Source organism: Uloborus diversus, chromosome 1 (genome assembly GCF_026930045.1).
Source record: "Uloborus diversus isolate 005 chromosome 1, Udiv.v.3.1, whole genome shotgun sequence".
Lineage (NCBI taxonomy): Eukaryota > Metazoa > Arthropoda > Arachnida > Araneae > Uloboridae > Uloborus > Uloborus diversus.
This window is the reverse complement of record NC_072731.1, coordinates 178,788,562-178,932,740: the sequence shown is the minus strand read 5'-3', so window position 1 is coordinate 178,932,740 and position 144,179 is coordinate 178,788,562.

Sequence of the window (144,179 nt, the reverse complement as noted above, 5' to 3'; positions counted from 1 at the left end):
AAAAAGTGAAACCTGTTGCAAATTACTTCTTACCCTTCCAGCAAGAAGGGGTAAAAAGTCCCAGCACTTTGCGCGTCGGGTTTTGGGGGGAAGGGGGGGGGGACGAAATAATCCTCTATTTAAATAAAAATAATTTCCATTACTTAAAAATAATTCTCAAACCACGCAGAAACCACTTTATAATAGTAAAATAATAAACTCTTACAGAAAAAAAATTCCAATTAACAGGGGTGCACAGGCGGGGGGGGGGAATGGGGGGGAGGTTATGGAGCAGCTTTGCGTCATTGGAATTTTTAAGGCAGTTTTTTCAAGGTCTATTTCTTTCTTTTTTGAGGGTTTTTATTCTGGATGGATACTCCGTCACACTTAAGGGGTGCGCCATCGCTTGGGGGGGGGGGGTGACCCTGAATTTACAATCTAAAATCAACTATTGCATTGAAGTTCACGAAAAAATTTCCCTGATTTAAACTTTTCCGAAGTACAAAATGCCACACAATGATATGGTAATGTCAGAATGATAATTCTAAAAGATCTAAGCGAGCTCAGTAACCAAATTATTTGTCTTTAAAATTATTAAACTGTTTAGAGCGCTGGAAAACAAAATTCCTGTGCAGCATAAAAAAAGTCCAAACTGACCAAAGTTTCCCTACTTCTTCTTCATTAACTTACTTCAACTTTTCTAAAATCTTTTGCCATCACCGTAAGGGGGGACAAACCAAAATTGCCAACAGTGAGACGGGCAATGCTGCAATTCTGCATCCTCTAAGTCGATGGGGGTTCTCATTTGCAAACACCGAGCTACCTCTCTTTTACGCAGCTGGTTATGTGAATTATGCTAAATATGCAGACATATACTTGCAACACTATCTCAAACTTTGAGTATATTATGCAATAAAAAAAATTGATCATATCGAACATCAGCTAAAACATCAGCTATCCAACGATGCAACGCACTGACAAATTCAGGTGGTCTAGAACCTGTAGTGATTTAACGATAGAACAAGTCTTGATGAGAGCAATGAGCAATACAACAATAGAATGCTAAATATTTACAGCTTTTTGTCTCCCAGTTTGGAAATCACAATCCGTTTCTAAAGCCCCCAGAAGTTTCCTACCTCTCAAGTTGGTAGTGGTATTGGTCGCTGATTATAAGGTAAGTTGCGATGAGAACTTTAACGTTCGGGTAGTAACATCAAAGGATATTGAAGGCAAACAATTTTGTGGCATTTCTTTGTAAAGGAGGTAAGCAGTTATGTCTTTAGCTTCTGTTACGAGAGTAGTTACTATCTGTAAAGATGGAATAACAAATTGTTAAAAACTTCTGGTGCGAGTTAAGCGCTGCTTCTCCATCAGCATTCGATGAATCTGGTTTCAGAAGGGAAGAAATTTTGTATTGTTAAAGTGCTATTATCTGAAGCAAAAGGTTCATCCACCATCACAGAACGAACAGCTGGTGTCATATATGAGGCAGTGAGAAGCAAAGGGATGTAAGTGGACATTTTCAAGTTTTGAATAAAACGCGTTTAAAGATAAGATCCTAGGTAGGCTTTCATTGATTTTCTTTTCTAAATCAAGCTGTATAGAAGCAACTACCAGGTCTACTAGTACCATCTCTTGCCCCAAGATAGAGGAGGGGTTCACCAACCATTTGTACTGGTTATCTCCAAATTTTTAATTTGCCACTTACATCCCTTTGCTTCTCACTGCCTCATATGTAATAGATAGGAGATACCTGCTTGATCATTTTTTTTTGTAATGATCTGTAAGCTTCAAGGAAATATGCCAGCAATGCAGGGTTAGGTAACTTGTAAGTATGGGAAAGCTAGTGTCGTTTTTGATGGATGCAAAGAAAGCACCACAGAAATATAATGTGCGTCCTATTACAACAGCCAAGCCTTCTGCTCTAGAAGACTTTTTGCGTCTCAAATCTTGTGCTTGCTCTGATCTCATTGGATATAGTGAGTGTTTGAAAAGTCTGAAAGTGCACTGAAGTGCTCAATTATATGCACAAACTGTGTTAGACATATCTGCAACAATAACGATTTTGCTGAGGATCTAGATTCCAAAAAACATCTTGATAACGAAGACTTTTTGTTACAAGCTTAGAAGAAATCATTTGAAAGCAAAACACAGTTCAGCGTAATTTTTCTGGCCATTTAGTTAAATGTGCACCATCAGAGGGGGCGGGGGGGGGGGGATAGTATTTTAGTATATAATTTCGTTTTGGGAGGTGAGCTACTGTTCTTATGAGGTGGACAGTCCTGATTTAATGCATTTTAGATTTGATTGAAATAATACTTCTAATTGAAATAAAAGGGGGGGGGGGTGAGGATTTATTTTATTTTGCGGAGGGGGGATGCTGTAGCTTTGAGAGGAGGTGCACCATCGATCTTGGAGGATGGACACACTCGATTTCTAATTTTAACTTAGCCATAACATAATGTTTCCATATGAAATTTATGGAGGGGGTTTCGGGGGGTACTGCTTCGTTTTACCGGGATAGGGGGGCTCTGTAGCATTGGGCGAGTTATATCATCCCTCTTGGGGGTCAAACACTTTTAATTTCATGCTTTTAAATTTAGTATAACATATTATTCTCACTTTAAATTTACTCTAAAAATTCTGGAAAAATACCCAAAACGGCAATTTTTAGATGCCCCCCATTCCAAAACCCGACGCACAATGGGGTGGGACTTTTTACCTGTTCTTATTGGGAGGGTAATAAACAATTTGCACCAGGTTTAGCTTTTTTTTTTTTTTGGATGTTTGGGTCCGACCCCTATTTTTACTGTACTAATAGATCATCCTACCGAACTGCGACGGGGAAGATGATTGATTCCTTTTGAACTAGTCTCTGCCGCCATTTGGTGGGCAAAGAAATCGGTGTTAGAACTGCATTCGGTTCGTTTTTTTTTTTTTTTTTTTTTTTTTTTTTTTTTTTTTTTACGGCGGATGAAACTTAAACAAAACACACCTTTAGGCGTTGAAAAAATTAACTCTTGGAAAAAAAACTTATTATCTAATTATGTATAACACACAGACAGCCAGGCGCGTCACTCGTTCTATTTGATTTGCATTTTTGAGAACATAAGACTTATAGATCAATCAAAAATTAGCGTTTGGGCCCTGGCAATGTTTTGCGGGGGGGGGGGGCAGAGTTTGTAGATCCTAGCCTAGCTATACCTTTTCATGGCAGTAGAGGTGAGCACCATGACACCTTACTACCCTGTAAATTTATCCTCCTCGGCTTATTACGAAACAATGACCAAAAAAATGTAGTTCAGTCATGTTGATTTTGAACTTGATACATTTTATGTTTCGGACTTTGTACAGTTTGCTTTCATTATTTAGCATTTACTTATTTTGTATGTAAGATTTTTTTTATCTTTTTTTTTTTTTTGAGATTACCTAAAAATTACTTTTTATTTCACACATTGTATGTACATATCTTTGGTTAAAAAAATATCATATTTGGTATGTCAAAAATTAATGGTGCCCACGGTGCGACCGATATTCTAATACGTGCTCTTAGGTACAAAAATGTTTGGGAGCGCTGTAATAGGGAATTAATAGCAAATGTTTGTGTTCCACCAACAATTTCGTTGAAAGTTGTTCATATTTGAGATTTATGATAGCTTATTGTATAACATTTGTTATTGATTCTGATCAGAAAGTGACTGTGGGATTTACAATCCTAATGCACCTTAGGTCGTTTTTGTTCATTAAAAATATTTTGTAAATCTAACTGCTCTGATCAGGGGCGGATTTACAGTCTGTTCAAGGGGGGAACGGTTGAAAACCGTAAAAGCCATCCCTCTCCCCAAATCCGTCATGTAGGGGGCAGGGAGTCTATTGCGGCCCCCCTTATCCTGTCTTTTACATACTAATCGCCCCCTATCGCCCCTCACTAACTTATCGCTCCCTTGAAGTGTCAAATGTACCCTTAGGGGGCTATCTCCCCCCCAATGTTCTAAGTCATAGCAATGTATTATCATACCATTATAGTGTAGTCCATGGAAGAAAAAGCTTGGAAGACACTTAAAAAAACATAAAAAATGTTAAAGTTCAAAAAAAAAAAAAAGGTGAGGGGCAAGCTTAGGTTTAAATTAAAAAGTAGGTAACTCTATCCATTCTCGACTACACTAACTGTCCAAACTTAATTTAAAGCAAATTTGTGGAACGTACTTGATTGAAATTAGTAGCGATTGCTAGTAATTCCTTCAATTCTATACTATTGGTTTTAGAAAATGACGGTCACGGAGGGAGTGGTCGCCCCCTCCCCCCCACGCATTAAATCCACCACTGATTCTATTGATTGCTAGTAATAAATCATTGCTATCATGATTTCAAAACCCATGAAATATAAATTTTACATTTTATAATTTATTACCAACCAAGAGTATGAACTTGCCTACGAATTGAAAATTTCATACGGTAAATTTCACAAATATGTCCATGTTAATTAAAAGCCCTTCATTTAAAAAGATTCGAGAATTCATATAAGATGCGAGATGCAGCCTAAAAAATCCTCGTGGGGCCATTTATTAATTACGTAAGGGTCTCAAGTGGGAGGGGGTTGAAAAAACTCTACATACCCTTACTTGGGGGGGGGGGGGGGGGAGAGGTCAGACCGTTACGTAATATTTTTCTAGTCGATATTCTATATTAGAAATTGCGCGGTCAAGTGGTTTGGCAGGGATCATATTTTATTTGCTTCGGGAAGGTAAAAAGTATAAGGATGAGCTGTTTTTACTTGTTTTTCATAGAATGAATAGTGTAAAACGTAATAAAAGAATCGCACTGTGTATGACATGTCTTATTTTTAATTAGTATCGCATTATATACAAAAAATATTTGTCGAAAAAACATTCAGTCTAGAATCCTTTTAGTAAATATTTTTTTACACCAAAAGGTTTAAAAAAAATAATAATAACGATTCCAGCGATGGTAAGATTTGTTATTTTATTATTTTGAAAATTGAAATGGAATCTTACGTGAGATAACGGAAGGGGGTTGAAAAATCTTCTTTACCCTTACATGGGGGGAAGGGGGGGCAGAAGGTGCCAAAATCATCTTTATGTAATTAATGAATGGCCTCTAGCGATTCAAACTGACTTACCCGGAATCCATAAAACCATAAATTAGTTTTTCGTCGACGAGAAAGGTACATACTTTAATGTTTCACATAATGCCGAATTACAAATGAGTTACAAATTAGGAAGATGCTAAATCTATTTTCTGTTCTAGAATTACCTCCAATAGTGAATTTCCAGGAGAAAATTATTTTGAGACATTTTTTTTTTCAAAAGATAAGATGTTCCATTGAAAGTGGTACTGAAAAACACAAAAATCCCCGCAAAAATTGCAGAAAACGAACCGATAGCAAGCTTAGTGATGTGCAGTGGGAAATTCTTGCCCAGACAATGGCGGACGATCGTTGGTTGAAAAGGAATCACTTTTCTACCACAGGATGATCCATCTAGTTAAGTGAGCGGGAGCGAACCGGTTCCCATGTCTATGGCAGCAATAGATTAAAACCATAATTTCCTTATTTGGAAAATACATTTAATTTTTCCACATCAAAAGGGCCAACTTGCCGCCCCTAGAAAAGTGTCGCCCGGGGCGGACCGCCCCCTCCGCCCCCCTTAGATACGCCACTGGTATCACACCCCTCCCTCTACAAACGCAAAAGAAAAAACAATATGCGGACATGAAAACAAGAAATTCATGCAATTCAGAACCACTACATTTGTGTTGCAACGAAATTTTAAGTCGGCTAATGTACAAAAAAAAAAAAAAAAAAAAAAAAAAGATTTAAGTGGGGGGGGGGGGGGGTTCCAAGGGTTTACGCCCCAGAAAATTTTCAAATTTGTAGTCTTAAATATGCATTTTAGCTTCATATTTTTCAAAAACTTGCGATTCCACTTAGGGTGTCACCCTCCAGACGGGTAACACCCGGGGCGAACCGCCCCTGCTTCCCCCGTAGTGACGCCACTGGAAAAACTATTGTATTAGGATTGGAAATAATGTAAAAACCAAGACCTTTGAAGTTTTCTTTAACTCTTCCTTCTCGCTACGCCATTGTTAATCACTGAAATTAGTTTTTTTTGGTCTAGGTTTATTTTAATTAGTTTTAAAAAATATATTCCCATTTTCTTTAGGACATTGAATTATATATTTTGCTATTCAGAAAAACAAATTCTTTGATTTCCCTTTAAATACAGTTCTTACAGTACATAACCATTACATATTTTTTCCTAATATTAATGCCTAATATTTGGTTGTTTAAAGAAATACTTTACCATATCTTGAAGATAATTGCTTGCAATTCCAAAGAGATAGCCGACCGCTGGTGCAGTTGAGTAACTTGGGCAAATGTGCTCTATTAACTCTATTTACTTCTCTACTGCCTTTGGTTTCCAATGAAGACACATACACCTTTACTTCAATCTGATGGGTCTCTCCAACTTGCAAGAGAAGTTTCTGTTGTTAGTTTTACTTCTCCTCCTACTCCTTGATTAACATTCGGAAAGTTAATCTTTTTCAATGCTGACATTGGAAATTCGCCAGTCTTTATCAGTTGTTTTATGCTTTTGTTCGATAGGTGACTGGCAAGGAAAACAAAATCCGCTGTTTGGCAATGTTTAAAATTTGTAAGATTCAATTGAAAATAAATTCGGGAGTTTGGAGCATGCAAAAGCCTGTTTGTTTTTTCATTTTAAAAATTCTACGAAGGCCAAAGTCTAGCAAGTGTTGGTCTGGATTAATCAAGGACTGATGCAGAAATTGTTCAAAGAGGATGTGGTTGAACTTGTCTTTTACTACGTATCTGATTTACACATGTTTCGGGAGGGGGGGGGGATTCCACATAACTTTTCTCTAACACAAACTCTCTTGCGTTTTAAAACTTCAATTTCGTAGTAATTCCGGGGGGGGGGGGGAGGTTTTTCAGCCCTTCTTCCCCTAACATGATCGAAGGTCGTCTAAAATTGCGTTTTTGGATCTTCAGTTTTCGAAAAATTACCGGAGGAAAGTCACGGAACGCATTCTTTCTCCTAATAACAGTTCCTAAGATGTCAACAATCGAGTCTGTAATAAAACTTAAATATAAAAAATTTGGGGGGAACCTCCAAACTTCCACTCCTAACATCACCAAACATCGTCTGAAGCTGCCTTTTTGAAACTTCAATTCCGAAAAGTTCCCGGGGGGGGGGGATTTTCAAACCCCCCTCTTTTCCTTACCATGTTCAAAGATGGCCTACACTTGCGTTTTAGAACTTCAATTTTGAAAAATTGCCTGTGCAGGGTCCCTCAAGGGTGGGGTGATCGCCCCCCATTGTATTAATAATAAATATAATTGCTTGAGATATATATAACTAAAGAAGACATTTATAACGCGAAGAAACGTTCGATTGCTCAACCTCCCTCTGAGCTATTAGCACCAAAATTGAATCAGCACCTTTACCTTCTAGGGTCAAAATATGAACCAAATTTTGCTTGATTCCGCCCAATGCTTCCTGGGATATAGCCGGGATACAAGGCTATATCCCATCAGGTATAACGTAGACAATGTTTGACTGACTGCTCCACTCCCCGTGGAGGAATTATCCCAAAAAACAATGAGCACCAGTTCACATGAGGGCATATATGTACAGCAAATGACGTTCGATTTCCTGCCGTAGTTTTTGAGCTTAAAAAAAAAAATATCCGATTACACACATATAGACGCAGATACAGACAGACAGACATATTCCAAAAAAGGTCGAAATGGACTCGGCACGCCTTAAAATATGCAATTCCATCAAAATTCGAAATTAGAAAATTTTCACAAAACCACTATTTTCTTAGAGGAAAGTAAAAAAGTTGACTTGCGTCAAATGTCAGTTGAATCATTAATTCAAAGAATTTTTTTCTCTTTGGAAAAAAGTTCCGCGTAGCCTCGAAACGAGGTTTATTTTGCCAATTTTGTACTTTTTAAATGTTTTTGCTAATAATTTAGCACAAATAATAGGATTTTTTAAATGATAATGATTTATATGTTTTGGACTCGAATAAAATAAACCCGTAGGCATTTAATAAAAAATATTTTATAGTAGTCTGACACGCTGATTGCTCTTTTAGAGCAATCATACCAATATGAGTGAAACAAAGTTTATGAAAATAATTTCACTAGTACTTTGATATTCAAAATAAGCTGTTCCCCCTATACCTCTTCCAGCCACTTAATTTGACAAACATTCCGGAGATGATTCCTAACTCAATAGAAACTAAGAAAGATAGGTGATTAGAAAACTTTCGAGTTTGAAGGAGAGGAAAACGACGTAGAACCGATATTTCGTAACGTATAAACGAAGCATTTATGCATTAAAATACATAGGCATGAAATGAAACTTTATGAAAATTACGTATGGTACGAATGTAAAAGACGCATAGACATATGAACGATGTTTTCCTGTAGTTGAAATTGCCTTTTCAAAGATAACTATACTATAGGAGTTTTTTTTTCTGACGAATTCTAACAAGTACAATAAAATTAAGAAACTATGGGTGGGGTAGAGAAAAATAGAGAAATCACTACTCAAAGTTATCCTAATTTTCTCTTAGTTCTCGTTCTAGGAGTATAAATTGTGATGAAATAGTTTTTCAAGTGAAGCTTAAGAGAGGGGAAAAAAAAAAAAAGACTCATTCTGAATGGACAATCAGGATTATGATATCGCATTCTGGCGAGGACAGTGACACAACTCAAAATAACGTTTCGAGGTTCCTTGTAACCCCGAGTTAAGATATCGAAAGTTTGAAGCAAATTTGAAGCAAAAAGAGTCAGAAAAAAAATAACTTTTTATACGGGCCCCAGGTCTCTAACTCATATTTAGGGAAATATTCTGCATTAAAAAATAATTACAACGCAAAAAGTTTGAAATTAGTATGACCAATATTCACCAAGATATGAAACGCAGCGTTTTGTGACTTACACCACTTTTTACTCGCCGTCAATAACACCTTTTGGGAGGAAAATATAGTAGTTAGCAAGTGTTTAAAATTATATGTGTGCATAGAGAGTGGTTTTTCAAATTGTTCGAGGTTTTTCGGTGTGTTTTTGCGTATTACGTCATAACATTTGCGTGTTTTGTTGAATAGCAATGAAAAATATGAATACTTTGTGTTTTTTTACTTTCACAACCAGTCATTCTTCTGAAAGGGCGGTAAGTTCCAATCTCATCTTCTGTATGGTCCTTTAAAAATGGAATGTCTCCTTAAATTTTGGTCGCACAAAAGTCAAGTTTTTTGTGTCAGTAATAGTTTTTAATGGAGATAATTTCTCTAAATATAATTTAGGAGACCTGGGACCAGTATAAAAATTTAAATTTTTTATTTTTTGGCTCATTTTTATTTTTGCGTCAAACTTTCAATATCTTAACCCTGCATCTGATTTTGAACATTTTTGCAAGTGGAAGTATGCATCTAGGACTTACGGATGCGAAAATAGAGGCCTTGCAGGTTAAAACGGAACACCCTGTATAGTTTGGCACTCGACATGCATTTTAAGAAGGAATCAATTTTCATTAGTTTTTTTTCCTTTTTCCCGGTGCAGAGATTGAACTCTTTCTTAAACTTATGAATTGTTTCGACATTAGTAATTAGTTTTAATAATGGTTTTAAGTAACTTTTATTTCATTTGGAGCTGATCATTTTAAGTGTAAAGTTATGTGTTTACTAAAAGTATTCACCGCAAACAATTTGAAACAAGTTGCCGTCTATGTTATGCGGAAACACAATGCCTGTACTACATTTCTTTGAATAGTAAAAGAAATTAGGGATACTTATGTTTCTGATAAATGCCGAAGGAATTTAGAATTTCAAAAATTTGATGTCTACGGAAGTTGTCCGCCGTAAGCTGTACTATATAGTGGCCAATTTAGAAATCTGCCACTGTAGTAAACTAAACACTGAATTATTTTCCCACTTTACATTCTTCTTTACTAATAATAAAGCTGAAAGTCTCTCTGTCTGTCAGGATCTCTGTGATGCGCAGAGCGCCTAGACCGTTCGGCCGACTTTCATGAAATTTGGCACAAAGTTAGTTTGTAGCATGGGAGTGTGCACCTCGAAGCGATTTTTCGAAAATTCGATGTAATTCTTCTTCTATTCCAATTTTAAGAAAAAAATTATCATAAGATGGACGAGTAAATTACGAAATTATCATAACGTGGAACCGTAACATGGGCACAAGCCAATTGGCCAGAAAATTCACCATACATTGTTTGTAAATATATAGGCGAACCAAAAGACCTTTTAATTTTCTATTACGGGAAAAGCCGTGCGGGTACCACTAGTAAATAAATATGATAAAAATAAGTTGTCTTTTGTTTTTGTTTGTATTTCAAACTGAGTTTGATGTTTCAAACTGTCTAAATAATTTCAAAGCATTATTAAACAGATGTCACCACAAATTAATAGGAATCAAATTTGACAGTCCCGAAAATTTTAAAATTTCAAGATAGAAGTATGAATTCATTAAAGACAATATGTGTACATAAAAGAGCAAACTAAAAATCAAGACTGTTTTCAATTTAAAAAGGGGATCTTTCAAATTGGCGGGAAAACGTTGTCGCCAATATTAATACTAACTTGCCAACACTTAAAAACCTTTTCAAAATGCATTTCATTTCTCTGAGGATAAAATTAATTCCAGAAGCTAAGCAAAATAACGTATAAAATGTATTCCTATGTGTTTCACTGATACAACTTAATATTTAATAGAAATAGTTATATAAACTTCATAGCAAAACACGGGTCGTAAAAGAAAAATTGCAAGAAATGAAATGAAATGTAATATTAATAATACTGCATACTTGTGAAATATTACAGCCAATCCTTTTACATATTTTTCTTTGCAAGGAAATGCGCAGCAATAATGAACCATTTTTCTTGCACTTGGGTGTTATGAATAAGAAAATAAACACAGCGCTTGGAAAACATGGTTTCTTTAGGTATGGAAGATGTCGTCTGCTACGATAAACACCCGCCGTTGCTAGGATACACACCAGTCACATGGTTTAGTTTGTGAGCAGCACAAGGGTTGCCATAGGTCGGTCTACTCTTATTATTAGTCTATGGAATTTGAAAAATACGGACTAACAAAAACAAATATCAGTAAAAGAAACCATGAGCAATATTTATTTTCTTAAATAGTACACACAGCCGCAGACACAGACGCACACACACACACACACATACAAAAAAAAAAAAAAAATAAAAAAAAAATAATTTGAATTATGGCATTTTAAATTCAAATTATGTTTTTTGCAATCTTGAGGGTGTGTGTGTGTATGTAGGTGTGTGTGTTTGTGTCAAGGCATGAGTGTATGGGCATGTGTGTGTGTGTATAGGTATGTGTATGTATGCGTGTGTGCTTGTGTCTGTATGCAGGCATGAGTGTGTGTGTGGTGTGTATGTAAGTGTGTGTATGTATGCGTGTGTGTCTGTGTGCAGGCATGAGTGTGTGTGTGTGTGTGTGTGTATATATGCGTGTGTATGTTGGATATGGACGTAACCTGGAGACGGTTTTCACTAGAGAAGCAGCATCGTGAGGCCGGTCGACTGTGGTGCTGCAGAGGGAGGCGGTGGGAAAATAAAATCATAGGAACATCAAAACAGTCAAATGAGAATAATAAGCAATCGTGATTGCTCAAAAAAAAAGTTCTCTACCCTTCTCAATGTTCTCTACTATGATTTCCTAAGTGTGCAAAAAATAAAGTTTCCAAATATTTGAATGACTTCAAATTCATGATTCAAAATTTTCATTACGATTACTTTTAATATTGCTGTTGTAAGGCAACGATTTTTTGTAACAATGGGTTTTATATTTAATCATTTAATGGGGAAATTACATGACATTCACTGTTTTCCATCATCGGTAAAAGATAAATTTGATTACAGATGACTAAAAGAAGCTATAAATAATTAACTATGAAGTAGAGGTGCGACATCGATGGCAAAACATCGATGTTAGAAATTAAAACATCGATTGTTCGTATAAGTTCGGAAATCAGGCGACACATCTGCCAGTGTGTATCTTACACGAATCATTTCAAGCTACTTTTGACTCCTTCATTTCTCAAAAACTATTAAATCTACGTGTTTGAAATTTTGTATGTCTAATAGGGCTGCCTAGCAGATCTATAATCCTAAATTTCATGAATGTACATCATCTTATAGTTATGGAATTATTACTATCTGAAAAGTGTCATTTTTTACACTGACTCACTCACTCACTCATCAAAATGTTTACGAGCTTCCAAGTGTCTCACATACTTGAAATTTGGCATAAAGGTAGATTTTCAAGCATATGTAAAGGGAAAAATCTAAAATGTCAAAAAACTACATTAAAATAGCAAAAAACTACGCTATTTTTTATGAGCATTACGGCGTAATCACTTCACCGCGCGATTGCAAAATATTTCGCCAAATAAATCAAAACAAATGGGCTCGTCAAACGTTGCCAAAACAAGGTTGTTGAAGTTTTAAATTAACAATTCAACTTCTAACCAAAACGGGGCTTGAAACAATACTTTAAGTTCCGCTAAAATGAAAAATGATCCATCAAATAATTAAAGTTGGATTTTCCCATGTTCTCCAATTCATTTAGAAAACAATTTTTTACCTTCTTTGATATTGGATTTAAAACTTGGCAAGTTTGAAAAAAAAATTAAAAAAATAGTGATGACTAAAACTTGCCGCAAGTTTAAAATCCATTATCAAAGCAAGTAAAAAATTGTTTTCTAAATGAATTGAAGAACGTGAGAAAATCCAACTTCTATGAGGAACTGCTATGGAACTTGGTAACTGCTTAGATCTGAACTTTTTTTGTCGGTGACACCGTCTTTCCCGCACCTCATTTCAACCGAACTTGGCTTCTTTTTCACATTTATGTTTTGTTGGGTTTAATCATTTAATGGGGAAAATACATGACATTCACTGTTTTCCATCATAACGTTTTTAAACTAAGTTTTTTAGGAATAAATTATAGCCTAAGTTGCTCCCTGATAATGTAGCTATCTATGGTGAAAAAATGGTTAAAAATCCGTCCAGTAATTTAAAAGATTACCCTGGGCATACAGAAGTAGCCATTTATGTATATAGATTTAAGTCAAACTATTTTTTCCAGGAATTTATTAAATTTAATTTTTAAAACGACCTTTACTCAGCGAGGGATATTTGTTTTGCAATTTTTTCAAAAAGAATTTTAGAAGAACTACAGATGTAATTATAAACTACTTTTCAGCAATGCAAATGATTATGACATTAAATAAACGAGCATATTTGAAGTCACTATTACTGCATAATATCACTTTAAATTGCATTCCAGATGGCATACCAAGCTTAATGAAACTAAAAGTAAATTTACATTAAAAAAGAATCTAAGAAAAAATGTATCATAGCACTTACCGTCAGTTGAATGATAAGAAAAAGTTGTGCTAATTATTTAAAAAATAAAAAATTAGTTCTAGCAATTATTTTTAAGAGCAAGAAATATGTGTTGTACTGTTAGTTAATAATTAAACACAAATTGTAAGTAATAGATGGACGAATTGTTGGGGGAAGTCGATTAGTAACCCCGCTATTAGTGTTGACTGGTGAGTTTGGAGAAAAAGAAGTTTGTTTACTCTGTCCCCCAAGAAGCACATTTCTCTTTTCGGCAGACCAGTCAGAAAAACATCTCTTTCCGATGGAACAGAATTTTCAATCACTATCAAATACTTTAAAGCAACTTTTACCAGCTCTAAATTTTTAAAGTTATAATTTTCACTGTAGTAACGTATAGGATTTTCCTTTAGTTTAAGAGCTGGAGCCTTGAAATAGACTGCAAGTTTTGGAACCAGACTTCCAGTGTCAGGTTCTTCCAATAGCTTTGACCTCTTCCTCACTCTGTAGTTAATCTACTATCTTGTATTGACCTTCCCAAAAATCATCCTCTACACAGAAAAATTGATCTTATAAAATGGGTGCAAAAAAATGATTTTTTTTGGGGGGGGGGGGGCATTCTATAAGTAAACTTAATTACCTAGCGAGAAAATTGGAGCAAATTTTATGATAATTTTCAATTAAAATGCAAAAACATCAACATCGAAAAAACATCGAAACAAAACATCGATGGGCCAAAAACATCGAAAGTAAAACATCGATGTTAAAAACATCGATGTTTAAACAAAACATCGATGTTTCCAAAACATCGACATCGATGTCGCACCCCTACTATGAAGGGTTATTTAGGATACTTACTTTGTCATTTGAAACATTGACAAAAAACATTAACATCGGATTTGCTTGTAAGAATTTTTACGTCAAGATTAAAAGCAAAATATTGTTCAAATGTTTATCCCTCATTTAAATTTTTTTTTCTTACAAAAGTATTACTTGTAAATATTAGTATGTAAGAAATAAAATGTGCAAATTTATCTACTTGTGTTATATCACTACCTCTAGTTTAGACTTAAAATTAGTAACCATAGGGGTGCTAACTCTTTTGAATACTCGTGATGATGGGGGGGGGGGATTCCTATGTTACGGTTGAAAATTCCAGAAATCTGGCAAGCCTAGCTGACAGTGAAATACACAAGTTCATGTACACTGATGCACGTTTCAGATGGAAATGACCTTTCGATTCACAGGACCAAACATTAGTTTTTGTTGCTATAACTTCATGGTTAACACTATTGCATACTAACACATTTAATTTGGATACAACATTACTTAGTCTATTTCGTGTTTCGTAATGAATGAAATTAAAATGCAGAATTTGTTCCATTCCAACAAGAGACGCTAATAAGTTTAGTTCGTTTTGTTAAAAAACAAACTTTTGGAGCAAATTAAATGTGTTACCTCAGAATTGCTGGGAAAATCATAAAATATTTAATATAATTTAGAAAATTCTAAATGTTTAGACAACTTGATTACAAGGTGTTATATTTCAGGGCACCTGTTTAAAGAGGGGGCCCAGACACAGTCACTGGATTCTCTTCCCTTCATCAGTCCCTACAGAAAACCAGTTGGTAGGAAAATTTAAAAACCGACCAGAAACTTTATTTATTCCAATTTATTTATATATATAAAAAGAATGTTGTTCCTAAATGTACCTAACGAGCTCAGGTTATAAATAAATATTGTATTGGTTCTGCTGAAAATAAATTTAAAAAATGGTTATTATATTTAACCATTCCAAATATCATTGTGTTTGGAAAAAATAAGCTTGAGCTAAGAAATCTAGCTCAGTATAAATTTCGCTAGTCTAGTATAAATTTCGCAGAAGATGCGGTAGTAATATCAGTAAATTTTAATCGTTTCTTTTAAATTCTTACTGCTCAATGATACATTGATTGATGATTGATTCTGTTTTATTTTCAAAATAACTCAATCCGCGATTTTTTTTGACTCTTTTGTAAAACTTTAAATAAGTAGATGGAGCTGGTTTGATACTAAATGCCTCAATTTTCTCTGAACAAATGTAACATTTTTTTTCTTTTCCTTTTGGATTTTTTTTTTAAAATTTTTAAATTAGGATTTTTTTTCTTTATTGAAATCAAATGAAAACGGCTTATCCTCAGATTTGCCGATTGTTAAAATTTTCTCCCTCCTGTAATACATCAAAAGATGTGTTTAAAACTGAAAAACAGGGGGGGGGAAGGGCATGAAATGTTGGCGAAATTGGGGAGACACCATGAAAACTGTTATAAATGACTGTTTTCGCGCCATCAGCAAGTTGGTGAATTGACATAAATTTCCAATAACAGTTTTAGACACGCGCGTCTAGAAGTAAAGAATAGTTCTTTACTCCTAGTTTTGGTTCGAGAATGTGGACTTGTGGGGGGATACATAAGTGTTAAAACAGGGATGCCCATCCCCCCAAGGAGCAATGGCGCACTCCTCTAAATACCAAAACCCCCCAAGAGTGAAAGCCCGCCCCCCATAATAAAGAAAAAAATGCCACTGGATCCCCACCATAACGTTTAATGGCGCAGTTTGGTGGGCACCCCTGTTTAAAAATATATTTATGTTTTAACGCCCACTTTACAGCTTTTAAGTTCATCCGAGTAATTTTACGTCTCTCAAATTTGAACTTGAATGTTTTCTGTTTTCCAAATCATGCGAGTATTGTAGAAACATTTCTAAAACATTTTTCATACAAAGCAAATTTTGCCTATAGGAATCACCTTATATAACTAAAAACTGAGTGCATGTATCTATGCATGTACCTGTGTATGTATCTATGTATCTATGTCCAAGTTTCTTCTCCCGAACGACAGTGAACGGATCATCGAACCAGGTATCGATGGCTTCGTAATCTTCTCGTCTTTATGTTTGACTGTTTAACATAATCCTCCGATAATAATGAGCGGAGATATAAATTAAAAATATTAATTATGACAATTAGATTTCGACATAAAATCCCGATTTTTCGAACGCTTTCCTCCATTCAAATAATTATTCAGTGCTTCATCTCAACTTTCCGCAACAATGCTTTTATTAAAATTTGTAGCGGTGAAGAAATTCATTGAGACGAAAGATCTGTTGCCATTTTTTGTCTCGAATATGAGCAAATTAAATTCTGGGTTTTGTTTTAAAGGCTTTTCCTGTTATCAGGGGATTTAAAATGTTTACTTTTTAGTTATTTTTCCGCAATCTGCCACAAAATTTTACTGATTTTTTTTTGTTCAAGTTTGAGTGTTGAACACGCGTCAGTTGACATAACTTTTATTTTCAAGGTGGACCGTTCAAAGTCGGGCGATGCAGCTAGTTCTTTTTTATTCTCTGCTGTAAACTCGGAATTAAGTTCGTACTGGATGATACGCGGGCGAGACTTTTAGAACGCGTGATGTATTTAGACAATCGCGAGATTATTCTGTGCGGAAAAAAGGTCATATATCATACTCGCGTTGCAGAAGAATTACAAAATATGCCAAATATATTTTATCAAGAAGTCAGAAGAGAGCGATATGAATGGAAATATATTACGCTTTATCTCTTTGCACACGATACTTCTGTGATATAAAGTTCGTGTTTCAGGATAAATTCTAAAGATGAAATGCTTGTTTGACAGATTTTTTATATAATATATATCTAAATAAATAAATAAATAAATAAATAAATAAATAAATAAAATATATATATATATATATATATATATATATATATATATATATATATATATATATATATATATATATATATATATATATATATATAAACGCTACATTCTGAAAATATCTATAGAATCTACTGTAACTTAATGTTATCCATTCCATTACATATTTACTCAGAAGTTGAAAACGAACAAAAGACAAGTGAATCGAAAAGTCAAGTTGTGAAATGTTCTGTTAGAGGCTTTTGTTAAAGGTTGAATGATTATATATGGATGAGTTTTATTATAGTGTTCTAGGAGAAATAAAATTTTATCAGTTAACTTTTGCGTTTTATTGTTTGGAGATAGATGATAGTTTTAAAAATTGTTCATTGTTGCTCAAACCGCTCAGGTGTCCAAACCAGAGTAGTCAGTGCCAGCCGGTTTAAGGCTGATAGGTACGGCTTCCGCCTACAGAGTACGCACCACTGAGGTGGAAGACAAATTCAACTGAGACAACACACGACAGGTGGAAACACCATCTATCAACATTTTGATCAAAACCAGAAGACGAACAACTCCTGGTTCAGCAACCCCAGAGATATTGATTCACTTGAAGAACTTTATGGCCATGACATACTTGACGTGCTCACCATCAACGAGCACGGAGGATCTTCGACCGACTGGCATAGAACCTGGAACTATCTATCCAGTTTCAAACCCGACACTTTACTGATCAAGCCAACACGACCAAGCAACCACTTCACTTTGAAAAGCTTCCCGCCAAACAAGATAAACAATTTAAAAGATCTATCCATATTTCTGAGGAGTTGAAGGTGGGAGGAGGTTCTAATGGAAGTAGCTGTGAATGAAAAAGGAGAAGAGGGAGGATGATAGTTTGGCAGATACTTGGCGGGCAAACTAGATGTCATAACTTTTTATGGCTGAGGGGTTTTGGGTTTAGGATGCAGGTTTTCTTTTTTGAGCGGAAAAGTTAAAGGTTTTCTTGGCGGGGAAATTTTTACAACAGGGTTGTTTTTGATGAGATATCACATCTTTTTGCATTGATATTATTACTTTCTCTGTATTTTTAGAATTGAGAACATCAAGTCAAAAAATTTTCAATTGAAACAACGCTGTTTTGTGTTTTTAAGGAACAATAATGGCTAGCCTAATTTTACGCCTAATTTCTTGGATAATAAAATATTATATTTTAAATTATATTGCTTTCGGGTATTTTACAACTTCGCCATAAATTCTATTACAGTTTCTTTATTTGACAGATTATTCAACATTTTCATGAAGGTTTCTTTAAATGTTTTACAGCTTGAGGACTATTTTAATCTAGCTTTTCACTTTTTGTTTAATTACATTTTTTCTTAAATCGTGGATTATTTTACGTTTTATGGGATAATTTTAATTGTTTGGCGATTTATCTTTTTCTTGATAGAAGTCTTTGTCTTGTTTAATACCTAGTTTTGTTTAAAAGTTCATTTAAAAATCGAAATAACGCATGTTATCACCAAGCAAAAAAAAAAAAAAAAAAAAAAAAAAAAAAAAAAAAAAAAAAAAAAATTAAATATTTTAAATTTGAATGTGTCAGAAGATCTATACAACTTTACTCGATGTCAAATCGCGGATATCCCAAATTTGCCATAGCGAATGCGCATGTTGCGCGCGGACTAAGCACATTAAAAGTCTTGCTTAAATTAGTTGCAAAAAATTTTTCAGCTAACAAATTACTGCAAAGCACGGATATCCACACACGTATTTCATGTATTTTCAATTCATTATGTATTGTTTGTGAAAAATCCATTAATTTAGAAAATAAGCAAACCAATAAAAAAGTGTTATTTTTCGCTTTCAATTAAAAAGTTATATGTGCCGTATTCATATGCGTACAGTTTCATATTTTTTGTCACGTAAAATATTGTAATGGTTTAACTCCAGTTTCGTGCCGACATTTAAAATTTCTTCCCTCCATAAATATATCAAAACTGAAAAACAGGAAGAAAAGAAATTTTGTATCGGCGAAACTGGGGGGGGGGGGGGGGAGGACAGCATTCTAATCTCATTCATTAATTTGTTGCTCTGCTTAAATATAAACAAACAACATAGAATCTGAAAACAGAAAGCCCAATGAGCAAGTCTGCGCGCATGCGCAGTCGCTGTGGCAAATTTGTGATATCCGCGATTTAACGTCTAGTTGCAACTGTTGGATATGTTTTAGTCTTGATTGAATTTCATTTCCTAAGACAACTTTGGAATAACTGTTAGATCTGTTTTAACCTTGCAATTGCAGTCCGAGATAAACAAACCCTATGAGCTGAGAGTAAGTACATAAGAATTTGGAGAAAATTACTGATTTTCAAACTTTAATTACTCCGGCCCATGATGTCATTGGGGGTTGAATTTTTGTATATGTACTCAATGGCCCCCCAAAAATATGTATACAAAAAATCATTACCGTAGCCCCCCGGGGGGCTGTGATAGAACCCCGAGAAGGTACAATTTGGGGGGTAAAAACGAGAAGGGAAGGGGAGGGGCGTCAAATGGCACAAAAAGCACATCAGTAGGGCACAAGGAATGTGTGTGCGAAATTTCAGCTTGATTCCTTTTTTCGTCTGGGCTGTAGCCCTGTCTAAGAAAGCGAAAACTTTTTGGAACAGCGATTTTATAACTTTAATACCTCCCCCCTGATGGTCTAGGGGGTTGTATTTTGGTTTACGGCGTCAGGAGCCACTAGAAATTAAGTGTACCAAAAATCAACTCCGGGGGTCTTCATGGGGCTGAGATACAGAGGGGTGAAAAACCCAAGAAACCCCAATTCGTTCTGTCGCGTAATCTTGCTCTTGGTCGCTTTATTTTTTTTCGTCTTTGGCGGTGGATTTGCTTCCGTTGGCTGCTGACGTTTGGTTTCCTTGGCGGGGCGGGACGCTCCCGCGTCCCGTGATAACAACAATTCTCGGTTTGTAATTTTCCTTCCTTTTCCGCGTTTTCCCACGTCATTATTTTTTTAAAATTAGTATGTTTAAACTTTATATGTGTTCTGACCAGTAGCGTATCTACGGGGTCTGGCGCCACTGGCGAATTTAAGAAATTGCCCCCCCCCCAGGGTCGTGCCGATGGGAAGCCACCGGAATTCACTTTGGCCTCCCAAAAAATATTTTTTTTTTTGGGGGGGGGGGGAGGGGGCATTTGACTATTTGATTCGACAAATTAGGAGACAGTGTTGCAACTTTAATGTCCTTATTTTCTTTTTTTAATTGCTTTCAATGATGCCCAATGTCCCTTAGCAGAAGATGTTTTGAATATGTGTGTATGCTCGATTTTATCACTCGGTAAAACTGGGATTTCATTCGTCAAATTGAGAATTTACCCCCTTCATTTTAGTTCTCCCCCCCCCCCCACCATTTCACATGAATTCAATAAAACCAATAATATTTGCAATTAGTTAACAAATAAAAATGATGTACATTCTTGAACCAAATGAGGATAAACATTTTTCAGTTTCGTTTATTATAGCAATGTATTTATTTTTTTCTCTAAACAGCTTTAACTTTTAACAGAATGTTTCAAACCACTAGGAGAATGTATACACATTTACACATAATTTACACATTTACTAAAAGAAAGAAATAAGCCTTAAGTAATTTTTTTAATTAAAATCAAAGCATTTAAAAAAATCTATTATGATTACGAAAACAAAGCAAATTTAAAAAGCATTGCTAATTTGAAGATGAATAGTAACACGACCATTTATAGGCAAAATAAAAGTACGATATATCGCTAACTAAGTTCACCCAATATTTTGTTCAAGATTTTTTATTCATACATTAATTATTATAATGAGAATAAATACTTAGCCCAAGAAAAACTAAACACTTCAAACTATACACGACAAAATATCGCCCCCTCCCCGAAAACAAATGGAATCATCCGACATAAAATGCCCTCCACCACCGCTCCCTGGTATACAAATTGTGTTTAAAGTCTTCAGCTAACTCAATGAATCGGAATGGAATTTCCCGCCATGGGTAAAATTTCTTTTTTTCCCTCTTTCTCTCTTTCAGAATTAAGGATTGCTTCATTTTCCCCTCTAGCTTATTTTTTCAATTTAAAAAAAAAAAAATTATGAAAACATTTTTCTACTTAATGATCAATTTTTTTAAAAGAGAAAAATCTTTTTTTTTTTTTTTTTTTTTAAATCAGTCAAAATGTGCAGTCCCCCTGGTTGCTGCGCCCTTGGCGAGAGCCACTCCTGCCACCCCTAGTTACGCTACTGGTTCTGAATGAAGTGCGGCTCTCGAGTACAAAAAGGTTGAGCACCCCTGAGTCAAACCATTAAAGTATTATCAGATATAATACATCCAAACCTGTTTTTGTGCGATTTTGTTTTTGCGAACTTTTTTTGTGCGGTGTATGAAAATTTCAATCAGATTGGGACTCAATTTACAAAATTATTTACAAAAAGGACGAAGTTATTTATAAAACGGACAAAGTTATTTATAAAATGAGCGATTTTTTATGCGATTTTTTTAATGCGGTCCGTGTCCACCGCACAGAAACAGGTTTGAGTGTACAGTATTTTTCACCACAATGCTAAATTCATGCAACAAGTAGGAAACTTTCTTCAGAAAACAAAAATTGTGCAAGCGTAAACTTTAAAGGATAAAATACCATGACTTTTTTTTTTAGAAAAAATAACTTAAAATGTATAAGTACCATATCACATCAATATGCCTACCAGGACATCGTTTATAGTTTAGAATTTGTGAGTATTTCCGTTATGTCAAACACTTAACATTCTCTTCACAGGTACTTTTGTTTACATTCAGAGGAAATAATATAACTTTATCGAAAATTGAATAAACCGGAAAACTATTTCCGCATTACGAAAGAGGAATGTCTGAAGCTAAAAGTAAGATAAAAGAAAATTCTTATTTTTGATTCATTTCCGGAAAGACAAAAATCACCGAAAACATAAAATGAATTTCGAATACAACTAATGCTTTCCTCGCAAATCTTTTACTTCTGGCAAATATCAAGAAAATATTTATTTTAACTCAACGTTTCAATAGTTTAGAGTTCAGTCAATGCTATGATTTTAAGAGAGAAAATTTGTACACAAAACAACGCGCTTTCCCCAGGGTTACAATTTACTTGAAAAAAAAAAAAAAATTAAATCTAGTAAATATTTTTCACTTTAGAGAAGAGGGAAATAATACAATTTTTGAGCAATCCGAATTGCTTATTAACCTCACTTGACCGCTATTGACGTTCTGTTCCTTTTTCAATGTTGCCACGTAATGATTATCTCTAGTAATATGTAAGGCAACACCTCATCCATATTTGTAATGTATTTCAATTGCTAAATATATTTATTTATTTAATTTTACACAAACTGCTGAATTGCAACACCTCATTGTTGAAAAGTAAAAGACACACGAGATCGTGTTCGACAGATTTTTAATTTAATTGAGCGACGACTTCTTGAGGTGTAACAATGTTAATAAAGTTTGATTGATTTTTATAATATAATTTACCCAAATTAATATGCGAAATTAGGGAGTTGGTTTGTACCTTCCCGACTTCCTCCTTACCTTAGGTTGGTTTATACCTTATATTTTTGTCATGCCTCGATGAAAACTAATCGATGAAGAATGTGCAGAGTTATAAACTTTGAGGGGAAAAGACAGACTCCAACTCCAACTCAGACTCTTCAAATTTTAAACCTTCGACTCCCGACTCCGACTTCAAAACTCCGGTTTTATTCCATAATGCAACAAGATTTCAGATAGTATCAAGATAATTAATATCAATTTGATCCCATGTTTCGGTATTTTTTATTATATTAACCGCTGTGCGATTTTAAAAATCTAAATTAAAGAGATTTTTTTTTACTAATTATTCTATTACAACCTTTTACTATAATACTTTTTCCCCATAATAGAATCAGATAGAGAAGTTAGATTTTTCCGTAACAAAGATTGGAAGAAGAGTTTTTTTTTTTTAAATCACGTTGATTTAAAGCTGTTGTTGGGAGCACCATTTTTCAATGAAAACGAGCTGACGTGTGTGCATCACATGACTTCCTTTTACTCCAATTTAATGATAAATGTGCCTCGGAATAAGCAAAGAAACACTTTAAATATTTTCACCCGTAGTTTGTTGCGAACCGAAGCAAAAAAAGAAAAAAAAAAAAAAACTTTTATACAGATAAATTTTTCCAATATTGGCAATTTTAATATGATTCAATGATTAACTCTCTAAATATGGGCAAATAGAAACCAGATTAGAAAAAAATAGCTTTATAGAAAACGTAAAACATAGATCCGACAACCTGCTTTAGCTTCAATAAGATGACACCTGCCTTGCTCGGTTATTTTCTGTTCCAGACTAAGATATCGGTCCGCAAGGTACACTGCGAGGTGTCGGTATTTCGCCTAAAGCCTGAGTTGAAAGCGGTAACTTACTGCTAAAAAACAAGAATCTAAGATTCATGCCATCTCATATTTTCTTTCAAAAAAAAAAAAAAAAAAAAAAAAAAAAAAAAAATGAATTTTGACATCTGGAATTCAAATTATGTTTTTCGCAATCACGAGTGTATATATAGGCGAGTGTGTTTGTGTCTGTGTGCAGACATGAGTGTATGTATATGTGTGTAAGTGTGAGTGTGTGTGTGTATGTGTGTGTAAGTCTGAGTGTGCGTATGTAGGAGTGTGTGTAGTTGTGTGAGTTGTAAGTGTGTGTATGTAGGCGTGTGTGTTTGTGTGCAGACATGAGTGTGTGTATGTGTATTTGTGAGTGTGTGTTTGTGTAGGTGTGTGTATGTAGGAGTGTGTGTGTGTTTGTGTAGGTGTGTGTATGTAGGTGTGAGTGTGTATGTGTATATGTGTGTGAGTAGCTACGCGTGTATGTGTATGTGTGCGTGCGTGTGTGTATGTGTGCGTGTGTGTATGTATGGGTGTGTGTGTAGGATATGGACGAAACCTGGAGACGGTTTCGGCTAGAAGAGCAGCATTGGGAGGGGCCGGTCGACGGTGGTGATGCAGAGGTAAGCGAGGGGGAAATAAAATCATAGGACATCAAAACAGTCAAGTGAGAACAATAAGCAATGTGATTGCTCAAAAAAACCCCCCGCCAAATTTGTCGCCAAGCTGGCGACAAAACAAGGCGACCAAAAGCTTGGCAATATATCGTCAATTTTTTGCCAAATTATAACATCACTTGAGTTTGCACCCAAAAAGGTGTAAAAGACCCCCTTTAAGAACATCCGAATACAACCAAAAGGAGAGATAGGTGCACACTAGACCCCATTAGGAGTTTACGTTCCAAATTTCAACTTTCTATGACATACCGTTTTTGAGCTATGCGAGATACATACGTACATACATACGCACATACATACGTACATACATACGTACATAAAGACGTCACGAGAAAACTCGTTGTAATTAACTCCAGGATTGTCAAAATGGATATTTCGGGTATCTATAGGTTCTTAGACATATATCCACAAGTGGTCGGGTTGGAAAAAAAACTCAATATTCATTCGGGGGCGAGCAAAACGGAAATGAAGGCCGATTTTGGAGTGAAATTTTTTTTCGCGAATACTACAATACTTCCTTTTCTATGTAAAAAGAAGTAAAAAGATGATTTTGGATGAAAAGGCAGCTGACAAGGCATTTTCATCCATAAGCTCCTTTTTTCATTGCGCTGAAAAAAGGACTAATAGGAACCTCGAAACACACGACTAAATTTCCAAATGCTCTATCTACAATACTAACATGGTTTTATGACTTGCACACATCGCACAAGGGAAAACATTTTATTTGTAAAGTTAAAGTATGTAAAGAAAAAGTGATAGAAGATATAACAGTTGTCAAAAATCGTGTGAAAGCTGTAAATATGTTTCTTTCCCAATGAATAAAAATCTTATGGAGAAGCAATAATTAAGTCATGAATGTACGTCAAATTTTTTTCACATTTTTATATGAGTCGAAATTGTGAGCGACAAAAGTGATAAAAGATGCAACATTCTTTAGAAATCGTGTGAAAGCTCTAAAAAGAACTTTTCTTTTTCTCTGGTTTCAAATTTTTCAGAAATACAATAATTACATCGTGAATTTGCGTCAAAAAATTCTGCATTGGTATAAAAAGTTAAGGATCGTGCGGCAAAATGATTTGGCGACTGTTGGCGCAATTTCCCATTTCTTAAGAGTTGTGAATTGCGCGCTAGGTTTCATTCAGTTCGTTTTCGCAAGCCACCGCCGCCCGAGCACATTCATTGTCTCGCGCTCGCATGAAATGTATTGCCGCGTGGTTTTCGGATGACAGTTACAGTGACTTAGTGGCCGTGAAAAAGTTGCATATCCCAGAATTCGTGAACTCATGAACGGTTGCCAGCGTAATGTGTGATTTTTTTTTTCAGGAGTCGGCATTGAGGTGAGTTTTTAAATAGAATATCTTATGTTGACGGTTCGATCTTATTTTTTTTCTTTGTGGAGTACTTTTATAGCATCCAACACCGCTACTTTTTTCTGTTCTTGATTAAAGGTGTGACTAAAAAACGTTTTAGCCATCTTCTAGAACTTATTTGAAATTAAAATGTCTGGACTTGTAACTTTTCTACTTAAATGTTTAAAAAATTATTTTATTTCTGAACAAAAAAAAATGTTTTTCATATTTTAAAGTTATTCAATACGCATCAAACGATAGAGAAAAATTATGATACAGATGCACAAAGTTTTTAAAATTTTAAACATAATTTTTTTCGTAAATTTGTTCGAAATACTAGAAGCAGTTTTTAAATATTTACTTTTCTAAAATCTGATAGTTGGAATTAAAATATTTACTAACTAAATATTGAAAAAGCTGTTTTCTTAATATTGTATTACATTTTTATTACTTTGAAATCCACAACTTCGCGGCTGAAAATTACAGTACATAAAAAAATTGTTATTACCTAAGAGCCCGTATTTGTTTGGATTTAATATTAACTATACCCCATTTCATACTGACGTATATTTGTTTAGTAGGATCAGGTAAGGTTAAGTGAGCCCATGGGGTGAATTGGGGCTGTATTAAAAAACACCTTTTCTCGTTTTTAGTTAAGATACTTAGTTGATTTTTTTGGCAACATAAACTGAAATTATAGCAAGTATTTTTTTTTTTTTTTTTAGATTTAAAAACTAGCGACAAGCTAAATGGTAGGGAATATTTGTTTATGTTCGTTCCATATGGAACGTTATTTTAGGCTGTTGATAACTTTTTTTTCTAAAATCGTTATTAGCAGACGCAAGTTATAATTTTTAGAACAGACAGAAAGTCGATTATTTAAAGAATAGATTTCTAATAGAAAGGTAAGGGGGGGGGGGGATTTATAATGAGGCTATTTCTGAACTAGTCTATTTTGAGGCTACGATTCGGCTTAGCTAAGTATTACATTCACGCTGAATCTTTTTATCTCTGAGTTAATGCTTGTCAAAGATTAATGCTCTATATTGTGTTGAAAAATGACAAAGTTTTGTTTTCATTTTTTATAATATTAGAAATTTTTTTAACATTAAAAAGCCAATTTCTTTTGCAATTTCATTCCCTAAATGTACCTTAGAATGAGAAGAATGACAAAAAAAAAAAAGGTTGTCATAAAAAAATTATTTATTTAACTAAATAGTCGGCCAAAAAAAAAAAAAAGTATTTTTTTGTGCAGTTGTACCTTGAAATCTGTAGCTCAGAGCCAGACTAACGTAAGTCCACAAATTGCGGTTTTTCTTTTATTAGTGAATTGCATGTGTAGAAGCCTATTCGCAATTCCAATAAACTATATTGAGCGTTGCTGCCACTGTCTAATGGCGGATGAAAAAGGTTAAACAAACAAATGCCGTAACTTATAACTTGTTTTGATGCTTAGTGAATGACAGTAATTTTTCATCGTGTTTGTGGGAAGCTTTCTTTTCTATTCTTCTGCAATCACATTACACCATAAACTGTCTGAAGCCTGTAATTAACTCCAAAGAAAACACGTGGAATGGAATGTTTTACCTTTTTCTTTAGTATTGTTAATTAACCCAAGGGTAGCGTATTCGAGCTCTGGAGTTGCGAATTCCGCATCGGGCCATGTGAACGTGATTCTTAAAAAAGAATCTATTTCAATTTTATAAGAGAGCGCGTCCCATCCTTTGCATGTGCCAGAAAAAAGTTTTACCTCTCTCCTGTAAAGTTGCGAATATGTGACTTACTTACGTCTTGCTCTGAGGTACAGAAGTGTAACCAAGTTACAATTATTTTTCTATTATCTTCTTATTTCAAAAACAATGTTTGCAGTTTTGTTTAAATATAACCTAGTTTCTGAACTAGACTCACTTTTCCTCTCTGGAACGTGGAGGGTATCAAAAGATAATGTTTTAAATGTGTCACTGAGAGAAAATAATTAAACAAAATTGAATGGTCCTGCTTCATGCTTAATCATTACGAATCATATGTTTTTAAAATGCATTAAAAGTTTCATCAAAATAAGTTTTGGCAGACTGAATTTAGGACCTTAAAAAGAGGACAACTTTAGCCCCCCCCCCCCAACCCTATTCATGCTATAGATAATTTATCAATTAATCGCGAAAAGCAAAAAAAAAAAAAAAATTGCGATAAGTGTTTTACGAGAAGGAGAAATTTTGTGAGGTGATTTCTATACATTATTTCATTATTTAACACACCTATTTCAACAAACGGATGTTAAACCCTTTACAAATCTTGTTCTACTTTTTAAAATGTTTTTGCACGAGACTTATTTTAATGAAACGGTTTTTGAATTGATATTAATCTCAAGTTTATGGAATATCACGTAAGAAATCAAGCCAGGGTACTATTTGCAGTAACAGTTTAACTAAGCTTGTTACCATATTGGCAGAAAAAACAAACTGTGGGAAAATAAAAGTAGATTTACAAAATAGTACTTTTATACATTAAATATTTTTTAAAGCAAATTTTGCTAAAAGGTTCATATTTAAGAAACTGCAGTATTAGCCCTTTAAGGATCCGCTATGCAGAAGAATATTGAAGTTTGAGGTTTAAAAAACAGTATAATTTTTAATCAATAACCTTTTGTTCTGATATAGTGGATTCCGCTTAATTGGGCCACCGGTTAATCGGACCAGCCGCTTATTCGAACCAATTCTTAAAGAACCAAAACAAATCGCATTCCACAAGCCTAATATCATTCGCCTATTGGGACCAAAAATCCGATTAATACGCAATTCAATAATTAATTTCAATACACTACTGAGTTACTCGACGAAATAGTAATTACGTTTCATAGATTTATTTATAGGAATATTTTAGGTTCATGCTTTGTGCATTTTCTGTTCTTTTAAATGACTATAAAAAATTCTTTGTTTACACTTATGTTATTAATTCTTCTTTCATCAATTACATTGCAATCCAACTCTTAAGAAATTTATGCACGTATATTTTTACACATTTAAAGACTTCAAAGAAATATTATTTTTTAATCTTTAAAACAATTAATAAGTGTAAAACATAACTGTACTTTCCAAAAAGGAATTTTCTTTAATTTCCGTGCTGAGTATTGAATGCATCCTGTATAAAAGTTGCTTTCATGTTATCGTACGCCTGCACAGAAGTGACACAATTCAAACAGCGTTAAAGAATATCAAAGGATTAACGTAGTATTAATTTTAACTAATTTTCTACTGTGCGTGCAGGTTTATAATATGTTTACTGGTTGGTTTTTTGTAGTATAAATTATTAACAGTGTTTATTTAAAGCTCAAAAATGTTCCTTCCAAATTATGAAATTTTAATGACGTGTCACTAGTAATTATATCGTTCGTACGTCACCACGCCCCCAGCTATGGATACAAAGCGTTTACATAGCTGTGAGTCTTTTTGTCAGAAAAAGCATTGTATTTACGTCTTTAACTAGTACGTCCTTTCAAATTTTTGAGATGTGTCATTTCTGTTGGCGAGGTGCTTTAATACTTCATAAATCGTTTCGCTATCTTATTTAAAAAAATATTTCATTATATATTTTTTTACAGTATTTTTTTTTTTTTGAGGTGCAGTAAATTTACCTCTAGAAATTCTCACAGTAAAAGTTTTTTAGTGTACCTTTTCTATTATAAGCATTTTAAAAATATAGTTACACATAAATAAAGGAGCTTGTTTTTGTATGTATATGTTCATTGTATAAAGTAACACGACTAGAACCGTTCGAAAATTGCAACTAGTTTTTGTCTTCATTCCAACTTTAAGTTTGATAATGTCTCATCGACGGAATATTACACCTTTTTGATTTACCCTAAAAAGCTTAAAGCCATTTTATTAAAGCACTTAAAAAGCTTCACAAGATTATCTTTTCCGACGAATAATTAGAATGCGACTGATACTCGTTTTAAGTAGTTTTCGAACTTTAAAACGAGACTCACCTAGATATTTCACTGTATGAACAGCGTATTTGTACCAAAATATTTTGGCGAATATACGATGCTTAAATACGCTGTCAGTGTCATTTTCTGCTAAAATTTTAATTTCTGCTGAAAACAAGCGCGTGAACATCTATAGTAGAAACTGATTTGGATGTTTAGATGCTGAAAAGGGTAAACTTATTGTGCTAAGAACTACAGATGCAATATAATTCGGACTTGAATCACAATTACGCTGGTAGCTCTATAAATCGCTAGAGCACCTAAAATGACAGGCGCATTTTGTGCAGCTTATTTGTTACAGAAAAGAACTTTTGTAATAGATCAAATCAGGAATATCATTTCAACTTTTTCCAAAGGTAAGGGCAAAAGGTATGAACTCAATGTGTATTGCATAAAAAACCTTAACAAGACACATATTTCCACATAGATCCTACGTTACAATAGAGAAGGGGGGGATGCGCTTCTGCCTTCTCATAATGCTTAAGATGACGAGAGTGGATACTAATAATGAACTAGCGTATTTAGAGACGGTTGAAATTGCGAAAATACTTCCTCACTTAAAAACTTTCCACAATGACTTGAACAACTTATTCACTTTCAAGCAGGGCTGCGGAGTCGGAAGGAATATGACAGATTCCGACTCCTGGAGCTTAGCGCCTTCGACTCCGACTCCTTTACCCAGAAATCATTCCGACTCCGAAAGCACTAGCAGTGTTGCGGATTCTGCGGGAAAATGACCGACTCCAATCCTTGGAATTTTAAACCTTTGACTCCTGACTCCTTTATCCAAAATCAGTTCGGCTCTGAAATCGCCGAACTACTTTCAAGTCCGAAGAAATACCGCTAAAACCAAATATTTTGCGATAATGATCAGCGAAAGATCGGTGATTTTAAAAATCGCACGAAAAATAATGCATGATCTTTTTCCATATTGAGAATGGAAAAGTCGAATGCTTATTATTTCATGCAACATGTTTTGTACATTTGTTATTAGTATGGCACAGTAAAATTAATTTTGCATTTGATGTCCCCCTCCCCAAGAAAAGAAATACTAAGATAGATTTTATCATTTGTCCTTCTCGTAACTTTGTCCTTCCAGTGACGTTAAAATCTGAAATTTTAACTATAGGAAAGAAACAGTTAAACTTAACTTTGAAAATTGTACTCAAAACTTCTATAAAAAAAAACCCCACTGAGAAGTTTAAAAATATTTTTTTAAAAACTACTTGTATATCCCCTTTATTAACTTTTATTAGTGGCGTTTCCCTAGGGCTTATAAATACCACATATATCCCCCACTATGTGAATCCCACCGCAATAAATTTCCGTGGGGTTTTAGGGGTCAAATGGCCCAGATTCTTTTATTTTGTCACTTATTGACAATCCCAGTATGTTAGTTCTTAAACATGCTAGGAGCGTCATTACTATCCCCCTCCCCCTTAGAAGATAAATTCTAGCTGCACTATTGTGTATGATTATGGTCATTTCGCAATTTATTTGCCTTATTAGTATATTTACTCCGGTTCTTTGACAGTATGAAGCAACTTAAGCTGAACTTTTTTAAATCCTTCAATTAGAAGTAAATATTTCTAGTATTCTAATTATCCCAGTCTTTTAAGAAACTTCATCAGGCATTTTTTTTACGGGTTTTAACGAGGATTCCACCCGATAATAAAATTTGATCGTCTATAAAATCGTTCGAGTCCATGTAGAAAAGATAAATTTTACAAATTTATGACTGAATTGAAATTTAGAGCTCTTTGTATTTTTCTTTTTTTCTTTTTTCAAAAAACTACTGTGTGAATTTTTAAACATTGAAGTACATTCATACCAAATTAATTTAGAGAAGATACGATGCAAACTGTAGATTTGTATGAGAAACATACATGTGCATACATACACATGCATTTAGACATCATTTTCTGGATACAGATTAGATGTACAGCGGAATCTCCTGAGATCTGATAGTCTATTTCATAGCGTTCTTTGAATTTACAGCTCTCTTATCAAAACGTTCCAAGATTACCGCCGAGATACGCAAAATGCAACTTCAAAGCATAAACCTACGATTACTTTTAAATTATTTGATAATGGTTATAAGTAGTTAACATTTTTTTGATAGTTTGCAACTAAAATTGATGAAATAAAGATTATCGCTAGGCTTTTAAGACCCTTAATTTAACCGATGTTTTAGGTAAGCAATTTGAGCTAAAGGAAGGCATGCAAGTTAGGCCTTGAGTGACGTTAAAAAAACTCTGGGGCTTTGCAGAACGTGATTTAAGAAACACTAAACATTTCCTATAAAAACGACTGGGAAAATATTCCCAACTTGTCGCTGATAAGCACAAAAATCAATTGTTAATATTCTTTTCTGCCGATTGTGTTTAAACTTGTGGCGTACTCCAGAGAGCTCATAACCTAACTTGCCCCTGAACCTTGAGGTCCTTTTGGTTCAGTGGTTAAAGCACTGGGTTAGCATCACAAAGGTCCGTGGTTCAAATCCCGACACGAATCGCTCCTCCTCATCGTCCACGTAATGATGATCCGGACGCTACGTAATGGTAACTCGGAAGTGATATGAACACTCCAAAGGCATTTCATTCCTCGAGCATTGCTCACTCTCACGCGTCCAACTGTAGACACTCATATAGTTACACGCCTGTCGCTCTGCAGCAGCAACATTCTCGCAGCGACAGCGTAACGGTACGACTTCAGCCAGAACGCCTGACTTGTCTACACCTCATCTCTTAAAATAATTGAATCACTCCCTCTTTTCTCCGGTCCATCACTGGGGGAGGGAGATTGAGTAATGTGGAATATGTCAGAGAGCCCATAACTTAACTTTGCTCCTGAAACTTGAGGTTTTTTTGGTTCAGTGGTTTAAGCATTGGGTTAGCATCACAAAGGTCCGTGGTTCAAATCCCGACACGGATACGCATAGCTCCCCCACGTCGTCCACGTAATGATGATCCGTACGCCATTTCCTGATGGTTAAAGGTTAACCATTTTCGTTTGCTCGCAACAAACGTTTCTAAATCTAACTATTATGGTTAATTTTCGACGGAAATTTAGGGTCTTTTTTACAGGCTTTTAGTTCATACCCATTTTTAACTATGAGGAGATTCGTTTGTATTGAAAAGAACAATTTTATGACTAAAAATTTGAAATTAGACCTCTTTGGCCTTTTAAAAAATTTCTAAGTCCTTTAGTGAATTCCTGAGCATTGAAGTACCTCTGATATGCTTACTCTCAACATTTATAATTTTCAGCAATTTTCATTCTCAAATTTGTCTTTTCTTGTCTTGTGTCTTTAACTTGCTGCATATTGCATTCAAAAGTAGTTCAATAATTTCAGTACTTTAAAACTGATCCAAAACAAAATGTGTTATGAATGGTTTACAATGATTTCTTAACCTGAAATAGTTTATGCTACATATCATGTAAAATAAACGCAATTTAAATTTTTATCATTAATTTGTTAATTTGTACTTGTAACAAAATGATTTCCGCCTTCCTAATGATTAACTCAAAACGTAAATTAGTATCTAGCTTTTACAATTTAGATGGACTGGGCCTCTTTTTCTGTGTACCGTTATATTAAAAAAAAAGTCTGTTCTGAATAAAGGCTTATTAAATTTTCCTGAAGTGAAAGTTTAGTAATGCGTCCTTGTCTTTAGGGGAAAGAAGATAAAAAATATTTGATTACACAAGTTTTACTGCTAAAAAGAGTCGTAATTCTAGAAACTTTCTCAAAAACTCCAAGCAAAAGAAACGAAAAATTTGTCGATGAGAGTCTTTCTCTATCAATAAGAAAATTTCTGAGGCACTTTTAGATTAACGTGAACTTTTCAAGATGAGATGAAACCTAAGATTTACGAACAAAAATCAATAAACCATGAATAGAGAACTAAAGGGTGTATCATAGTATTCGTTAACTTGTCGGAAGCAAGTTCCAGGTAATTTACTAATCCAGAATTAGATGATTATTAACTATTCATAATTTCACAGCCATTTTTTATCCGTTCTTGTCAAATAATTTATTGTGGCCTCTTCTGTTCAATGACACTTCTCTTAGATGCATAGGTTTTACACGTTCCATGTATTGTTAAAACTTTTGCGAATTTATTTTTGAATGAAAGTGATTTGAATTTGTGAACAGTGTGGTTCTTTAATCAACATAAAATATTAAGACATACAGTAAAGCTTTATTAATTCAAATCAATCGTGATCGTTGTTTGTATGGATTAGCAAATATTTGAGCTATTTTAAATCCAGCAAATTTTAGACTTATTTTGAAAAGAAAAATGCTGTCATAGAGATACATCCCTTTTACTTTCAAAGTATATTAATGCGCATAAAACTTTTTATTAATATAAATGATGAAACTACATGGAACATTTATTTTTATAAGATACTGTTGGCCGCGTTTAAACGAATGCTGTCGGTTCTAAGAAATATTCGATTAAGCAAGATATTTTAGCAGGGAAATTTTCTTTACCTTTTCAACTTGACAACATTTGCCTTAAAACGTAAAAATAAATCATAAAAGAAGAAGTTAATGTTATTGGCAAAAAGTTTTTAAATTAGCTAAGTAAACAACAAAATGGTACAATAATTAAGCACATTATATAAATACGAATGAAATTTATAAAAAAGTAACTTATAACTTGAGTCGTAAAATCTTTGTTTTGGTACTTTTCTTCCCTATATTATTTTCTGAAAAAGTCCAATAAAAGTAGATTGTTTGCTCCAAAGTCTTTTGTGAATACTTTTCTAACTCGTTTTTTCTCCTCCTCGTCTGCCATGTTTTATATAAAAAATGTATCAATTTATTATCGACTGCAATGTTTCTATGTGTTATTTAGTCAAATTATCGACTGTGGTATCCATAGTTTTTTCGTGATGACAGAAGCAAAAGAAATTAGTAGATAGAATGGTTGAAATATTTTGATAAAATGTAAATGTCGTTTTTCTCGTCCGTTGTCGGAGAAAAATATTATTGAAACGAAAATGATTGTTCCTACATAATTTATATTTAACTAGCAGTACCCGCACAGCGATGCTCGTGCTAAAAACTTAATGGAAGTCCGTTGAATTAAAAAAATTGAAGCCCCCCGCTCTTATGTGAAATGATCAATTTTCTTTGCATAAAATGCGCACACACCTTAAAAAAAAAAAAAACTATTAAAGTTCTTTGGAATTTAAAACTTTTCGTCAAATCATTAAATTAGATTTACACTTGCTTAAAAACTCTATTTAGCAAGTGAAGCGGTTTTTACTGCAATTTAAAATATTTCGCCAAATAAACAAAAAAATACATCAAATAATATCTTTCAAATGTAAAAATAGTTCCGCAACTCTATTCGCCAAAACTCGCCCAGCAACCGCACTATCATAATCCATCCGTCTAACGAAAAAAAAAAAAAAAAACCCATTGGAACATTCAAAAATCATCATCAGAAAAAAAGAAGAAAATGTCGTACATTTCACTCGGATAAAAACAAATCAAAAGTAACTTTCTCTTCCTTCAAAACAGTGAATTAAATTTACGGTTGCTTTAAAACAATAATCTTAGACTGAACTGCTCAGTGCCTAACGCGCCAAGCGACCACGCTACCGGAACCCAACCCTTTAGCGAGTGAAGCGGATGTTTTTTCTTTGGCAGTAATAAATAGTTCGCCAAACAAACAAAAAAGTATAAAATCACATAAACAGTAGCTTTCAAATCTTTATATATTAAGAGCTGCGTTGCCCGGTTTTGCCCGGTCTACTTTGAGAATAAATTGTGTCAAGTGACATATATTCAACAATCAGGGTTAAACAAAAGAAAAAAAACACCATGAAAAATTACCCTTCCAAACAATGACGACAGATATTAAAATTCTTTTAAGAAATTAAAATGCGAAAAATGGATTTATAAAGCGTACCCATGGAAACACAAAATGGAATAAGTTAAAGGAATTAAAATGAAAAAAAAAATGGTTAAAAATTTGAATTGACATGAGATTTTTTGAAACCGATTAAAAAACGATTGTAACTTTTCTTCCTTTGAAGATAGAAGCTAAGCTTTTTCTACCAAAGGTCGAGAGAGATCTGGAGTAAAAAATGTCGCTTTTTCCAATGGTGTCAAAAATAAAACTGTGGGACAATTCCTTCACTTTTGTTGATAGATTTAATGAAGAAAGTAGGGCCTGAATTTCTACGTAACAAATTGCAACTTTCTAGGACATACCGTTCTTGAGTTATGCGACATACATACGTACATACGGACGTCACGAGAAAACTCGTTGTAATTAACGCGGGGGTCATCAAAATGGATATTTCGGGGGTCTAAACGTTCTTAAGCACTTATCCACGTGTGGTCGGGTTGAAAAAAAAAAAAAAAAGCAACATTCATTCAGGGGTGAGCAAAATGGAAATTAAAGCCGATGTTTGAGTGACATTTTTTTCGCGAATACAATACTTCCTTTTTTGTAAAAGGAAGTAAAAAGAACTATTTATCGGATTTTTTCAAATTATAGTCTATGTTACTCAGTAAGAAAGCTTCATATAGTGAAGTTCAGTTCATAGAGTGAAGGAATTTTTCCAAGTAGGTGCATTGGTTCCGAAGATTACCTCGAACATATAAGCACACAAAGATCCGCACTCTGTCTTTCTAATATTAGTATAGATTTATTCAAAAATTTTCACAGCAAAAATATTTGCGGAAGCTGACTAATATTATTCGATTATCCGGTGAAATTATTTGATTAAACGGGGATCTTTAGCATTGCTTCTATGAGAAAATATTCAAATCTGGAAGGTTTTATTCATATAAGCGGGATATTCGCTTATCCGTTACCGGACTAAGCGGGGATGACAGTATTGCATTGGCAACCTAATATTTGCCTGCTATGAGAATTGGTTTTAGATAAATTTTTATTAACGAAGACAAATTAATGGAGAATTACAATCTGATCACTGATTAGATGGAAAGGCAAACTTCCGTTTTACTGGCATCTTTTAGTTTTCAGGGTTGCCAGCTTTTGCAGATGCATGTTAGCCTCTAAAGTAAGCAGAGCCACATTCAAATGAACGGAACACGCGCATCCAATTTTTACTTTTCCCTCTCATTCAGATAGACTCGTCTTAACTGATCGCTTGCCAATTCCATATAATCCGTGGGCAAACTGTACATCAGATTTTAATTAATTTGGTACATGTGGGATGGCTTTAATTCAAAAACTATATTTTTGTCGATTACCTGAAGAAAAAAAACCCCTCCCTTTTCATTTGGTTTTGATAACTTCATTAGGTTTTGCGTTATTCAGGTTTTTCTGTACTGTGTCTTGCTGAGTTTTTTTTTTTTTACTTCCTTTTTCGAAGCAAAGGAAGTATTGTATTCATAAAAAAATTTTGACCCAAAAGTAATCCTTGATTTCCATTTTTCTCGCCCCCAAATAAATGTTGAGTTTTTTTTCGACCCGACCACACGTGGATCTATGTCTAAGAACGTATTGAGAAAGTTGAAATTTGGTACGTAGGCTCCTAGTGGGGTCTAGTTGTGTAATACCCCTCCCCTTTTGGTTGTATTCGGATATTTCTAAGGGGGTCTTTTACACCTTTTTAGGATGAAATCATTGTTAATATCAATGCAAACTCAAGTGCTGTTAGAATTTGGCAAACACTTGGCTACATATCGCCAAGCTTTCGGTCGCCAAGTTTTTTCGCCAACTTGGCGGCAAAAAAAAAAAAAAAAAAAAAAAAAATTGACGTTTTTTAAAAATTTTTTAATTTGGTTTCATTTTGGTCACTATTGGCGATATTTAGGGATTTAACCATTGAATCACATTAAACTGTTCAATACTGGAAAAATTAATCTGTATAAAACTTTTTTTTTTGCTTCAGTTCGCAACAAACTTGGAGCAAAAATACTTAAAGTATTTCTTTGCTTACTCCAAGGCACTACAATGTTCATTCAATTGGCGTAAAAGGAAGTCATGTGATGCAGGCATCAGCTCGTTTCTTTACGCGCCCACATGACCATGATTCCTTGATGCCTAATCAAGTCTAAACGTATAAAACATTTTTATCTCACTCGACTTTGTGTCAATACCATAAAAAAACTACCTAAATTCCTTATTTTTCCTTCCAATAATAAATGCATCGGATATCTAACTGTTTCATAAGACTAACCGCTATATATAAAACAATAAAACAAACAACCGTCATCAATAAAATGTTTTTATAAAAAAATTCCGCCTATTAGGAGTCTACAAATTCTTAAAATATGGAGACAAAAAATGACTTCCAAAATGTCCCATTACGGGAACGTTATTGAAAACATATATTTTGACGCAATTCGAGGAAGTCCTGTGTTGAAGGTTGAAGGTTTGAAAAAGAAAAATATCTGAACAACAACTTCGTTTAAATACGTTCCTCATATGCATGGCTTTAAAGATGTGTTATTTATCGTCACGCAAGGGCTCAACATTAAATGTGAAAGAAAAAAAAAACCTAATCTATTTCTGACGCATTACATGTTTTGTAACTGCAGAACGCTAGAAAAAAGAAATATTTTGATAGTTTTTAAAATTGGTTTTATTTGCTTTGTATTTCGTCTAAAGCAGGGATTCTCAAACGGTGGGTCGCGACCCGATGATCGATTGTGTTCTACACATCCCAACTCACCACTTGCGTCACAAAAAACAAACCTCATCAGTTATATTAAGGGTTAACTTCTTTATTTGATTCCGGCAGGTTCGTCATTTCAAATTGTTCCATGTGGGGGGGGGGGGGATGCATACTCAATGCAAATTTTATCGTAAAGCAATAAAAACCACACCCACTTATATATGAAAACATTACTTTTTCAAAGCCAAGGGGACGATTGATCTTTTTGAGGATGGGCCTGGATTCCGTCTATACTGTTTTTGAGAAAAGTGCATTGGGTTTTAAATGTTTTTTTTAGGCAATACTAGTGCAGAAAATGGATTAGAACCAAAAGCAAATGACATTAAGAGCAGGACAACGCTAATGAGAAGATATCACTCTCCTTTCTCTCTATTTTTTTATGTTTCAAATTGACAATCTATTATATGTTTCATGATATAACTTCCCGACAAAATCCACTTTGAACAAAACACTTCGCACTGTAACCAAAACCCGTTTGATTGTGTGACTGAAAAAGCTGGCCAAGGTTACGTATTAAAATATTCAAAGATATTCAGAATTGGAAAAACCGTGTTCTATCAGCGTTTCGTATTTCCCATCAATTTTAATCACGATCACGCAATTGTAAACAAAATTAAAGAATAATTTAATTTTTATAGTAAACAAATGTTGCTATGTTTATGCATTAGTATTCAACTGACCCATTTTAGAAAGAAACTTCACCGCTGTTGAATTTGAGATGCGTGACTGAATAAGGGACAAGGAAATAGAGTGGATGAGAAATGATACCTATTGTCGTAAGGGTCTATCCATTAATGATCTAACTTTTTTTTTCAACAAATTAGACCCCTCCCCTCTTTGCCACAAAGTGTCCCCCCTCCCATTTACATTATATTTTGAGTGGAAAAAGTTTTTTTTTCAACCAAAATGTGTGATGTCACACTTTTTGTTATCTCTACCTCCCCTTGAGCCAATTTGTCAGAATTCCCCCTCAAAGAGCCACATTATTCCTGGGTGACCTGAAGCTATTCCCTTTTTTTTCCCCTTTTTTAGAAATTAAGTTAAAAATTTAGAAATCAGTAAAATAGGAATAACTTAGATATTTTATTGTATTAAAATAATTTAAATAAATTGTAGAGAATTTGTGTGAATAATGAGCTTAAAACTGGAACAGAAAAAGAAAAGAAACGAATTTTCGAAAAAAATGCTTCAAGGTGCTCACCCCTATGCTGCAAACTAATTTTGTGCCAAATTTCATGAAAATCAACCGAACGGTCTTGGCCCTTAAATTCTTTATCTGTGATATTTTAAGTTTCCTGAATGCAAATTGTAATCTTGCCTCTATATGTTTAGCAAATTTTCTGTTGTTCAAGTAAATTATTAATTCTAAATGCTTGGAAAAGAAGCAAAATCCTTTCGCTTGCGTTGAAAATAATTTAGAAAATGTTCACTTTTTATCATGTAACTATTAAGCGATTAAACTTACACAGAGAATAGTACTTCAAATATAAGAAAACACTTAAATTATTGAGCATTTCGAAATGGGCATTCGGATATTGAGTAAAATTTGAAAGCTTTGAAAAACAGACAAGATTTTCCTTTGGGAAACAATTATCGTTATCTTCAATATTGTATGATCTTGCTTCCGGTTATTACAGGAAATAGTCGAAATCCCAACAAATGATTAATTTATAATTCACGTATGAATAGAAAACATTTTACTCATCTGACATTTTTAGGTGCATAATGGAGAAAGCTTTTACTTTCTCAAAGCAAAATGTAAAATGATATATTTTATGAGAATATTATCGATATTCAGAATACTATGTAGACCAATTTATGTATATTAATAGAACAAAGATAAAAAAGAAAATTTAAATATATCTGTTTTTATTAGAATTTTGTATGGTATTTTTTTAATACTTATACGAGTCAGAAATAAGCCGATACCGCAAACAATAGGCATCACAAGTAACTTACTTGTAAACAACTGTTTAAGTCATAAAAAATTGCAGGGCTGAAAATTACTTTGTACAATAGAAAATTTTAACTTTTTAAACGGAGCTATGTTATTCAGTTTTCAATGACTTTATTTGCGTTTACTTTTTTTCTGAATTCATTGTTTTTCTTGCTCAATCAATTTACTTTAACGCACATATGATTCAAGAATAACTCAAACCTATGAAATAATGGGTTGCATCTTGTGTTTTGACTCTTTTAAATATGGATTCCTATGCATTTTTCAGTGCTTAATCTAGAAACAAATATTATTTCCTCCCAATCACGTTTCGAAAATTAAAAATTTCAAAATCCCCCCCCTGACCCCCCCCCTGAAAGAAAAGAAAAATCTCAGGAACACTTTCCATGTTTTTTTTCTCAATATTTGTTCAATCTATGGTCTTAACATGCTTTCGTGGATTTTGTCAATTTTAATTTTTTTAAACAGGGCAAGTTTTCGAAAATTTCGAGATAAAGGAAGTCATCAGTTCAAAAGCGCAATCCACATTGCTTAAGTTCAGGCTTGAAATTAGTTTGTAACTTATCTTAACAAAACGAACTTTATAATTTCTATTATTTTTCATTGTTTTTGCCAACAATGCAAAATAATAGTAATTGCATTGTAGTAGCATTGTTTTTGTCAACAATGAAAAAGTGAATTTCGGGTATTGTTTGGTTTTCTCGTTGGGGCTCATAATCTATTTCCTTCATTTAAATAAACATTTTTTTTTGTGAATATGCCTAAGTGAGGTACAAAAAGAACAAGAGCTTGGCGTCTGAGAAAACGTGCGGGTGAAGTGACTGTTCATAAAAAAAAAGATGAAAGTGCACTTCTATCGTGTGTCTTTAAGAAACTCAATTTTTTTTTAAATATCTAACAGAAGGCGGAGATTAAGATTGCCGGAAATAGTGGAGAGAGGCATTCATCCGTTAATTTCGTGTGAAAATTACCACGAAACAAGCCTTAGCTTCTTATCTCGAAAAATCGTTTGATTTTTTCCCCCCGAATTTCGAAAATTGTGCTTTTTAAAAAAAATTCTAACTTGAGGTGGAGGGAGTATTTTTGGAATTATCGCTAAAATACCCCCATGGAACTAAAACCATCCAAATTTTAATACGACTCACATTTCTTATTTATACGGTACTAGCATTCTCGTACCCGGCATTGCTCGGTAATGGAATTAGCAGGGATTAACAGTGCTTGGTGCACCTAGTTTCGAAAATCCCCTATAATAATTACTTATTACCTATAACTTTTTCTAATTTGGGGAGGAACCCGGGGACCCTGTACTCCTTATATATATATATATATGCCCTTGTCCTTAACCGATCTTTAACTGTTATTAACGATCCTTTTAAAGTACTGATTATGTTTGCAAACACAGGTCATCCACATTTTATTGTTATACCTATGTTTAAGCTAGAACTTCTTTGTATACAACATTTTTAGTTTTTTTTCTGGTGCTAAAATTATTAAACTGCTTGTTGAACTGGCTTTGGAGCAAGCTACATAACATTGGTCGTGTGAAAAAAAGTTTTCTCTTAAATCGATCCCTGCTACTTTTAATATCTGTCCTTGTGACTTATTAATGGTTATTGCAAAGCAAACTTTTACAGGAAACTGCACTCTTCTAAATTCAAAAGGATAGTCCGCCTGTGATGATGTTCTTAAAAACTTCGTTTCTAGTTTTGAAAAAATAAAAGCAAAAGACAGAAACATTATGATTTGACTTGAGAAAAGCCTCGAAGAATCACGTGAGAAACAAAAACAATATCAAATTTATAGTTCGCAATCGACCAAAAGTTGAGATGAAGTACTGAATAATGATTTGAATTGAGGAAAGCCTTCGAAAATAAGGGATTTGAATTTCAATGACAGGTTTTTAATTTCGCAGAAATTAAAGGGTTTTAATTAATTTCTCCCGAACTAATTGAGATTTCGAAAAATCCTTTCTTAGTGGTTACTTTTGTAATCATGCGGACATGCCTGCCAAATTTCAAGTCTGAAGCTTCAGCGGTTTCGGCTGTGCGTTTATATATATATATATATATATATATATATATATATATATATATATATATATATATATATATATATATATATATATATATATTAGGGTGGTCCTTATTTATATGGGGGAAAAAAATTTCGGAATTCAACAAGTGACGCCCCCTAGTTTTGTGACACTATAATAAAAAGTAATCGGTGCAAAATTTGAACTCGATCGGTCAATAATAACACGTGCCCTTAGGCCGTTGAACTTTAACACTTTTGATAATTTTCTCACAAATCTTCGAGTTTTTACTTCAGACCCCGTACATCGTTTCTCCTATGTTTGCATAATATTTTTACAGCAAGGTAGCGCTAAAATTAATTTTTTTAATTACTTCATATCGTCTAAAGATTTTACATTGAATAAGAATGAATTAGTGGCATAGAAAATTTACCTTAATCGTACGCTTTTCTCAATGTATATCAAACGTGTGCATTTTTTCCCCCGATAGTCTTGGAGTGTCTGTAAAACACTAAATTGCTTTTGTGACTCATATTTGGTAAATTGATTATGAAATTCCTCGATTAATCGTGCTCCTCTTTCAGTTGTATCATTCACAACTTTCAGCATTTTAACGATATCTCTTCCCTTTAAATAGCTTCCTTCATTTTGCCATGAATCTGGATCAAATAGGAAAACATCTTTTGGTGTTTGTAACAGGGCTGCGGAGTCGGAAGGAAAATGGCCGACTCCGACCCCGACTCCGACTCCTGGATTTTGAAGCGCCCGACTCCGACTCCAACTCCGACTCCGACTCCGGATGTTTTTGATTTTTTTAATTGTATTTTTTCAACTCCCTCTCTCCCTTCAGGGGAAGGGGGAAAACCTCTAAACAGAGATTGAAATATTGATTCCTTTTCATGAAAATTTCGCATTTTGTTTATTGTAAACCCAAGACGCATACAACGTTAGAAATTCAATTTAAAAAATCAAATTTTCCAGCAGTTACGAGTTAAGAAGTGAGATGACTTAAAAATCCCTTTTAAAAAATTTGAAAAGGATTATCTGCAATTTGCCCCCCTTTAATGTTTAACAAATAGATATTGATCAAATCGTGTGCTTTCAATTTTTGAAAGCTGTAACTTGAGAGAAAAAAAGCTTTTTTTTTCTAAATCCAAGTTCTTGAGAGGGGGTGGTTTTCCCTGGGTGACACCCATCAGGTAGATGACACCCAAAGTTAATTTCAGAGTTTATAAATACTTTAATTATGAAAATTTTCGCGAATATATTTTAAATTATATTTCATCAATCAAATTTCAACGAAAATAGGGCACATATACATCAGGAGCTAATTTTACACAAAATGCGGCCGGTATACAAATTTATACGAATAGCTTTTACTATACCTATATTTCTTCTTCGCTAAATTTTTAATTTAAATTTTATTGTCTGCTTTAGAATTAACCTTAATATTAAGATTTTAAGATTAGCTGCAATCATTGAGTGTTGCAATCAAGAAATCATTTACACTTATTTTGCTCTATACTTTTTAGTGAGAACCAAGCTTATAGAAATAGTCTTAATAAAGAAAAAAACATTAGATTATTTTTCATCGGATCTTTTGGATTCGTGCTTTCGCGCCAGAACGTTTTTGAATTTGTCGATCACCCTTAAACGTTTCAACCTTAGCTACGGGCCTCGACTTATTAATTTGTTACGTTTCTTTCGCTATTTTACAACTGAGAACGAACAAAACACTATATTTCTATTTTTATTTGAAAGTGATTACTTGAAAATGTTAGGCAACAAAACCGTTTGCTGACAGTCGCTATTAGTTAAGTTAAAAAGCAAGCAAACTAGAGGACGGCTACAGTAAGTTCGGTAAGCATTCAGGCTAGCTGATTGCCATAATGGCAGTTATTTTCTCATTAGTATCTTTTTATACATGTAATCGAACCAATTGGTAGTCAGTTTTTAAAAAATGCAAGGAGAGTCAGTGAAAAGGAAAGAAAAAAAGAAACCCGGAGTCGGAGTCGGCAAGTTTTCTAACGACTCCGACTCCTTTACCCCAAAATCAGTCCGACTCCGACTCTTCGACTCCGACTCCACAGCCCTGGTTTGTAACTTATCAAACAGTTTTATTGACATGTAATTGATTCTATAAAGAAGAAGAGCTTTGCTAAGAAAGTATTCCAAATCATCTACTGTTATCTGAAATTTTTTATACAGTCATCAGACACGTCTTCCTATTCAGCAAGCATTTTTTTGAAGTAATCTTTTCCTATCTTCAAAGTTAATTCCTTCATCCAATACGGACAAATCTACTAGTTCATCCCCTAAAATACCATAAGTGATTTAGGAATTTTTCAATCACTGCTTCTGCTGCCTGTTTGTCATCATTTTGTATGCTGCAGGTTTTTTAGACACTAGACTTAATATTAATTTAAAAGGCCTAGAATGGGTTGCTGCGATAAACTATATCTTCATACAACATTTAACTGTAAAAAAGCATTTACAGGCATTCTCTTCATGTAAGGTCAATTTAAATTGCTTCCTAAATACATAAATCTTCAAACAATAAATTCTTTTTGCCACCCATCTTGCTCACAGATAAGCTCCAGGTTGCCGAAAACATATCGCTGTAGGAGGGAGGACTTCACCAAGAAATATTATTACACGTTATGAGAATTCTCTGTAATATTTCTTAATTCCGTCTTCTACGAACAATAATATGTCATCAAATTCTTCTTTTAGGAATTAAGTGGTATGTGTAGTTTTTGAATTTTGAAGCGCTTAAATAATGGAATATCGAGTCTAGAACTAAGAAAGGCAAGAACTTCTTTAAAGACACTCTGCAGTACGATTTAAAGTGCATGATGATAGCAATACATCACCGTTCAGCTTTTGCTCTAAAAAATTACATGCACAATTTATACGGCCGGTATTGTAAGCCGCTGTATAAAACACTACAGCTTGAACAGTTAGCAATAAAGAGCAATCATCTAAGATATCATATACAAGTGAAGAAATATCTCAGAAATAGAGTAGATCTGAGTAGCTGTTCAACTTTGGGACTGAAGCTATCATGGTAAGCCAATCGGCATTTTTTTCCAGTTACATCTGGATGTAGCTTTGTATCCCAGGGAATAACTAAAAAATCTAAATTTAAATTCATGAAATCTGATTTTACCTCTCGAAGATTTTCTCTTGCTCTCTTAAGGGATGTACGATTGATCATAAGGTTATTTGGATTTAAATTTACTGCATCTACATAGGTTGTTAATAAATGAGCAATATCTTTGTCCTTAATATGGCATTTGTCTAACATTGATGAAATGCGAGCAAATATCAATAGTTGTCAAGCTTTTTTGCGTTGTGGTAAACCAGATATAGAAAAAAAGGTTCAACAGGTTAGGATAGATACCCATTTCGGTTTCTAAATCTTGTGAATTGCAAGAGGAATTTGATGATAATAAAGGACTATGTACTGAAAAAGAAGACAGTTTAAAGTATAGATTTTTACATAATTCCGATCTGGAATTTTTTAAAATTTATATTTTAGATGTGGAAAATAGAGTTTATTTTTATTGTAGGGTAATCGAGGATTTTTCAAATTTAAATTATAAGAATGCATAAACATTTAAATATATAACTAAAGAACAGCGAATAAAATATAATTGTCATTACTTATATTTATAGCATGGAAACCTAGTGACCCTATATGCCACAGCTATTACATACACAGACAATTTTCCTAAATCAACACCCCTAAGCCTGGGGGAGGCAATTTGTTGTTGTCAAAAATCATTCATTAATGGCCTAGGCCATTCATTAATGGCCTTTAGAAACCCTTGTGTCCATCTTGGTGGAAAGAAATGTTCCCCTACCGCTTGGTTTGAAACCAGGGCGAATAGCGGTATGCTGGTCCCAGGGCCATTGGTGTACATGTACCCTATGTAATTTGTAAAGTTTTACAGAATGAAGAGAGAATGGTTGGTCTGGAAGTAGCAACATCTATTGAGGTTCAAAATTACTTTAAATATGAAACCTAGGAATATTTTTACATAAAAGTGAGAAAATCTGCAATTTTATCTTCGAAACTCAAAAAAGGGGTCCCTAGGGGCACGTGTTAATATTCATGGATTGACTTAAAATTTTGCATGGATGATTTATTTGTATAATGGAACAAATTGAGGGGGCGTCGTGTAAAATATCTACAACTTCAAAAATAAGGACCACCCTAATATATATACATATATATATATATATATATATATATATATATATATATATATATATATATATATATATATATATATATATATATATATATATATATATATATATATGTTATCTCAGGACATTGATTTTTATATATTAAGATATCTTCAGAAATCATTCCACTTCTTCACCGACTTTTGACAAGTGATGACGTAAAATATTTACAATTTTATTTTGTCGTCGAAGCTTCTTTGGATCTCTCGTGTTCTGCTTCGGGGTTTTTGTTGCATTTTCTTTCTATTAAGCTAGTTTCGGTGTGCCATCCAGTAATTGCGGGCCATCGTCGTAATAGTCCATTTTCTTTGTTACATCTTTCCCATTTCTTTGATGTCCCGATGCAGTACACGCTAATGGCACACAGATTTTCTGTAAAATTATACCTCTGAATTCAGAAAATCAAAGTTCCAGCTCACAGAACATCCTAAATTTTGAGTTTCTTCAGCATGTTCTCATCTATAAAGATGAGGAATGGGGTGAAAGCTGACCAGAGGGACTGGACTGACGTCCAGAAGCTCGGGAAGATATGCTTCTATTGCAGTTATTTTGAAAGCTAGGTGGCTCGGGAATTTTTGTTACTGCGTTTAAAACAGTAGTTTTTACCTCTCTCCTCCACTTCCGCTCTTACCCTTCACAATATATTATAAGCATTTACCGTATTATGACATATTATGCACAATGAACGAATTTATGCTGCATAGAGGGATAAGAATCGCTTACTTATTCGCATGTTTAGCCTCAACTTTGCTAATTTGTGCTTTATCTATGTCTGTGGAAAATGTTTACATTTGCATTGCTTTTCGCACCATGGAAAACTTAATTTGACACTAAAAAGCTACATTTGGATATAAAATGGAGTGGTTTCCTTCAGTCAAAAGTACTACTTTTAGTCATTGAAATGGATAGAATGAGGAAAAAAATTACATGGACCCAAAAATACTTTCATTTTCCCAACAGTTTTTTTTTCAAATTAAATTTTTAATATGTCCGATTTTTCAAACAAGGCGTGGTCTTTATGACGTCACAAATGATACAATTTGGCGCATCTTCCTACTAAGTTTCCACGTTATGATAATCAAGCAGCGAATTAAAATTGCGCTCCACGCTTGCTATCAACCATATCGTTGCCAATACACGTGAGTAAAGATGCGAATTAAATATTTTGTTCTGTGAATGGCAACATTGAATGGCATTTCATCATTTGTGATGTCACACGACAGAAGTGTAAACAATGAAAGCGCACCGATTTAAGTATTTTTTTAAAAATATTAAACTTAAATAAATTATTTAAAAAATGGTCAGATCCTATGTTTTTAAGCATGCTCTTTCAGAAAAAAAATACTTTTAAAATTTTGGAAACGACCCCATTGTTAGAAATTTATTAAAAGCATAAAGTGACGATATATCATAAGGAATGCAACAGGAAAAACGCGAATAGCATTAGTGTTCTAAAAAGACTGACACATGGAATAATGCTCGTTCTTTTCTTCAGACCTTTCAGTTGCTTAAATATATTAAAGCTCAGATACACTGTTGCTTAATTCATTGAAACATTTTCTATTGTAAAATTGCAAGTTATTAAATTTTGGCAAATTTTGTAGTAAACGATTTTTAAAAAATGGTGACGTGATGGAATGAAAAAAATGTTGGTCATTTTGGAGTTCAACTTTGAAAAACAAAATCTTATACACAAACATTTTTCACTTTTTTGCTGGAATGCGATCCTAATTTTTCATTGAGATTGACTGAGTTGAACTTCCACTTTAAAGCAGCTATTATTATAGCAGATATATTTTTCTGGCAATACGCGCTGATCTCAAACAGAGTAACATTTACTTTCCAACCTGTTTCATTTCAAACATAAATTCCAATTTCTGAAATATTTTTGGTACATAAGTTTCGTTTAGACCCACACATAACTCCGCTGTACTTCAACACACAGGGGAATATTTTTCTTCATATTGGTCATACAGTGGAAATAAAACTTTGTTTACACATGGTGACCGATGTAGGAAAAATGTTTCTTTAATATAGCAATATAGCAGTATATCTTCCTTTGAAATAGAAGTTTTATTTCTTTGAAGACTTTCTGAATAAAAAAATCATTACTGTTGCATTAAACGTAGCAAAATCTTTTACTTTTTTGCCAAAAGCTATTTGTACAACTTCTGGGTTTAAATTGTATTTACCCCACACCACTTTTCAAATTATATTTCTGGCTATGAGGATTTTACTGAATTATTTGTATTTGAGATAAGAGAGTTGATTTCGGAATGCCGAAACACTTCTGGATGGAATTAGAAAAGCGTTTTAATTTTTCTTATTATGAAATGGTATCAATGGCGGATACAGACTGCCATTTGTGGGGGGAAGGTCGTGCTGAAGACCTATGAATGAACCTTCGGTTTTGAGTATGAAAAATTTCGGAAACTGCATGGGTGTCAATAAAAAGCCCCAAATTGGTCAGAAAGAGGGCTCCTACATTAGAGCAAAGACGCTACTAATTAATTTCATAAGCGATGAAAAGAAGTGGTTTTTCAAATAATTATTTTTAAAAATTATTGAATTGAAAAGGTTTCTGAAATCGTTTGAGACAAGCATTTTGTTTTAGACTAATTCTTTCCTTCAAAATAAAAGATTCACTCTTTATGAAAAGTTTTGGGATTTGACCTGTATTTACATGCTGACATTTTACTTTACCAATATCCTGGATATAAGGTATCCAACTTATTGGCCAACCTCCAATAAAAATCAAACCAGTTTTGGTTCTGCGCTTATTTTTCTTTTCATTATTAAAGCATCATTTTTTGTTGAAGTCACTATGTACCTAAGGTACGAAATCCGCTCCTTTAGAAAGTCAATAGCTGTCTTTTGACAGATGTCTTTTCCTTTATAAGTTCACTTCTTTAGCATTGAAAAACCGTTCTTTGTAACCCCAAAACCCGTGTCTGTAGTTTCCTGCAGGTTTGTGCGTATTAATGTTGTACTATTTTTTCATTTAAATTTTCAAATTTTTTTTTTTAAATTCTTAACTACTGGACTCTTTTGAAGTTTTCAAACTCATAAGTCACCAAAAGTAAAGGCATCGCATGCAGTTTTTAGAATTTTATAAATTTATCTTAAATTTCAAAATGCATTAACATTAGATGAATTGATAAAAAAGAAACTAAATATTTCAAATACTTATTTTAAAAATGTTTTAAACAAGTCTTTTGAGGCAAAAATTTCGCTTTTGAAGGACTCTTCTAGTTAGATTTTACTTTGGAGGAACATGACTTCAACCATGGCCCCCACTCAAGTGGGGTCATGCTTCAACTTATCAGTGCCCTTAATTTCTATTGCGAAACATCGGAAGTTTTAAATGCACTTTTTGTTTACTTTAGGATCTCTATTTAAGCAACTCTACGGAAAGGAAGTGTACTGTACTAGTTACCTAAGATTTGATCCAGTTTACTGCTAGAACAAACTAACAGCATTTTTACTTTGAGCGTTGTTAACTGAGAAATTTATTTAAAATCAAAATAACCAACGTCTAATTTGTTAGTAGTACAAATTATAATGTTGCCAGTTATCGAAGATGAAAACGAAACCATCAACAAAATACTTATCCCCCCCCCCTTAACAAGTCCGTTGTCTAGTTGCCATTAGTGATGTGCCGGATCGTCAAAAAAGTAGATCCGCGGATACGGATCCGGATCCGGATCATTGGTGTCAAGATCCGCGGATACGGATACGGATCTCAAGTGTTTTTATCCAATTCAACTATCTAAGTGTTTAATTTGTTACGGGAGGTATTTTTTATCAGAATAATAACACTGCTTCTTCAAAAAATATCACGTGCGGCGAAAATATAATCAAGACTATGATTTACTCTTTAAAGAAATCTCCGTTAAAATTGAGGGAGAGTTGGAAGGAACAGGTCAACGCTGCATTAATGCTTAAATAGAATGTGATAAATTATTTCTAGCTTGCTCGGTAGATGTATGATACAGGAGCAAGAGTGCAAAGTTGCTACTGGACAGACTAGAAATATTTTTCGCATTTTATTTCAGCATAAATGCAGCGCTGACTCATTCCACCCAACTTACTCCGACCGACAGACTAACAGAGGCGGGAATACCTTTACAAACAGTAAATAGAGAATTTAGTCTCACTTTTTTTAAAGAATGCCGAGAAAAACCAAAATGAAGAATAACAGAAACCCCAAATCAATAACAAAAAAAAAAAAAAAAAAAAAAAAAAACATGCCGACCTGATATTGAGATGGATTTCGCGGGTCGGAACACACATTGTTAACAAATATGAACTGACAGCGGATAGAAATTTTAAATCATTGAGCTTTTCTCCTTATCCGACCATGAAATAGCTACCGATCACGAGTATAAAGGCTTTGAATTGCATTTAAAATTTCCTTAGTACGATATAGCTTTTACTGTATATAACTTGGAAGTTCCAAACAATTATCAAACGCAGAAAACTTAGTTCTTTGCATTTGGGGCCAATATTTTTAACGTACGGGTAAGTTTTTACTACCATAATTCTGAAATACGTTAAATCAGTTTTTATTAATATTTCCGGTAATTCAAGTTCTGAAAAAACGAGACCAAGCTAAGACTTTTTCGATCAAGTCACCTTTTTAACGAAAAAAGAACTATCAAAATCGGTTCATATGTTTAGGAGCTATGATGCCACAAAAAGACACACAGATACACTTTTAAAACTTATTAACCGTTTCTTTTTGGAACGGGGAGAACAAATTGGCTTCTGAAATGATACCTAATAATTTAAATATGAATAAAACCTAATTTAAACGGAATTTAAGAGTCTTTTATTCAAATATTTAAGAATTTTTAGAATAGAAAAGATCCGTTTAAGATCCGTCAAAAAAGTAGCGGATACGGATACAGACCTTTATTTTCCCTCGGATATCCGCGGATACGGATACAGATATTCGGAACATCACTAGTTGCCATGCACTGGACAAGGATGCCTCTTACAATGCCATCTGGGAGTCAACTTCGGAGTTAGCGTCATGGGTGTATCCAGAGAAGGCAAGAGAGGGCAACTGCCTCCCTTCAAAATGAAAAATATTTTAAATAAAACCGAAACAATAGAATTTTTTGAAAAATGATTAATAGACATTTGCTTCAATGTTTAAACTAATCGATGAGTTCGGCTCTGGTAACTAGGTGACTGCTTTGGAAAATGTATCTTTGAGATCTCATTGAAAAAAAAAAAATGTTATTGGTGCCGTTGGGTTACCGTCGCAATTCCGCTATAAAGATAACGTAAGTAATACAGCGCCCAAAACACTTCCCTTCTCCTCAAATTTCTCACATAAAAAAGTGTTATTTTGTAAAAGTGTTATCACACGTGATTCTCCCCCCCCCCCATCCCTCCATAGACCCTGATAAAGTTTTAATTAGAAAAGTGCCTCCCTCGAGCCTGTCATTTCTAAGTGTTCCAGGGCTCGTTCAATGCAGTTCAAGGTTAAGTTGAAATTGAAATGATGGAAAATAATTCTATTTTGCACCTGATATGTACAGCATGCAAACACATATATCGCATTAATTTGCACAAAATATACGAAAGTAATTTCCACAAAGCTTGACATGCATGTTATTTACGTCACCATTTAATAACTTTACTCATAAAAAAGTACTATACTCTAACACAACGCTTATAGCCCTTAACAGGTCATCATCAAAACTTTTGGTATATATATAACTTTCAGATGACTGACGATTTTAAAAGCAGTCTCAAAATGATTAGAAACATCATGAATTAACTTTGCATTTCTAAGCCGTAACCGAAAGTACCACTTTCTTTCGACCTTTGTTGAGTTCCATCATTTATTGTCCTGACTAATGATCAGAGCGCCGCCCTTTCGTTTTGCATTAATTAATTCAGTGTTTGCGTTAGTTATTTCGAACACCTTTAACAGCTCTTCGTTTGAACTTAACACTTCCGTTTATCATTTAATTACTTTATGTCCTTGGAAAGTTATTAAATATAAATAATCAACCATAATTCCAGATTTATCTTCTCAAATATAATTGCAAAAGTTTAAGGGTTATTATGTCAGGCGTAAATGTAGCATTTTAATGTATTTATGAAGGGAATTTAATCTATGAACGGAGCATTACTTTCTCTTTGAAGGTTCATTTTGTGACTTACGGACATGATTCCATTATGAGATTGTAGTATTTTGATTGTCGTAAGTAATTATTTACGCGGACCAGAGCATGACGATGAAAGTATTTTAATGTTACATACACATTTAATTGTCTGGAATAGAGACTCATACTTTCAGCTCTATTTGTATGAAATTGAAAAAGGAAAATTGCACTATAATTTAAATTTTTCTTTTCCTTAAGGTAAAAGGCAAAAACCCTCAAAAGGATTTTTTTATTCGTCTTCTTTTTACATAATTTTCTAATCAGTGTCCCACAATTTATTCTGAAGCCACAGAATTATTTTCATGGAGTAACATCCGACAAAATCGAGGTTTCTGTGTTTTAGGGATGTTTATTCGTTTATAAGCTTACGTCTTCTGCATTGAAAAGGAGCTCCTTGTAACCTAGAAACATATGTATGTAATAATTTGCAACTTTTTACTTCCTTTTACAAAAAAGGAAGTATTGTATTCGTGAAAAAATTTTCACTCAAAAATCGGCTTTAATTTCCATTTTGCTCACCCCTGAATGAATGTTGAGTTTATTTTTCAACCCGAGCACACGTGGATATACAACCGGATTATCATTTTTACCAAAGCTCTCAGTAAAAGACTTAATAACAAAAAAAGATGAAATCAATTGTGAATACACCTAATTTGTGCAAATTATTATAAATCTTATAACTTTAAATCTTTATAATTGTTCTAAAGATGTTCAAAGGCTGCTAAAATTAAAATATTCGATGTTATTCATTAATTAAAAAATACATTTAACAAAATTAGCGAGGAGATATTGTTCAAACAGCAAAAGAATAAGATAATAACCTAATAAGAAAAGTACGTGAGTCTGGGAAAGTGTTTCTGGCATTGGAAATGTTCCATTGGCTTCTTAGGATAAATCACTCGCTGCAACATTTGGCAGAAGCTTTTCTTGGAGCATTCCAGAGTGCAAATTGCTTGCCATTAGCATCGTATTATCTCAAGACCATCTGTCTTACCTTTCGTCCGTTCGGTACTAAGGAATATTTGTAGAAATGAAATCTGGTAATGTAAGAGATAAAAGATAACAGAGTGTATTTTAGTAGTTATGATGTTGATAACTTATTTCATGCAAATTTAATCTTATTATATGTAAAATGTTAAAATAGGGAAGCTCACGGAAATGTGTGAGTGAAAGAATTTATACTGTTTTATTACTGACGTAAAATAAAATGTAGATTCCACATTCTTTTTATCAAATCATGTGACAGTGTAAGTTTATTTATTTATTCTTTAAAACTCAGAGGTTAAAAAATAAATAATTAGCTTTGTGCTTAAAGTTAAAAATAATGTCAGCAATGACAAAAATGTTGTTGAATGTTTTACATTCTTTAGCTCACATATTTTTTTTTGCATCGAATTCTGCAAAGTTTTTAAAATTTTTGCTTTTTTAAATTTCACTTTTAATTTGAATTGTAGGAATAGTTTTACTTTAAATACATTGAAACCATTTGGTTTCATTGCAGTAACCAAAACTCTTACACATTTGGGAAATTTTTGATTTTGCTTATTTTGGTGCCCTGATCTGAAATAGTGATAGACAATTTCTACTAATCAGAATTGTGACAATACTTCCTATTTTTATCTTTATAAAGTCGTTCTTTTGCCTTATAGCGATTTTCATGACTGCCACTCTCCTATTCATTTATAATTTTTGAGCATTTGATTTTTGATAATATAAAGTTGTAGTAATTAGTATAAAGTGAATCTCCTTTTGATGCTAGTTTCTTCTTGTATAAGTGTTTGGATACTAATGATAATTTTTTTTATATATTAATATCCGAGCTACAAATTTTGGATATTAATAAAAATTGAATTTACTACTGCCGCTTCTCATAGTTCATCTTCATACTCTTCTCTGCTAATCAATGATTTTATACCAAAATTCTTTTTAGCCGAAAATTTTCTGCTTTTTTGTTTCAAAAAACATGGAAGTCAATCACTTGTAGAATCGACAGTATAAAAATATTTTTGCATCCGTCAAATTTAGCAAGTACAGTACACTGTATTTTTAAAATTCCCTCAAAAAACGGAAAATGTACTGGCAGCAGAGTTGCCGACAATTTTCCGTTTTTTTACAGAAGTGGTGTTTTCCGTTTTTATCACGGATGCTTTCCGTTTTTTCATACTGACACTTTCCGTTTTTATTACGAACATTTTCCGTTCTCAATCGGAATATTTTCCGTTTCATGAACTGATGTTTTCAGTTTATAATATAAATATTTGCCGTTTTATGCACGTATATTTTCAGTTTAAAAAACTATTACTTTGAAAATATAGCTGGGCAATTAAAGCATAATGAATTAACATTTGCAGATTTTAAATGCCCATAAATATTTTTTTCTTTTTTTGAAAAACAGCAAAAAAAAAAAAAAAAAGAAAAAAAAAAAAGAAAAGAAAAGCAGTTTTACTAGAGCATTTACACGAATTTCTTCATTAACTTCCAAAAATTTGTGAAACTTCCTAAAAGTGAGGAAACACATTTTTACTATGCAGAAACTATCTTTCTCTTTTGAAGGTATAGAGGGAAGATATAACAGCTATCTGGGAATGTATTTGTTTTGCATTTTATTATATTGAAATCTTTTATCAACAAACAATTTCAAAACATATGAAATAAACGCAAATCATACCAACTGTTTTTTTCTTTTTTAAATCAATCTTCATAAAAATGCCCCTCTCCCCCCCCCCGGCAAAAAAAGTTCCTGTAGTTAACTGTGCGATGTTTTATTTAACAATAACTGCCAATAAAATTATAAAATTTAACTTTATCAAAATTATTGAAACTTATCAATTGTGAATAGTTAACATTGTTTTCAACAAGACAAAACATTTATTATAAGTACAAAATCATTTATGGCAGATCTAGTGCTACACAATTTTTAACATTATTTGTTTGCACCAATGTCATATTAATAGTTTGCTTTGCTGTCATCATCAATACCATTGTTATTTCTGCACTCATATATAGAGATCAAATCATAGGTACAACTGGGCCATCTTTCGACGATTCCAATTTTTCACAATTAATGTCACAAACCTAAATTACAAGAATAAGATTATCAATGCATTATATCAAAAATATTTAACACATAGACTTTTTATTGAGTAAATTACCGAGTGTCATGTCATAAACATGCAGATGAAAACATCACAATTACCTACGGTAAGATATTTGACTACAATTTTTCTTGACAACGAGGTAAGACGCTGACGGTAAGCTAAAAAAGTAGTTAACAGCACTGTGTCGAAATTTGGAGAGAAATTAGGCATCTTACTTTAGAAATATTTAATTTGTAAAAACCCGTGCTTTTTTTTTGCAATAATTTTTTTAATTAATATTTTCAATTTTACAAGTGGCAGTGTGGAGTAGTAGATATGCTAGAATTGAACGTGCCAGCCAATAGCTCAAAAACGATTCTCGACTAGCTATAGTTTGGGGCGAACCTAACCTGGCAGCCAAGTAATACTGAGCTTTGGAAGTGCTTAGCTTTCACAGTGCTTCCACGTTAGGTTTGCCCCAACTATAGTAAGTGTAACATTTTATTTGCTAACTCAATTTTTGTACCGAACCTCATTACCTGACTCTCAAGAAACAAAACAAAACTTATGCATGAAAAAATAATATTTTAGCAGGTTATAAGAATTGTTTCGAGCATATTAATCATCAACTTCAAAAGAACTGTCACGAAAGGAATCATGAATTTGTGAATCACAATAAATATAATGGAGTTGTACCTGTATGTTTTTCTACTATATTCTCTCCCCCCCCCCAAAAAAAAATCATTTTTTTTTATGTTTATAATTTGTCCTTGTACTGTGCTTTCAATCTCCTTTTGCATTTATATGGAAGGATGCAATAATGCACAATTCCACAAAATCGTATAAAATTGCAGCTGGTGCGAAATGATTTTAACCACGAGAAGACAACTTTTTCAATGTATATGTTATAGTTGAACTCAGGTCAACGAGAGCCAAGGTTAGCCCTTCTTAATTTGGTCGCCTTAACCCCTCCCAAAATAAAATTGTAAAAATTATCTCATCAAATCATCAAAAACAACCCTGTCGTAAAAATTTCCCCGCCAAGAAAACCTTTTCTTTTTGTCTGGCGGATACTTGGCGGGCAAACTAGATATCATAACTTTTTATGGCTGAGGGTTTTTGGGTTTAGGATGCAGGTTTTCTTTTTTGTGCGGAAAAGTTAAAAGTTTTCTTGGCGGGGAAATTTTTACAACAGGGTTGTTTTTGATGAGATAATCACATCTTTTTGCTTTGATATTATTACTTTGTCTGTATTTTGAGAATTGAGAACATCAAGTCAAAAAATTTTCAATTGAAACAACGCTGTTTTGTGTTTTTAAGGAACAATAATAGCCTAATTTTACGTCAAGTTATTTTCGACTATTAAGATTCTATGTTCATTTTGCGAGAATTGGGCGGTTTAAATTTTATTGCAATCCTTGTATCCTCTCTGTTGCAAAGAAAACCTCTTGGATAATAAAATACTATATTTTAAATTATATTGTTTTCGAGTATTTTACAACTTCGCAATAAATTCTATTACAGTTTCTTTATTTGACAGATTATTCAACATTTTCATGAAGGTTTCTTTAAATGTTTTACAGCTTGAGGGCTATTTTAATCTAGCTTTTCACTTTTTTGTTTAATTACATTTTTTCTTAAATCGTGGATTATTTTACGTTTTATGGGATAATTTTAATTGTTTGGTGATTTATCTTTTCTTTGATAGAAGTCTTTGTCTTGTTTAATACCTAGTTTTGTTTAAAAGTTCATTTAAAAAACGAAATAACTCATGTTATCACCAAGAAAAAAAACCTAAGCCATTAAATATTTTAAATTTGAATGTGTCAGAAGATCTATACAACTTTACTCGATGTCAAATCGCGGATTTGCCAAAGCGAATGCGCATGTTGCGCGCGGACTAAGCTCATTAAAAGTCTTGCTTAAATTAATTGCAAAAATTTTTTCAGCTAATAAATTACTGCAAAGCACGGATATCCACACACGTATTTCATATATTTTCAATTCATTACGTGTTGTTTGTGAAAAATCCATTAATTTAGAAAGTAAGCAAACCAATAAAAAAGTGATATTTTTCGCTTTCAATTAAAAAGTTATATGTGCCGTATTCATATGCATAAAGTTTCATATAATTTGTCACGTAAAATATTGTAGTGGTTTAACCCCAGTTTCACGCCGACATTTAAAATTTCTTCCCGACATAAATATATCAAAACTGAAAAACAGGCGGAAGGAAATTTTGTATCGGCAAAACTTTGGGGGGGGGGGGCAGCATTCTAATCATTCATTAATTTGTTCCTCTGCTTAAGTATAAACAAATAACATAGAATCTGAAAACAGAAAGCCCAATGAGCTAAGTCTGCACGCATGCGCAGTCGCTGTGGCAAATTTGCGATATCCGCGATTTAACGTCTAGTTGCAACTGTTGGATATGTTTAAGTCTTGATTGAATTTCATTTCCTAAGACAACTTTGGAATAACTGTTAGATCTGTTCTAACCTTGCAACTGCAGTTTGAGATAAACAAACCCTATAAGCTAGGAGTAAGTACATAAGAATTTAGGAAAAATTAGTGATTTTCAAGCTTCAACTACTCCGGCCCATGATGTCCCTGGGGGTTGAATTTTTGCATATGTACTCAATGGCCCCCCAAGAATATGTATACAAAAAATCATTACCGTAACTCCCCGGGGGCTGCGATAGAACCCCGGGAAGGTACAATTTGGGGGGTAAAAACGAGGGGGAAGGGGAGGGGGGGTCAAATGGCACAAAAGGCACATCAGTAGGGCACAAGGAATGTGTGTGCGAAATTTTAGCTTGATTCCTTTTTTCGTCTTGGGTGTAGCCCTGTCAAAGAAAGCGAAAACTATTTTGAACAGCGATTTTATACTTTAATACCTCCTCCCCCTGATGGTCCAGGGGATTGTATTTTGGTTTACTGCGTCAGGGGCCACTAGAGATTGAGTGTAACAAAAATCAACTCGGGGGTCTTCATGAGGCTGAGATACAGAGGGGTGAGAAACCCAAAAAACCCTAACTTGTTCTGTCGTGTAATCTTGTTCTTGGTCACTTTTATTTTCTTTCGTCTTTGGCGGTGGATTTGCTTCTGTTGGCTGCTGACGTTTGGTTTCCTTCGCGGGGTGGGACACTCCCACGTCCCTTGATATTATTCCGATTCTGACTGATTAGGTTGACATGGCCTCTCATCGGTGCACTGGTAAATTGAGTCAAATTTCAACTCGCATATTATACAACTGAAAAACTTTTCATGGAACCTTTTTTTTTCATAAAAAAATTATTTTTAAAACAGTAAATATACACATACTAAATAAATATACGGAATAAAATAAATTAAATAATTTAAATTAAAATAATGTTTGGCTATCATTTTTTGAGATTTGGCTACCATTTTGTGAGGATCTGGTAGCCATTGGCTACCAATTAAAAATTTGAGTTTTGAGGTATACGAAAAGTTGTTTTAGAGCAAGACTCTTTCAGAAGCTAAGATTTTCCCCATTAACTCGGATATGTAATTTGTCGGTAGCTTACAATTTCTTTTTACCTCTCAAGAGTTCACAATTTTTGTTGAACTCTTGCATATGCATACTATATTCATTATACATGCATATTTATGTTTCCAAATAGGGCTGGGCATTGTAGGGATTTCTACATTGTGATGCATCGCCAACCTTATATCACGATGTTATGATGCATCAAAAATGTAAATTTTTTTTCTTTCTTCATTTCACTTATAATTGCTTGTTATAATTTTAAAAAATACATATATTCTAAATGAAAAAATATAAATGCTACAAACATGTTCTAGCACCAGCAAGAAATTGTCAACAATAAAAAAACTGTGTGCAAGGTAGCAATAAATATTAGTCTTCTGTTTTGAAATTACAATGAACCTATTTTTTCAATATAAACAGATGCGAGCTTGTGGAAGCAATATCATCTTGCATTTGGAAAGGGGTAACTCAAAGCAATAAAATTCGTGCATACAACCTTCGTTCTTATTTTGAGATTTCATTTTGCTTTGTTTTGTAGAGTGATTATCTGATCAACTTTGTTGATCAGTATATTTTTTGCAAAAAGGTATTTAAAAACAATTGCATTTACTACAAGTTTTGGGAAAAGTGAAAGTTGCTTGTTCGTTTATGATAGGTACTTCTTTACAGACAACCCCGCTTTTAAATGTTTGGGAAGGAATGATTTTTTAATTTGCCGAATGATACTCTGAATTTTACCGAATGATAAAATACGAACATGAACACAAACGTGCATCTAATGAGAAGAGACATTAAACATCACTATTCAAAATTTTCAAAGTTTTGCGGAGAAGTGTCCAAATTTACAGAATCATCAGAAAAAATTGTCGACTTAGAACATTTTTGGTAGGTCACAGTGACCTCCCATCAGGTACCGCTTCCAGTGGCGTTTTGAAACAATAAAGATGTTACAGCGGCAATGATCGTAGACCATTGGCGCTTCGATTTGTAGTTGGTGCGGAACCAATGCATTGGTTAAGAGAAAAATTTGAAACCGATAAACCAATGCAGGATTTACACTGGTTTTTGACGATGTATCGATCCAACGCCCAGCCCTAATGCATATGTAACACAACATGTTTTATACTTACAATTTGCAGCGAACTTCCCTTTTCTGTTCACTCAGTTGCACATTTGAATTCGCGTTCCATCAATAATTCTCCGGCTCACTTTGGAAGGTTCCAGCGCTGAGAGGGTGCAAAGTGGACAGCATCTGGAATGTTAAATAAAGTGCTTAGAATAATATGATTCAAAATTTTCAAAATAATGCTTTTTTTAATGATTGATACATTTTTTTATATTCATTTCCTTAAAAAATTATGTATTATCTTCATTAATATAGATAACAAGCATTTAAAAGTTTGAAAGAGAGGGGGAGGGGGGAGAGAATCAATATTTAAAATTGTTTTCTTGAAAACCCAAGTAGTTAACTAAAACTAGATGCTTCAACTTGTTAATTGAAATCTAATCAATTGCAAGAAGCAAGTTTATACAGACATAGTTGTTATTCATAGAAATTAAAATAAATTAATAATAATAATAAAAAAAAACAGTAGTATTTTAAGTATTAAGCAATATCTTTACATTAACCTTACATGTAGGCAGAAAATATTCTTCATTAACAATAAAACAATCAAGACTCAATGGTGTCCCATCTAACAATTACTTAGTTATTCGAAACAATTTTGTAAAATATCCTCTTAGCAAACAAAAGTTTTTAATATTATTAGAAGTTTTTTAATTTTAAAAACTTGTCACGATGTTTTAAAGTTTAAACAAAGGTCTGCGGGAAATTGAATGTTCAAACTAGATAAAAACTTAATTTTAAGCAGCAATCATCGTTACAGAATTCAAAAAGTATTTATTTATAGTAAAAATGTAAACACTCACCAGCAATCACTCGCGGATGAGAGGATACCAAAAAATTCCTCTTCGGCGAGAGCGATTTCTGACCGCTACGGCATCCGCCATTGCTGCAAGATAAACAAACCGTAGCCTACGAACAAACGCTCAAGGCGTTTCAGTTAATGCCGTATTTGATCGAAACAATTTGATGTTGATGGAGAAGAGGAAAACGTTCGAAAAATGTTCAGTATTTCAGTTATGGAGACTCCATGATTTCAGTATATATTTTCATGCACGAAATAAACAACGTGCTTCGTCGCCATCACTCATTTGTTCCCATTTCTCAGTACAGTACTAAAAAAAAAAATCTTCTACGCTGGAGATATTCCGTTTTTTCACGGATAAAGGCTCCCTCTAACGATCGCATACGGGCATGTTCTGTTAGTGCGCTAAAGTAAAAGAAAATTTCCAGTAATTCCATGAAAAGTTCCGTTTTCAATCCAGAACGGAACCTTTCTATTTATAAGGGGAAATTGTACAGTAAATTTACGGAAAAGCATTAGTAAATTAAATGAAGCAATTTTACAGTGTAGTACTCCAATTATCCTAATCGATAAGGACTTGACCAAATGCGGATAGTAAAAATTTCGGATGATTACATTTTTTTTCCAGAAAAAGTGTCTATTTTAATTAATCGCTGCACGTGTGTTGAAAATGGGAGAAAAAACTATCAAAAAAAAAAAAAAAAATCTTCCAGTTAATCGAATGAAAAGGCAACACTTACGAAACGTACTTGTACAGTACATTAGTATAGAATGAGCGTACCGTACTTTAAGAAAAGTTATTGCTTGCCAAATAGCACCGTCAGAGTAAATTGATGGACTAGCTTAGTAGCAAAGAAAATAGCGGGCAGACAAAATAATAGTTTTACGAATTCCTGTACGTTTCCTTCTTCTTTTTTTTCTAACAGCAATTCGGATAGCAGGAATTCTTCTATTGGAGTATAATTTTTTGAATGTTAACAGGGAAGTTAATACTGGCGTTCACTGAATTAGTTGGAAATGTGTATAATACATTTGAGAAGGAAAAATCAAGAAACGTAAGTGGTCATAATTTTGGACGATTACTTGTACTGTTAAGTAAAGGGTTTGTATATATTGTACTCAACTTAATACATATAATACATAATTGTTTACTGACTTTTGAATTTGCTTATGGCTTTTGTAAACTTCGGACAAACTTGGAGTTTTCTATTTACTGAAGAAAAGTATCTATAGTCTCCGCACTAATGTACGAAAATCTAGGTGTAAATTCATGTAAAATAAATGATTTTCAACGGCTTAAACTTTGTTCAGTTCAAGAAAGATATTTGTGATATCATTAGTCATGTTAAGACACATTTGTTGAATCTAAACATGAACGGAGAAACAGAATAATTTCCAAAAATAAAAATATTTTGGACGTGTTTTGTCAGTGAAAAAGACATTCCCGAGAGTGTTTGATCCTGAATAAGTGCTGTTAACATTCCTTGTCACTTTGGAAAGAATTAATGCAATTTAACGAGTTTGGCGATATTATGTTGCTATAAAATTACCAAAAGGCATTTTAAGTGTACTGTGTGAAGCTAAAATGGCATGTGATTTTTGAAGGGTATCTTGCGGTCCATTAAGTTGTGTAATTCATACGACACTTGAATTGAACTCTGAATCTCAGATATATTGTATACGATTCCGAAAGTTTTAAAACTGTTATACATGCAACAATAAAGAATTAGTATATCCCCTTTATACCGTCCTATACATGAAAGGAATTTATTAAGTCTTATTTTATGTATATGGTCTGCTTCGCTAAAAGAGTTCCTCAAAGACTTTAACTACCTTCCTCTCCTTTATGCTCGCATTGTATTTGATACTTTGTTCGCTAATCTTTGAAAGGACAAATTGATTGAGATCAGTGAAGCATGTTAAAGGGTTTTAGAAACATTATACAAATCAATAATGTTTCAATATATGAACCACCTTGTGAAGCAAAAGGGTTAAAGTAAAATAATTGGATAGAACTGGTACAAATGGTTAAAGAAAACCGCTTCTGTTTTGGGGCAAGAGAGGATACTAGCAGCACTAGTAGGTGTTGCTATACGACAATATTCAGTAAAACTTTTCTGTGAAAGGCTACGTATACTTTTCACGTGTATTTCTCAAAGGACGAAATTAAACGCAGAAGGGTTTACGGGCAGGAAGATGTGCAGAACTAAGCGGTGGATTATGGATAAAGTGAAAAACCCCAATGTAAATAACTCACAAATTCTCAAGAAAATACAGCATATAAAGGATGTTTTTTTAGAGGTATAGAACTTTAGGTTCAAATAAAACACCGTTAAATGATATAAATCGCTATGAATTTGGCTTTATTCGAAAGATGATTCTTTGCCATTTTTATTTAAACGGGATTTCTGGTATATGGCCACTTCGGCTGGCTTGGAGAACGTCTAATCGGGACGTCCAATTTTCTATCACTTTTTGCAGCAATGAGGGCCGTGTGTGAGTGATATGTGGCAAATGTTCCTGTCCAAGGCGTCAATCGTCTGTGGCTTATCGGTGTAGACTTGAGACTTCACACAACTCCACAAAAAATAGTCCAGCGTAGTTAAATCGCATGATCTCGCAGGCCAATTCACGGGTCCATTAAGCGTAATGATTCGTTCACCGAAAGTTTCATTCAATAAATCAATTGTGACACGCGCTGTGTGGCGTGTTGCGCCTTCCTGTTGTCTATTCATGATGAAATGGCAAACCAAACTAAACGCAAAACAAGTGACAACTATCAAAATGGCCCACAGATCAAACAGTGTTCCCGACTTAAAGTTCTTTACCTCTAAAAAAAAACACACCCCTCACGACGTCCGTTCTCTCTCGACGTTATGGTTGTATGGTGAGTTTTTGCACTGATGGAGAGGCTTCATTGTAGCCTTGAAATAGCTATATGCTGTATTTTCTTGAGAATTTCTGCTTTATTTAAGTTGGTTTTCTCTTTAATCATTTTGTAGCACAAAGCTTATTTGATCATTTTCCATTTAAGCAATATATTGATTCCGAAATTTTCCACTGCTTGTTCTTTTTATCCCTATTTTGCAAATTCGTTCAGTTAGTACATGCGTGTTCGCGTTCGTGATAAAATTGATTAAAAATTCACTAAAATTAGAAAATTGCGATTTTTCCCAGGTTATGCTTTGTAATGTGAAGTATATTGCATTGATGAAGATAGTATATTTATAAAATGTAATATTTGTGATTTGATGTAGAAGGTACACCCACAATTAAAGCATAATACATCAATTGGATTTTCAATTATGTCTCAGTAAACGAAGATAAATGTATATTAGTTGAAGTGTAAATTAATTTTACTTGCTCACTGCCCTTATCGTTTTTTTTCATACTTGGCTATCTTTATCCAAAGAGCCATTGTAGGAAAAATCGTTACATCGTGAAGAGGAAAAGTCTTGACTCACTCAAGCCTATTATTCGGAAGAAATTTTTGTTTCGGTGGTATTTTTTATTGTAACACAGCTATAAATGTATCTGCTTTTTTGTTTAGCGTTTCCACTAATATGTTGAAAGAATGTGTTTGAATGTTATAAATATTCTCAAAATATTAATATTAAAATACATCGATAACACACACGTCAATGATTAAAATATACAGCGGGTAGCCAAATTATTAGGCACACTTCTCAAATTCTCTTATTTCCAAGTTTACACTCAATTTTTGAAGAAATAAACCACGAACCACATTTTTTTTTAAATTTTGAATTATCATTATTATTGTTCTTTTAGAAGTGGCAACACTACCAGTCTGCGTCATTTTACGAATGTTTGAGGTTATTCCAGTTTTAGTCTCTGATGAGAAAAAACTACCGTGTTATCGTAAGGTTATATTAAGTACTCTAGAATTATTTCTTTGAAAGTTTTGTCGTCTGCTATAGTTAATACGTAATTAATACTTATTAATAAAGCAGTGTTGCTACAGTTTGCGATTAAGATTCAATATTTGATTTATATTGTCGCTTGATATTGTCAAACTGTTTTTCTAAAAATGGACAAGGCTTCAAACATTTCTCCTAGAAAGTTTAGGGAAATACAAGCATTGCTACTTCCACCCACACGTACCAAGAGAGTTATTGCAAGTATGACAGGTGTTTTTAGGTCAATAGTTAGATGTATCAAAATTAAAATTGCCCATAACATGTCTCTGGAAGTGGATTACTTAGGAAAATGTGACAGAAAACACATAATCAATGCTCGTACCGGCCACAGATAATTTTTCTCTCAAATCGCAAAAGTGCTGTATTCCATTTTACTTATGAATGAACAGGGCGTTGAAGTTTCCACCAGAAATATCTGGAGGCGATTGGTCGAAGAGGAAAAAAAAAAAAAAAAAAAGAAAAACCACTCAGCACCGAGGCTGAGAAAAAGCTTAAACAGTGGGCAAAGCAAAAAAAAAATAAAAAAAATTGAGGACTGGAATAATATGTAAGTACTACTGTAAGTCTTTGGCCGGTAAAGGAACAGTGATGCGGTTTCTGTTCATTTGTCTACGCGATCTGTTTTCAGTGACTTATTTTGGTCAATTTCAAGCTTTTGACACGTGCAACTATTGACTTAGAAACACCTGTTAAATTTTCAATAGCTTTCTAGAAATGTAAGGAGGGGAGTTGTAAAGCTTTTATTTCCCTACATTTTCTAGAGAACTTGTCTGAAGCCTTGCGCATTCTTAAAAAAGAGTTTTGACAACATCAGATAATACTATAAATCAAACATTGAAATTTTATCGCAAAATATAGCAACATTGCTTTATTAATAACTGTTACTTACTAACTATAGCAAACACCAAAACTTTCAAAGGAATATTTCTAGAATACTTTATATAACCCCACGACAACAGCAGTTTTTCTCACTAGAGACTAAAACTGGAATAACCTCAAATATTTGCAAATTGAAGCAGTCTGATATTGTTGCCACTTCTTAAAAACATTAATAATGATACCAGCTGGCTATGCAGAGTAAAAAGAAAATGTGGATCGGGGTTTATATTTCTTTAAAAAATGAGTGTAAACTTGAAAATTCGAGAATTTGTGTAGTGTCCCTAATAATTTGGCCACTCACTGTATCTATAACTATTTTACTGAAACAAAAAATTAAAAATATGAGAGAATTCATTTTACAGTAAAGTAAGAAATAACAACGTACAAGCACAATCAAAAAGCACAAATTGTAGATTTTTGACGTTGTTATTTCTTACTTTACTTTTCAGAACAACGGTATTTATTTATCTAATTTTACAGTGTTATTACAATTAAGTTTTTTTTTTAACGTAAACGAGCTATACGTAGCTGTGAGATAATTCTCATAACATTAATATGTTATGAGAAGAATATAATAGAAAATACAGAAGTATTCTCAGTAATTAATGGAGAAATAAAATCCAGTGGTAATCAGTACAAATCAGTGGTAAAGGCGGGAAGTGTGCTCCTTTTAAATCTGTGCGACCTTTTCGTTAGAATAAAAATTTTCTAAATCTCATTTGGAAGAAGGTACACCAGTTTGAATGCGGATCCATACATTTCAACTTGATAGAAAAATATAGAGACTTTGGCCTAAATCATTTATCATATTTTCATATGCTCGACCTATGCCGGTAATTTATTCTAACACTCCAAACTATGTTGTAACCGAAGTTACACCTGGGTATTATGTTTTCCATTTATTCCGTGGATTGAATCCAGTTTGCTTGTAGTTTTAATGTACTCTGATAACTTTACTACGGAATGCCCTTATAGGCTTAGTTTGCAGCGTGGAATAAAACATTTCCGTTGTTGGTTCTTTTATTCTACCCTACCAACCAAGTTTCAAACAATGTTACATCCAGGTACTGTTTTTTCTATTTGTTTAGTAGATTCAATTCACTTTTCCTGTAGTCTAAGTGAAAGTTGATAATTTCATTTCGATATGCCCTTTCATTCCCGTGATTTAGTTCGCAAAGGGAAGTAAAATATGTCCTTGGTCGAATCTTTTATTCTACAATTCAAACCGAGGTACAGTCAAAGTAACATGAAGGTATAATGTGTTCTATTCATTTAGTGAATCGGGTTGTTTCCAAAATTTTAAACGCATTATTTTTTTTTCCTGAATGAGCGTGCTTAAAAACATACGATTTAACAATGTTTTTAACAATTTGACAGCATTTTAGACACTGAAAAAAATATTTTTTTATCGATACGCAACTCATTTTTTTTTACACTTCTGCGCATGACATGACAGTTATAAAAAGCCATTCACTGATGCCATTGGCACAGAGCGCAATATTTTGGCATTAGATGAAGATAAAAATATTATAGCACAATAATAGTAATGAACTCCATGTTTGCTTCAGAAAAGCCATCATTCAAAATTCTTATTATGGTTGCTATTAATATTACTGTTTATTGGCTAGCTTTTTTTAAACAATGTGTAAATATTCAGTGCACCAAAGTACATTACTTGTGACGTCATAAAGACCACGTCTTCTTTCTAAAATCAGACATTAATAAAATAATAAATAAAAAATAACTTTTTTTTGGAAAATAAAGTTTTTTCTGTCTCCATGTTTTTTTGTTTGCTTATTTTATCAGTTTCAGTGACTAAAAGTAATACTTTTAACTGAAGGAAACAACTCCATTCAATCCATTTTGCCTGTAATTTTACTGTACTTAAAAAAAAAATACTTCGGAATGTCCTTTTATTTCCTTGGTTGAACTTCGGCTCTTGAACTTTCATAAACGTTTTTACCAGTTTTTTAAGCGAAGAAGGAAAGTTTAACTAAAATTAAAATAGTTGAATTTGATGCTCATTTTTGAGCTCAACCCTATTTAAAGCTTATTGCAATCAGTAACATTTCAAACTGTGTTCAGAATGCAACACACTTGATATTGACTAGACGGAGGCTCTGAACTGATAACTCAATCTTCACAAAATTAATTTATTTAACACCACGTTCAATATTGAGCGCGTTATTATCTAAATGTTACAATGTATTGCAGTATTTCATCGCATGCCTTCTTTTCTGAAAACGTTCATATTTTTTTACGTTTTCATTAATTACTTTTGTATGAGATGCATAGATGTTGAAGACAAGTACTCCATTTAAAATTAGTCAAACTATCTCGAAAACTAAAAGAAAAATACCGCTACAGTTTGTTACATTTTACCGTTGAGGAACAACTCCATCACATTACTTATTGATAAAGTGTGAATAATGGGGTCGTTTCCGAAATTTTAAAAGTATTTTTTTCTGAAAGAGCATGCTTAAAAACATAGGATCTGACCATTTTTTAAATAATTTATTTAAGTTTAATATTTTTAAAAAATTACTTAAATCGGTGCGCTTTCATTGTTTACACTTCTGTCGTGTGACATCAGAAATGATGAAATGCCATTCAATGTTACCATTCACAGAACAAAATATTTAATTCGCATCTTTACTCACGTGTATTGGCAACGATATGGTTGATAGCAAGCGTAGAGCGCAATTTTAATTCGCTGCTTGATTATCATAACGTGGAAACTTAGTAGGAAGATGCGCCAAATTGTATCATTTGTGACGTCATAAAGACCACGCCTTGTTTGAAAAATCGGACATTTTAAAAATTTAATTTGAAAAAAAAAAAAAAAAACTGTTGGGAAAATGAAAGTATTTTCTGGGTCCATGTAATTTTTTTGCTCATTCTATCCATTTCAATGACTAAAAGTAGTACTTTTGACTGAAGGAAACCACCCCATTGCAGCACTAAATCTGACAAAAGAGGTAATACGTTAAATACTTTTTTTTCCTTACAACTGAACATAAAGATCAAGGGAGAAAATAATTCCAATATCATTGTTTCTAGATGCGTTTAATAGTTTCTGGTTTCACAGAGTTCGGGGGATTTAACTCCATGAACGTATTTTTTACCCCTTTTTAAATATATGTAATGAATATGACTTTTCAAAAAGTAGGGGAGTGTGAGGCAAAGTTAAATAGCGGGGAAAAGTGAAACGGTTAAATATCTACTCTGCTTATAGCACCACCTATCTGGTTATATTTTAACTTTGTAGTAACACATTTAGTCTTTTCAGGTGAGGAAGAAATTACCTCCGACTTTTAAAGCCTCTGATAATACAAGCAGTTTTTAAAGACTGATACTGAAATTGGAATATTTTGATGTAAGTCAAAAATTATTTTTGTATTATCAAATGATAAAATTCTTGTTATTAACATTTCAAATATGAATTGAGACTAAGTAATATTCGGTGCAATACTTATTTAGTTAATATTAAAAGTATTTGCACTTTAAATATTTTGCACAATTAGTCAAGTGTATACCGGGCAAAGTGGATGGGGCAAAGTGAAATACGTCAACTCGTTTACTCATTCCATCATTTACTGAAACATTCACATATTCATTTATTAAATAATTTATTTGCATTCCTACGTTTAATATTTCATTTATTTATTCATTTATTCATTTTTTTTCTTATTCATTACTATTTTATTCACTCATTTATTTTTTCTCATATATTAAGAAAATAATTAATTTATTTATTAGTTTACTTTTTTTTATGTTTCATTTATTCATTCGCCTTTTTAATTACTTATTGATTTGATCAAAATTATTTTTTACTATCAAATTGAATATTTTATTAGAAAAATATTTCACTTCGCTCCATAAAATTAAAAGTAAAGTATCCACTGTTTTTTAAAGGCACAAATTTACTGCTACAAATAATAATGTTTCAATGCAAGTTTTATTATAAAATACATCGTTCTTTACGTACTGTAATTTTCAAAACAAATTTTCAGTTTGTTCATTTTTAAAAAGCTAAGTCATCTAAACCAGGGCTTCGCAACCGGTGTGCCGCGACAAGGAACCCAGTGTGCCGCGGCGTTTTCTTAGTTATATAAAAAGAAAGAGCCATGATGTTCTTTATTTTAAAGTTATGACCGAATAGCGTTTGTGTATCGTTCTGTATCTTCTCAATTCACCTGTCCATGATGTGCAATCAGATATGCCCAACAAGAGGAGAGGCGGAATTTGCTAAACTTCTTATGATCCTATTGCATTCAGTTTTTGAAAACGGATTCTAATTTCCACGAAATCAACTAATTTTTTTCTAAATCTTTCGCAAAAGGGAGTATCACTCCCTCCCGCAGGCAGGGATCGTGCCCTCCCACCCAGAATTTTAGCCCCAGTTTTAGTTTTTGTTTTCCTTTTTTTCCAGTTACGATACTAATTTAATTTTATGGTAGTTTCGCAAATCTTGGTTCGTCGATTCTGAGACTTAGCAAAATAGAAATTAAAAGAAAAAAAAATCTAAGACGAAGTGAATATTTTCGGTGATTGCGGTTTGAAAAATTCTGAGAGAGTAAAGGGAAGTGTGCAACTGCCTTTACTTTTACCTGTTGCATACGTTGGCACCAACGATCACACATGTATTGCTTTTGAAGATTTTTTTGTTGATCTATAAAAAACAAATAAGCAAAAAAGAATTTTTTTCCAAACTTATGTTCACTATTGGCTTTATTATTATTATTATTTATTCGGCTTCTTTCGGACACATATTATTCCCACTCAATTCACCAGCAATGACATTCTGACTTGTCTGCATACGTTCAGTGTGTTATTCGGATTGGCGCAAAACATCCTCTTTAATTACGAAGGTGATATGGAAAAATTCTTGGTTAGAGAAGGCTCATCAGCTGCTAATTCTGCGACTAAATGTTCTGATACAGATAGGCCTGGAACTAGAAAGACCAAGTCGCTGAGTAGGCAGTACAGGGGAGTATACCTGGCGTTCGGTTTTTCGTGGATCGGAGATGTAAAATCACCAAGACCTGAGTGTTTCATTTTTAGGTAGAAACTTTTAAATGAAGCGATGATCCCTAGCAAATTAAAACGTCACCTGTCTACTAAACATCCTTCTTACCTAGGCAAAGACATCGGTTACTTCAAGCGATTGCAGGAAAAGAACTCGAAGCAAAGTTTCTTCATGAAAGCCAGCAAAAAAGTTTCTGAGAGGGCTCAAGAGGTTAGGCATAATGTTGCACGGTTAATTCCCAAAACGAAAAATGCACACACTATCGGTGAAACGCTTATTTTACCAGCATGCAAACAAGTCGTACGGGGAATGCTAGGATCCGGAGCAGAGAAGGAGGTGGTTCGAGTGCCACTTTCTGACGACACTATCAGGAGACAAATTGATGACATGTCGGGTGGCATAGAAGCAACATTGGTTGATAAATTACGAGTAGCTGGAAAATTTACATTTCAAGTTCATGAATCAACAAACATTGGAAGCTGTGCACAATTCATAGCTATTGTGTGCTTTGTTGATAAGGGACGCATTAAAGACCGTTATCTTTTTTGCAAAGGACTTCGTCAACGTGCATTCAGTGATGAGATATTCAGCTTTACAGATGAATATCCTTTGGCAAAATTGCACAAGTGTTTGCACTGACGGAGCTGCTGCAATGACAGGACCAATCATAGGGTTCCTGTCGAATGTGAAAAGTCGGCTTTGGCTAAGGTCGTGAAAATCGTGAATTTCATAAAATCGAGGCCACTTAATTCTCGCCTTTTCCCCGTACTTTGTGGAGAAATAGGAGCAGATTACCACCCCCCCTAACTTCTTCATACAGATATTCGCTTTCTTTCACGTGATAAGGTACTATCAAGAATTTTTGAAATGAGGGACGAGGTACGACAGTTTTTGATTTTAAAAAACGAAATGCAGTACGCCAGTTTGTTGCAAGACAAATGTTGGCTGGCAAAACTAGCGAACATAGATGACATTTTTGAACATCTTACCGAATTGAATCGGGAAATGCAAGGACAAGGAGAGAGAATTTGGTTACATGATGTGTGGACAAGCTAAACGAGTTCAAATAAAAAATTCAGCTGTGGAGAGAAGAAGTAGATCGTGGCTCATTGGACATGTTCAAACGGACCATCAACATGGTATGTGAAGGAAATGACATGGAAGAAAAACTGCTGAATGTGGTGGCAGAACATTTAGTCATACTTCAGGACAAGTCTAAGCACTATTTCAAGAACACTAACATAGAACAGTATGACTGGATTCGTGACCTATTCTCTTCATCTGCGGAGGCATCAGTTAAAGACCTTTCTTTGAAGTCGCATAAAGAATTTATGGACCTCAAAAGCGACCGTACTGGTCTTGCTATTGATGTACTACTACCATTTTCAGTTGCATATCTTTGCGAACTCAACTTCTCAGCCCTCACACTTACAAAAAACAGCAAGAAATCATCTCTAAAGAGCCGGGATCAAGAACTTCGTGTAGCTCTTTCCAGCATAGAACCGAACATCAAACGTCTTTCCTCCTCAAGGCAATCTCAAGAGTCTCATTAGTGTCATACAGAAGTTAGGTGCTTGGTTTTAATTTCTTGCTTGCTTCTTTCTTGAAACATTTTTGATAAATCGGTTAACTGCAGTGTGAACTTGAATGACATGTTTGACATAAATGCTTTGAAACACATCATGCATAATTTTCTGTAAAGTCTGATAGGTAGTTTTGTTGTTCATTATCAACCTCAATACATTCAAAATATTTCTACTTTCTAAATAAATTTAAATACACTACGTTAGTTATAGTTGTTCTATTCATATGAAAAAAGTCCCCCCCCATCTTTTTACTAGTGCATGATAAAAACACTTCTATATTACCATTGCGAAATTAAGTTCAGTGTGCCCCGTTGATCTAGAAATTTATTAAGTGTGCCGCAAAGTAAAAAAGGTTGATAAGCACTGAAACTAATCCACTTTGCCCTTACATTCCCCTACTTTTAGAGCATAAAACTTTTAATTTCATGCGTAATTAATCATTATTAATAACAATCAGGTTTACAGTTTCTAATACGCATCGCAAAGAAATCATGTTTTAAAGATGTATTTGCAGTCAACGGATGGACTTTTATCGTACCCTTTGAGAAGAAAATCAAGTTCTTATCGTCTCTCTTTATATCACAATTTTTAATAATTTCGCGGATTTTTTTTCCTTTGAGGTTTGAAAACTCCCAACTTATGATTAATGTTGGACGTATTCTTTGACGGTTACAGAATTTACAAAGGAAAGCTTAATAACAAAGACATAAAATAAAAATGTCTTCTCTTTATATCGAGAGCTTCTTTCAAAAATGTATGAAATATGTCTTTGTTTGCAAATGAAAAAAGAAAAGTGCGGGATATTATAGTTTTCATTTCTTCATCTCATCCCTTTTATTTACGCACATCGAAAGAAAACCGCAATTTTCAAGTACATGTATCATTGTTCGGAAGGAGGATTTTTTGTGGTACGGAAGAAAAGTTCTTTTAAGTTTTATAAAATGTATCACTCAGTGAAAGAAATAAGTGTTCTTTGGTATTCTTCTTGATATAATGTAAAGCTTAAATCCAATTAAAAAAAGGTAAGTAAAAACTTATAAAAGTTTTTCACTCAAGAGCATTATTTTGCTTTCAATACTTCCCGTAACAGGTGAAATAATGGCTGATTGTAGTTTAGGAATATGTAATTGAAAAATGACAGTGGGAAAAAAATCAGTGCTTTTGTAGGTTTAAAGGATGATTGCAATTTCAATCCTTGTGCAATGTGAAAAAACTTATAAGAATTACACTCATGCTTATCTTCTCACTCATAAATAAGTTTTTAAATAAGCATTAAACTAATAAAATTAAAATAAAAATTAAAAAATAATAATGAAAACAAAATGAAAATTAAAAAATAATAATAAAAGTAATATAAAAAAATAATAATAAAAGTGAATAATAAATTAGTAAAAAGATTAAATAAAAAATGTTGATTTTCTTAAAAAGTCGTGCAATTTGTAATTACTTAATTAGCGCGTATTTTGAGACAATCAACGCCATCTGTAAAGCAGTTAAACAGTCGTCTTAGGTGTTCCACTCACAGATAGTTCGAGTCAATTATAAGCTCCTCTATGCTTGTGTATGGTTCTAGCAGTCCTTGCATGTACAGTACATTGTATGAAAAAATCAAAACGCTCATGAAAAAAAATGAGCTACTAATGCGCTTAATTTCTGCCAACATCATATCTGACAAAAAAAAACCCAGAAAAGTTTCTCGTTAAAAGTTAGTTGTTCGAAGTTGAAAGTAGAAAAAAAAGCCCGCTAAAAGTCTAAAACAGAAAATTTGCGAAACTTTCATGATGGAAGAAATTATTTGACAGCAAAATTTCTTCGACCAGTACCTTAATAATAATCACTCTGTTTCTTTTAATATCAATGGAAAAACAAAAGAGAAATGCAAATGCGATTTAAAAAAAAAGGAAAACAGTATATATTCTCAGTCTTTTACTGCTATTGAAAAATAAAAGCAAATTTTACACTTTGATGCGTAAATATACTCTACAAAAGCTCCCACAACTTGAGAAAAAATCTAAATATATTGAAGTCGCCATATGGCCCATGAAAACCGGGCGTATAAAAAGGTACAAGTCACAAAACGCAGCGTTTCACATCTCGGTGAATATTTATCGTACTGATATCAATTTTCGCATTATTCTTATTTTTTTTTGTTTATGATTGTGACTAACCTAAATAAAACTTTAAGAATCTGATTGCGTATTTCTCCACTAAATTTTGTTGTCGCTTCAAGCTTTCACTATCTTAATTCTGCTTCTCATTTTGACCATTTTTGTAATTCGAAGTATGCATCTAGGATTAATGGTTGAACTAACGGTTGTCATCATATGAATCAGGGGCTTTTGTTTCGTGAAGGGTTTTACCAAACACATTTCTCGTGAAGTCTAGAAATCTATATGATCAAGAAAATTTGATTTCATTTGCATATTCTTTTGATTTTTAGTGCAATAATGATAATATGTTATGTACAGTCAACTCTCGATAACACGAGTAGTTCCAAGGGATCAGCTAAAGCGTTCGAGTTATTGGTAATTTGAGCTATGGGAAGTTTTCACAAGTCTCAAGAACTTGAAACCCAATGAAAACTTCAAGATAAAAGAATATTCGAGTTATAAACTTCGAGTTATCGGGATTTGAATGCATATATATATATATATATATATATATATATATATATATATATATATATATGTTATGTTATAATATTTTTATTTTGAATACAATACTTATTTAAATGAGCTAGTGATACTTTACAGGTATTAGCAAATATAAAAGATGACGTATCCATTAAATGAAAGAAAAAAATTCTTATATATACACTACATAATTTCCCCCCTTTTAAAATATTTGACGGCTTTTTTAAAGGAATAGATGCGTTTTCTATGTAATATCCTATAGGCGCATTCGATGTAATATACTATTTTTTCGAAATTTATAAAATATGCTTAATACAGAGTTAGATACTTTCAAATTTAAAGAATTTTTTGTTTGTTTTTGTGTTTGTTAGAGTCAGGTATTAAAATTTGAGGGAAAACGCTGTGTTTTGTAAGAAATGATGTTTGTAATAACTACAATAAAAATTAATTACTGTCGATAAAGCGCTGAGTTTTGAACGATTCTTCAAGAATAAATTTTTCAAGTGAAATCGGGAATAAAGTACAGTGAAACCTCCGAATAGCGGACAGTCAAGGGACTAGAAGTTTTGTCCGTTATTGGGAGGTTGTCCGCTATTAGGAGGAACTACTTAATTTACCTTTTTCAAAATGGGCTGTTGTTCTTTTTGTAGAACACAATCGAAACAATTGCGAAAGGTTTACTACATTTTACGTCAAGTGTAATCAATCTGTTTTTTCTTAATAAAGGTATACTGACAGCACACACTTGTCTTAAAAAGCATTTAATCAATTAAAGTAATCAGTTAAAACAGTTTGACATCTCTTTTTTGCATTACCAACGGCGGCGATTCGGCGGAGCAACCCCCCTCTCCCCCCCCTACACACTTTTTATGGTTAATTTATTTATTTTATCTCGAGTATCACTATTGCATGATTGACAGTTGGCAATATGACCTTGAATATGGGCAAATCTTTTTCATATCTAAAAATTAAACAACCCAATGAAACCACGGCGCCATAAAGCCGACAACAACCGGCGCCGGTCTTCTCAATTGCATCTCCCGAGAGCCCAGTTAGAAAAAGCGCCCAGTTTCCTCTTTTTTATCTTAACTTTTGAATAGTTATTGTGTACAAAATTCATTAAAATCTTAAGAAAAACGTACGTTAATTGTTAGACTGACATCAGTTTTCACTTATCTGCTTCAATACTCTCAAAACTAGCCGTTACAAAATTATGACTTTTTTTTTCTTTTTCATTTTTTGCTGCCCGCAACAAGCACCATGCCTTTTAGTTCTTTTTTTTCTGTCCCCAACTTTTAAGCTCCAATCGCTGCCTCTGCCCATTACCACCCTTTTAATTCCAAGAAACAGTGATAAGGAAATGACGGGGGGGGGGGGGGGCGGAATATCAGTTGGGGAGGATGAAAAGCTTTGTAAGGCAAGCAGTTACTAAGATATTCTGTGAAAAGAAAAAAAACCCAGAAGTGCTACGTTCGCAAGGAAAATTTTTTGTGAAATAACTGTCCGTTATTCGGAGTGTCCGTTATTCAGAGTGAATTACGTGGAATGGCCTATATTGAGGGACTGGGACTTGCAAAAATGTCCGTTAATTAGAGGTGTCCGTTATTCGGGAGTGTCCGTTAAGGGAGGTTTCACTGTATAAATAAACAAAAAATGAAATAATAATAATAATTTGTCCAGCAAAGTCTAATAAAAAGCATTTTTTGTTATAGTTTTGAAACTATTCGGAGAAAGTTTGAACCCTAAAATCTCACATCTTAATTACAGCCATGATATGAATATTATTTACATTCTCTACATTTACTTCAGAAGAACTTTCATCAATTTCGTCAGCTAACAGTCCAAAATGTTCTTATTTGTGTTAAGAGTTACCAAATAAATGATTTATTAATAAATGTACTTAATTTGAAAATAAGAATTTTTTCATGAAGCTTAAGTCAATTACAATAACGCTTCCGAAATAATCAAAAACTATTTTCTATCTGGAATGTTTCCAAAGAGTAAAAAAGCATCAACTATTGCGACAAAACTAAAACAATCTTCTAACGTTTAAAAACAAAACAATAAAAGAGAATTATGAATAACCGCTTCTGCTTCACAGGCAAAACTTTCAGAAATGAGAAAAAAAAAAACTCATTAAAGGAAAGAATTCTCAACAAACGCATTGTTTAAGAAAAATTTCGAAACAAAGCAAATAAAACTCGTGTTTTCTGATGGGAAATTATTTTTCAGCAGTGTAAACAAATTCATTTGTATCCGTTTGCACGCATTCTAAGAGAATTATAGATAATTGAATAAGATTTGCTCTTTGTTGATTTGTAAGTTTTAAAACATTAAATATCAAGAATTATATTAAGGGAATGCTTTTAAATTTTTTGATATTTAACAGGAATCGTTTTCGTCTTCAATTAAATAGAGTTTACACGAATTAATGCAGCCTGTAATTGCTGGTGACAAAATTTATTTCCCCTGAAATGTTAGTGAAGTTGTTTTTAAATCTTTGTTTTTTACTTTCTAAATTAAAATTAGGTTTCAAGATGTAAGAATGCATGACATTCTTTGTCACGTTTTTCTACTTTCTGTTATTGAGATTTAATGTACTGTGGGTTAGAGACGTACCGAGTAGCACTTTGGCCGAGTTGCCGAGTACCGAGTACTCGGCCTTTCACTACTCGGCCGAGTACCGAGTTACCGAGTACTCAGCCTTTCACTACTCGGCCGAGTTACCAAGTACCAATTATGTTTTAAGACGAACCACCGACACACATGTGATAAATTTTGAACTTATTGGAATAGTAGTATAGACCTCCTTGTCCATATAATAGTTTTTAAAACTAAATTCCTGCTGAAATTTAATTATGCATTATATAAACAATTTTGTTTATGTCAAAAATTTTACAAAAAAATTATTTTAAAAATTAAAGATAAATAGATAAAAGGTATGATTAATCAAGTTGGAATTAAAACAAATTACAGTAAACTCTCTCTAATGCAAACACTAACAGGACAATTTTTTTTTGTCCGCAATAGAGAGGTGTTCGCAGGACAGGGGTTTAATAATGTTATTTGCATTGGAACTGGGGAATTAAAAATAGTCCGCATAAGAGGGGTGTCCGTTAGGAGGGGTTTCACAATTATTGTTCTAGTCCGCCAAACATAAATATTTTTTAAAAGATAAAACAAATGTGCAGGAACACTGCAGACACGTGTTTCTGCCCCCCCCCCCCCCGTTACAAGGAACGTCTTTTTCAGTGCCATAACATGTGAGCTAAAGAATGTAAAGACATTCGACAAAAAAATCTGACTTTTGTCGGATGCTTTTAAATCCACGAGCTTCCATTTTGTGCATTGAAAAAAGAATTCCTTGTAGTGCCAAAACAAGTGTCTGCAGTGTTCCTGCACTGTGCTTTTAACGTTGTTTTATTTCCTTTAATTTTTTAAGCAAAGGTATTTTTACATTTTTTATAACTAATTTTTGTTTCTAGCAAAAATTCATTTTTAATATAAAAATTCCATATTTTCTATACTTACCTTTTTTGCATAATTTTTAATGAACAAGTTTTATTAACTTTGGTTACATTAAAATAAAGATTTATTCCATTGAAGCATGACAAACTTCATTATTCTCAAAATTTAAATTTGACTTATAAATTTTAATTGTAAATGATTGCAGAATATAATGCTTGCTCTTTTTTTTAAAATAAATTTTAGTATCTGTCTTGGACAATATTCAATTTTTTGCAACTACTCGGTATTGGCCGAGTATCTGATCAGAATTTGGCCGAGTACTGAGTACTCGGCAAATTGGCCGAGTACCGAGCAGTTACCGAGTCCTCGGTACGCCTCTACTGTGGGTCGCTAAATTGATGTGGACACTCAAAATATTCTGCGATTTCCCATTTTACGTATATTTCACGTGATTACTAGTGGTTCAAATGGCGCAAAACTTTATTTTAGTATGCTAATTGATTTTACTTCCTGTATTTAACTATTAATTTTTAGTTTTAAATGTACATTTTTTTTGAAATGATTATATGTTTGATTTCAGTACCAAAATTCGAAAAATTTAGAAATTACTTAAGTACGAGATTCCAACTCCACTTTTCTGTTGGTTCCAAACCCTAGCCTTCCAAGAGATTCCCGTCCTTGCAGTTAGCCAATAAGCTAAACAGCTATAATTCGAGGCACAGATCTTCCTTCAAAGAAAAATAAAAAACAAGAACGATTCTATTCCTTACAGATCAATCCCAAAATGACATAGCGTAAATCTCAGGTGTTTCTTCATCAGTTGTTAACAAAGTATAACTTAACTTCTATGTATATTTCACAATTTCAACGAAACGAAAATTAATTTGTGACAGGACAAACTTTACTACAGCATGATCTGGCAAGATGATTTAAAATATTTGTTTACAAAATGGACAAAGATTTACTACAAAACTAATCCAATTCGTTTAAAATATTTGAATTGCTGCTTCAAAACGAATCATCCGAGGACAGCCGGCAGAAGAAAAGTTGTTAGGGCATCTTTCTGTAAAAGAAAACAAAACTTACTGAGGCAATGAAGAAAAAACGTCTTGTCTGGGCTTTAGCGCATTAGCACATGGTTTTTAAGGACAGAAACGAAGTGAGTTGCTCATACGCATTCTCATTCAATTTTCACTCATTTTTAAGTACTAATACTATACTTCTCATTAGCCTAACTTATTCTTCTTTATTATTTACTTTTGCTTCACTGCAAAGTACCTATATGCCATCCTTTTCGTTTATTTTGTTATGTTTTGATGATATTGCTTATGGATCATTCTCCAGAAAACGTAACTTTTAAACGCAAATATTTTTAAATTTCGAAACATTTGTTTTCTGTTTTTTCATTCTTACATGAAAGTGTTACTTACTGGAAGTAATCATAAACAACGGCCCAGCTAAGTTCCAATTATTTTACTCATAATTTAAAAAAATTAAAAAATGCCTTATTAACGGAAATAAAAAAAGAAAAAACTTTTAATATTTAAAAATTGAGGCCAATTTAATATCAAAGTAGTAATTTTGTTAATTGGAGGGGGGGGGGGGGGGTGTGTGCAAACAATCGAGCTATTTTAATGAATAGTGGGAATATAGTATTAAGCTCTCTTAACTAAATTACGGCTTAATTAGTAGTTTCAAATGTATGCTAAAAAAAGAATTTAATAAATTTGAGGATATACTGGCAATTTCTAATTTTGGTAGAATGCCTATTATTGATGTTTTTTCCCTTAACTATTTATTTTCACCTCAGAAATAATGAAATTGATAAAATTTGTCACGGAGGTGAGATTTACGGAGTTAAGGAATTTTCCATTAATATACTCCTAATAGACTATTCAGAGATGTGAAACGCAATTACTAACTAGTATGTTGTGGCCATCACGAAACTTTCTTCTATATTTTTCTTTTTTTTTCTGATCCCTCCCCATGCTTGACGAGGAAGCAATATTCCCAACAAAAACAAAATTACACATGCAAAAACTTGACGACCATCCCAATGTCTGAATTATTGCAAGAGCAAAGCAAAGAGCGAAAATTGAAAGTTATTTTAAAAGCCTTGCTTGAATTAATTACAAATATTTTATTTGTTAACAAACATAAAATGGCAACAGTTAAAATTTTTAAATCATTGAGATAATATTTCCGATCATTTCCATACAATTAAAATCACGAGAAATACGCAGACGATAATCTATTACGATTCATCTTTCTTATTGTTGCATTAATAAAGCTATTTTTGTTCGCAAAAAAAAAAAAAAAAAAAAAAAAAAATCAACACCTCTTGGAGCGATTGGCGTCAAAATTGAACCAAAGCCTGTTTACATATGGATTCACATATATTCCAAATTTCAACCAGAACGTAGCAATACTTCTTGAGATAGGGCACTCACAATGGAAAAAAAAAGAACGGGCGATTGCGCTACCCCCTTTTTAGCTGTTGACACCAAAATGAAATCAGCTTTTATACCCACTAAGGGCTACTTGCCGATAAATTTTTCTTTCATTCCGTTCATTATTTCTTGAGATACATCAGTCACAATTGACGACAAAAAACGTTCTATAGCTCAACCCCCGATTGAGTTATTGACACCAAAATTGAATCAGCACCTGTTCCTGTTAATGGCAACATATGGACCAAATTTTTGTTTGATTCCGCCAGTTACTTCCCGAGGAATAGCAAGCACGCGTAACTCAAAAAACGTCCCATTGCTCCACCCCCCTAGGAGGAATTCGCGCCAAAAACCAATGGGCACAAGTTCACATAGGGGTACATATGTGTACCAAATTTCGTTTGATTTCATGCGGTAGTTTTTGCTGTAGAGCGGCCACAAAAAACTGGTCACATACAGACGTGACACACACACATACACACACACACACACATACACACACACAGACAGACAGACATTTTCCAAAAATAGTCGAAATGGACTCAGCACACCTCAAAACGTTCGAATCCGTCAAAATTCGAAATTCGAAAATTTGCTCGAATCCAATACTTTCTTCTATGTATTAGATATAGAAGAAAGTAAAAATGTATTTTCTCTTTTCTTTCCTATGTAAAATTTACAGTATTTTTTTCACTGTAATAAAAATGACAACAGCAATTAGAGACTCAAAAAAGAAAAAAAGTTTGTCAACAGCTGAATAGTTAAATGTATCAAAGCTGCTTAAATAGGCCTCCAAAATTTTTAACATTTTTTTCAGTCGATTTTTTTGGTCAAGAAATACATTTTTTAAAACTATTTTCTGTGAATGATAGTTTTTTCCACAATAACTATTTTCAGCAAAAATATTACAAATATTTATTTACACAACTAATTTCACTCTGCATTTTAGTAGCGTATTTTTTTAATCACGTTGCTTATTACTGAGTTTTTTAAAAAAAAAAGTAATAAAAGCGAAAACGTTGGAACTGCGGCATTTAAACTTTAATTGATGACTTGTTTTGAAACGTTTCGTTCTATCAAAGGACCCGAATTTCTTCCTTCTTGCCTTGAATGATTGCCAAAATCTTTTTCAACTGATGCCAAGGAGAAGCTGCATATGAAAACAGCATTCAACTCCTAAAACCTTGTTGCGCGGGAAACTAAATTTAATTTTCTATGAATCAAAATTGTTCCTAAAAGTTTTCGTTCCCTGCCTTGAACAGCTGCATTTCATTATCCTGAAGTTTAAAAAGTTTAGTCCCATCATCGCTTCGTGTTAAAAACTAAGTTTCTTCATCGTTTTTCTGGAACCAATTTTCTCTCGCACTTTTTTTTTTTTTTTTTTGACGGGAAATGAAGATTGTCATCTATCAGTTTCAGAAGTCAAACACTACTGTTTTTTCTTTCATTAAATCAATGAATGGCAATAATTTGTATTCATTGTTTCTGCATAGAACTACATTCGTAGCCGATTCTAACTCATTTTCGACATTCCTAAGGAAATTGAGAGAGATGATTAATTGTACGTCAAAAGAAAGTCTTAAGAATTCAGTAGTTACTTTTTAAAATAAATAATTGAAAATGAACTTTTTGATTTTTATATGAGGTATAGTGCGAAACAAAGGGATGTTCGTGTCGAAATTAAAAATTTGGAGATGACCATCACAAATGGCCGATGAACCTCTCCTCTGTTTTGGGGCAAGATATAGCCCCGTTAGGTCCTGCTACACAGCATGATTTAGAAAAACTTTTCAATGAAAATCTAGCAAGGACCGGGGCTTTAAACGCGTTTTACTCAAAACTTGAAAATGTCAATGCGAAAGACTGATATTGGAGAAGATCGACTTCCACCGGAGAATGTCAACACATACCAAATACGTTAGTGAAAGAACAAATATTTTCTTTCTATTCTTGTACTTTCGGATCATTACCAGTGTATGTCGACGAGCACAAGTATCAATCCGGTGGAGATCAGAAAGAGAAGCAGAGGTACGAGGGCTGTTTATTTTTTTTAAATAGATTTTTTATTTATTTTATTATTTTTTTAATTTCCGATAACTGTTAATGAGTATGAGAAAAATAATTTTACTGCCAAAAGTAATATGTAAGAAAGGTTACTTCTCTTCATATTGACCTTGACGATTGTGACATTTTTTTAATCTGAAGAAGCTTTGAAATAGCCTCACCATAAACTATTGCCATCAATGAGTTGAAGCGATTTGAAGCGAGTTGTTTGAGCACTTGGTCATTTAGAAAGCTTTTGTTCCCTCCTCCCTTTCTGTCATTAATAATTCACCTGTGATGAACCTTTGATTTTACTTAACCGCTTGGTCAGATTTTTTAAACTAAATACTTAATTTTAAACAACAAAAATAGTTAAACAATTTAGTACTTCGTCTTTTAAAAACTAGGAGTTTTCCAAAAATTCTGTAACTACTAATAATTTTTATCGTTAAATTTAAGTTTATAGTAAGTAAAGAAATAAGTAAATCATTCGAATAAAAACAAAATTAGTCATCCAAAGCTTGCGCATATTTCAAAATAACTTCCATTATTTGAAATGATTGCAACATTATTATCCGGATATAAGAGGATTAAAATTAAAAAATCGGTTTACCACGGAAATTCATTGATTTTCATATTATTTTACCGTTCTAAAAATCATTTCAGATCATTTTTTACGCATGGTATCGGCTTGAATCAAGTCGAATACAAATGGTTTAAAATTTTCGAGTGCGTTTGGAAAAATGACGCGTGCGCAAATTCTCAACCAAAAAACATAAAAATATAGAAAATTTCAAAATTATTATAAACACATAACTGAAGTATCCAAGTGGTAGAATATCAAAGTAGACGAAAACGAGCGAGTTTTATTGAGGCGGATGAAATCAGAATTTGAAATGCATACAAAATTGGGGTTGAAGCTTAAAAACGATAAAAATGGCTAAAATGCTCAAATTGAACACCTATTTCATAAAATTTAGTAAGTATGTATGTTCTTGACCCTAAAACCCATAAAAATCGTCAGTTTTCATGACTTTTGAGCATTTTTTGCTGAAAATATGGACTTTCCTTGGCAAATTTCGATCGTAATCAAAATCCCTGACTTCTTATGATGTTCAACGACTTTCCAGGTGCACGTATACCGTGCGCATACGTTATTAACAAGTATCGGGAAATTATTCTTTTACAACTTTTTCTTTTGTGCACGGCACAGTAGAATTCGAATGCCTTGTTCCGTTCTATTCTTAAATTTAGTTCCGAAAAAGGAGGGAGAGGTTTTGATGCTGATATATTAACACTATGCCGTCCTCACGTTTAACCGGGATTCTTTAGGTTGACATCTGCAGATCATTTCGCTTATTGCTGGTGGTTTTTCCCGATAGTTTTCGCGAGTAATAAGCATGTTGTTACCGGCATGTACAAGTTAGTTTTTGGCTAGACACAAATAGGGGTTAGCGGCATTTGCCTGATAGTTTTTACCCGCATTTGTCAAATGTTTTTCACGGGACACAACGTGGTCGTGGTGTCACCAGCCGAATCTAGGTAGTGTTTCCTGGTACGCAACGTAGTGTCACTTAACTTATAACTTTCGCGGGAGATGAGAACGTAGTTTCACTCGGATTTTCACAATAGTTTTCACGGAACATCAATGCGATTTCTCCGGTATTTACATAATAGTTTTCACGAGACACCAACGTGTTGACACTGGCATTTGCCTGATAGTTTTCTTCGGAGAACAGAATAACTAAACACAGCAGTCGCGAAGTTGAACATTGTGCTTTCTCATGACATTTTTCACGATCAACCTAAACAATTAATCTATATTTTTTCATGACTCATATAATAAAAAAAAAAAAAACAACACACTTTTTGATTTAACTGAGTTGAAAACAAAAGACGTGCGAATTCTTGTATGATTGGATGTAAACAAATGGATTATTTCCTGAGATTAACTTGTTTTTTGAAAATAAGTCATCTTGCCTCTTTTATTGGATGCTCACTTTGTTCTCGAAAAGAAGTAGAATAAATACAAAAGCAAAAAAATTATTACTTTTCTCGTTTTAATTCGACAAAGATAATGAGTATGATTAAATTCCTTAATATTATTTAAGTTCATCTTTATTTTTTTTCTGTGCAAAAATTTCAGTTTTAAATACCAATTTTAAGTAGATAATTTATGAGTTTTCTTTCGGTAGAATATTTTGAAAGAATTAAAAAAATTTCGTCGTCATAAAAGATTATATATTAAAAATAAATAAATAAATAAAAAAAAAACTTATGATCTTTTGTATCATTTATCGTTTGTAATTAAAGTTTCCTTATTGCTGATTAATTTTAAAACGTGTTCTGGGATTTTCCGTTTTGTTCTATTTTATGTACCTTTTTTAGTAGTACAAACTTTATTTTATATGCGAGTAAGTTTTATAAAAAGTTACAAAAATTAAAACTTATTCATTGCAACTAATTAGCTCGGTTATTTATAAGAAAAATGCTCCAGGATAAGACAATAGATTGAGACTCGACACTTTTATAGAGCTTTACTTTTGATTTGCTTAACACCTTCAGGGAAAGTGATACAGTTCAGGATAATCATGACTTTGCAAACCACGCCATATTTTAGCAGTTTAAAGTTTGGACGGGAAAAAAGAAATTAACAGTGCTTTGGATTTTTTCTTTGATTTTCATTACAGGTTGTATTCCTATCGACCTCATGTATACGTATATAACCCTAATTTGATGCAACCTATTTCATTATTAAAAATTAGTATTAAACTTACGATATTTAATGAAACAGAAATCAATTTTTACAAAGTTCTTTAAATCGTCTGGATAGACCTGGTTGGATAAAACAAAAACTCTCGCTTAAGTACATGAATAATCACTTTACGGTTTGACAAATCAGATGCCATTCTACTAACCTTGTTTGAAGGAACGAAAATAGTGATTTAAACTGAAGCTTTGGCGCAAATAAATCGAATTTTCTTTAGTGCTTTAACAACATCAATTTGCATGGAAAGGCAATTTGGTTTTCGAATCTAATCAAAAGGGATTCCAACAACCGTTATAGTTGAAGAATATTTTTTCGTGTAACTTTGAAACTTCGTAATAAAATTATTTTTCGCTGGTTGACTTTATATTAATTTTTTATTTTCATTCTGAAGAAGGGATTTGGAACAAAAAACAGAGGTAACCACGTTCCCATTATATCAATTAAAAGCCTAGAAGGGGAAAAAGTGAATGAACTGGTCTCTAGATTTTTTTCATTTGATGAGCACATCAAACACAAGTTGATTCTGAAAGTGAAAATACTTCTTCTAAAATAAATATTTCTTGGGAAAGAAACTGACTGCATCTTTAACATAATAAAAATAACACACATCCACAAGATTTTTGTTTCCGGCTGCTAAGTATTACATTGTGGTTTGTTTTATGTTTGTTTCCAGTAAAGGGAAAAATAATTATTTTGATCAAAGTTTGTTTTTGTAGATACTAGAGAACTTTCTTGAATTCCTAAGTGAAATACAGCATTTTTTTTTAAAAGTGTCAAGTAGAAATTTTTTTTGCTGAACATTAGTGCTTTTAATTTAAATATAATATAATAAATAATAGCACATAAACGTAAAATAATAAAAGCTCAAAAATGAATAATTTTGGTGATTTTGTTATGTTTTTATGGTCTGTCTCAAATTAAACCCTAAATATAATCTCCCATCATATTCTCATTATTCTGCCCTTGGTGATATTTTTCACTTGGTGAAAACGCTCTCCTGGCTCCTCTGAGTAGGCACCCATATTATCTTTAAATTGGTTTAGGTGAGCGGTGTAGCATATTAAGTTTATGAGACACTTCTACTGTCTCGAATTTTAAAGTTTTCAAGCATATTTTCAATCAATTTTTGATAGTTGTTTTCTCTGTTGTTTCCGAAAAAAAAAAAAAAAACATTCACTACTGCTTTAAGACTCTCCCAAGCTTGTTTTCCATTAGGATTGAGTAATTGTGTGAACTCATCACTGGTCATTGTTATTTTTTTATTTGTGGTTCAACGAAAATACCCAATTTTACTTTGGCTTCAGGTAATTTGGGAAAGAATTTCTTTAAATATTCAAAAGCTTTAGATTTTTAATCCAGAGTTTTCAAATTGCTTCATTTACGCCTGATTTTATATGTAATGGTGGCATCAGTATATTCTTAGGGTCTACACTTGGTTATAATTTGACATTATGTTTCCCTATCAGAAATTCGACTCGATCAGGCCATATACGTTGTTGGTAATGTACTGAATTTGCTCTGCAATGGTGACAAGGGATAATTAGTATACCCGCCTTGGATTCTCACAAGAAAACTAACCATCTTAAAATCTCCTATTACTGGCCAATCATATTCTGTATATTTTAGTTTCTCTAGTGTCGTTTTAACCCTATCGTAAATTTGCTTGCACATTACAGAATGTGCTAAGGGAAGAGTGGGTAATTGGTTTCCGTTGTGAAGAAGGACTGGTTTTAAGATTTTTTCCGAGCTATCGATGAAAAGTCGCCAGTCAGAATATATGATGCATGGTATTCCAATGTCCTAGAACAAACCCATCACGTTATTATAGTAGCAAAGTCCATCTTCTTTGGTAAAAAAAAAAAACACACAAAAAGAATTCATGACAATCTCTTTGATCAGTTATTTTCATGTAATTTTCAAGCAAGTTCCATTGTTTTAATCGGGAACCTAAAGCCTGCTTTATTCTTGGGCAGTTTCAGGTCTCGTACTAAATCATTGAACTCTGTGGAGCTGATGATTGGGGTCCTAGTGTTGACGCTATCAAATTTCTCCAAGAATATTTTCTTTCATTTTAGGAGGGGGAGGGGGGGGGGGGGGCTAAAACGAGGTCGTGCCCCTGTTCGGAATGGCTTAGTTACGTTCCTGAGCAGAGGATAAATTTGCAAGAAGCAGGTTCGAAAATCAATTATTTTTTTTTCCTTATGCTAATCAGTTAAAACTCCAAAACACACTTTTAGACGTAAAACAGGGAAAAACAAACTTTAAAAGTTATGGAGGGATATTTTGGTGTTTGTCGATGTATAGTGTCAGAATTCATGCATTAAAACAGGAACACAGAAAAAGAAAATGTTTTTTTGTTGACCTGTGTAATTTTCAGATTCTTTTAATTTGTAGAAGAAGACATGTGGCGATTTTCTAATAAATGACCGAGTTTCTGGACAATGTTTTCAAATTATGAAAATTTTGTGTAATTAGCGTATATATAGCTAACATATTTGAGCAAAATGAAGAATAAGGTAAATTACAAGTCTACATATATTTTCGTAACAATTGTTGCTTTGAATAAAACATTAAATTTTATGTTTAAACATGCTTAAATGTACTCTGTTGGAAAAGTGCTCATACTGTTTTTAAAGACCTTTTTATACGACTTTTTTTTTTTCAATTGTTAAAACTTTCATTAGCTAGCCATGTTTTCTGAGAATTTTTACCCGCACGAAGAATGTCACATAATTTTGTAATGTTATCTTCTTTCGCAAATAAAGTGAACATTTTTGTTTTTGTGTTGATGAAAGTAATTTAGCAGAAAGCAAATTTTGAAAACGGTTTACCCGACGCATTAGAGAAAGCGTAGAGTTGCAAAACATAGGACACCAGCTGGTGGAAAAGTTTCTTTAATTTCACTTTTAATGTGCAAGAAAACCTAAAATTTAATTTAAGCTCAAAATTATGTACATTAGAGTTTTCTAAATTGTTTTCTGCTGGCTTTTCTGTTTTTTAAGATATTTTTTCTCTTAGTTTATTTCTGTTACCAATTCTGAGTATTCTTCGAAATTATCGCTTGGATAAGTCGAAGTTGCAGAGAAAGCAAAGAAAAGGAAAAAAATCGAGTTATCGAAACTTTGACTCATTGGAAATAAGTCAAAGTTATACTATGTAACTATACCGGAACAACTATAACTATATAACTATACCGGAGTGTTCCGTTTTAACCTGCAAGACCTTAATTTTCGCAACTGTTAGTCCTAGATGTATACTTCCGATTGCAAAAATGTGCCAAATCAGATGCAGAGTTAAATTGAAAGTTTGAAGTAAAAATAAAAATTAATAAAAAAAATACAAAATTTACCTTTTTATGAGGGCTCCAGGTCCCCTAACTTATATTTACTGCAATAATCTCCATCGAAAAATAATTCCAACAAAAAAAAGTTTGAAATTAGTACGACCAATATTCACCAAGATATGAAACGCAGCGTTTTTTGATTTACACCACTTTTCACTCGCCTTCAATTACACCTTTTGGGGGAGAATATAGCAGTTGGCAAGTGTTTAAAATTATATGTCTGCATTGAGTGTGGTTTTTCAAATTGTTCGCGATTTGGTAGTGTGTTTTTGCGTGTCACGGCATAACATTTTCATTTATTTTGAGTAGCAATGAAAAATATAAGTATTTTGTTTTTCTTACTTTGACGACCTGTCATTTTTTTTGAAAGGGGCGATAAGTTCTAATCTCATCTTCTGTACGGTCCATTAAAACTTAAAACTGGAACATCTCCTAGAGTTTTTGTCGCAGAACTGTCACGTTTTTTTGTGTAAGTAGTAGTTTTTAACGGAGATTATTTCTTTAAGTATTAGTTAGGGGACCTAGGGCCCGTATAAAATATTAAATTTTGTATTCTTTGACTCATTTTTATTTTTGCTTCAAACTTTCAGTATCTTAACTCTTCATCTGATTTTGATGATTTTTGCAATTGGAAGTATGCATCTAGGACTAACGGTTACGAAAATAAAGGTCTTGCTGTTTAAAACGGAACACCCTGCATATAATTATAGATACTAAGACTGAAACTCACTAAATTTATAATATGAGCAATTTATAATAGAAAAATGTATCAAAGATATTATATATCTACTTGACATAATTAACATGTTATATAATTACTATCTAAATTCAAAAGTTTGTACAGGTTGAAAAACAAATTAAATTTTTATGCTGAAATATAAGTTTTTACTTACCAAAGAAAAAAGAAGCTATTTAATAAAATTATCTATAAACATGGAGTTGGGAACATTCGGACGGGAGTCTACGAAAACACTCAGTTTATCTGCTGCTCTTCTAATATCTTGAATAGAAGGTAATTTTACAGCTGGCTCAAGTTCTTACTTCTCTTTAACACCAGAAAGGTTTTCGTTGCTTTTATTTATGCACGATAAAATATTTTCATTAGTTGGTTACTCTGTGACTTAAATTCCGTCATCAACTGCAACAAAATCCATAAAATCTGTGTTTGAGTGAATGTTCATTTTTCTTTGTAAGAGAGCTCCACTCTATTTCTATTTCTATTCAAGAGTCACAACTGACTACAACTGTATTTATGTCGAGGTCTGCATACTAGTGCCTTGCCTCCATTATTTTATATACCGATAGATGGCAGCACCATCACCGGATCGAACAGTTAATGAGAATTTAGAACTAGTCCAAGAGCTAATAGCTACCTGGTACTAGCACCCCCAGAGGTATCGTTTCACTTGGAGGACATTGAGACCACGAGCATATTTAACGTCGCCCAGTCCCCTTTAATGACGACGGTGGGTCTTCGACCAGCGGGGATCGAACCCGAGCCCCTCCGGCCCCGAGTCCAATGCCCTACCGATCAGGCTACCACGGCCAGAGCTCCACTCAATTAGTAAATTTATGTCGAAGATTTTTTAGACTCACTTCGTCCTGACACCTTTCGGTGCTTTTCTTTTTGTTCATACTAACTGGAGGGGGGGGGGGGATAGAGGGTGGCGACTTCGACTTTGAACTCGAAGAAATTCTAACGATGATCATGAAATAAAGTTCGGCTCATCAAATACTTCGGCTCAACGAAGTTCGACTTATCGAAAAGAAATAGCTTTAATTCCCCGTTCAGTTACGCGGGAATAAAGATTTACTTCGGCTTATCGCAGTTCAATTAACCGAAGTTACACTGCATATCGTAAACAGTGATTTTTAACAGGTGGACCAGCAGATGGCAGTGACGAGCCACCGGTAGGTACAAAATTTTCACCGGCCTTCAGAGATTTTTTGTTCATTCAAGTAAAAAAAAAAATAATAATCCAATATGACATCTTTTACAAAAAATTTATGATTAATTTTTGTATTTTTCTGTGATGTTTCAGCAATGTTTATTTCTTCAGTATAATTATTACAATAAATACTTATCTTATTCTTAACATTTAAATACTTTTTGTAACAGTTCTTCACCACCAAGTAAAGCTTTATTTATGTATTTATTTTATTATTTTTACATTTTGTGGAAAAAAAAGAAAGTCGTTTGCGATTTTTTTTACGAGTATTTAACTGTCCTCGAGTCGATTTTATTTTACAAAAAAGAAAAAAGAAAAGAAAAGAAACAAATAAAAGTGAGAAAATAGGCGAAAAACCTTCCCGATCCGTAAAAAAATTCACGTGTTTTTTAACATTTGCAATGCAATTAAAGAAGAAGAAGAAAAAAAAAATCACCGTTCTACGAATTTTTTTTATCAAAAGCTCTTGCCGGTCCGCGGGTCAAAAAAGGTTGAGAAACGCTGGTACAGAATATGTTTATTTTATGTAGAGTCGATGTCTATCAGGCGATGATAATCTGGTAGAGTCAAAGTAATAATTTCTGAACTGAAATTATAAATTTAAAATTGAATGAAAATTGTGTGCACCTGCACATGTTTCGCAGTTGAAAGGAATTCATTTTTTCAGCCCACTGAAATATAGTTGAATGAAACACTTTGATCTGCGTTAACGAAGTAGAATAACACTGTTAATGGAGTAGCACGGCATTCTCTTTTTTTGAGTTTATTTGAAATGGAACTATATTATGAAAAATATAATGAGTGTAAAAATTAAGATGCATGACGATTGCCATTTTCCTCTATACTAGTTATCAGAGATATCGCTAGGTTTTTTTCTCTCAAGGACTTGAACTGCTTCTTGAGAGAAGTGTGATTTACGTTGGAGAAGTAAAAGATATGTAAATAGTGAAGATCATTAGAGTGATCCATTGCATTAAAAACAAACTTTCTAAGGATGAAGAGGAAAATGACAGCGAAGGAAAATATGCTATGTAGAGGAATATGTAGTTAAATGAAGTGGTAAAATATTTAATCTGCTTTTAGCGCCATCTATCTGGTAATATTTCAGCTATGTAAAAATGACTGAAAATAAAACAATATGATAAAACAAGCAATTTTATCATACTGATGCTCATATTGTAATATTTTGTTGTAGGTCAAAAGTAATTTTTGTTATTATAAAGTGGTAAAGTTCTTTTTATAGACAATTTAACTTTTAATATGTTACACTTTTAATACAATAATTTTTTTTTAACTGTCTTTAGATAAATTTCGATATTATCCTCTAAGTTAAAAAAAATAAATTCGTTTAGTTAAATAAACTATTGCAAAAAAAAAAAAAAAAAAATCACACTTGATTTGCTGTTTTTTGCTTTATGCTATTTTTAAATACTAAATATTGTGACTCAACTATTTCCTTTTAAACGAGACGGACTAAGTGTGTTACCTCATTTAAAGTTCACTTATATTGCATTTTGTTTTAAAACAAATTTTCCAATATTTTCAAGAATAATAACTTAGTTCTCTTTTTGCATTTCAACAGAAAAATGCAGCAGTTTGATCCTTCAGATCATACATTTACATTGCAAAATTTCTTACAGCACAATTTCGAATTCCAAGCATTACTCTTGTTTTGTCCACCGTTTATGTACACTACAATAAGAAAAACTACTGATTTGGTGACAACGTGAACTTGATTATTTAATCATGTACCCGTTTATATGTAGTGGTTCAATCAAAAAACAAATTTCTTGCTCGTAAGAATAAGTTGCTTTTAATCACTGCTAACGTCACATACTGCTGAGACAAGAAATAGTTTCTTTTTTTCCGTTCAGACACAGATGGTATATTTTTAATATCGCCGCAGAAGAATTTTTCCCCCAATTGTTGTTTAGAGATTTCATTTTTTTACGTAATTCATGTTTTTGCTGCAACAGCTGGGAAATTATTGACAGTAGTTGTTTGAAGGTAATTATTGATTTAGTTTGCAACGCATAACGATCATAATATAACGGCTTATAGTAGCGCTCCAAACTTTAAGAATTGGAACGAAAGCTTGAAGATTTTAATCTGTGTATTTATGATAGAACGAAAAGTTGTTTTAATTTTGCAGCTCCATTTTCTTGACATGAAGAAACGATTTCTTGTAGGTCTGAAACTCGGAATGAAAATTTAGAAGTACTTTACGTTCGAATTACTAGCGCGTACACTTGGTTCAGTATACACCGTCTTAGTACATCATAGTACTTAGTATCTCTTATTTGAAAGACAAGCTTAAAATAGAACAAACTATTTCATAATTAATTTAAATGAGATTAGCAAATAAATATGCTCTATTAGCTGTACTTTATTAGCTAGTATCTTAAAAACGAGAAAATTGCCCGTCTTGATATGTCGGGTGAAAATTGAATCTACAGTGGAACGAAATAATTGCTTATTTGGTGATATTTTTGATAGATGAAAATTTAACCCTAAATCTAGTGGATTAACCCTCAACTCCAGTAGATAGCGTTCATTGTTTACCTCTCTTTTGTATCTTCATTCCCCTGAAATGACAGTTTTACCAGTGAAACGGTTAAGTTACCGAGCCCAGTTCAGCCTTGTCACAATAAAGCCTTTTCCTGCATCTTTAACATTACTAAAACATAGCATCATATTTTCATGCCGTGGCGCGAGTTTCATTGTTGATGACGTCAGGAGCGGTAATCAATCATCGACTATTACATATCTATGAGGATAAGTTTTGAAAGTTCCTCTGTCTGTTGTACGAGTACAAACCAACCATTTAAGTAAAGATTGAATTGATACTTTTGCAATGAAGATTAAAAGGTAATAATGCAACGTTAATAAAGGACAAGCTTTTGAAAATCTGCCAACACGTGTTTCGGGTTTGCAAGGAACCCTTTTCAATGTAAAAGACGTGAACTTATAGGTCAAAAGACTTCCGACACAAGCCACGAGACGGAACAGTAAACAGTTAGAAAAGTAAATGTAGCGGATTTACCAAAAACAAATAAAAATATTTATTCCTGATTGGTTGTTTGGTACATTTCCTATTTTAACTTTTTAAACAACTTATTGTTCCATCTTGTTGCTTTCGTTGGATGACCTTTCATTCATATAAATTTATTTCTTTTACACTAGGTAATTTTGAAAAAAAAAAAAAAAGAACCGACTTCGAAATTGCTCTAAAAAGTGAAAAAATATTCTTTTAACACTATCGATAACACTTTTAAACGTAATTTTTGAAGTTGGCGCAAAAACAAAAAATAAAATACTATGTGTAACCATGTTTCGTTCATAGCTTTTAAGGAAATCATCCGAAATTAGGAGCGAAACGTGTATACCGTTACTCAAATATGTTGTCACTAATGCATAATGTATGCAGTGGTATTGAAGAAACTGGGCCAGGTTAAATTAATAGTTGTACTAGTTGATTTTTGTCTCCTGGCTTCTGATTGGTTGTCTCTCCCCTTGCTTTGAGCCCGGAGTGTTCATGCTGTTCGCTGATTGGTTGTTTGTTGTCTTGTTCCTGTATTCTTATTGGTTGGCCCTCTTTGGTATAAATACTGGTGTCCCCCTGGTTGTTGTCAGTTCTCTCGTAACTTCCGGTTGTGTTGGTGAGCTTTTTGCACTGATGAAGAGTCTCCATTGTAGCCTTGAAATAGCTATATGCTGTATTTTCTCCAATATATGTGCTTTATTTACGTTGTGTTTTCACCTTAATCATATTGTAGCACAAAGCTTATATGATAATTTTTCATTTAGTTGTTATAGTTGTAATTTCAAACAAAAATATAATACATTTCATATGCCCTCGATGAACATAACTTCTAAAAAGATTCCCCTCCCAAATCCATAGTCTGGATCCAAAACGGAGAAATTGCATGAAATTGACTGTTTTTGACCCATAACTTTTTGTCTAATGAACAAATATCGTCAAACAAAGTAATGGAACATAAGCTGCCATCCCCTATCCATTAAAAAAAGAAGTATCAAAATTGGTTCACTAGGTGAGACGCAGTGAGTGGACAAAAAAAAAAAAAAAAAAAAAAAAAAAAACACCTTACGGTAAAAACTGATAACCGCCTCTTTTTAAAGTCGGTTAAAAAGGGATTTCTTGTACTCCCGAGACTACTGTGGAAAGTTTCCTGCAAATTTGTCTGTATTAATGTTGCACCATTAAATTTAATTTTACATCTGCTTACCTTAAGTGTGTAAATGCTCTTCCCGCACATTTCTTGCCAACGTTTTTTAACATAAAAAACTTGTTTATTTAGTTTTCAGAAACAAATAAGCACATTAATCAATAAACAAATTAGTTACAACATAAAAAAAATCCTCAAAGACGGGGGAAAAAATATTACTCACATTGATTAAAAGAATCTTAGACATTACACATTCCTTTGGGTGTTCTCCAAGTTCTTTGCGTTTGTTCCCTGTTTTTTTCAATCGTAGCAGCAAAACTAAATCATGCAAACATTTGTTTTATTTGTTTTTCAAGTGCCTATAAAAAGTTAATTTACTTTGTTTTTTGAGAACCATTTGTAACGTATAAAAAATGTGCTCATTGTTTTATTCCTATATCTATTGTAATGAAAAATGCGAGAATAAACAAAACTCTTCGTTAAACTATTCGCTTTGTTAACAGTGTACTATTTTTATTGCAAACACTTTTTACAGCTTGCTATAAAACTTGACACACAATAATTTGTCTTTGATTAGAAAAAAAACCCCGCAATAAATGTTATGAATATTTTCCGTTTCACTGCTCTTAAGTTAGGAATATTTTTTTCTTCTGCTAACTGGAAAAAATAATGTCCTCAATGGCTATTGGTTACCGAATTCCTTTTTTGTAACCCCCAGTGCTAATTATTTAGCTTTCCACTTTCTTCTCGGTTCCCTGATGATTGCTTTAGAACATCCAATTTCATGGTCGGAATGTTCTAGATTCGTTTATACCTGTAGGATACACGCGAATAGAACCTGCATTGCGTAAATTTGTGAAACAGTAGTACTCGGAAATATCCTGTTTTTATGGTCCATCATGCGTTAATTAATATGTGGGTGCTTTTACGTAATAGGTACGTCAATTGGCGCATTTTGATTCTTGGAGATTATTTTCTATTTTAATTTTAGCCGCCTTGTTTTGTATAAGGTTCATATAAATTATGGCGATACCATGTGTTATTTTTGAGCAATCCCGAATTGCTTATTATCCTCACTTGACCAAAGATGATGTTGCTCTGATTTTTGAGATCACCATGACGACGGTTATTTTTAATATTTACTTAAAGAGCGAAATTTTTTAGACGACGTAGCTACAAATCGTCTGCGGTTCAATTTTATTCATATTTTTTTTTCAGGGCTTAACTCAAGCAGACTTTACATTAAAAAAAAAAAAAAAAGATTTTTGTGTAAAATTACGTTTTTTCATGGAAAAAACTTTATAAAAGACTTGAGAAATGGTAAAACTGCATCTAAATACAAAATTTCCACATTACTAATTCCCATCATTCAAGAGTGATAAGAAATACTTAACGTACAAAGTAAATAATTTTTATCATAAGTAGACTGGTGTTATCGGCCATAAAAATTTTCATATTTACTGCCGCATCCTGATCACAATTTCTTTTTGTATGGATATGCCTCGTGTTACCTAATCTAGAAAATCACCAATCATAATTGATGAGTGCAACTTTCTTGGCCATTTCCATTCCATTCCGTTCCATTCCATTTGTAAAAACAAGAAACATAACGCGTAGAGCCCTATCGTGATTCGTGATTGCGAAAAATGTAATTTGAATTCAAAATGCTAAAACTCCAATGATTTTTTACTGTATTAATTTTTAATGGACTTTTAAACAAATCAAGCCGTTAAGCAAGACTAGAAGTTCGATTAAAAGAAATCTTGACGCCACAATCATTCTAAAAGTTTCTTTAAAATGAAAAAAAAAAATCTGCCAAATAAATGAATTAAACCACGAAAAATCAATTGAACTTTTTTTTTAAATTAAAAAAAACGAATAAATAAATAAACAAAATTAAATAACATTAAACGCTTCAGAAAAATGGGAAAAAATTGTCCAACTCCATTATTTATCGCCAATCTCGCCAAGAGATCATGTTACCGTATTCTGACCACTGTGTAGAATATTTGTTTATTCTGCTTCAACATATATATTTTTTAACTCCGAACAGAAGACACCAGATTGTAGATGTTCTGCAAGCGTTCGGCTAGTAAAATAAATAAGAAATTCCGTCATGATTTAAACGAGTCTACTTTCCTTGTACTAACATCAGTTTTCTAACATCTGATTAATATTGTCTCTGTTTCATATTAATGCATCGTAGGGTGAACGCTACAAGTAGGTAACTACAACTCAGTTTTTTTCATACTGCTTCGAGTAAAATTCAACAAAGTAATGTTTTTTTCACTGTTTTTGGAGACTGCGAAGACGATTGAAACAAGGCCGTATTTAAGGCCTGGGTTTTTAGGGTTCAAACTCCATCCAAAAATTTTCAAAACCATTCCAAAAATACTTTTTATTATACTTTTTGCTGTAAAAACTACTATTACTGTTTTGTTTATTGTTTTTTGAAATTCATTAAAAAAAAAAAAATTGTTACTGAAAGATTGGGCAAACCAAGTGCTGTATCTGGCAGTATTTTTTTTTTTTTTTTGCAAGTTTGGCAAACATCACTTACAAAACAAAAGCGCTTTCTTTCAGATTTTGGAAACCTGGCGTTTTCAAACCCCCCCCCCCCCCATCGAAATTCTTTAAAAACTAGAAAGTCATCCGTCAAGGTATGACGGTTGAAAATTACTTCAACTTACATTTTAACGAAGCAATGGCCTGTTTGGTGATATTTTGATAGTTGAAATCTTAACCCTAACTCCAGTGGATTAACCCTAAACTCCAGTAGATAACGTTAATAGTTGACCACTTTTTCGTTTCTTCACTCCTAAAATGACAGTCTTATCAGTAAAACAGTTAAATTACCAGATCCAGTTCAGCCTCGTTAAAGTAAAGCCTTTCCCAGCATGTCAAGCATTACCAAAAAATATTATCAAATTATCATGCCGTGGCGCGAGTTTCATTGTTAATGACTTCAGGAGAGTTACTCGACCATTCGCTATTGTATATATATGAGGATGAAAGGGCCAAGCTCCATAACATGTTTTACTGTTGTCAAAAAATAGAATTCAAGAAGTATCATTTCGAGTGCGCATCTATGCTGTTGAGTTATTGAAGAGACATTGAATTTTTAATAGGAGTACAAGGACGGGTTGTAGTGTGAACATCATATTTTGATCATTAAGTAGATACGTCATCTTTGACATTTGTTTTAAATAAGCTATTGCAACAAAAAATCAATAGAATATATAAATGAAGTAAAATTTAATTGATCATGCAGATTTCATGAGAAATGAGTTTGGTGAAACCCTCCCTAAAACAGAAGTCTCGTTACGGCCCTGGATTTAAAACTACCATTTCTAAATTGTATTTAATTATAAGCTATTGATTATGTCTTTTTTAGAACAAAAATGTTCAACAAAAAAGAAACATCCTATTTTTTTTTCAAATTCGCAGTTACCTATAGTGGCAAACCTAACCTGGAAGTGTTGTAATGTTGTTAATAGGGTTTGCGTAGCCTTCACGATGCTGCAAGGTTAGATTTGCCCCAAATAGAGTTGCAGCATGCAGTCGATGATATTATTCTTCTGGTTACACTAATAAGGCCGGGATTCCCAACCTTTTTCGATTTGTGGCACCCTTTGAAGAATTAGCATTTTCTCATGGCACCTTAGCCTATCTCTGTTATATTACTTGCATTGATACAATGGACATCTCGCGGCACCTCTACCTGCGGCATCCTAAAGTGCCGCAGCAGCCACTTTGAGAACTCCTGCTATAAGGTATTGAATTTAAACTCAGCTAGCAGAGGACGAAATAAATGAAAAACAATGAAATTCCATCCTTCATATAATATATAATGCATCAGTTCTGGAGTAAAATAAAATAACAAACACGCCACTTTGCGTTTGCTACCCTCCACGCTCATAGCCTCTTATAGGCATGGGCGTTCTCCAGATAATCTCTTCAGCTCCTGCTTTGAAGAATACTCTTTTAATTTGCTATAGAAGTTTACATGAAATGCTTCCGACATTTCATGTTTCATCTAAGAACACCAGGAAGTTGTCTTGTTAAAGGCTTAAATTATAATTTAATAGCACCGCCTCGGAAATTATTGTTGGAAAATTTTAATTAAAAGATTATCTGCCATATCTGCAGCAGTGATAGTGTTTACGTAAATAAGATATTAACTTCTTTCCGTTACTAAAAGCAATCGATCACTGAGAGTTGTTTAACGAACTTTTACACTTTTGGGAAAAGCGATTATGAGCGACTAGTAAATTAATAATGTGGATATTATTAGTTATAGTAGCTAAATAAACTTGAAAAAAGAAAAGTTTTACGAAATGTAAAATGATAAAAACTGACTAAAGTAAATAAAAAAGGTAAAGAAGTATTGACTTATCAGTTTTTTCCCTTTGCTGCGACTTCGCAATACTTGGAAAATTCAAAACATACATGTAGTTCCTTTTTCTTTCTTTCCCACTGCGATTTTCGTCGGTTATGTGCCTGATTATATATTGTGTAATCGTTATTGTAAGATAAGGGATACGATTTGCTTGATCGAGGATAATCTGGCGTAATCTCATTTCATAGAAACTTAATTTAGAAAAGGTATGATTTTTTTTGAAGGCGCGTTACTTGACGCAAGTGAATTCGTTTGTATCCCCTCCCCCAGTATATGTTTCTATATTTGCTTTCGTTTGCACATTATTGAACATTAATGCTCTTATTTTGCTCCGCATTTAAGTTGTATCAAAGGTACGACGATAAATCCAAAAACGAAACTGCGGCACCAAAAAAAAAAAAAAAAAAAAAAAGTCGGAATATACAAAGCGGCGGAAAAGCATCACTCCAGTTTAATGAGACGAGATATTTATAACGAGGCTCCAAATACCAACATTCATGCTATAGATCTGCCTAATGTACTGAGAAAATATATATACAGGGTTAGCATAAAAGGATATTCGGTTTTAAAAATTTATACTTCATAAAATATTGCACTTAGTACCATAAATGATACATAAAAATAAAGAGAAATTGTGAAATCTTTTTTAACGTACTTAACTGCTTAAACGTGTACGTTCCGCACTAGCGCAGCCAGAAATTCCTTCTGGAGGTTTTTTTTTTGGTGTATTAACAACTGTATTTGGATTGGCAATAATGTTAAAACTAAGACCTCTGGCGGTGTCCCCCCTCTCACTTCCCTGCGTCACTGACGTTCCGCAACGCTGGAATGGCCGTGCAGGTGATGATGATTTACCCTTTATGCGTTGGCCAGCCAGATCCACAAACCTAACGCCATGTGATTTTTTTTACGAGGTTTTGACAGAGACAGAGTTTTTACGCTACCATTGCACTCCACATTTCAAGCCAAAAACCTAATCAAACCAATCAACATTGCAAGAACTGGAAATCTCATGTGTAGCATTCCGAAAAAGTGACAGTGTAACGCTCCAAAATGTATCTTATAGATGTGTGTCGCGTTACGAAAGGGGCACACAACGAACATTTGTGAGTGAAAAGAAACTTTCACAGTTCATCTTTATTTTTATGTATCATTTGTAGTGTTAAGTGTGTTTATAAAACATAAATTTTTAAAAACCGAATATTCTCTTTTACTAAGCTTGTATTTTAAATAATGTAAAATTGCTTTTGTTCTGAACGAAACTTGGAAGATCCAAGCCCGTCATCGACGAACTGGATTTGCTGATCCGCAATCTGTCACATTTTCAATCAAAGCCGAATACAACAAAACTGCCAAAATCCTGAACTGAAACTATGACCAATGACGTTTTTCTGCCTACTTTCCACAATTGTTCGTGATGTTTCATGATCCATCTCAAAACTCTAAATCCGGAACAGCGCAACAGTTCTCAACTCGGACTATCATGAGTTAGGTAACACTAAAGCCCTAAACCGTGGTTTAAGATCCGCCATCTTGGGGCTAATTGCCACTTTCTTCCTATGCCTGCTATGAAGTAGCATGATTTGCTTCTTGAGTGTGGAGCAAAACAAGCTACTCCACCACAGCACACGTAGGAAGAAAGCATCGTTTTGCCACAAGATGGCGGACTTGTTGTTACTTCGAAATGAGTAGATTGGGCGCCGAGCATTTTGGGCGCCGGGAACATTGGGCGTCGGGCATATTGGACGTCAAGCATATTTGGTGCCGGGAACATTGGGCCCAATGTGTACCCAGAATGTTTTGAAATAAAAATTTTAACGTTGAGACAATCTTTGATGATGAAAAAAGGGCGGGAGCAGTCGCCCCTCCTTGCCCCCCGAATTGCCGCCACTGGAGCTACATTATACTTTTTGCATTGTACACCCTGTTTACTGACAAGATAGACCTCAAATAAACAAACAGGTTGCCAGAAGGGTTTGTCGCTTTATCACTTTTAGGGATTTTCTCTGGAATAAAAAAAAACTGAATAGGATTCGCATTCATTGTCTGCTTGGCCCTAATTAATTCTTGTTCAAACCTAACACGTGATTGACGTCACCAAGTAGCGCAGTTATGTGTTACATCTAGTCTATCTTTTTCATGAACACAGTATAGTTCTCTATCATATTATTTTATCTGCTTTTTAAGACTTCCATTTAAGTCACATTATTTTAAGGGGAAAAGAAACTGGAATTATATATTACTTTTGTGACAAGCAAAGGGAAAACGTTACATGGAAGCTTTCAAAAAATAAAATAGCATTTTTTAGCATACAAACATACTGTTATTTAATTTAAAATTATTTTAATTATTTTGTTTTGTTCTTGCTAATACTTGACTAAGACATTATAGTGAAAATTGTAGTTAATCATTATAACAACGAATTAAGCATATTTTATATTTAATCATTTTCATTTTATTATTCGCTAATTTGAAATATTAGTTAGCCGCGGAAACAAAAACTATAAGGGAAGCATTTTTTTTTGGATGTTGAAGAAAAAAATAAAACATAATATCGTTGAAATAATGCAGCAATTTAATCGGCTCAATAGGAATAAGTTTTTATGAAAAAGCAATTAAATTTACAAAAGTTCAAAAAAAAAAAAGACACCTAAAATTTTTAACATTGCGTTTTATATTCACATTTTTAGATACTCTTTAAGTGTTTCTTAAGGAATAATGTCTTCCCTTAAAAGTACTTAACTGTTTTTTTAAAACAACAAAACATAGTAATTTAAATGGTGATTAAGGTAAGTTTTTTGTAAAAAAAGAAAAACCATGCAGTGTTAAAAGATTTTAAAGTGCTAAAAATAATCTAACTTGTTCCTTTGTTTTCTAAATAATTATTTTTATATTCGTTACTAGAAACGAAATTGTTTTGAAAAAAAAAAAAAAAATCCGGATAAATTGTTTTTCCAGTTCTTTAACTGCATTGATTTCGGCATTGGAGGTACTTTGTGTGGTGCAAAGAAAGTTTTAAAATATTATGTTTATATCATCGCATGGCAGTTTACAAAATTGCTGCTATCTATATAAATAAGAGTGACGGTGTTTCTTTCTTTCTTTGTACCCGATGGCCATAAGACCCCATAGCACCTACAGCCCTGAAACTTGGCACAAAATTCTAACGTACCCCGGGGATCTGCACCTCGAAGCCGAAATTCTAAATTTCGAATGGTAGTTTTTTCATAATTAACTAATTAGCTTAAATTACGTTTTTCGCCTCAATAGGGGGTAAAAAATCCCCCCCCCTAACGTTACATATCGTTGGAAAGGGTTTTCCTTTCCGGACAAGATGATGTTTCCATTTCTATCAATTACAGTAGACTCCCGATTATCCGGACTAATGCGGCGGATTGGCAGTCCGGATAACGAAAAATTCGGATAGGACAAGTTCCATCTTCTGACTCCATCCCCTACTTAGTTTAAAACACATGCAATTAAATATTTTAGAAAATAGCAAAAGCAGAAGTAGTACTTACTGTTTTATTTAATAGATACATATTCAGTTTTCATTTTGAGAAAAGTCCTTGAGGGAGGACTTTTCGCTTTTCAGTCCTTTTACGAGAAGCAATGTCTCTCCACTCACTCAAGCAGATTAATTATATCAGCTGGAGTCTCTTCCTCTTACTGACTCATATACTCAAGAGCTGCCTCAATCATTTTAAATCCTTCTGAGTGGGGGATGAGTTTTCTGTGATCTCCTCCTCCTCTTCTTCTGGTTGTTTCTTCTTGCACGACCATCTCTATGATTTCATCGTCTGTCATTTCATGAACTTCGACACTTTCCATCCATTCTGTGATATCCTCTTCGCTGACGCAGTCGTGTCATGGTATTTTTTTCAAGCAATGAAACGAGCTTTTTGCTTTCTTTCTTCAATTCAGATTCGGTCTCACAAAGTTCATCTCTATTGTCTAACAAATTGTTCCAAGATTTTAAAAGTGATGAGCTTGAAACTTCAGCCCATGCTTCGGACACCCATCTCATAACATCTAGCATGTCAATTTTCTTTAAAGTTGTTAAATAATCTTCATCATTATCAATTACTGATATCAACAATTTTAGAAATCGCCGGCGACACTTTCTCTTTATCATTTGAAACACACCCTGATCCATTGGTTGGCAAAGAGCTGTTGCATTTTGTGGCAAAAATACAGCTCTTATGCCACCATCAGGGGGATCAGAATGCACGGAACTTGCGGGCAGGGGGTTGAAAAAGAAGAACATTTTAGTATTCTTTACTTTCTCCATACACTACCATGACCAGTTTTACAAATAATCGATTTCAAACTTTCTTTACTAGGTTGGATACTACAGTGCTAAGGATTTCATTTTGGAATTTATTTCTTGATCTTATATTCATCGTTTTCGTGCATTTTTTTTTCTCATGAGAGTTTTTCATTGTCCGAAACAATTTTACTTCAGCACCTAGTGCTCTGTTATTCAGAAAACTTAATGTTTTGAATAGTTTGCTTTAGGATATAAAAAATGAGAAGCTAAATTTCCCTTTTTTTTTCAAAAATTTAGAAAGATGATTTATTTTGAAATGGTTTACGGACTCATACCCCTTAACTTCGATGCTTTGTTCTTCGATACGTATTATTGGAGGACCGAAAAGTACTGCAGGTTTTTATCAAACATTTTTTTAAAAATCACGCTTGTTCTTTCACTTTCCTTTGCCATCAATTGCGCGAATTTAGCATCCCATATCAATATTAATCAGCTGGTTTTTAATCAATATCTGGAGAAGGCATTTTTGATATCATACAAATTTTAAAGTTTTCGTTTTCATGTTGCGAACAGAACAAATTGAAATCAGATGGTGCAATGTCGCATGATTTGCTTCAAGAAGTTATCAACAGAAAATGATAGTTCTGAAACATGATTTTGCAAGTTCACACTACTCAAGAAGAACCCTGGAAAAATAATGCATTTTGGTGGGTTGTCCCACCTGCCATTCTCACCCGAAATTGCTCCTCCTGATTTACCCTTATACATTTAGATAAGATATTTTGCTCCAAAATCAATTGATTTTTTTCGATACGGAATTGAAAATTTATACATTACATGGTAAAATTTACTTACATCATTGATTACACATAAAAATACAGAAAAATTAATTTACTAGGAAAGAAATTCAACAGTTCAACAACATGATTTAGTAGTAAATTCAACTTTAAAGAGCGCCAAAGGCACTGTGGGCAGTGTTGTTTAATCGGTTTAATTTGGAGAACAAACACAAATATGTATTAAACAATATAATATTTACAAATTAATTTTACACAAGTAATAAATATTTCACACAAAACAATAATTTGACTGTTTGACTCCAGAAAAAAAAACCTCGCATTGAAACATTTTATATTATATAAAAAAAATACAATACAAGATCCCCCTCGGTTGGCAAGTCAGTACATTTTATTAGCTACAAGTTAATTATTGATAGAATGTCTTTATTGTGTACATATTCATTGACCCCTTGTTTATATTTTTTGTAGTTCTTCTCATTCCTAACATCTTCCGTTAGTTGTTTAAACAGCCGTGGTGCAAAGAAAAAAAATTGCTTTTAATAATCGTTTTATTTGGTTTTATAACTTTATATTGTTTACCTGAAATTCGAGTATTATATTGTTTTACATTAATTTCAAACCAGTTATTGTTGTTATTTAAAAAATACAATATTCTCTGTGCATTTCTCTGATATTATAGAATTTCTTTGACTCTTATAAATTAGTATCGTTTTTATTAAATTCTTGTTTAGATCCATAAATTATTTTCAAAATTTTTGCATAAGTTCTATTTAAAAAGTAAACATTTATTTCCGTTATCTCTAATAATTCTTGACCGATTATCAAACTGTCATTAATTTGGAGTTAAATTTAAATTGATAAAGAAAAAAAAACTTTGTTTTTGATATATTTCACCTGACATTAGAAGACGTCATAAAATATTTAACAATGGGAGGGTATTAATGAATTCCCAACCAAGTTTCTTGAGAGGTGAGTAATGTTTAATTAGCAAGAGCAACCATCTGAGAGGTTCACACTGAATTTTCTCGCAGTCAAACCGTTCTACTTGAGTAATGTCGGGGAAATGTATATTTAGATTAGGATTTCCAGTGGCAAAGCTCTCGAGGGATGATGAATGTACCGTTCAAGAACCAGAATAATTTTATAAATCTAAAGTAAAGTTTCTAGATATTCTTGAAGTTCTTATTTATTGAGTGGTCTGACCAGTGAACAAACCTTCCATTTTCAGAAATTTATAATAACATTAAAAATGTAGTATTTAGTACAGGAAATAAAAACTTTTTTTTTATTAATATGTGTTACTATAGTAAAAATTCTCACTACAGCGAATATCAATATGACAAAATATTTGGTTCAACGAAATAAATAATCAGTCTCATTTTAATTTCGTTACACTGCTTGAGTTCCATTTCAACGAAATTCCGTTACAGCGAACAAATTTTGTGACAGAAAACTTTTATGATTCTGCTTCAGATTCATTGGTGATGGGGAGGGAGTTGACCAACTCAGTAAATGAGCAACCGCAACCAAAGAGTAAAAAATTATTTTTTTGAAAAAAAAAAAAGATTTTTTTTTATTTTTAAATTTAAATTGGTTTTCTTCGATAATAATAAAAAAATAAAATAAAAAAGAAAATAAAGAAATAAAACAAATACTAAAGAAACTTTAACTATTATTTTATTTACAATTTTAAATTTAATGTTGCTGTTGTATTATAGTCATTAATTACTCTAAAGATATGGGATGCCATTGCCTTCAGCGGCAGGACTTCTTTATTAACATGAAAAACAAAACAAGAAAGATAAACAGCACAAAGAGAGGAAATAACACCCCGGGCTCTGGTGAGAATCAAACCCACGACCTCCGGCTTTGAATCAAAGCTTCTACCTCAGATCCACGGAGGGTCCTGAAATATAACTGAAGTTAAAATTGTTATTTTAAGGAATTATGAAACCATTATATTTCAAGTTTTAGTTTAACAAATTATTTTGGTAATGTCATGTAAAACCCATGTAATACAAACGCATATGAATAAAGTCAAGTTTAATGTAGTGGCATAGCAGTATACTATAACTACAGAAAATTTGAGGGAAATAAACCCATGATGTTGTGTTGTAGTATGACGTGAATATCAAATGACAGTTAAAAGTAGGAAGGCAAAATTAATTAAAATTTTCGGTTAAACCACTTTTATTAACGAACACATTGTATCAGATTTGAAAAAAAAAAGCTTTAATTATCCTTATATATCAGATGTACAAGCAAATATTGTGGATCTGAAACAACAGTTGCCTTACCAATGCAGTTTGCACTATAAAGATTTGACACTAAGCTCTTTTGCTATGTCAGCAACAATTGTCCGACGCGTATGAGAGATCAATTCGAAAAGTGTGTGTATAGTGTTGCGTTTAATGTGTCAAAATTTATATCGAACAAAGAGCATTCGCCGACAACATGAATTGTTACGTTTTCATTTGAAGAAAACTGCTGCTGAATCATATCGATTACTTTGAGAAGCTTATAGTGTTCACGCTCCATCACAAGATACGTGTAAACAATGATAATTCAGGCTTCTCAAAAATGGTGTCTTCGGCGCTGCAGATAAGAAACGTGGTATTTTTTTTGCTGAAAAGCAACTTTCCGGCATCAATTCACCCCCTGTGAATCACCGTGTACAAATATTATTCCGATGGCATTAAGAGTAGTTTGACGGTTTACAAATCTCATCGACTATTTTTTTACTGTAACAACAAACAGTTTAACTGCGAAGAAAGTGATCCAGGTGATTGTAAAAAAAGTAGCTTATTTCATGAAAGGCAGTTATTCGATAAGAAGACCGACTTTGAAAATGTTTACATTTTCGGGTTTAGGGGAGGGTAATTGGCATCGAACTGAGTTCGATTACTTTCGTTTTGAAAAAATATACCAACTCAAATACACAACAATAGCACAATTCTTTTTCGGGGAACTCCGCCAAAGCAGTTAAACATAGTAAGTTCATAGCTCATCTAACCAGAGCTACACTACACGTATAAGCAGTCACGGGTATAGCGTATCCTAAAGCAAACGTTACAAGAAAACAATATATCAGACAAAATGAGGTTATTATTAAAAATTTATTCCTTGAAGATTTATCAAAAACAGTAGAAACTATAACTAAGCTAAACACTAAGCTGTAAAAGCTGTTGCTCAACAGTAACTCTGAAGTAGGCCGTTAAAAATCTCTAGTCCTTCAAAATGAAACGCATTTTTGAAGAGAAATATCATGGCAAGTATGAATTAAAAAAGTAGTTATAACAACTATTTCCTAAGCTGTCAGTAAGACAATTAATCTTGAAAAAAAAAAATTACACAGGCCAACAACAAAAAAAAAACTTTTCTTTGGTGCCCAGAGGTTGAGAACTGATTTTAGATATGCTTGGGGCTTTGAATCGAAATATGAAATTAGTTTTTCTTTAGCAGCTCTACTTTTTAAAATAATGCTGCTGTTTTACCCAAAATGTGCAGTTTTAGCTCAATTTTGCGTACTCCTAAAGCAAGTGTAGGTTTCTCAAACAAGAATTGCTTCTGGTATAGTTACCCTATTGTCAGCCTGCAGTCTAGTAACTTAAAGGAAAATTCACCAGATGCAGTAAAATTTTGACAAGTTTAGTAATAACGCTTCAACAAGTTAAGGTCAATGTGTAAGTTCTTGGCTTGCATATATTCGCTTCTTGCGACGTGTGATGAGCTGGATCTTTGTATACAGTATTTTTCAGGGCCTGATTAATATAGCGGGTGACCCGAAATAAACATTTTTTGTGGGATCCTCTGAAGTCAAACCTTCCCCATAAACATTAATGGGGAACCACCATTTCAGGGGTGTTGAAATGTTTTACCACTCTTTCAAAATATTTGTTGGGAGCAGAGTATCCCACACTTAAGTACACGTAAAAAATGTAAATAAATAAAGGAGAAAACTTAAGAAAATGAAAGATAATTAAGGTGAAGTTTTCTTAAGTAAGACTACTACAATTTTAATAATTTTGAGGCTCTTAAAAATTAGGAACCCTTGTCCAAGAGTGTAATTGGACTGTTTTTTAATCAATATGTTATTATTTGTACACTACAATAGGAATAAAAAATCCATGTTTTGTGTTTTATTTGATCTATAGATGTAACTAGATGTAACTTCAACCTGTTTTATGTATATTTAAATGTTATATCTTAGAAATTTGAGCTTCTGGGCAAAAACTGATGTCATATTTGAACTCAGGGTACCAAATTCATACAAAATCAGTTAAAAAAACCCCAGCACCAAAATCACTGTTGCCCTGTGTTATTTTCAGTTGCCACCAAAAATGACTTATTAACCATGTTTTATATTGTACAAAGAAACATCGTAGTAATCAGTTGTAACTACAACCTGTAGGGAAATCCTTAAGTTTGTATCACTGACTCCTATATAATTAACTCGACTGCTATTGAGTGTTCTGTTATCGTCTACTCGGAGTCGAATAATAACTTGAGAGGAAACTCACTTCCAATCCCAAAGGGTTTCTCTTCATTTACGCTTCATTTTCATCTTGTCCCAAGTGTTTTACTTCATTTACATCTCACTGAATGTATAAAAGCACTCTTGCGTGAGTAAAATGAAACATTGATGAACATACAGCTTTTCTTATATGTTTTGCATCAAATTCATTTCCACTTCGCAACATCAAAATAGAGACACTGATTTATTCAGCCAAATGAGGTGCTGGTTGCCATAGGAACAGCATCGCAGTCAACACTTGGTGACTATGGTTATAGTAGCCGACTTCGTACCAAATTTAGGCATTAAGATCTTTATTCTCGAGAAGCTGCTCTAATATGGAACACATGTTACATCAATGAGACAGTGTGGCATATCCATCGTAATTGTTCAAGTTTCAACCAAATTCGCTTTAAATATTTAATCATATTCATCCATCTTTGAAGAAGCTGCTAGGGGATTCACCTCATCCTAAATTGTTCCCTTTACTTCAGGAGATAGGCTTTGATTATTCAATTTAGTGTTTGTTTCACTGTTTTAGTTTTGTTTCTTCTTAGTTTTTGTTAATTTTTTTTTATTGTTCAAACTTTATATTGCGGTATGTATTATTTCGATTAGTTTATCTAAATTAAGCGAAGCTAAAAGCTTCGTTTATATGTTTATTTTTGGTTTCCTTTAAAAAATTCCACAAGTTTTATGCCTTTTTTTCTGCAATAAATTTTAAGTACAATGTGGCGGCATTTAATTTTTCTTACAAAGGAAAGTCGTTTGGCGCTCTACAGCCAATAAAGACTATTGCTCCATTTAAATAATAGACCCTTTAAATAAAAACATTTGGTCTTTCAAGACCAAAACATAAAAGTTTAGCCAGAGTATTTAATGCAGAAAATATCGAACTTAAAAAAAAAAAGTTTAAATATTATGTCATGATACATGTTCATTGTTCATTCCAAGTAGACTTTTTGCTCCGTCTGGTATCTCGAAACCCTACCAAGTCCAAAAATAATTTCTGAAAGTGAGATTGAAGAGAACTTTCTATTCATGTGAACTCAAGCCATTTTCTCTGCCGATAAAAATTAATAATAGTATTACTTCCTTTTACAAAAAAGGAAGTATTGTATTCGCGAAAAAATTTTCACTCAAAAATCGGCCTTAATTTCCATTTTGCTTACCCCCGAATGAATGTTGAGTTTTTTTCGACTCGACCACACGTGGATAAGTGCCTAAGAACGTATAGAGACGCGAAATGTCCATTTTGACGATTCTCGAGTTAATTGCAACGAGTTTTCTTCTGACGTCTGTATATACGTATGTGCGGATGTGCGTATGTATGTCGCATAACTCAAGAAAGTTATGCCCTAGTAAGTTGAAATTTGGTAAGTAGACTCCTAGTGGGGTCTAATTGTGCAACTCCTCTTTTGGTTGCATTCGGGTGTCTCTAAAGGGGTCTTTTGACCCTTTTGGGAGGGGGAAAATCATTGTTAATTTCGACGTAAACTCAAGTGGTGTTATAATTTGGCGGACACTTGGTGATATCGCCCCTTTTTGGTCGCCAAATTTTGTCGCCAACTTGGCGAAAAATTTGGCGATATTTTTTAAAAATATTTTTTTGAAAATTAAGTTGTCACATCATATAATATTTGAAAGAATAAGGTGTAAGATTAAGGTCAGTAAACAATTCAGAAAATAAAAGTAAAAAGTTAGTTTTTGTCTAAAATTGAAAAAAAAAAAAAATGACATTCTTACAAGGTATGATTTAGAAGTCTCAAGACTTATCTCATTGCTAGAAATTGAATTAGAAACTAGAAATTTAATTTACATTTAGGTACAGCGCACTAAAATTATTCAACATATGATCCACAGCGCTGCCAGCGCGTCTTTCATTGTTCGTAGCCCTTCTGGAAGTCCTCGTGCGATATGCTGTCAAGAGCTCTCTTCAAAGCATGCGGGATTGGTTTTTTTTCTTCCGTCGATGGAGTCGAATCGCTTCCTTTTTAGACCTGTCTTGATTAGGGGAAAATGAAAAGATCACTTGGAACCAAGTCGGGCTGTAGGGTGGCTGCGCCAGTGTTGTCACGTTAAACTTGACCAAAACTTCGTCGTCGGCGAGCGACGTGTGAGCGGGCGCATTATCGTGGAGGAGAATCCAATAAGCCTTGATCGCCAGGCGGACGCGGCAGACTCGATCCCTCAAATGGCGGAGCAATTCAGCGTGAAAATCTTTTTTCGTATCTCCCCATTTTCGACCGAGGTCACGCACTCACGCAACAAGCGATGCTCACTCTCCAGTGTTCCGAAGCCAACTGCCGCAGCTTCCGTTCGTTCACTGACATCCCCCACTACTTTCTCAGCTCATCCGCACCAGTTCGCTCGCGCTACCCTTCTCGGGAAAGAAAATCGGTCTTGAAACTTCTGAATCGCACCTTGTATGTGCCCCCCGCTCTCCCCTAACTTTTCATATCAAATAAATAAATAATACAATCAACTCGAACACTAAACATTTTTAGAAAAGTGAGTGGATGAGATACAGAGGTCAATGTTGAAATGTTCCTTTGTTAATTAGACACACAAATACACTGTTTATAGAAAAACAGATAGCAAAAATAACTTTAAAAATATGATCAATTAAAAAACTGCTAAGATATCGGAAAATATTTGCATAGACTGAATTTAGATTAATCAATAAAATACTTCTGTATTTGCATGTCGAAATGTAATTGAATATCGATACATAAAATGTATTGAATACGAGCAACAATGGATTTTTAGTTATTTTTCTTATTCACAGTATTAAATGCATGATGAAAAAAACCTCTTTACCTTAAAATTGACTGTTTTAGCTCTAAAATAATTTTAAATAAACGTAAGGATTTGCAATATAGGGTTGTTCGTACCTGGGCAGTGGGCAGCTGATTTCATGACGTTTGATGACGTCAGTGGCTAGAACGGTGAGTGTTAATTCAGTATTTCCAATACGATCGGCTAATCCAGCGGTTCCCAACCTTTTCCCTTTTGCAAACCCCTTCTAAACTCAGAGAGAAGTTGACGAACCCCTTGGGTACTAGGTAATAAGTAACAAGAAAAAAAAAAGAAAAAAAAATCCGCACATACACATATAGACAATACCATTTGGGAGATTTTTTTAAAGTTTGATGCTGCTCCTTAGTTTATAACAAGAACGAAAACATAATTGCAAAATATAAAATTACAGATATTGGTACTAACTAAAATGGTCGCTAAAAATAAATGCAAAATAATTTCACCAAATACTGTGCAAACCTCACACTGACAAACTTTCACTAACTAAAACTTTTTATAGTAATTAATTTTTCATACTTCCTGTGGTATTTCTAGGTTGCTAGCCATTCTTTCCCTTTTTCGACATTAAAGCTCGAAGTAAATTGTAGTCTCACTTCTATGCATTTTTGACTCAACACAAAAGAAGAAGAATAACTCTTCGCTGGACTCAAATGGTAAAGAAATACTAAACATCAAAACAATTTTGGACGCTCGTATATAGCCCTTGTAATGTTTTCATCAAGTTTAATCAATCTGTCCGATACAACATTTCTGAGGAAATGAACGCTTTCAAATTATTTCATCTGCGTACATTGTATTCATAAGTAGTACTTTTTCAGGATGGGCTGTCATTCTCAATGAAAGCGCTAAAACCGGCACTTCGCAATGACAGCTTAAATTACTTAATTGTAAAATATGTGAGGAAGTATGCAAATATTTTCATGCTAAGAGTATCGAATGTGCGGGATACAAATGAATAAAAAAGGAGTAGAATTTGCTTGAAACAGCTTGAACATTTAAACTTCTTTAGAAACAGGCATGTTAAAACTGATTTTTTTTCGCGAACCCCCAGGGGTTCGTGAACCACCGGTTGGGAACCGCTGTGGTAATCGGTAAGCTATTAGAACACTCCTGGTTGGTCACCGGTGAAGCCGGTTGCTCTACTCGAACAGACCGAAAATGAAGATTAACATATCACACCCTGGCAAAAAAACTAACGCAAATCAAAATTAGGGTAAAAGGTACTGGTTATTGATTTAAAATCTACACACACATACATATATATATATAAGTTTAGTTCTCTTTCTTGCCAAAAACGTCGAACAAAGTTAGCTTACACAACTTGTCCGTGGTGGCGTAAAAAAGATATAATCAGTTGTGACACATCCTTGAAATTTATAATTAAGAAGAAATTTTTTTAGTATGCATTATTAATTTAGTATTAATTAATATTTTTTACATATTAATTTAATATATTTTTTATATTAATTTAATATTTTTTACGTGCGATATAATGCACTGGCCTCAAAAAGTTAGTGTACAACCTTTTTTTTTGAGTATAATTTGCAAATAAATGAATGTAGAAACAAAAAATTTGCAGGATATGTGCATTAAATAGCTTTTTTTTTATTGAATGCGCCACAGAAATTTGTAAAAGTGGATTGCAAAAACGATATGCTATTTCGTTGTTTCGGCAGTTGATTTCATGACGTCATTAAACGTCATGAAATCAACTGCCCGCTGCCCAGGTACGAACAATCCTATATTGCAAATCCTTACGTTTACGATATATAACAAAAAAAAAAAACTATCTTTGCGGGAAAAGTCCATTCTTGAAGAAAATAGAACAACATGCATTACCATCCATCCGAATGAAGTCCTTACCAATAACACCAGCACATGGGCGAACATATGGATCAAGGATTTCATCCCGATATCTCAGACCAGTCAAAGTTCCTCCATGGAACACATGAATGTGTGACCACCGAGCGAGATCCCTGCCCAAACCATGATTCCTTCATCTCTAGTACTGTGCCTTTCAACAGTGTTGGATTGATGGTATCTGTACGCTGTTCCCTCCAGATAAGTAGATGCCCCGATTCACTCTCCAGTGTAAATCTGAACTCGTCTGTGAACATTACAGACGCCAATTGCTGCTGGGTCCAGGAAACATCCAGGAATGTTATCTTTCCCAGCATAAGCGGATCCTTTGCTGTGATCCGTTGAGCAGAACACACACAACTGGTCGTCTTGCGTAGAGACCTGCATTGTGAAGAAGATTACACACCGCAGTAATTCTTCTTCCTGATGCTACGAAGTGGTCTGCAACGAGCTGCGGCACAGTAGCGGTTCTTCTCCTTCGGACCAAAAGAAGTAGAAAACGGTCTTCTGCAGGTGTTGTAGCTCGTGGTCGGCCTGGAACAGGTCTTCTGGACACAGAATCTTCTAATTGGTATTGATTCCAAATTCGCTGAACAACACTACGAGGCACATTGAGACGTCTAGCTGCATCAGCCTGAGACAATCCCATTTCCATCAATCCAACTGCCCTCCACCTTAACGAATCGGGCAAACGACGTTCTGAGACATTTTCTAAACTCTATTGACTATTGTCACAGAGACTGCCAACAACAGTTGAAAATCAACGCAACTTACACACAAAAGTACGAAAGTTTGATATTTGCATGTTTTTCTCTCACTCATAAAGATATGTTCTTTTCTATAAAATAAAAGTGGTAGTTATCGTTTTTTCATAAATAGTTTTAAATTTCCTTCCTGTCATTCGTGCAAACTATGCATTTTATTGTTACTGCTATTTTTTCAATGGTGAGCTTCGAAAAACATGTTGCACCTTAACTTTTTGAGACCAGTGTATTTGAGGCTTAATTCCCAAAAACAACTATTAAATAAAACCTTGATTTTCTCCAATGCTGTTTTTTTAAATATGTGTCACTTTCCTTGCCGAGCTGCAATTGGTCCAGTGCAAAAAGACATGTTATGTATATGTAAATTTCAGACTATTAAAAACTAAAACCTATGTTTAAAAAAAATGGTACGCTATTTGAACTTATAATCATCGTGATTAATATAATGCATTAAAGAAAAAAAAATACTTATTTGAAATTTGCAATCAGGCAACGGTTTATTAGTAAAACATTTTTAAAATCACATCTGTTCTCTTTAAAACAAACATAACCGGGGAGTCAAAAATTTTGTTTTTAGTGAAATCGACTTATTGTTGCACTTGTGAGATTAGAAACAGGTATTTCCTTTCATTTAAGTTTTTGAACCAACTAATTACTTCATTTTAGCTGCAGATTTGCCAGACTCCAAATGCGCGAAAGTGCTTACTGCGTACCGGATTGTTGGAATAACTGCAGTTGCATTTAACTGATAAATTGAGTGCTGCCTTGCATTCTAACTGAACCAAACTCTACGGTAATTATCATTACCATTCCTGAGATTTAATGTGAAGTAATAATTATTTCGACTAAACCGCAAATGCGTACGAAATATTTGAAGAACTAAGTATTGTGAAGTTTAGCTTTTATCAATAACTACTTATAATCTAATATTTGGAAGAAGTATCTTTGGTGTTAAAGGTAATTATTTGATTTGAATTCCCGATTATTTTTGAAATTAAACTAGCTGATGTGTGCATCACATACTTCCTTATACTCCAATTTAATGATAATAGTGCCTCGGAGTAAGCAAAGAAACACTTTAAATGTTTTCACCCCAAGTTTGTTGCGAATCGAAGCAAAGAAAACGTTTTATAGAGATAAATTTTCCCAATGCTGGCAGTTTTAATGTGATTCAATAGTTAACTCTCGAAATATGGCCAATTGAAACCAGATTAAAAATTAAAAAAACGCCAAATTTGTCGCCAAGTTGGCGATAAAACTTGGCGACAAAAAGCTTGGCGATATATTGCTAAGTGTTTGCCAAATTATATCAGCAGTTGAGTTTGCATTGAAATTAGCAATGATTTTACCCCAAATAGGTGTAACAGACCCCATCTGGAACATCTGAATGCAACCAAAAGGGAAAGTGCACAACTAGACCCCACTAGGAGCCTACGTACCAAATTTAAACTTTCTAGGACATACCGTTCTTGAGTAATGCGAGGTACATACACACATAGATACGTACATACGGACATCACGAGAAAACTTGTTGTAATTAACTCGGGGATCGTTAAAATGGATATTTCGCGTATCTATACGTTCTTAGGCATATATCCACGTGTGGTCGGGTTGAAAAAAAAAAAAAAAAAAGCTCAATATTTATTCGGAGGCGAGCAAAATGGAAATTATGTCCGATTTTTGAGTGAAATTTTTTTTCGCGAATGCAATACTTCCTTTTTTGTAAAAGGAAGTAAAAAAGACTACATTTTTGTAAATCATATACAGTAAACTCCCGGTTATCGGCGGTCGGTTTATCCGCGGTTCGGATTATCCGCGGGTCTTTTCACTACTTTTTTTTTAACAGTCACTAAATGCTCTTAAAACTTTTGATTGGGTTATTGTTCGCTTTTAGCTTTTACATATGTATATTTTTTACATTCCATGTTAGTAGATGGAATGTAGCAATGTTTTTAGCTATAATTTAAATGTAAGTGTGAGTGTTATTCATATTTTTTAGCGATTGTATATAGTAGTAACGTCTTTTACCTATTATTTGGATTATCCGCGGTTTTCGCTAATCCGCGGTTACCGTGCCACCCTATTCTGCGGATAATCGGGAGTTTACTGTAATTTGTTTCAAGGATAAGATTAATATTTCTGTCAGCTTTAAATTATTGCCTCGTCTCTTTCCAATTCACCTCTGTGGAAAAAACGTTCCGCTCATTAATTTATATTTCATTTTTTAATTAATAGAAAGGGGACATTGTTACTATAGTTAGATGCGATACGTTTTTCAGTTCTGCATAATGCTGTCTTTAGTCTTGTTACTACAAAAAGTTTCATGGATTTTGAAATGCTATTTTACTCACAATTTTATGCCTAATACCTATTTTTTTCCACTTGCCTAAGCCCTGGCTTAGAGTCGGTAACTTACTGCTAAATACCCAAGCTTTGCTTCAATTTACGAGTCGAACCGCACCATGCTGCGGACACTCGCCGGTGAGATAAATTTATTTTCTCTACTACTTTGTTGGCACTTTCTGCTTCAATGGAATGACATCTGTCTCGAGCTTGATTATACACTAATCCAGACTTATGAGTTCTAATTAGAAGGAAACTGCAGTCTCTTGATATGATGACCGGGCTGTCTGGTATACTGCATGTAGTTCTAGCGTTAGCCCTGGCTTAGGGGTGTTAATTTATTGCTCAAGTCCCTTTGTATAATTCAAAATTTTCGTTTATACTTCAAATTTAGAAAAGACTATATGATATTGCATTTGTTCTAAAGTTTCAGTTTAGAATGTATTTCTCTTTTATTAAAAAAAAAAAAAAAAAAAAAAAAAAAACTCTAAGCAATCTCCGAAGTTGGAAAATGAATCATTTTTAGATTTTCAGCGCATTATCTTAATTTTATTTCAGTTAATTTTATTCCGATAATTCATATATTTCTAACTAGCAGTACCCGCACAGCGATGCCCGTGCTAAAAATTTAACGGAAGTCGAATGAATTAATAAAATTGTTGTCCCCTCATCCTCTGATGTAAAATGAACATTTTTCTTTGTATAAAATGCGTACACACCTTTTCAAAAAAAAAAAACTTTCCTTGGAATTTAAGACTTTTCGTCAAATCATTAAATTAGATTTACAGTTGCTTTAAATTAAAACTCTATTTAGCGAGTGAAGCGGTTTTTACTGCAATTTAAAATATTTCGCCAAGTAAAAAAAAATATCAAAATATGTTTCAAATGTAAAAATAGTTCCGCAACTTTATTGTTTATCGCCAAACTCGCCCAGCAATCACGCTATCATAATCCATCCGTCTGACGAAAAAAAGAAAAAAATCATCCAGTGGTAACATTCAAAAGTCATCATTAGAAAAAAAGAAGAAAATGTCGTACATTTCACTCGCATAAAAACAAATCAAAAGTTTCTTTTCTTTCAAAACAAATCGCCAAAACAATGAATTACATTTACGGTTGCTTTAAAACAATAATCCTAGACTGAACTGCTCAGCGCCTAACGCGCCAAGCGACCACGCTACCGGAACCCAGCCCTTTTACGAGTGAAGCGAATGTTTTTTCCTTGGCAATAATAAATGTTTCGTCAAACAAACAAAAAAGTATAAAATCACATTAACAGTAGCTTTCAAATCTTTATATATTAAGAGCTGCGTTGCCCGGCTTTGCCCGGTATACCTTGAGAATAAAAATTGTGTCAAGTGACATATATTCGGCAATCAGGCTTTAAATAAAAGAAAAAAAAAAAAAAAACACCATGCAAAATTACCCTTCCAAACAATGACGACAGATTTTAAAATACTTTTAAAAAATTAAAATGCGAAAGATGGATTTTAAAAGCATAACCATGGAAATACGAAATAAAATAAGTTTAAGAAATTAAATGCAAAATTAGGAAAAAACAATGGATTCAAAAAGCGTAACCGTGGAAACGCGAAAATAAAATGGTTGACAAAGTGAATCAAAATCACATTTTTTGAATTTGATTTAAAAACGCTTGTAACTTTTTACTTCCTTTTACAAACGAGATGATGTGTGCATCAACATGACTTCCTTTTACTCCAATTTAATGTCATTTTCTCATTATTTGCAGTTTCAATGTTATTCAATATTTTACTCTCTAAATATCACCAACAGTGGTCAAATTAAAACCAGATTAAAAAAAAATAAAAATAAAAATAAAATCGCCAAATGTATCGCCAAGTTGGTGACAAAACTTGGCGGCCAAAAAAAAAAAAAAAAAAAACTGGCGATATATCGCCAAGTGTCCGCCAAATTATTACACCACTTGAGTTTATAGACTCAACATTCATTCGGGGGTGAGCAAAATGGAAATTAAGGCCGATTTTTGAGTGAAACGTTTTTCGCGAATACAATACTTCCTTTTTTGTAAAAGGAAGTAAAAAGGAAGCATTGTATTCGCGAAAAAATTTTCACCCAAAAATCGGCTCTAATTTCCATTTTGCCCATCCCCAAATAAGTGTTGAGTTTTTTTTTCAACCCGACCACACGTGGATATGTGCCTAGGAACGTACAGACACCCGAAATATCCATTTTCACGATCCTCGAGTTAATTACAACTAAGGCCCCTATATATACGAGCCGACGCATCAGCTTAAGATGAGCCTTTTGGATCGGAGCGCGTGTTTGAGTGGTTGTCTTTTCTGGCAAGTTATCGCGTTTGGTGATTATTCACTGTGAGCAATTATTAGCGGCACGTGAATTTTCGGAAAATTTGGCGATATCCGAAACTTTGCTGTGGTAACCCTAGCAGTGCAACAATGAAAAATCCGATCCAAAATGGCTAAACTTAAGCTGATGCGTCGGCCTGTCTATATAGCGGCTCTAATTACAACGAGTTTTCTCGTGACATCTGTATGTACGTATGTATGTGCGTATGTGTGTATGTATGTCGCATAACTCAAGAACGGAATGTCCTAGAAAGTTGAAATGAGGTACATAGACTCCTATTGGGGTCTAGTTGTGCACCTCCTTTTTTGGTTGCATTCGGATGCTCCAAAGGGGATCTTTTGCGCGATTTTTTTTGTTATTTTTTTTAAATCTTCAATTTGGCTACTGTTGGTGATTTTTAGAGAGTAAACTTTTGAATACTACTGACAATAGTGAGAAAATGATATGAAATTGGATTAAAAGGAAATCATGTGATGCACACATCAGCTCGTTTCCTTTGAAGATAGATGCTAAGTTTTTCGACCGTAGGTCGAGAGAAATCTGGAGTAAAAAATGTCGCTTTTTCCGACAGTGTCAAAAAGAAAACTGTGGGACAATTCCTTCACTTTTTATTGATAGATTTAATGAAGAAAGTAGTGCCTAAATTTCAGCTAAGCCTAAAAAAGTTCCAGCTAAAAACGCAAATTACTCCCGCCGTAATTAAGTTAAAGCATTGAAACAAATTGTTTAGAATGCGAAACATTCTACTCTTTTCAACGGTATATAATATTAATATGTGCTGGTAATTTTTTACTCCCATATTCGGGAATTTATGTGAAATAAGGGCCTAAATTGAAAAAAAAAAAAACTATTTATCGGATTTTTTCGAATCATAGCCTATGTCACTCAGTGAGAGAGAGAGATTCTACGTATTTTTTTAAAAGTAGCTTAATCTTGATTGAATCACTGGTGTAAATTACGCAAAACACATGCAGCCATTATTCAAACTTTCAAAAAATGCAAAAAAGCGAGCTGTCAGTCCTATATTCAAAACTTATGTTCTGTAGTTAATCGTGAAAGGTTGGCCTATTAGGAGGAAAAAAAAAACCTTTGGAAAAAAAGGAGAAAAAAAGACACTGTTTGGTTTTGAAAAATAGTCTTAAACACGGATTACAAGTAGCCTGTTTATAGGACATGAAATTAAAGCGAGAAGAGTTTATTTGACATACAGACGAAAATATTTCTTCTTGGTTAATCCAAATAAAATGAAATTTGTACTCATTGTACACAATCTGTTTAGTGGAAAACCTTAAAGTGAATTTAAAACTAAATACAAATTTAATTAAAGTTGTGACAATTTAAACCTATCCTTTAAGGAAATTGGAAAAGGTTTGAAAACTGGAAGTATTGTAATGGTGTTAAAACAGAGCGAGCATCAAATGATTTTTAAAGAGTTAAATGAATGCTTGAAAGTAATGTATAAATGGATTAAACAATTTTGGTAGCATACTTTATTACTTTAAAAAGAAATACTTCATACTTTTATTATGCTATATCGTCTTCTTAGTTCTACAGAGTTTATAGTAAACTGTGATAATGGTATATTGGAAAAATGTTTTTAAAAGCTTGATTTTTTCTTTATTTTAAAAATGTTCGTAAGAAACTCATCAATATTTTCAAAAGTATATAGTCTGAATATATAAAATTCACCCTGCGATATAGGGTTATTTTACGCATTTGATTTAAATATGCTTATTATCTGTATCTCTTTTCTAACACTTTCCCAAAATCTAGAAACAGGATGTAGCGACTTACCGTCAATTGAATCCTTTATGTGAAGTATATTACGCATATTATTTTTGTATTTTAACGGGGTTCTAGAATATTTTCTGCGTCAGTTAATGCAATGATATTATGCGTTAAAGAATTGTAACTCTAGCCCCGACTTCATGGGGCTTGGGGTAGGGGGGGGGGGGCTCGGTCCCCCCAATAATTTGTGTTCGTTTGCGTCTTTTTTTTTTTTTAGAGGGAGCGGCGAGTGTTTTTGGCTTGAGGAGTGCTTTATGTGAAGACAAGTTTCTTTCTGTTTATCGAGTGTCAATGAGAATTATGACATTTTTTGAAAAAATTTGTAGGCCTTTATGAAACTATAAATATTAAGGTTCCTGTGTGTTGATATTATTTGACACGAAAACCTAAATGTATTTCGTCGACTAATGTTCAGTTAAGTGAAGTCAAAATATTACGATTAATTTACATACCCTTTTCTGGAATTGTATTTTTAGTTATTTATTTAAAATTTAAACTTTTAAATTGCATTTTCTTCTTTCATATCCCTAATTTTTGTTCATTTTTTTTCTTTTTAAACGTATAATAATTATTCATTTTCACCCACATAATTTATGATCAATATGAGTATATCATACTTAATGCCAACTATTAACTGCATTTGTCTCACTAAAGGTTTTATAATAAATATGCATCCAAGCAATCTGTTGCGTACGGTACTGAATTACGTATATTTTATTACAATTTCTTTATTAAATCGTATTTTATTACAAAATCTTGATTACATTATAGTTTATTACAATATCTTTATTCTTTCATATTTTATAACATATATTTTAATATCTTGTACTAAATTTTAAAAAAAAATCCTCTGGTCACCTAAAATTGATTAAACCACGTTTGTTGGTCAGCACAGTGGAGCTCTGGGGTGAGAATGAGTAATCCCTTCGTAATTTTCCACTTTTACTGTTCATTGCTGCTATAAAACTTTTTATTAATGATAATGTTTTCCTGTGATTCATAAAATTGCTTTAAAAAGAGTTTATTTCTCTTCTGTGAAAACCATCATCTGCTTTTTTGATTCAATCTATTTATGGATAGTTTGTCTATAAATCAAAACATAAAAAGTGCTTTGGTCTTGCTTAACAACATCAAAAGTACTCTGCTTTAAAAGCATAAAATGATCATAAAACTATGCCGAAAACAATTTCGGGTTCTATTACAGCAGGCAGATGAGGGATTTTTAAAGAATGAGATTCCACTCCGGTCCGTATTTTGTTAATGCTTATTCTAGAAGTGAAACAGTTGTTCGGAATGAGACCTTCAGCAAAATTCATTTTCTCAAACAAAAACCATTTTCAAGGATTTATTCTGTCCGGCTTTTATTGCTCTTATGAAAGTAGTGTTTTCACAGCGCGGAAGCACAAACATTATGAGGTTTTTTGAAGATTTATAATCTCATTTTTAAAATAAGCGAAAAAATGTTCTTTAGTTTTACACAAGAAGCTGCGGTAATTTTAGTAGTATATCTGCGATGTCATGAAGTATTTTCTTTGGTAATTTGAGTTCACAATTTAGATTAAATCTAAATTCAGGCTAAAAGAATAAAAAATCAATGAGTAAAGTAAATTACAATGTTAATAAGAATTTTGAAGCAGAAGTTAAATTACGTAGAGCAAATGTAATTTCTCATCTAAACGAATTCATACGTAGTAATTATTTTTACGTTTAAGAATAACACATTCACACACACACACAATGTATAGAAGAATGCAAGGGCGGATCCAGAAAGTGTTCAAGGGAGGAACGATTGGTTTACAAAATTGATTTTCTAAATTCTCAAACCTCCTCCTCGTATTTTTTTGTTGTAACTTCCATTTCTAAGAAATTCCGGAGAAGTGTAATGAACCCTATCCCTTATTTTAACGTCATCAAAGGTGTCCCGTAATTGCCTTTTTTGACTTCAATTTAAAAATTCTTCCAGGGGAGAACCTCCTTATCTCATCTAATACCTTAAGATCGTCTAAAATTGAGTTTCTGGAACTTCAAAAAACTTTCCGTACAAAGTTCCGATCCCTATCACTAAAATGTAAAGAGATGTGCTACAATTGCGTTTTCATGATTATAATTCCGAAAAAATTCCGAGGGAAAACCCACTTTTTGTAATATTATTGAAGATCACCTAAAATTACATTTTTGGAACCTCAGTGTCAGAAATATGCCGAGAAAAAGCTCCTGCATCTAGGCTCAAGGAGGGGGGTGATCGGCTCTCTCTTGTATCCGTCCTTAGAAGAATGTCAGAAATTCCAAAGCAAAGGCTACTCCCGATTCGCAGTCCACTGTGATAATTCTAGTTAAAGTTTAACATGAAATGGTTTTCGACATCATTTAAGAGCATTTTTCTCTCGCATATTGTATGTTTTTTTTTTATTTTTATAAAACATACATAAGGTAGCAAACACTTTAATTTAACTCATAAATTTAAATTGATAAGGTAGGAGGTCAAAACATCTTCCATCATAATTTTCTAATGACTAGTGCTGCGACATAGGCGATGAACCGTGTGAAAAGTCTGGTCACCAGCAACAGCAGCATAGTAAAATAGTATGAAGACGCAAGTGCGTTTCATTTTTGTGCCATGATTTCCCTCCTACGTTTTATAGTGAGATGATTTTGAAAATGCTCCATTTATTATCAATATAGATAGCAGTAATTTGTAGTCGTGCAATGTTTTAATAACACTATAAAACAACGGGTAATACGCTATTGATTCAGTTGAACTGATTTTGGGTTCACTGTGCGAATCTGGCAGTAAAGGCGATCAAGTTTGCTTGTCGGGTTGTTTTTAATATCTCCCACCAAAGTGTTCCACATGACACCCAGTAGGTGATACGCAGAACAGAGGAACAAAGGTTAGAACATTCATTGCAAACTTCTCAGCAGAAGTCCCCAAGCCGAATGATATCAAATTAAACCGAAATCAACTTTTTAACTTCCCTCTGCATGAAATTCCAGTTCTGGATCAGCAACTGCAATCATCAGTTCTATAAAAGTTCGTAATAAGAAAAAAAAAGGTGAAAAAAGAAAGACAGCCATTTTGACAAGCAACAAGGTGATTAACCTAAAAATTAACGAAACACGAAAAAGAGAATGTCTTCTCTTAATTCAAATCGTTTGGCTAATGATCTGAGATATTCAACACAATACTTTATCGTAAATTGTAGGCTAAATTTAGTGCATTAAACCAGGGTTGCGGAGTCGAAGGTAAAATGAGCGCATCCACAACTCCAAAATCAGTCCGGTTCCGACTACTTGACTCGAGCTCCCACTTTGTACCCCTGGTAGACCCTCAGAGGGAGAAAGATAGACTCCGATTCCAACTCTGACTCTTGGAATTTTAAAGCCTCCGACTCCCTTACCCAAAAATCATCCAACCGCCCAAAAAAAGAGTCGGACTCCGCAGCACTGCATTAACCCATTAAGCGCCGCTATATGAACCACATTAAAAATACTTAAGTTTTCATGTGTTTTGATATTCAATACACATCTCCAATCATATGTAGCTGAAATTTCGCAAAAATATTTATTAGGTTAGGAGATATGGTATGGTCCCAAAATGGGAGACTTGGCGTTTAATGGGGACAACATACATATCCCTGCCACTATGTTGATACTTGGATAATTTCTGGCTAAATCCAATTAGAAAGCCCTAAAATCGTTTTTATGTAATAATATGGCTAGGTATTGGTACTTTATGTACATATTCAACATATTCAAGCTTTAAAATGTAGATTTTTTAAATTTCATGACACCCAAAGCTATACATTGTGGACCCCCTTGCAACAAAAGCTGTGAGGGCCAGCTCCAGAGGCTAGCAGTGTATATTTACAACATTAATAAGTATTAGTATGGTAGTTATTTTCAATTTCTTGAGCCGTTGGGACCCTTAAGAACGTCTCCCCTCCCCTTCTTCTGCCCGTACATCACTCTGTATCTGGTTTTCATTCTTGTTGCATTTCTTCTTCTTATACATTTTTGTACAAAACGGAACTTTTCCCACACATTTTACTACCTTTTAGCAAAAAGTCTTAGGATTTTCATACACAAAAAGAGAAGAGGTAGCTTTTTTCTATTAACCATGTAGGGGGATCGAGCAATGGTAAATGACAATGACATGAAGCACTATATAAAATGTATCTTATAAAATGGAACTAAGATATTTTTGGGCTCCCTGATGGTGTAATTGTGTTATTATAGGCAAGGGTTTTTTTGCTGTCAACATTTCGGTTGCTTTACAACATGTTTGATGACATGATTTATTCATCATCATAATGTTTTTAGAGATAAATGTCTAGCATGCTTCGCATTGAGGAATTACCAACGGTCATAGTTTCTCCGATTTCATCCAACAAATTACGATAAATGGTAAAAATATAAAGTGAGACAGTTATCGCATTATCTGTGATCTAAACGATTTCGATTAAAGTTTTTTTTTTTTTTTTTCTCAACTATCTGAAAAGAATTTGGCAATTTACAAACAAGTGATACTGCACTCATCTTCTTGTTTTAAGCTAAAATATATTATTTTAATAGTGTTTGAAGCTCGTAGCAAAGTCAAAAATTCTTTCTACATTTTTGATTTCAAAAAAAAAGGTGAAGAAATTTCTCTATTGAGATTCAACCTCCCTAATTGAAGAGGGAGCGCCCTCAAGGGGGAGGGGAGCATGGAGCTGACTGAGCTACAAAATAGTTTTATGGAGGGGGGGGGAATAGTTTTAAAGGGAATTTGATCTACTTTTACGGGAATCTCTTTCGTGATCTGTAGAAATTCAGAGAGATACGTCATCCTCCTTAGGGAGGATTGGCACCCCTGTTTTTTCAGAACTTTCTTCTTTACGAATGGAATGTTACTTGTTTTGATAAAAGCACCTGCTCCTGACCTTGAACAACAAAAGAGTGTTTACAATGAGAAACTACACAGGGGGCTGTGGCTTCAACAGGAAAAAAGGGGAGAGTTCATTCGTGCAAAAATGGGTGAAGACGATTTCTACTGGGAATGACTTGCTCTGCTAATCAGAACACGCCAAGTCTCCCATTTTGGGACTTCAGTAAATAAAGTCCTCTAAAACTACTTTAAATTATTTTCCTTGGCCCCTGTTTGTTGTGATTTGAAAAAACGTCTACTGAGCTTCATATTCCATGTTCCTAATTTCCTGCATTTGCATTTATTATTTTTAGGGAATTTTTTCCCCGTGTAATGCAAAAACAAGAAATTTTCGCAAAATTTAAAAATTTTTCGAAAAGGAATTTACATTCCAAACCTTTTTGAAAAAATTACCAGTAAAGTTTGGTTCTCTATCATTCATTTTAAAAAAATTTCAAAATGGTATCTTAATTACTTGATGAAGAAAAAAATCGTAATTGAAGGTTCCCAAAATGGGAGACTTGGCGCTTAATGGGTTAAAGTCCTCAAAAATATTCCATAGATTCTTATTTTTTTTTTGTAAATCAGTTATTATGAAGGAAGATATACGACACAATTTCGCTGAAAGCTGATCATCACTATTACTATCACGCAAACCGGGCATCAAAGTCATACATCACAGTAATATCGATGTCCCACTCCTTCACTGGAACGAAAAGGAATGCGGAAGGTGTATTCCCCACCCCAATATTTGGCAACGATATTGGAAGGGAAAATTCTCTGTGCTCAGGCTGATCGTTAACCGGAAAATCAAGGTTATTGATTTCATATGGATGGTAAGCAAAGATATCATTAAAGAATCCCCAACCGGTTTTTGCCATTTAATGATCCATTTAATCAAGAAATAAATTAACATACTAATCGATTGCTGTTAACAGTTTCTTGAATGTTTGTGCTTTATTTCATAGCAGTTAATGCACAGTGAAACTTTTTGTGATCGTATTTGTCATTATGCATAGCAAAAAAACATATCTATTTTATTTAATGATTTCTATATCACTGCATTTCATTTAGTTCCGGAAATGGCCTTGAGATTCACTCCTGCGAAATGAGATAAATATTTAGTTTTGCATAGTTTTCTTCTTTTGATTGGAAGTTTTTTTTATTGTACTGTTAAATGTTATCGGATGAGTACCAATGGAACACGGAAAACGTAACCGATGGCAGTGCCGGTTTTTGCGTTATTTTAATGGAGGTTTACTAAGTACATCTCGCAAATTAAATGTGCTTACGAGATGTTACACATGCTCCTTTTTTAATTCCGTAAAGTTTTAATTTATTTATTAGTTTTTAGGAAAATCATGTCAATAACATTTTCCTTTTGCTTAAATATGTCATTAATCCTGCTTTTTTCAATTTTTGGTTGAGACACCAAGTCTGTAGCAGCTTCGCTCATAGTGATTCTAAAAACTAATGTTTTAAATGCTTTTTCACGATATAACTTACGTATCAACTGAACACATTTGCCATGCATTAAGCTAGTTCTGTAAACAATCACTCGTAACTGCAAAAATTAACCAAGAGCCAAATGTCAAAAGGATCCGACAAGTAACCAAATATGACAACCTTTTGTTATCAGCATCACAAAAAAACTAGAGTAACTGAATGTTGAATTCTGGTAATGAAAGGTATTGCTTTCTGGCCTAATGAAATGATAAAACACCTCACATGACGTCTGTTTTTCTTACCGTGACAATACAGCAATTACTTATAATTAAACTTTTTTTTCCTTTCCTTTTCCTTTTTTTATATAATGTCATAAAAAATTCTTGAACACGTGAAGTATTGTGACGCAAACTACATATTAATGCGGCAATTTGTTAGTTTTCTATCTGTTTTTAAAATGTGTCGATTTTTCGGACAACCCGTATTTTAAAAATATACCCTTTTTATCTGTGTCGCAGCTTTAACAAAGTATTACGTACGTACATACATTTTCCCTACTTTTCTTATATATATATATATATATATATATATATATATATATATATATATATATATATATATATATATATATATATATATATAATATAAAAAAACGCTAATATATTCATGAAATTAAAACTCATCTATTTTGAGTTCAGGTATGAATTTTGTTTCTGTTGTAGTTTAAATATTGTTCTATTTTCTTTAGATAAAACTTGTATTTTTCGTTTGTAAAAGGTTCAATGTTTATATTTCATGTCATGCTGATATTCTGGACTTTCAGTACCCCAATTGCTTGTTTTGTGAGATGTCGGGGACTAGTGCTGCTTTTTTAGGCAATTTCGCCAGCAGCACTCACGAAACATCTCATGGTTTTTCCCTACCCTTGGGGAGTACCCCCTGATGAGGCCCCAGGGTATTTTGGGATTTTTTTCATTTTTTCCTTCTTTTAAAAGAATTTTTCTTTCTTGTTCAATCCTTATATTGCTATCAAATATATATATATATATATATATATATATATATATATATATATATATATATAAACTTCTTTGCGTTTAAGACAGCTGCATACTTATTTTGTTTGAAACATAAATCGTTTTATTACTTAGTACAATCACTCTGGGAATATACTTTAAAAACTTTCAAGAAATAAATGCGCGTCCAATTATTATATTCCACTGTGGACAAAAGATTGCCATTTTCTGGGTTCTGAGAAGTTCTGTATTCTAATAAGGCGAGAAGAATATCCTTGGGAAAGTAATTGGCTGTTCGTTCATTCCACTTTGTCATTCCTAATGAGCTTTGTCATTTAAATAGAAAAAAAAACTGCATAGAAGAAGAAGGAGCATTAACATTTATGATCATACTTTGTTGCTTTATGTAGGTAGGGTTATTGATGGTATTTTACAGTTTGTAGTCGTGTATTTCGAAGACACTTTATTAGAATTATCAGGGGGAAAGTTGTTGCATTGATCATTATCTGAGAGATTGTCGAAAACATAATGTAACAACGTTAAAACTTTTCTGTTAAACTATTCCTATTTTTGGGTATTTTCATCGGTTTTTGAGTTATTGAAAAACTAAAATCATTCTTTATTTTTACAATTATCAGTGATAGTTATAAAGTCCGGCTGTCAAGAGATGGCCTTTGACCACGCCTTATTTAAGAAGCGTCCATTAACGTGCTTCTTAATGGACGCGCTAGTTTATTCCATAACAGAATACACTATCGTGTTATTGGTTCTAGAGCTTGAGTACGTCACCTTGGCATTAATAAAAATGGCCACAGAGGTAAAACATTTCAATTTTGTACAGTCAAGATAGATGTTTTATTAGACAGGTCATATTCTATGGTAGGAGTGGTAATGGGTTTGTCTTGACTTGATCTCTTTGCGCAGTCATTGGTCAGAGACAGCAACGCCTCCTATTGTTAACTTCAGTTGAAAATTGGAGAGTGTAGGGTTGAAAGAAAGAGCTGAAAGCTTTTCATTTTTACTTTTTTGCCAACTCAATGTATTCATTGCTGCAACTTAAGCATTTCAGGTCTAAATAATCGCATTAGGATTTTTTTAGGATCAACTGATTCTGAAAATATTAAATATTAATCATCCAACGAGTACGTCAATTTTTACAATAAAAATAAACATCAACAAACTTTCGATAAGCTAACGATAAATTAGGAACTAAATTATTTCACTCAAGATATACAGAATTCTCAACTGAAAAAATATTATGAAACAATAAAATATTTGTAGCAAACATTAAATTTCAAATTTCTTTTTTTTTGACCACATAGGGTCAAGAATTATTTTCTCTTTTACAATACTTGTTTAAAAGGAGGCGCCCTTGTATATTGACCACCTGTCTAAATTGACCGTTTTTTCAGATACATAATAAGTAATATATCATATATATATATATATATATATATATATATATATATATATATATATATATATATATATATATATATATTAGGTGGTCCTTATTTATATGGAAATTTTTTTTTTCGGAATTCAACAAGTGACGCCCCCTAGTTTTGTGACACTATAATAAAAAGTAATCGGTGCAAAATTTGAACTCGATCGGTCAATAATAACACGTGCCCCTAGGACGTTGAACTTTAACACTTTTGATAATTTTCCCACAAATCTTCGAGTTTTTACTTCAGACCCCGTACATCGTTTCTCCTACGTTTGCCAAATATTTTTACATCGAGGTAGCACTAAAATTAATCTTTTTAATTACTTTATATCATCTAAAGATTTTACATTGAATAAGAATGAAACATTGCTTTAGAAACTTTACCTTAATCATACGCTTTTCTCAATGTATCTTAATCGTGTGCATTTTTTTTCTAATAGTCTTGAAGTCTGTAAAATACTAAATTGCTTTTGTGATTCATATTTGGTAAATTGATTGTGAAATTCTTCGATTAATTGTGCTCCTCTTTCAGTTGTATCATTCACAACTTTCAGTATTTTAACGATATCTCTTCCCTTTAAATAGCTTCCTTCATTTTGCCATGAATCAGGATCAAATAGGAAAACATCTTTTGGTGTTTGTAACTTATCAAACAGTTTTATTGACTTGTAATTGATTCTATAAAGAGGAAGATCTTTACTAAGAAAGTATTCCAAATCATCTACTGTTATTTGAAATTTTTTATACAGTCATCAGACACGTCTTCCTATTCAGCAAGCATTTTTTTGAAGTAGTCTTTTCCTATCTTCAAAGTTAATTCCTTCATTCAATACGGACAAAGCTACTAGTTCATCCCCTAAGTACCATAAGTGATTTATGAATTTTTCAATCACTGCTTCTGCTGCATGTTTGTCATCATTTTGTACGCTGCAGGTTTTTTAGACACTAGACTTTATATTAATTTAAAAGGCCTAGAAAGGGTTTCTGCGAAAAACTATATCTTCATACAACATTTAACTGTAAGACAGCATTTACGGGAAATCTCTTCATGTAAGGTCAATTTAAATTGTTTCCTAAATATATAAATATTCAAACAATAAATTCCTTTTGCCACCCATCTGGCTCACAGATAAGCTCCAGGCTTCCGAAAACATATCCCTGTAAGAGCGAGGACTTCACCAAGAAATATTATTACACGTTATGAGAATTCTCTGTAATATTTCTTAATTCCGCTTTCTATGAACAATAATATGTTATCAAATTCTTCTTTTAGAATTCAAGTGGTATGTGTAATTTTTGAATTTTGAAGCACTTAAATAATGGAATATCGAGTCTAGAACTAAGAAAGGCAAGAACTTCTTTAAAGACACTCTGCAGTACGATTTCAAGTGCATGATGATAGCAATACAAATGCAATATATCACCGTTCAGCTTTTGCTCTAAAAAATTACATAAACAATTTATACGGCCGGTATTGTAAGCCGCTGTATAAAACACTACAGCTTGAACAGTTAGCAATAAAGAGCAATCATCTAAGATATCATATACAACTGAAGAAATATCTCAGAAATTCTGAGTAGCTGTTCAACATTGGAACCTAAAGCTATCATGGTAAGCCTATCGGGCGTTTTTTTCCAGTTACATCTGGATGTAGCTTTGTATCCCAGGGAATAAATAAAAAACCTAAATTTAAATTCATGAAACCTGATTTTACCTCTCGAAGATTTTCTCTTGTTCTCTTAAGGAATGTACGATTGATCATAAGGTTATTTGGATTTAAATTTACTGCATCTACGTAGGCTGTTAATAAATGAGCAGCATATTTGTCCCTAATATGGCATTTGTCTAACATTGATGAAATGCGAGCAGATCTCAATAGTTGTCAAGCTTTTTTGCGTTGTGGTAGACCAGATATAGAAAACAAAGTTCAACAGGTTAGGATAGATACCCATTTCGTTTTATAAATCTTGTGAAATGCAAGAGGAATTTGATGATATTAAAGGACTATGTACTAAAATTGAAGACAGTTTAAAGTATAGATTTTTACATTATTCCGATCTGGAATTTTTTAAAATTTATATTTTAGATATGGAAAATAGTCTATTTTTATGGTAGGGTGATGAAGGATTTTTCAAAATTTAAATTATAAGAATGTATAAACATTTAAGTATATAACTAAAGAGCAGCGAATTAAAATATAATTGTCGTTACTTAGATTTATAGCATGGAAACCTAGTGACCCTATTTGCCACACCAATTACATACACAGAAAATTTTCTAAATCAACAAACCCAAAGCCTGGAGGAGGCAATTTGTTGTTGTCAAAAATCATTCATAAATGTCCTTGGCCATTCATTAATGGCCTTTAGAATCCCTTGTGTCCATCTTGGTGGAAAGAAATGTTCCCCTGCCGCTTGGTTTGAAACGAGCGCGAATAGCGGTATGCCTGTCCCAAGGCCATTGGTGTACTTGTACCCTATGTAATATGTAAAATTTTACAGAATGAAAGTGAGAGAATGGTTGGTCTGGAAGTAGCAACAGCTATTGATGTTCAAAATTACTTTAAATATGAAACCTAGGAATATTTTTACATAAAAATGAGAAAATCCGCATTTTTTTCTTCAAAACTCAAAAAGGGGGCCCTAGGGTCACGTGTTAATATTCATGGATTGACTTAAAATTTTGCATGGATCATCTATTTGTATAATGGAACAAATTGAGGGGGCGTCGTATAAAATATCTACAACTTCAAAAATAAGGACCACTCTAATATATATATATATATATATATATATATATATATATATATATATATATATATATATATATATATATATATATATATCAACCTCTATAACTTGACTACCTGTCTAAGTTAAGCACAAAACTACAGCACCGCAAATGGTTGACATACACGGGTTTCACTGTACTACATTCACGTGATTATGTTCAGAAATATTTTTAATTCAAATGAAAAAAAAAAACTGCTATTAACTTGGAATCAGTCACTTAATATAGCATAGATATTCATTTGAAGTACTTTCTGTTTGTACATTACTCTGAGCAAACTAAGCTCAACCGAAATTTGCTTTTCTACTTTGTTAGAAAACTTGTTGAGCTATTCAACCAATCTCTTACATTCCTCAGTTATTTATTAGTCATTATTTAATGTAACTGCTGCGTCTTTCATATTACACGACAATCAATAAAACTGGAAATTCATTTTTTGCCCAAACTAGTTTATAAAATGAACATTTCCTAATTCATTGTCATTTTGAATAATTCATAGATATGTGTCAATGGGGTTATTTCCTTCAGTCAAAAGTTACTACTTTTAGTCACTAAAATTGATAGAATAAGCAAAAAAAAAAAAAAAAAAAATCGACCCAGGAAATACTTTTATTTTCCCAACAGTTATTTTTTAATTAACTTTTTAAAATGTCCAATTTTTCAAACAAGGCGTGGTCTTTATGACGTCACAAATTGATGCATTTTGGCGCATCTGGCTGCCGCGATTTCACGTTATGATAATCAAGAAGCGAATGAAATATTACGCTCTATCAACCAATCAACTATCAATCAAATCGTTGCCAGTACACATGAGTAAAGAAGGGAATTAAATATTACGTTCTGTGAATGGCAACAGTGATTGGCATTTGTGATGTCATCGACAGAAGCGTAAACAATGAAAGCACGCCGATTAAAGTATTTTTTAAAAAATAGTTAACTTAGTCAAATTATTTAAAAAATGGTCAGATCCTATATTTTTAATCATACTCTTTCAGAAAAAAATACTTTTACAATTTCGGAAACGACCCCATTTAATGTTTTACTTTTACATACTCTCGTGTTCGAGTTAAGGACAAAAATATTTTTTCGGGGACTTTCAACTTGGTTGCCAGCTAGCTCCAGTGAACTCCCCTTAGCAAATCTGTCTGTCTTAATGTCATTTGGATGTCAGTTTTGACTGCTTAAAACTAGTATAGGTGAGAAATTGGGAACATTGAAAAATTATTTAGTTTGTTTGTGTGAAAGGAGAAAGAAACATTTTCCATTCTTTCATTATAGTGTACGAAATAGGGATACAACGGATCGAAAGTTAGAAGGGGGGCAGCAACCAAAGGTAATCTGACTTTTCAGGCATAAATGCATGGGGTAAAAAAAAAAAATATATATCCTGTGTTTGGTGTAGGAAAATCGAACTTTTGACAACTTCTCATCTGGCCAACAGTTCTCCACTGCGGCCAGATGAGTTGACATTGATATTCATGCGAAACAATGAATATCAATGTCAATGGGCATAGTATTGGATAGTTCTTGTAGGTCTAATAATGCTGTTTTAGAGTAGGAATTTATCCTATTTCGGAGTTTTTTCTGTTCTCTTCACATTTGCCCTTGATTTGAAGAGGAAAGGGTTCAGTTAAATGCATTTCTTCAGACTCCCGGAAAAGCTCTATTTTCTAATACCAATCATGGAAGTAGTGTATTTTACAGCTATAGATGTGTGACTGTCTTTGCTAACCTTCAAGGAGTTATATTCATTTTTATCGTACTAAAATGAACGAATGCAAAATGTTAACTTTCTCTTCTCACAGAAGCAATCTGAAGGATTGTTCAATATTCATAATGACTCATCTAAACCAGTTCTATGCAATCAAAAACGACATCCAGATAGCATTAAGACAGATAGCTTAGTGGGACCTGCTGGATCCAGCTGGCAATCAACTTGAAAGTCCGCAAAATTATAGCTTTGTCCCAATTAATTCGAACATTACTGTAAAATTTTTATCACACATTATCAGAAGGATTAATTTATAAAGTTATGGAACAAGAAATAGCATATTAATAGAATTAATAAAACTTATACATTCTACTAATTTCAACTTTAAATAGTCATTAAAATAGATCCAGTGAACATATGCGAGTTTCAGCAATGAATCCTTTTCTTCTGATTTTACTAGCTCATCTGCAAGTTCGATAAATTCATGTTGAATGCATTGTAAAATCCGAGTAGCGCGTGCCAAATCAAAACGTAAGACAAAGGTGGTAGAAAACTTATCAAATCGAGAATTTTGAAATATCCCACCCAAAGCTAAAATCTAAAAAATTCACTACATGGATATATATATATATATATATATATATATATATATATATATATATATATATATATATATATATATATATATATATATATATATATATATATATATATATATATATATATTACGAACGATGCCAGAAACCAAGCAAACGCGAAGATTAAATTTGCCTCTGAAAGATGAGTTTTCTATCAAATTTTTTTAGACGATCTGATGTATGAAATTTCAGTTTTATTTTTCTGCAAAAGAAAACGTTTCAGCAGTGTTCAAAAAGGGTACGATTAAGCTCTCTCATCCACTGATCAGTGTATTCACAGAAGGAGTTCTTTTAAAAAGGAACTTGACGAAGATATTTTAATCCCTACTTGATTCAAATTAAATTCATTTAAAATACTTTTCTCAGTTTTGTTATTTTTAATCATTATTAAGTCTATGGTATTTTTTTGGTATAATTACTGCCTAATACACCTGTACTGAAATACTTACGTGCCTAATGAAATACAATTTTTATAATTTTTTAATTTCAGTGGACCAAACTTCCCTCAAATGAAGGGGTTTGATCTACTTTGGATACCCTTGACAATTTCAAATAAAAGGATTAAAGTAATTTAAACAAGATTAATGATGCAAAAACATTGCTATGAATTCTTTTTCGTTAGCGATCTTGGGAAAGTTTTACGGTAAAAAAAAAGAAAGAAAAAAAAATTATTGAAAAATATTTTCGTAAAAAGTGAGTCAAGTCTCTCTAGTTTCAGCTACTAATATTAATAAAATTTTGCATCCCGATGTAAGATATGTGGGATATGGCCATACAATAACAAATCCAAGTGCACTCAAAAAGAAAAAAACGTAAGCCAAATAAAATAAATGATATGAATTAATTTAATTTGAGAGAATGAAGGAAGCAAAGAAGAAAATTGTTTATAATCTGAAATTAAAGGTAAATTATGCCAGTTTCTTTTTTTACAGAAGGGTTTTTTCCTTACGTTTTACATGTTAATTTTCTCTAATACCGAATGCTTTGACTGTGCAAAATGCTCACAACAAACAGAGTGAATCTTTACTAATAATAAAGCTGAAAGTCTGTCCGGAGGATGTCTGGATGTCTGTGACGCGCATAGCGCCTAGACCATTCGGCCAATTTTCATGAAATTTGGCACAAAGTTAGTTTGTAGCATGGGGGTGTGCACCTCGAAGCGATTTTTCGAAAATTCGATGTGGTTCTTTTTCTATTCCAATTTTAAGAACAAAAATATCATAAGATGGACGAGTAAATTACGAGATTATCATAACGTGGAACCGTAACATGGGCACAAGCCAGTTGGCGAGATACGAAATTATCATAACGTGGAACCGTAACATGGGTACAGGCCAATTGGCGAGAAAATTCACCACACATTATTTGTAAATATACAGGCGAACGAAAAGACCTTTTAATTTTTCTATTACGGGCAAAGCCGTGCGGGTACCACTAGTATTAAATATATCTTGATTTAATTTTCTTTTTCATGGGGAGAAAATAACGCGAGCCAATTAAATAATACGTTTGAGTTTAAATACCTCAAAATATTGAAGAAGCAATGATAAATGAACGCGTACCAGAAACTTGAAGCAAAAACCACTGCTCTTAAAGATATGCATGAAGACAGAAATTAGATTTTAATTAGTTTATAGCATTGCAATCTCAAGCATTACTTTCTGGACGTCATTTTTCGAAATAGTTTGCTAATAAAATGCGAAGGTGGGTACACGAAATAAAGTGAATCTGCTTTGAAGAGATCTTGACAGTTTAATTAAGCTTTTTCTAAAGAAAAAATTAAGACGCTATCAATCTAAAGAATTGTATTTTCACCATAAATGTCTAGTTATGGTCTCAATAAAGAGTAAAAAATAAACTAATCGAAAGTAGAGTTACATGGACGATGTGTGGCAGGTCTGTATGTTTCTCGCCCTCCCCTTCCCTATAACTTTTGATGAAATATCTCGGGGGAAGGGGGGGGGGGTGACCGTAAAAAAAAGCCCTCATAAGATTTCATTTGCATATTTCATTCTTTGATTTGAAATTGTTTTCGTTTAAACCTTGAACAGTTCAAAAAGCTTATGAGATTCTAGGGGAAAATTTTTATGCAATACTAGCTGACCAGGCAAAACCTTATTCTGCCATATAAATTATTCCTAGTGAATAGTTCGGTTGTTAATTAAAAAATAACGAGTGTATTGCAAGTGAGTGACGATGGGATCTATTATGGTAAGAGGAATGAAGCGCTGTAGAAGACGATTATCGTCTATAAAAACAAAAAGCACCAACCATTCATTTTCTCAAAACAATGTATTACATTAACGAAGGAACAAATTCAGTCTGATCTCTTAAATTTTAAACGTAGTGTGAAAAGAGTAATATATTTTTTTATCCTAAAGTAAAACAATGTAATAAAGAAAATCAATATTCATTTCATAGAGAAATTGAGTGAGCGATAATTTTTTGTCAGCCGGTCTTTAGCCAACACAAATAAGCTCGATGATTTGCTCACATAAGAACATGCCACGTCTAGTTGTCCGTGTGAAAAATACGGTGTGCCCAAATCTAAGCCGTAAACAAACATATCGTTTTATTGATTGTCATTGCAAATGACAACTTAATGAAGGCGTTTAGATTCAATTGGCACGTTTGTGGGAATCATTGGAATTCGTGGCAGCAAAACATTTTTGGCTCGGAATTCACAAAACGGTGGCTTCGATAACGTTTTTCATCATTTTTTAAGTGACGAACTGCGTGGTGGTTCAAATTTCGAGGTAAAATAACCGGAGATCCAATTTAAGGCATAGAAGGTGACGGAATGACGAAATTCAGTGTGTACAAAAATTGTGTTGTATAATTTACATCTTCGTTAGCACCGCAAACTGTATCGATCGATTTGTATGGTACCAAGTCACCAGGCAGTGACTGCTGTATCTTGAAGTTGAAATCTTCGACGTTTACATTCTTTGCTGTTAAAATGGCTCTTCCGTCAGTCACACAGAATTTGTGTTGTGTGCGTACATTGGAAACATGCGGTAAATAAGAGCATTTTGAGAATCAACGATAGTGCAGAAATTAGTGGACAATTTTATGCATCCATTATTTTTGTAGACAGCAACTTTTAGATCTTGTAGCATTTGGACACGCATGTTTATTCTTAGCAGGACTTTTCAACATTATGATTTAGTGGCAATGATTTCAAGCAAGCGTTGATCTATTCAGGGTACGTTGAACGCAGTGTTCTGTTGAGTGTTCTACAAGAGACTGTTTGTCTGCTATAGTGCATTCATCTCAGGTGATAATTTGGCATTCTTTCAGTACTGTGGCCATGGACGATTGTTTTCTTCTGTTGCACACTGCGTCTGGGTTATTTCGAATATTAATTAAGTGCCATGCCAGCTTAAATGCTGCATGAATAGGTCTACCGCCATACAATAAAAAAAAAAAAAAAAAAGAAGAATCCGCATTGTCTCGCCGAAAATGCGGGAGTTCAATTACGATGTCTCTATCCAGTTTTTTTTCTTTTTATTTTTTTGACTTATTTTTTTATATTTTAATTCTCATCCACAAATTTTTACCCTCTTGCCCGCACTCTCCTATTTTTTAATCGCGAATTTCCCAAAGATTGAAATTGAAAGTCACTGTAAAAGTCTTGCTTAATTTAGTTATAAACATTTGTTTTGTTAACAAGTAGAGGATGGCAACAAATAAAAATTTTAAACCACTGAGGGTTTTAATTGTTTACTAGAGGTCATTTTGACATTAGGTAGCCAAAACAATTTCAGATAGGGACAACCTAACTACCTAGTGGTATGAAATATACTTTACGACCTATTCTCAAACGTACCAAAAATTTCATAAAAATTGGTCGAGCCGTTTGAGAGGAGTACAAACACAAACACTGTGACATGCATAGAGTATATATAAATTTCTTTACTCTATGGTGACATGAGATTTTTACATATTAGATTAAAAAAAATTTTGTTGCCATCTTCGGTTTGTCTATAAATGAAATGTTAGTAATTAATCTAAGCAAGGCTTTTACGATGATTTTCAACAATAGTTTTCACAATGATTTTCAACAATGGTTTTTCAATGATTTTCAACAAAGATTTTTACACTGATTTTCAACAATGATTTTTACACTGATTTTCAACAATAGTTTTTACAATGATTTTCAACAGTGGTTTTTACACTGATTTTCAATAATGGTTCAACAATGGCAGAGCTAGATAATGTAGACGCACGCCGTGAGCGGATTACATCCGCTGACGTGCGGATACATCGCCGCGGAGTTGCGCGTCGTCAAAAAAGTTCACATTCTTTACTTCTAATTCGTTTTAAATTGATATTGATATGCCGTATTTTTTCCGTATTTAGATCGTATAAAATATTACCAGATAGTATTTACACCCGCGCGTTCGGTGGATGTATTCGCTGCGGGCACGCGTATCTTGCGATTATCGTTCAAATTCTTACTTCTAATTTGTTTTAAACTGATATTATTTAATTAATTTTTAAAAGTTATAAATGGATAGTATATACGTAAGCGCGTAAGGTGGATACATTCGTTGCGGGAACGCGCGTGTCGCGATAATCGTTCAAATTCTTACTCTTCACTTCTAATTCGTTGTAAACTGATATTATTTAATTAATTTGTAAGAACTATTAATAGATAGTATCTACGCAAGCGCGTAAGGTGAATCTATTCGCTGCGGTGCGGATACATTCGTTGTGGGCACGCGCATTTCCCGATAATCATTCAAGTTCTCCTTCTTTACTTCTAATTTGTTTAAAATTAATATTGCTAATGTAAAACGTAGTAATCATAGCTAGATAATATAGACGGACGCAGATCATTCGCTGCTGTAAGAAAATATTTGGTGCTGTGCAAATACATTGATTGCGGACATTCGCATTAGGGTGGGCCGAAAAAAGAATATTTTCGAGAAGCAACTTCTAAAAAAGTTGTGTATTGTCATCCCAAACATAGGAAAAGTAATGAAAAAAAATAATAGTTATGTCTTCAGATCACGCATTGGCAGCAAAGTTTGAAAAAAGAAGGTAAAAAATGGTCAATTTTCAAATATTTTTATAAAATTCTTAATGTTTAAAATTTTTGTTCTAATCCCGGTAAAATACTTCCTTTTAGTAGTCTTTTAATATAGTTTTGAAAATATTTACATTCCTTTTCAGTTTTCAGTTCGCGTGTAAGCCGCAAAATTACGTAAAATCCGCCAAAGATCGACGTTTTTAGCTAATTTTGTGTATTGCAGCATTTCTTCTTTTAGATCCCAGTTATGTATTTTTTTACAGTAAAAGTGCACTATACAGCTCTTTGCTGGAACTGTAATTATATTGTCTTGCATTAACAACCCAGAGCCCGCACCAAGTAGGTGGTTGCACTTTTTGTTCCACCCTGCAATTCCCAAGAAGACTGGACTTACATATTTGTAAAGTAACTTTCATAATAACTATAGTTTTAAACAAGTTTCTACGTTTCAGTCAAGGTTTGAAGTTGGACCTACGACTTAATTTTGGCAGTTGATGTTTGAAAAATATGAAGGGTTTCATATTAATCCATCTCTTCCATCTAATACCTCAAATAAATTTCTACAAATTCACTAAACAGTTCCACAATCCGTTCCATTGCCCGTGTGTGATATAGGAGTTTTAAGAATACGTACTTAAACAAATGTATAGTTTCTAGAATGGATAAAATATCCTTGTTTTTCACATCATCACTGAAGCGGAAAAAGTAAACACGTTGATCTGTCAACTAACTGCTGTAGTTCGAAGCTTCAAATCTTAATATTTCCTTTATATTTCGCCTTTAGTGCATTGACATGACCAATAACAATTTCTCAAAAATAACAAAGTAAGCATTTCTTTGAATCAACGGATCCACGATGTTCGGAAGATTATCACACATCCGACTTGTAGATTTTGTAACTTTAAATAAGTGGATAGGTCCATATCTCATGGAAGTTGTTTCTTTTCTTTAAAAATTTAATGAGTGTAATTTAGTTTAGTGAGTCTGTAGGTAAGGTGTTTTGGGATGAAACAAGATATGGATTAATGTGACAACCTTTATGTCCGCGATCCTCAATGCAAAAATTGAATCATAAGTCCAACTTCAAACCTTGATTTAAACGTAGAAACTTGTTTGAAGTAAAAAGACTCAGACCACGGCACAACAGCACGGAATCTTACAACATTATTAACACCGGCAGTGAAAACATTCATTCTTACTTTACAAATGTATGAGTCCTGTCAATAACTATTCTTCTAGGGAACTGCAGGGTGGAACACAATGTGCAACCATCAACTTGGGATGGGTTCAGTTATGTTAATGCAACATAATAAAATTGCAGTTAAAACAAAGAGCTGTATACTGCACTTTTACTGTAAAAAAATACATCTAGCTGGGATCCAAAAGAAGAAATGCTGCAATATACAAAATAAGCTAAAAACGTCGATTTTGGTTGATTTCACGAAACTTTGCGGCTCATGCGCGAACTAAAAACTGTAAATATTTGTAAATGTTTTCAAAGATATATTGAAAGACCATTAAGAGGCAGCATTTGAACGGGATTATAACAAAAATTTGGAACACTTGGATTTTTATAAAAATATTTGAAAATTGACCATTTTTTACCTTTTTTTTCAAATTTTTCTGCCAATGCGCGATCTGAAGACATAAATATTAATTTTTTTATTATTTTCCCCATGCTTAGGATGACAATACAAACCTTTTTTTTTTTGCTATTAGAAGTTGCTTATCAAAAATTTCCTTTTTTCGGCCCACCCTAATGCGCATACCGCCATAATCGCGAGTAATGTTCTAGTTTCCCACCTGTCCCTTTTTCCTACTGTTAAAAAAAGTACTAAAATTTTAATCCTCCCTCCTTTTCCCCTATTCATCAAGTGGTGATAACTGAGCAATTCTTTTCATGTGGCTTAGCATTTCTTTCTTTCTTTTTTTTTTTTGGTGCTCATATCAAATCACAAAAGCACCTGTGGCTTTAAAGCTTACCATATAGGACCAGCAAATTCGCACTTGCCGTATTTTTGGAAGTTTGCACCACACCCAGCGTAAGCGCCGCGCTTTAAGTTTAACAAATAATGTGAAAGAAAAGTTGTTTCTGTTATTTTTTTTTTGAAGATATCTGGAACGCAATTTAAACAGATTAAATATTTAAAGAAAGAATTTCTTAGCAATTTACTGATAGTTATTTACCCTAAATCCGACACCCACGGACTTAAAGGCAATTCACATATCGACCGTTCCGTCCGTCCGTTCCGATTTTTTTGCTGTCAGACTGATTTTCGGAATCCGTTGCCATTACAGCACGCCGAATTGCACGGCTCCCTTCACGTTCTGACGATGCTGGATTTTGACGGCCGTCCGATTCGGGAGCGAATGTGATAGCCAATCAAAGGAGAGACGCTGTTTTTACTTTTGCCGGAATGTTTCTCGTTTTGTTTACTACTAATTTCGTACAAAATTTGTGTTTTTTTTTTAAATGACAGTGGATGTTTTACAAAATGAGAATGCTTTGAAATTATATGAGGGTTATTACTCAATTATATTTATTTTGCGTGGAATGCTTAATTACATATAATTACGTGAAAATTCAGTTTTGCAATTTGTTTTTTCGTTCAAAAATAATTCTACAGCTCATAGTAACTTGCAAAACCAGCTTCTAACGCTGAATAGCTAAACATTGGCAGTGAGACATTGACGAAACCCATTATTATTATATATTTTTTAAAAATTAGTCAGTAGAAGTTTTTGAATCTTTGTTTGAATAATCACTGTTTCGAAATGTGAGAAGCAAATCACATTTTAACTAAGCAAAGAAAAAAAAAATCATACAAGCTAAATCTCTTATGGTTATGCGTTAAAATTCAGTTTAATCCTGCTATATTATGGCACTTAGTTTCAAAAGTCGTCAAATCCTAATGATATTAAACTGTCTTAAACATTTTCTGGACTTTTAAAACTTATGAATAAATAGGCCTTGCCACGAACCTATTCACGAATGTAATATGTGTAATTTTGCCAGAAATATCCTGACATTTTCAAAAATTGTCATTTTTTCGGACTTTTGGATAAATATAATAATCCAATTCTTTTGTAACTTTTGTCATTTTAAGAGTATGCTTCAGCTCACTTTCCAGTAAAAATTTAGTTACGCAATATATTTAGGACCATAATATATTGCGTAACTAAATTTATGATCCAACAACAAATTGAAGAAGTCAAAGCTCTTTATCGATCATCCTGAATCGTAAAAAGAGGAAAATTGTACCCAAATTTATCTCAATATAAATATTTTAAGACAACTGTTTGTAAAGTTAAGAAATAAATAGTAATTCAAGTGAAAATCTATGTTTTAATATAAGGAAAACTCCTTTATTTAAAGAGCAATGTTTATATATTTAAGGACATTTTTTGCTATTTTTAACAACGTTTTTTCAGTTCTTAAGAGCATTTTTAAAGATTTTTTAGGCCATCAAAGTCCAGGACCTAATCATATAACGCTCAGTTATTACTAAACGATTGAAATATTAGACCAAAATTTTTTTAAATGTTTTAAGAGACGAAGAGTGAACTTATATGAAATATCAACACCTATTGTAGTAGCATCGAGTCGAAGTTTCATCTGTGGCGTGCCTAGATTCCTTTCCGACTAAATAGAATTTTTTTATATACATAATTGTCATTAAATTTTTACTTTTTTGCGAAAACTACAACCAGCAAGTTTTTTCAAAATATTTGAACATTTAATCTTTCTCTCATATATTCCATTGAGGATCAAGGGAGGAGGGAGGGGTGGAATGTGGTACAGATATGTATTTATGTACAATTCTCATT